The 106,300-nt window shown below is 39.1% G+C and overlaps 1 protein-coding gene across 2 annotated transcripts; it reads right to left on the bottom strand.

Annotated features, from left to right (window-relative positions):
- Positions 1–514: 514 nt before the first annotated feature.
- On the bottom strand, positions 515–73,563 carry JMY (junction mediating and regulatory protein, p53 cofactor). Of its 2 annotated transcripts, XM_055790874.1 has the most exons (11): positions 72,327–73,561; positions 52,679–52,852; positions 35,986–36,136; positions 33,625–33,794; positions 26,254–26,419; positions 22,661–22,848; positions 16,357–16,443; positions 13,718–13,813; positions 11,880–12,426; positions 9,211–9,521; positions 515–5,895 (listed from the first exon to the last, which is right to left on the bottom strand). In XM_055790874.1, exons 1-10 carry the CDS (start codon positions 73,329–73,331, stop codon positions 9,214–9,216), a joined length of 2,892 nt encoding a protein of 963 aa, XP_055646849.1. In that variant the 5' UTR covers positions 73,332–73,561; the 3' UTR covers positions 515–5,895; positions 9,211–9,213. The 2 variants fall into 2 exon arrangements, with proteins under 2 accessions (XP_055646849.1, XP_055646850.1); XM_055790875.1 differs by lacking the exons at positions 33,625–33,794; positions 35,986–36,136 and having other exon boundaries at positions 72,327–73,563.
- Between the last annotated feature and the right edge of the window lie 32,737 nt (positions 73,564–106,300).

Raw genomic sequence — 106,300 nt, 5'->3', positions numbered from 1 at the left:
ATTATCATTACCTTCTAAGTGATTGCAGGTTGAGGCTTGCTCTCTCCACATAACAGCACTGCCACTAGCTAGCTCTGAAAGGGTAGAAGAGCATAATAAGGGAGCTAAGCTCTAAACTATTTCCATGTTTAAACTTTTTACCTTTTTCATAGTGTTTTTGTCTTTTGAATAAGAGACAAAAATGTGTGTGATTTGTATTTAAGCAGAACTATTCTGCATTCTTTAAGAGCAAGATTCTTCTACAATACTCAAATTGTTTATGTGACTTGGTTTACAAAGGCGTTACCTAAATATAATTATTTCCTGCTGCAACATAGCGAGGCACACTCATCTGCCATTAAGCAATGACAGGCAGCTTAAGGAGTTAAAGAGTAACAGCAGAAAACTAACTGAGCTAGGTATGATTTTTTGAGGGGCAGGGCAGGGGGTGGGACATGGACATGACTAAACTCTACTAAAAATGTTTGGGTTTTTTTAATGTTGGTACATATTCAAAGTTAAAACCAGACAGTAGTCAAATAAATATCCTTTAATAAAGAAAAAAAAAAGGAATCATTGTAAAGCACCAAAACTGTGAGTATGACGTTACATTGCATGTACAAGAAGGTGAGTGCAGTACTTTGTGTACAGGTTTAAATTTCTGAGTTATGATAATAAAAACCCATGAAATACACAGCAATAAACTTGCATTGCAAAAAAGCTGTACTAAAGAAAAAAGACCAAAAAGCAGACAGTTAAAACTTTCTTTAGTTTTCAGGTATTGCTAGAAATGTTTAATTTTTGATCTTTTTTTTTTTTTAAACATACTTGTTGCTTAATACTTTATAACATTGAGCATTTTTAGGCATAGTAGATTTGCAGTCATTTACAATAAAATATGCATTTAATGTGTCCTTTTGAATATGATGGATTTAAAAAACTTTCTTAAAGCCAAGCACAATGTGCTAGTAGTGTTTGAGTCTACCAATAATATTGCACAAAGCTAGTGAATGGCAAATTTGTTTTCTTTTGATTATTTTGTATTTATTCTCCAGGCTTTAACAAAAGTTAGTTTAGTGAAACTTCACTGACTTATTCATGCAGGACAACTCATATTTCTTAATATAAGTCATCTGTATTTCTTAAGTTTTCATCTTATGATGATGTATTTGTATATATTTAAGATGGAATTAAAAACATAGAACAACAACAATAACACACTGGGAGATGCTAAGTAAATATCCCCAATCTCCAACATCTATTTCCTAAAAATAAAAAATGTTTCTAAATCTGAAAATCTAGGCAGCCTATGGCAAACTAATTAGCAAATAGGTGACATCTCTGCAGAGTCTGAACGACACTCAGCAACACAGGCATCATCCTTTTCACTTGTTCCAAACGGATACAATACTGGCTAAGAGATACCAGCTTTAAATAAATCTCTACATTAATATTAGAAACTCAGCAGAGTAAAATTCATTGCTTGGTCATGTTCCATATTAGAGGTACATCAGAACATTCACATCTGAGAATGGAAAGACAACCTCTTCTGTCAAAATCTGAAGCTGTGGGCTACAGAATACAGACAACCTGAATCACAAAAATTCATAAATGTCAGGTTGGAGATTCACCACAGTCAGAGCTGGGAGTTTTGGATCAATATTCAAACTGAATGGGAAGTGCAAAGAACTGTATATACAACAGCCCCTCCCAAAAATATACTGGCATGCCCACTCACCCTTGACACTCCTAAAAATTCCAAGTATTTATGTATTAGGCAGCAATTAAATATAAATTCATTTTATAGGAAAAATTTAAGTTACAGTATATTTCTAGGTTAAAAATAGCCATTTCTACACTTCTTACAGCATTGGTAGCAGTATGTCAATGTGCTTATTACACCAAAGAGTAATTTGCGGTCAAGTTTAGAATGACCTGCTGTATGCCAGCTCCAGCAGCACTGAAATTATGCAGCGCACTCTCCCAGTAAGGTGCTTCTGTTAACTCCTTCTCTTTGCAAGAAGCTTTGCTCATTCTTAACATTAATTCTGTAGTGCTAAACATAACATATTGTCCGTGCTTATGGAATCATTACCAGAAATATATCCAGGTAATTTAATTACATAAGCATTACAATGAAAATAAAAGTCTTGTTACACAAGTGAGCAAACTTGATTTACAAATTACACTCTTGAAATTCAGTGCAACGAATGGAATAAGGGTAATTTTGACCAACAGAAGTTTCTGCCTCCTCAATAAGCTGCATCTTAACAATGCACCTGTCATTAATATTAAACATTACAGAATATATAGTGCTTATACTCAAAATGATTCTTTACAAATAATGTAGTGAAGTTATGTTGAATTCTATCCCTGAAGCAGCCACAAAAGAACATAATACATAATCATCCTAATTTATTTTACAGGTGTCTGGTGTAAGATGCAGACTGTCAGATATTTTTTTTTAAAACCTTAGAAGTAATGTTTAAGAAAAACAAAAAAGCCTCCATCTATCCTAGACAGGTAACAACTAACACTATAAAAACACAGTAAAGTGAATAAAATAAAACTACTGGTAATTTTAAAAGAATCTGGAACCTCTGTGAATGATAGCATGAAATGCATGGTGATGCAAATTCCATTTCTGAGCAAAAGACTATTGCTGTTTACTTCACATTTTGGTTATTTTAGTAGAAGTAGGTGTTTCTTGTCCCCACTCATAGAAGATTTTTTTCAGTCCTCACATAAGCACTTGTACAGTAAAGATTATGCATTCCAACTCTTCACCTCACTGGATCAGTTACACTATACTAAAACAGTTTTAATTTGAACAAATAAAGAAGTTTCTAAAACTGGAAAAAGCCTGAAATCTGACAAACTGCCTAAGATAAATGACTAGCAACAGAATAATGCAGCCACAACAAATGAAGTCTAGCCTCAAATGAAAAATGCCCAATAATGGGTAGAAACGTTTTTTATGAGGCTCCCTTTCTTTGCATGTGTATGTGTTTTTTCTAAAGTTACGCTTACTAAGATTTCTCAAGGACCAACACAATTAATACAGCTTTTCTCAGCTATGGAGGAACCAATCTCAGCAGGACTGCCAATAGTTTCTTTAAGTTTCTTGTGAATATACTTGAAACTTCGCCCATTTGCTGCTGCATCCATCCCACTGCACACAGTACAGAGGATGGGAAGTTTTATCCATGAGCCTGTACACTACATACACATAATATATCAAAGTGGAGATTTATGTGAAATTGTGACATCTAGTGACTCATGGAGGATTAAAATCCAGGATTTTTTTTTTTTTAGCATTATGTGGAAAAAACTGTTTACTTTCCACAATGAAGATGGCAGTTTTGAACTGCTATGCTCAGCACAACTGCCTTCTGTGTGCGCATAAAATACGAACTGCATTTCTATAAACTAAGCTACTACAGGAATCTAAGACTTCAGCTAAACATAAAAGATGAAGGACAGTATTTTTTCTCACTCATGCACATATTTTAAAAGGCAAAGATAACAGATCACATGGCAAACAAAAATTGTAGTACAGTACAGCATGGAGCTATTTAGAGAAATCACAACACAGTAGTAAACTGGTAGACACAAATGTTGTGCAAGGGAACCACTGCGCCTACACTTTAAAATTACACTATTTTTCCCCAGCTTGGAATTTTGCTAGTGTCCCACATGCACACTCTTTGGCTGCAGGCTTGAAAACAGGAAAAAATGGACACAGAAGTTGCTCAGTTACTACTGTTAGTTTAGCCCTAAGTTTCAGATGAACTGTATAATCTGAATCACCATTCTGCATCATAGTTCTGATTTGTGCTACAGCCAAAAAAATTTATTTGATTACCTCAGCTTTTAATGTGTGGTGTGACTGGAAGAACAGAAAAACAGAGAAAAAAAATACACCAGAGCTTATGGTATAGGCAACGTCAAATAAACTTTGAAATTGCTGTTATAACACAGTATTAAGACAGCCTGCAACCACACCATGTAACTCAGGGTTCAGAGAAGCAGTTTAAGAAAAAAACATCGTATGGTTTTAGGTCCTTGGAAAGCCAGTATCAAGTGTTTCATAGAGCTGATCTCAGGACAGAAAAATACAGACCTGACAACTAATGCAGCAAAATCAATACAACTCTACAGTAATGCTGCTCACAGGTGCTTTGAAAATGAACGTTCACTAACTTCATAAGGCAACAAGGTTAAGAAAATGCCTGTTGATATCAAGGGTAGAATGACATCCTTTCAAGATGTTTGACAGAGCTTTAAATTCAAGACAGCCACAGCAAAACAACAGAAGGGTCCAAGAGCTGAGGTTCCTTTAGGTTACATAGCCTACTGCTAAGGTAAGATCTGCTGTTGCTCACTATATAGGTAAATGGCAAGATGTTAATTTTTCTCTGAAATCTCCTGTTATAAATGTTAATGCAGTACATGTTTCATGAAATGACAGCAGCAATGCATAACTCCACTTAAAAATACCTGCATAGTAGTTTGTCTGTCACACGACTAACAGTGAATGGACCACACTGCACAAGGGACAGGGACTACATTTCTGAAACACAGTGTAAGCCATGACAGTAAAAATAAAATGCTAGTGACAGTTCTATTTTCTTTAAATTGTAATGGGCTGACTTTAATATCTCATGGAGTTTCTAGACGGTACAAAGCTACTTGTATCTCTGTACTGACAGACCTCTTAGGACTGTGGTATCGTAAGAGTAGCTGCCTGCAGCCATTAGCCATGAAATTTAGGATTACTTCTAAGTATTCACTGAAGAGGAGGTTGTAACATTCCCTAAACAAAAAAAACAAACCAAAAAAGGATCAAAAGGGAACTTTTTTTTCAGCCAGTAAGGTTCTGGGTATGAAATACAAACATTTTTGCAGCCATTAAAGGGAAGAAAGAAAACCAGCAAGAGAAGCATGATTTTCACAACTGAATTATCAGTATAAGTGCTTTGATCTTTTTTAAAGAAGGCTGCTTAGACTAATCAAAAGTAACTTTAAACCAAAAGACAAAAATAATTTTAAGTATGAAATTACAAAATATTGCTTCTTATAACAAATGATAAAAGTATAACTAACTTGGTTCAGCATAGCTAAATATTATTTTAAAAAAGCATGAAAATGTCTACTTCAAAAAAGTGTCAGACTATAAATGACGTTCTAAAAAGGTGCTGGACTACGTCTTGCTAAATGTACCATTTTGGAAACACACACATTCTTTAATATGTACTGAATTCAACTCTTATTTCTCATTGTGCTGTGTGGTCACTTGTTAATCTTCATACTGACATACATTTCTTCAAACTAAGAAGAAAAAGTCTTAGTTGCATGTTACTGAATTTCAGCAACTGTAGTGCAACTAGGAATTCTGCTCTTTCTAGTATCACACTACTAACACAGCAAGCTTCTCTGCAAGGAGCTGTTTAGTTGGATTTTTAAGCAGATCGTATATTCAGTGCAGTGAAGGGGACATTTCACAGCTGGTTTGATGTCTTGGCCAAATTCCAAAGACACTTTAACACCAAGTATTCTCCTAATTCAAAATGCCCCCCTCACTTAACTGGCCACACATTACTAATGCAAATAGAAAAAGTGCTTAAGAATCAGGCATTCTTGATTATATAAAATGCACATCTAAACAACTTAGCTTAGTGTCCAAACAAGAATTTTTTTGAACAAATTAAAGATAAAAATGACCCAAAAATTAACATTTCGGGCCATTTTTTTCCATATATACTGAATCATTTGCCAAAGAAAGACTATTCTTTGCCAAAGAAAGCCTCCTGTGGAATTGATGGTCATAACTGCTGGCTCTGAATTTTCAGAAATGAAGAGGAAAAGCAATCTTCAGCTGGGGTTTCTTTTCTCACATCAGTGGCTGTAAATCACCTGTTTGGGAAGAAAGAAAAAGGAACATCTGAAAAGCTAAACAGCTGTACAAATACACTCTGTTCAACATACTAGCCAATTCCAACATGCAATACTAAGCAGTGTCTTCAAAAGCCTTAATTCTCTTTGCACAGAATATGACCAGGTCTTTTTTTGCCTTCTGGTATTATTGGCAGTGAACACAGATTAGACTTTGAAGTGGCCCAAAATACTGGATTAGAAGAATACGGAGAGGAAAAACTTGCTGCTTCTCTGTTACTTTGCCCATCTTTCCCAAGAATCTAGGTTTTGCATTACTTATAGTACTCTTAATGTACTATAGTGATTTATGTGTACCATTATGTACACACAGACAGGCTTGGGATACTTTTGATAACCAGTAATATTCCAATTTTTAATACAGAAACTACTGCGTCTTTATACTGCTTGTTCAGCTGTACTTCCAATACACAGAATGGCTCAACATTTTTGTATGTGGTTTAGTTCCCATAAGGAAGGAACTGCTCTTAAAAAAGTTAGTGATAACTTTATGTATAAGTTAACTTATTAAAGCAGTTAATACAAGGGATGACCAGATCTCCTGTGTGAGTTAGTTACTACTGGTTTGTCTTCAAACTTCAATAACAAATGGAATAAATTCAGTGGACACTGTTAATACTCCTTTCACATACATTAAGACACTTTTTGGCACCTGATAAACCAAACATCATTATATCTTATTTAGCCTTCATTCCTAAGGCAAAAAAATGCATTACATTTTGCTTATAAGGATGTACACATATTAAGCATAGTTTGTAATGTGTGCCAATACACGTTTGTATAACTGTTTTCAATCTAAAATCCCTATGCAACCAATTTCCATATGTGCAGAACTTACAGTTAAAAATCAGGTCAGTCTTAAAGCATGTTATTATACAGATGATCTTATAGTAAAAAAATACTATTCTGCAATTTCTACAACAGACTTTCATTAGATTTTACTCTTGTGTAATAAATTCTGGGTAACCAGTCTATATGTTAAAGCAAATGCACTCATATGTGTAAAGTATTTATTCAGCTGAATTTCATGAGCACTTCTGTCTCAATATATGTTCTCCCAGATTATTTCACACACTTCGATAGCAGAAGCCCATTTTTGCTTTGAGCTGCTAGCTATTTTGTACAACCATTTTTCAATCAAACCTGTACTATCTGTTAAATAGTCTCATCTCATGAAAACAAGATTGTTTTCATAATAGAATAGGACATTGGTAAGAAAAAGCAGGTCCCAGATGTGTGAAGAACTCCAAGGAGCATGCGCTTAGAACTGATACAGCATCCTGCAAGTGATGTCATGGGACCTCAGCATTTGAAAGGAGTACATCCTTAAAATGGGAAGATGCCATAACTATAGGCTGGTAAAAAGGAGACAACCACCAGTGCACTACAGGTACTGCATGGCAGTGATTTTTGACCTGCTCTCTGAACTGCCTCTACGGGGCTGCAAAGGATAGCAGAGGAAAACGTGTATTTATATTGCATGGCAACATACATATAAGACTTCTAACAGGATGCACTTCCAATGGAAAATATTTAGGAGGTTCACCAACCAGATTAAAAAAAAATATTCAAAGTCACTCTTGGAAAATGCCTTTTTATATATATATATCTCCACAGTATTAAAAGAGTATTCTTGCTAAAAATGCAAACAAAATCCCAAAGAATAAGTTAAATTTATGAAAATCATAAAGTCAAATAGAGTTTCAATTTGCTCAGTAATCTAGGAAATTCAAAGAGAATAATTGCACTGAGAAAGCCAAGTCAGTTGCAAGGCACATCTTTTCTTACAGCTGTCATTTCATTTCTGAAGGGCTGTGGTAGTGGGAGTTTTCAGTATGCAAGTATAGAAAAAGTTACATCCAAGCAAAATTATTTTCAGTTTGAGTTTCAGCAAGAGTTAAGTACACCTCCAGTGCTGGAATTCCAGCTCCAAAACTAGCAGTTCTTTTGGTATGGAAGAGAACAAGCATGCCATAATTAAACAGCATTAAATCATTAGTCCTGCCAATGGCTAGTTCACGAGTAAATAAAGGCAACATCTATTTTTCCTTTTCAAAAATTTTAAGTACTATTATTTGAAAATAGCATACCAATGAAACAGTTTGAGACATAGTATTTCATAATCACAACAACATTCAGCAGATGACGTGCTAAGTCACCATAATTTTTTAAACCGCTGTTAACACTTATCAATAGTCACCCTCCATCTATAACAACTAACTGGGGTAGAAATGCCTGACTGTAAATATCCAAAAAGGTTATCTTTTTGCTACTGCTAGTTGTGTTGCAAGGATTATAAATATTGATCTTCCATAGTCTTGAAATAGCCTTTGATTTCCAAACAGATTTTTAAATTCTTTTCAGATTGTCACACCTACCTCTCTTTTTCTCCAAATTTTAAGTTTAGTGGAAGCTTTCATTGAGGCTTAAGTTCATTCACATGCCAGTAGCAGAAAACAACAACACAAAACTAATGCTGTATGCTTCTGTTGTTATCAAGAATCTCTTTGTGCTACTGATGCAGCCATAATTTTGAAAACTAATCTCTTGCCAATTTCCAGTTTGTTCTGAAATCATTAACTTCATCTGCTGAAGTCTAGTACCTGTACTTTCAGGCACTGTAGCTTAGTATAATGCAAGCTAATGAGATTTCTATGAGGAGCAGAAGTGAAAGTTACATTTGTATATTTACTGTTTATGGTCTGGAAATTTAATTAAGTCATGAAAGTTTACAGATTGAAACCAAGCTCTCTGAGTCAGTCATACAGGGTAACCAATGACATTTCAATGTGTTCAGCAGTCAAACCTAACCATCCTTCACTTGGACCTATTCAGTCTGAAGTGATAAACATGCTAAACTTTTATTACAAGGCCAGAAGTAATTAGAAAATAAGTACAAGGCATGTCCAAGAGTAATAGTGCTGCTTTGTTACTTAAAAGCTTTTTAAAGCTTTTTGGTAAGCTGCAAACAGTCCCTTCAAATTTACTAAATGAAATACAGCTTTTTCTAGGAGCAGTCCTGTCAATTCAGCAGAAGTATTCAAACAATAAAAGGTTAATATGTTGCCTAGAAAATTTTTCCCTTACTATAAACCTTACATTCTTTGGAAAGTCACTGATACTAAATTCATATGTGCATGTTTTACCACGCTGGATGCCAGAGAGTTTAGTCACATTCATACTAAATCTCCTAGAATGCACAACCTGAGGCTTAGCAGCTACTGTTATACAAAAAGCACTGAAATTTTTTTTTAAAAAAAGATGCAGGTTAATTACAGCTTAATTTTCCCAGTCTGTGCAAGGCAAACTCTCCTCTTCATCCTCTGACTCAGGTGATGCTTCCTTAATCCGTCGCAATGCTTCATGGATGCTCCTTGTCAGAGGGTCAGTATCAGGCAGAATTGTAAAGGATTCTCTCAGAACATCTTTCTGCACTTTCTTCAGCTTCACCCCTTTCCGAATCTGTGCCAAGATGTTATTGCTATCATCTTCGTCAGGAAAAGGAGGGAGACTTCTCTGCTCAACTTTTCTTAAGTGAAAGCTGCCACGTTTCAAGGAAGCCAGCACTTCATCCATCGGGGAACTCACTGTAGTAAATCAGAAGACCTTCAGTATTATTTTTACCAAATTTTATTAGTCTTAATTTATATTTCCTACAGACCAAAAAGTAGCTCCATACTATTAAAGTGATAGTCCCATAGCACAGAGTATAATGGTAGCTCCAATATTGTTTTAGCCCCCAAATTTCTCTTCCGTATTACCAGGTCAAAACTGGTTTATACAAACAACTCAAATTTCTGAAACAACTTCACCTCCTATCAGACAGGTAGTAGAATTTTTTGAACAAGACTGCTTTCCTGATTGCAGTCAGGAAAAATCAAACTAGCTGCCATGAATCCAACACCATTAAAGTGTTTATTATATTCTCTTTCTTGACTTTGAAACTCAGGTAGTGAGACATATCTGAAGTACTGGACTGTGCAATCCATTCTCAGCACTTGAATTTTGTGGCTGATTTTACCTACTGCATGGACTGCATGTCAGTGAGGGAAGCAGCAGTATAGTCAACTGCAACAGCATGCATTTTCCTGCTCCTCTGGACTCATGTAAGTATTGGCACCTAGTCACAGCATGCCTACATAAATTCCCTTCCTTTATCATTAATGAAAAGAAAGAAGTAAGAGTTAACACTTTACCAACAATCCAGCCTTTATCAACAATTTCTGACTAGTTCTCTGCAAAAATACAGATTGGCCTTTGGCTTTTTAAAGAGCTACAAGTAGGTAAGAACTCTGTCCCAAAGAATGCATTATAATAAAGTACAACAGTTCGAAATAGCTCGCATACACTAGCACATACAATGTAGAGCACATATCAATCAACAGATGAGTATTCATCTCCAGTTCTTTTTTGTACATTGTAGAATACATCTTTAAAACCTGTTTTGCATTTATGAGTGAGCTTTGTCCATCAGACTAATGGCCCAGACACAATAGACACAAGGAAAAAAGAAAAAGAGTACAGGAATGCACATTTGAAAGTGGAAGGAAGGATCGTAAAATACAGAGACAGATTTGTGAAACCACTTAAGAGACCGAGAACATCTTGGGGAAACCAGAGCAGCAGGTAAAGTGCAGCTACAGACATTAACAATACTCTTAAGAGGGAGAATATAATTTGATTTTGTATTTGTCATTTTAATCTGTATTGAATTGTACACATGTGCTTTATATAAAATTGCAAGATAAAATTAGTATCAGAAAAATAAACAATAGACTATAGAGAAAGAAAAAGGGAGCATAGCAGCATCAAAATTGATAATGAACTTAAAGACATTGTACCTGCAACCTGCAGGATTTGTAAGAGCTTAAGAATTCTGCAACTATACAGTTTCTTCAAGGTTTTTCAGTCATTTAAGGACAATTTCTAGAGGAAACATTCTTGTTTGTCCGATTGATGAAGACAGTTCTAATTTTGCTTTTATCTGTATGAGGGAAAATGTGAATGGAGTCATGTTCTCTGCAGCTGTAACTGACAGAGCCAGATAGAATTTTAAATAAAATATTATTACAGCCATATTACAGCATTGTGAATCAAGGTACTCTTTCTCAGTGACTTACAGTAAAACAGTGCAGCTGAATACTTTTGAAAATCCCATGTCTGATTTTCAAATAAAAATTTTGCTCCAGTATAGCATGTTTCACCAAAACACGAGCATTACTTTATTCAAACATGGCTGCCATTCTCCCCATTTTATATATGAGCTAAACAGTTAAAAGACAAGTAACACAGAACTGACAAGTCGTATCAGATCTCCCAGCTCAGCCCTGTGCTCTATTCATTCTCTTCAGTTTCCAAAGAAATTTTTGATCTTTTAGCTAATTATTAACATGCTTTGCTGAATGATTACAGGTTTAATTTCTAATTGTAGTTCACCTATATATTTACTCAGCTCTCAAGGGTACTTGAGGGTTTGTGGACTTCTACATGAAAATTTGAAGAAACCTTGAAGAAAGCATTCTCAATGTTTTCTCTGTCCCTCAACAAGTATTCATTTTACTTTGATGTAGATTATGTAAAATTAACTTTTATGTATGTTATTAATGTATAAATTATATACTATAATTGAACATATGTTATTTAAAAATCACTGCACCCTCAAGAGAAGCATGTAATATTTGCAGTGCTGGCTGTCAACTAGACAGGAAAAGATTCTTTCAGACAACAATTAGCTCTGTTTTCTAGCTACTCTAATGTGGTATATCACACAGTCAGTTTCACAAGTGTTTAGGTCCTAACATTTGAGTTGCCAGTATCTGTCAACTGAACAAGATTTAATGACTCTCCCATTAATGACAGAATCAAAGCATACACTTTTCTATAGAGCAATTCAAAAGAGGAACTGATGTGCATTACAATTAAATACACAGAAGTGAAAATATTACCTCTTTTCCTCTGCAAACCCTCTAGATCACCCGTCTTCTTAAGCTTCTTCTTGGCACTGACTAGCTGACTGCTGTCAAACAGATGTGCTGGTGGGACACCAAAAGAGTGCTGGACTCCCTTCTCCTCACTCTGACGTTTCACAAAGCTGTCACTTTTCTCTAAGGATTTGGTAGCATCTTCCTTGGAGGGCAGGGGTGGAGGTGGAGGTGGTGGAGGCAAAGGAGGTGGCAGCGGTACTACAGTAACAGTCTCTGGTTGAAGCTTATTACCAGTGAGGGCAGAAACACTAACATGAGGCAGTTCAGAGGTAACACCATTTGGAGGTAATGAGATATCTTGAAGTTGTTCTAAGCTTGTAGATTCCTGCACTTGTAAAGGCTGGACTGCATTTTCCAATTCCACCTCTTCACTCTTCTCTTGGATTTGTATGGTTGCTGGCAAAGACTGAGGCTGATCAACACAGGGTGCTGAGCTGGTTGCACATTTTCTTCTTGCATGAGCCAAACGTAGTCTGGTTGATTTAAGTATTACTTGCCCAGGGTACCGCTAAAATAAGTAAGTTTTTGACAATTGGGTAAGTACATGCAACACACTATTCTAGATTCTAAGTACTTGTCATTAGGGTTTGTCTTTCTGACAAGCAGGATTCATCTGCTATTTTCATTCATTTTGCTCTGGATGTAAAAGCAAAGCAAATATATCCTCACCTTTATGCAAAAGTGATCTGTTTTCTTAATTTTTATTCTTGGTTAAGCCACAATTTACATGTCATTTGTCTAGTCAGGGATATACATGGGGTTAGAATTAGGATTTCACTAGGAGCCAGACTGTACATTCAAAACTTTTTTCTGGAAACTAAAATCCAAAATTCCCTCTTGCTTTCCTTTTCTAAAACTGGTTCTAAAACTCTTTCTGCAATGAAGTCCCCTCTGACCTAGTACACTGGCCTTAGATGTGAATCATACTGCTTAAAAAGGTATCTCATGAAAACACCAATCATTCTGAGACATTCCGAAGTATTTTTAATTTAGTTCTTAAACTTGCTGACTCAGTAACTGTCTTTTCATATTAGTTTCATCCATAGCCATTTTAACGCAAAAATGTAAACACTTGTGAAAGACGTATCTAATACATTTTACACAATTGTGGTAGGTCTAAAGCAATAGGGATCGTAACAATATAACCATGCTTACACACAAAGTCAGTTCATTAATAGTTGCTGGTTAAAATAAGTTTGCTTTAATTTATAGAAGCTATGCAATTCAAAAGCCTTGAAAACAATAAGGATACAAAAAGTGTACTGCTGAGCAAGACAGCTTTCCAGCAGAGAAACTTCCTGTACCTGTACTTTTTTATGTATTCAGCAAAACAAAACAAAAAAGTCTTTGCCAATTAATACAGTCTCTGTTCTCTTATACTTTCACCCCTTTCCTTACCCTCCTCCCTTCATTCCATCTTCTATTCATTTTCTGATACTTCCATGGTAATAGGAAGGAGCAGGTATTGGCAGGTGTTCTAGCAATCAGTGGCAACTGGGGTATGTCAGATGGTAATGTGCTTTGTGGGACATACCACTCAGATTGTAATTCCTTTGGGAACTTGCTAAGTGTCTTGTCACAAGTTGTAGATGTAAGAGTGAACAGAAGCTTATTACAGCACTGGGAATGTAATGGCCAGAGGAATTCATTACTACCAATGACATATTTTGCTGCAAGATTTCCAAAGAACAGTTAACTGCACAATGAAAGAGTACAGCTAATAGCACAGTATAGTCCTAGAATGAGTAAAAATTTGTTTTGCAAAATAAACTGGCAGAAAACAACAACTCTTCTGTTACCTGTTTAAATGTGCGAAGTCTGTCCAGTGTTTTCTGTCGCTCCTGACTAACCCAGGAGCTCTTTCTTTCCTCTTCATCTTGTATTTGATCTCGCTTCTGAGAAAACACATAGAAAAACATGTGAATATTACATACAATGCCATGTTTAACATCATTAAAAAAACTGACTTAAATTAACTCTTCCGTTAACTGTTAAGAATTACCTAACAACCTACCTCTCAAATACACTTCTGAACTTCCAAACTTCACCTTTTTCTTCCCCTTAAAAAATACTATGTATTTCATGTTTTAGAATCTTAAAGAAATCAAAGCTCAGTAAAGGAAGATTTCAATCTGGAATTAGAACACTTGAAAGACTTGTTATCTAGAAAGATGAGAAATAGCTACAGACATGACAGAAAATTATATGGAAAAAGCCTCCTTAAATTAAAAATGGTATAAATTAACCAGACAGCAAATCAGTATCCATCTTCTCTCATTTCAAGAAAAAAATGACAGCTCAAATTGCAATGCTGCCCATTTAAAACAAGTCATATCAGTATTTTCACAGTACAAGAAACCACTGAATTCAGTGCCACAAAATTTTGAATCCAGTAATGAGCAAATTAAGTAAACATTTTCATTATGATTTACAACAGTAAACAAAAGTTTCGTATTTAATTACCTTAAACTGTCATTATTTAATCCAGCTTGATTTTCTGTAATCCTACTTCAATAAAGGTTTGAAGTTCTTCCCTGCAGCTAAGACAGATGTATTTTTTCTTGTTTGGGGATCTTACCTCAGTGACAACATAAATTCGGATCACCTCCTTTAACTAGGCATCCAATTTTCACAAAACTTCAGCACAGTTACTACATCTTTGAAACAAAACACTACTATTCAGTCAAATCTACTGAAAGTGGATACTAGTTATCAGATGGCAAAAGTCATTGTACACAGGTTCAGAAGTTATGAGGGAAAGTGATAGAACAGGTGACTATGAAGTAAAAACCCTGAGCAGAAACAGCAGCTTTAATCCTTAAATGACTCACAGCATTTAGAACTTCTTTTAGAAGCTCATCTTCATCATCGTAATTAAAAATTCTGATCACTTTTGTGAACTTTTATTGTCATTCAGTCAACACAAAAGCGATGTCTGCCTGCCTGCCATTTTCAGAAGTCAGCTAGTGGCCTGTGTCCTTCATAAAGAGCCAACTCCTGTGATTTGGAAGGAAGTGAATATAGATGCATTAGGGAGAGGAAGAGGAGAATGCATCTGAAACACAGTAAGGACAGGAAACAGGAAAAGGTGAAGAGGAATACAAGCATGTGGTGAAAAGAAAATAACAAAGCAAAGGGACAAAAGTTAAATCAGAGGCATAAAGAAAGTATTATAGCAGGAAGGATAGCTCTGCCACCACACCTGCATGTTACATACGCAAACAGATCAAACTTTAGCTGAAGCAGTCTCAAACTCAAGGGGTTTGTTGTTTTGGTTTGGGCTTTTTTGTTTTTAAATAAGAGTGGTGAAGTTGCAGTTTTTATTTGGTTTTAGGTTTGGACACCCTTGCAGTTATCTTTTCAAAATTCTTAATGAAAATCAGTGGCTGAAAATCTATGTTACAGTAACAGCAGAAATTCAGTCACATTATATTAACAGAAAAAAAGACCAAAAAAAATATCAGCATAAGGTTCTTCATTATAATGCAAGTGGGCTACTCCATGAAGTAACAAAAAAGCCCCGTAGTTTTGAGAGACAAGAAAGTCCTTCAGCTTTATCGGGTCTTATTTTTAGGAGTGACAAATGGACCACTCCACACAGCAAATTCCTTTGCCTTATTGTTAAGAACTGAAAAAAAAAAACCTATTTATCTAAGCTCCTGAAAGAGTATGCCAATACGTCCTGTCTTTCCCAAGTAGCCTTTTCATAAAATAAATTATGCAGCTGACTTCCTGGATAAATACATCAATGTTAAAAATGTATAAGGATGAAACAGAATCACTTTCACTAATCTAATTGAAGCCTGAATTAAAGAGAAGACTTGGATTTCAATGCATCTTTGTCAGTGATCTTTATTAAATATTGATACTGTATCAGCTCCCAAGACTTAGCTCAGAATTTGACTATTTTTTAATATGAAGTCTATTATGTTCAGCACAAGAGTTAGACTAGCTAGCCTATACTCTGTGATGAGACTGTGTGGAGAATCATGGAGCATACAGCTGGAACTACAACTTTATACACAAAATTCTAGTGACTTTTCTAGAAAGACGAAAAATAACAAACAGGCTTATTAAGATTCAAGAATAAAAATGTATGTCTTCCTTCTCATTTCAGTGTGTCTGATGCTGTACCCAGATGTCCAGAATCACCTATGTGAATGTGATAAACTGCATGCAGCTTAACCCTCGCAGTCATCACTTACGACTGTGAACCTAGCATTAAAGAACTGTTCTATCTGCTTGGGTTCAATCTCATCCTAACACAAACACGTATTTCCCCTTACCAGCATAGTATGATACAGAAATTCATGGTGCAAAGGCCAGGGCTACACACCATCTTTTTTAAAACAGCTGTCACTCTGAATACTCTCCTAATTAATGTACGATGAGGAATGCAAGCTATTAACTAAAGGCTAAACTCAACAGCGGAACTTACTAGCTGAACAGTGTGGTGCGTTTTGTATTCTTCCTCACTCTGGTGACGCTGCTGGATCTTTTCATTATGCTTTGCGATACAGATCTCCTGTAGCAACATAAAATGTTATCTATAAAATATGAATTTCAAATATCGATTTACAGAGTAAAATGTCATATTTAGGAAACAGCAGTAAGCATTAGAAAAATAAAAATTACAAAGCCTATCTCAGACAAACTAATTTAACCAAGCTAATTTAAGTTAAAGTAAAATCACAAAATAAGAACAAAACCAATCCAGACAAACCCAAACCCATTACTTCTGTCAAAAGAATGTACACAAGTAACAGTTGTTTGATAAGTGTATTCTACAATACCGTTATGAAAGTGGCAACAAACACCGATTTGCCAAATACTTCATAAAAACCTTGCATAACTCCATGCATTTATATACATGGATAATAACTAACTCTCAAATACAACATGTATTTCTGTTTATGCAACTAGACAGCTTTCCATTTACAACTGTCAGTTCATCTTTTGCACATACAATCTGCAAGCATAAACATTAATAAAGTTGTTACAATTTTATGCATGCACAAGCAGGTTCACTTATTATACCAAGCTCATGTCTGTAATGTCTGGTTTAAAAACAAGCACTTATTACATTGCTTGCAAATAAGAAGTTAAAACAAATCAAAATAGGCCACATTACAATAGATTACAAGAAACAGGATGACACTCAAACTTCAGGTAATATAAAAAGAACTGAATTAAATCTCAGTTACAAAGAAAAGGTATGTGTAGGAATTCAGGGTAGCGACAAGACAGACAAGTTCATAGGACAATAGTGAGGGCCAGGAAATCAGACAGTATGGGCCACAAAATTAGGCTCAGTACACACAGCACGCAGAACTATAACCAAGTCAGCCGTGTAGTCAGAAACAGAACTCACGGCTGTGTAAAAGGGGCAGTGTTAGGAAGCAGTCTGGAGTGTGACTGCAGCCAGAACGCTGAAGCAATGGGCTTCCCAGGCATCATACTGCATGGAGCCAGACAGGAGCTTTGCCATTGACAGCAATGCTTGGAGCAGCTGATGGAGTTATCAGCCATCAAGCAAGCCACTACAGTAGTGGCAAAAAGATACAAAAACAAGGAGCGGAGGGATAAAAAAAGTCCACGGTTTTGGACACTTGGAAATGGCAGAAAAACCTACTATCTCCTACAAGCAGGTTATGAGACGTACTGAAACCACATAAAAAGTCAGCCAGTGCTCCTGTACAGGGCAGTAAAACCATCAATGCTGCTACCGTATACAGATAACTGGCAAAAGCATGAAAGTTTCTGTGGAAACAGTGGCCCAGCTTCATCAGAGGTGTGTATATATATATATATATATATATAGCTAAACATGGCTGGGATTTACGTTTGTTTGTGGGGTTTTTCTTCCATGGTGAAAAGAGTTTAATTAAAACAACGGAAAAGTTAATTCATTTAATTTGTAACTGCAAAAGTACAAACTACCTCATTTCTGCATTTCAAGGCACAATACCGTCAGAATATTGTTAGAGAATCTGAAACACTATTTGTAATACTGATTTACCTTGACACTTTATTTTCTACTTATGTGTTAAGTTTGATTAGAAGTCTTCTAAACTAATGAGGAATATATGTAATGAGATATAAAGAAGTATTATAAAATAATGAGAAAATGTATGTTTGGTTTGGTTTTTTTGACATGTCTCAAAAAACTGGGGGGCACATGTCTATGAAATGTTTTCTCTTTAGCACCAGTATTTAAAACTTTCTGATTAAGAGCAATAATGAAAGATACTTTAAGCACTGCTTAAGAGCAATTAAGCACATGAAGAGGATAAATCAGAGCAAAACATATCTGGTGCTGACTTTGTACTAATAAACAACACACTTGAATTTAATTAGGAAAAAAAAAGTTGCCATTTTATAGGGACAAATGCTGGATTTTACTTGTAGACAAGACTAAGTGACTACAAACAAAGGATGAACAAAAAAACAGCCAGGTGGCAGCATTAAAGAAAACGATCTGGGTGATTATGAAAGATGACAAGTTGACCACAAAAGAACAAACTCCTGCAAAAAAAGGAAACATCATAATTGGGTGTATGAGCAGGAATACAGCCTGCTGAACATGTGAAGTAGTCCCCTGAGGCTTCTCAGCACTGGGAAAGCAGGAGCACTACATCCAGTGAGAGCCACTCCTCAAGAAAGATGCTGACCAACTGTATGGAACTCAACAAGATTATTGAGAGGTAACGCCAATTTCTCTTAACTACCTGACCAATTTCACAGTATCAAATAGTACTTCTATTAAAAAGACAAAAAGGGAGAGCTGAGGAACCATTCAACCCTTGTCACTGGATAAGCTACCACATTTAGGACTAGTAATACAAAATACAGATCTACATTAGTATTGTATTTAACTAGTTCCAGTAAGCATTACTTTCACATTGAAAAGCATCAAAATTAAAATGTTAGCTTCTCATTAGGTAAGCTCAGTATGTACAGAAACTGTATTTTGCTATAAGCATTCAGTGTAGTTATGTCCTTACATTGTTGCAGTAATAATAATAACGATAATCAAGCATACCGAGTAACCCTGTGCCAGCTGTCAGTACATCTACATAACGCCTGTTTTGGCACGGGCTACGCTTCAAACTGTGGGCTTGCAAAGTAGTGAAGATGCCCTAATAAATGGACACAACAGCATATGAGGAAGCTTCTTAGATCAAAGCACACATTATAAACATACCCCAAACAGCTTCACCAACCAGTTGCTTCTCCCAGTCTGTTCATAAGGAACGCTCTTCCTGGATATAAAATAATTCAATTTTTTCACAAGTCTGTTTTTCCAAAGATGTTTTCTAGACACCTTCTACACTAACTTTTTCACCTTGACTCTTTGCTGTACATCTAGCTCCCTAATGAAACAGCTGCTTAGTCCGTATGGTAACCTAATTAATACTACGTGCCGCCAGCAGGGGGTACACTGGGATAACAATAGTGACATCCCGCATGAAGTATCTGTAACTAGCTTTCAAGAAGTAAGAAAAATAGTGAGACCACTGTTAAAAATCCTGGGTTTTAGTAACTCACTCACTACGATAAAAACAAAGGAACATCAGGAAATGACCGTTTAACAAATGCAAATAGGTTTATATTAAAAAAAATGAGAATGGAGTTTATGCTCATGGTAGTACAGTGAAAGAACATCAACTTCTGTAAAACCACACACAAAAAAATTCTGGCTCAGTCAGAATCACAACTGAATGAGGTTTCTAAGGAACCTTTAGCAAACGTTTGTAATAAAGGTTTAGTACAATTATTTGACATCATTAAAAAATAAAAGCATCAACTTCAAAAACAGGTAAGTAATTTCTGAAAAACAAAACAGACTATAGTCACAGAAGCTTGTATTTATATTATGTATACTCTTACTATATATAAACTGATTCCTCTTCACTGCATTATCTTCTCAACAGAAAAGATTTTCAAACACCCAGATGATGAAATTAGCTCCTCCAAAAAATAAAAACCAATGATAGAGAATTATTGCCTATTGTTTTTTTAATCATTATATCTGCTGCCAGGAAAGGAGGCATTCTCCTAAGGGAATCTTCAGTTGCCAAAAACCTAATAACAAGCAAGGACTGTAATTTCTAAATATATCACAGGACTGTGATATACATTACTTAATGCACAGCTTGCATTTTGTTTTCAGCTACAGAATTACAAAGTAAAAAAAAAAATAGGAAAACAAAAAAACCCCTCACCAAAACCTCACCCAACCCAGTCCAAAATACACCCACTTGTTTACAGGTCTGTTTTAAGATACTTTGCTGAAACAAGCATGGTCAGAAACACCATCTAAAAAGCATTAAACAGACTCCCATCTCAGTTCAACAGTAAATGTTTCTTAATTGACAGAGACAAACTTTGAGAAAGATTTACCACACAGCACATACTTTCAAATGCACCCTGAAAAACACATTCTCTTCCTCCCTTAGCATTCGGTCATCACTGTGCTCATTCCCATCATCTAGAGACTGTTCTTGCATCCCATCTGTATGTTTGCTCTGCACGCTTAACTTAAAACTGCAAACTCCTCAGAGCAAGACTTTTTCCTCCCAGTTTTGTGAAGTACAGCTACCCACATCAGGCACTATAAATAGTGTTCATTAACAATGTTTTGCAACATCACTAGAATGGTCTCTCAAGATACAAAGCTTGTTTATGTTTGAATCAAAGCCACAAGAATCTTGATTTTCAGGTAATTACTGGTAAGCTTAGTGGGGCTCTATGTTATTTAGCAGTACTAAGGGCAGCTACAGTAAATGCCTCTAACATAAACAGCCATCAAAATAGCTATGTTCTTTTCTGCCCAGCGAGTGCCGCACAATAGCACACAACAGATTCTGCCTATTCTTTTTGCTCAAATAAAAATCTTTGATTTCCCCCTGCAAGTTTAAATACAAGTTATTTCAATCTGTGATTTCTTTAGAAGCTGAAAGCTAAGTATCTCACTGCAGCACTCAACTGCAAATAGTGTTACGCTGGGCAATGAAATTAGTAGAGCTGGAACTAGTTCTGAGTGTGCTGTGATGTCCATGCTGTGACATCCAGCAGTGAGGTTCCACATTGAGACACTACCTCAAGTCCTAAAAGCAGTACAGCCACATTCTTCCAGCAAAATGTTGAGCATACGTGACTATATAATTCCCACACACAGATCCAGACAAGCAATACTACCCTATACAACTCTCCATCATGTCTCAGTGCACAAGTAGGCATGCTGCAAGTAGTGTGTTACAGCCTAGAACCAATTCCTTCAGCTTCAACAAGGTATTTTATCATAGCATAACCTTGAAACAAATGAGCCAATTGAAGGTGACTACTTAATTATACAGAGAACTCTACTCCTGCTTCATGGTTGCTTCTCAGACTTGGTAACTCCCACAAGTTAAGTAGGGAACAGCAACCAGGCTGTTGCTTTTAAACAGGTTTGTCTCCCCCAAGATACCAGCAGTGCCTTTTCATATTCAGGAGAAAACAGTGTATAACTATTATAATGTAGCCTATGGTAATTAGCACAGCATGAGAGATAGGATCTATCCCTTGAAGCACTAGGCACTAGGATGCCCAGCTTCTTGATACTTTTTCTTTTTACAAGCTCATGGAAAACAAACTCTACTGAGCAAACTAGTTCCCATAACTGGATAATAAGAGACATTTCTTTTATAATAATTTATTTGCAGTCTTCTCCATATTGTGTCAATCAGAGACAGGACAGTGACTGAAGAAATATAAAAAATCCAAAATATAAAATGTTATCAACCGTTTTGTTTGCTCTGTCATGCTTCAGATTCAGGTACAGGAATAGATTATTAGTTATGAAGGGGAGGCAAAACCTGAGGGCTGTACCCTTAATCTACTACAACTGTTTCTACAAAAGGGTCATCCCCCACATCAAGGGAAATGACTGGCAACAAAAAACCAACCCTTGATCCCAGTCTAGAACAAGGTCTCATCCGAGACTTCTGCATAGCCTTATAGTATGTGTCAGAAACCTATTTTATAACAAGTATCACAATGCACTCTCAAAACTTGATCTATTCTACTCATTATGCTATCTCACTAACTAATAATGCATATCGATGTAACCACAAACTGCTACGGAACAATAAACAAGTAATTCTGGAAAAAAGGAATGAGCATATTTACATACACACAATACACAATTTCAAAATATTAGCTATATTAAAAGAATTTTCTGCACAACATCCCAACCATGTAACGCATGAAGAAGGAAAGTGGTCCTAAACAGCACGCCTAGATTTACGAATCAGAATATATACTGGATTTTATATCTATCTGCTGAATACAGAGTATCCATGACACATGACGTAAGTTTAAAAGGATGAGGTAAGGGAATGAAAACAGAACTTTGAGAAAACACCCTTAAAAATTCTCTTCTGCAAACAAAACTACTCTTTGTAAAAACACACACTCTAGCATGCACTTTCCACATGAAAGTATTCTGATTAGTTAACAGAAACAAGCTTATTTGTTGACTTCAAAGTAATTAAAGGTTTATTTAAAGGGAAATAATCTTAAATATATCTATTTAATAAAACGAGCTATTGTATTTGGTACTCTGTATAACAACTTTTAATAAGTAGCAAATACAATCCATGAAAATTCTGGGATATCTGGAAGTTGTACCTGAAATGAAACCTTTTGAAATTTTATTAAATTGCTAATTATGCTAAAAATTTGCAATTTAATACTACCTTCTTATTTCTGAGGTAGGCTTTCTTGGCTGAAATACGTCCACGCCTTGCTTCCAGCTGGCGGATTTTTTGTTGTAACTTTTGCAGCTCCTCTTTTTGCAAGTGTATAGATGTTGCCATATCCTCTTTTTCAAGCATGGCTTCCATACTTTCGTAAGTGTCATAATATACCACTTCATCTCTCTTCTCTGTTTTCAAAATGTCAGCAATGAAAAAGTCAAATCAATAGTTTGTATTTGATTAACATTTTGTTTTGTTCAACAACCACCCTCCCACTGAGTTGCAAGATTTAATGTAGAAGAATGCTATAGTCCTTTCAGAGGACTAACAAAAATCAAAAGGTCAGAGGAAAAGCACTAAACAGCAGAGCACTGTAGGGTTTTAAAGTTCCTATGAAGAACATAAATCAACACCAATGAAGCACAGCCTGGTATTCAGGTAAGTTCAGAGCATTAAAAAACAAATATAACTGTAAATGTACACTTGCGTCTGTAGCCTAACTTGATCACAATGTTCATGCATGCCTTTGGGTCTCTTAAGTAACACAAAGGACCCGTGATGTGCAGTAATACCTTCCAGTCTTCACTACAAAGTTCAGGATATACAGACTCTTTAAGTCTTTGGCATGAGAGACTTCTGCCACCAAAGAACCGACTACTACTAACTGACTATTAATCTAATGGAAAGGAAATCAGCCAACAAAACACCAAAAATCCTATCTTACTGGATTTTTGACCTCCCAGTCACTGCTTCCGCTCAGAGGCAACAGAGGGAGGGTAACTTCAAGGCAATCCTTCAGAGCATTACAGGTCTGGATGTGAGGTCATTACTAATAGTTTTATCAACACTCGTGATTTTTAGCCTCCTGATTGAAGCGTTCAGTGTAACACTGAGCTCATCTCTGAATGCTGCCTTCTCATCTCTTGCCAAGAAGGAAAGAGTGATGATTATAATCCTTGCAGAATTTGCAGCAGCAAAGGCCTCTTGTTCCTTATTTCATTGGCATACCAGGTAGGATATTTTTGTAATACACCAAGAGGAATATGCATTACTGCTGTGTGAACCCGGCAAATACAGCTGGCATCACTGTTGAATGTCTACTCTGCAGTAACATCAAACCTTCCCATTTTAACTTCAACTTACTCTCAGCAAGACTGTAACTTCCTCCTACCTCTGCTACTAGATTACTTGTCGAGAGGGGCAAGGTCTTCTTCAGTACACTGTCTATTTTAAAAGCTGCTGTCACTTCATGTTATTTGTGTGTACAGTCTCTGCTGCAACCAAAATTGTCATGCTAATTCCAATTCAGCAAAAGACACAGCAGAATCAGAAAAGAAAGCACAGCACTATATTAAATTCAAAATAAAAACTAATAAAACCAGATCTACTAGTCTTTACCTCAGTGCTCACTTAAAAAAAAAACAAACAACCCAAACTCCCAAAAAACCCATGAAGTTTCATCCATACGTAAAACTGCCAAGTCACTAAAATCCACCGTGAGACATCAGTGAGTAAAAATAAGACTTATGGCTAACAACAATTACATTTTGCCATGCACTTACAAAATGGGAGAATTTACACACAAATTTTTAGAACACTTTCAAACAGAGCAAAAGACAGGAATTTACAAGTGCATCCCCCACAAAACTATCTTACAAGGATGTATAAATAGTTTGTGTGGATAGGATAAGACCCTTTAGTACTCTAACCTAATAAATTCACCTTTTGTGAATTTCAGTGGAGGTATTGTCTTAATGAGATCAAAAAACTACTACTGTTGTTCATAATTTGACAATTTATTATCACCTCATACTTTTCAGATCCTATTTTTTTAAAAAAATTCAGTGCTGAATTTACAAGAGAAAATGTTTTTATTCTAGCTTACAGCCCACAGGCAGCCAAATCAAATCATGCTCTCAAAAACTTCTGTTAGGACTTCATTAGCAGTACTGCTGATGTCCTTCAAATCCAAACAGGATGCAAAACTCTTACGTATCTCTGCAGAGCCTATACAGTCAAAGAGTAAAGAATAGCAACAACCTCTACAAGTCACTAAGACACACGTATTTCAAGTCATACAGATATGCACAACTAAAAGGCTATTAATTTACTGACTGTTAAGTACACTTTGAAAAGGAAACAAAACAGAAGATGCAATAGACCATGCCTTTCTCTTTACCAGCACAGGAAACAACACATGCTAAAAGAACACTGTATGTTTTAGATGCTTTCATTCAGATTCACTGCTGAACAGTATTGAAGAGATGCAGCCACTTCAGTGTCACATTCTTCATGTTAATTGATCTATCCCCTCCACCTAAGTGAAGCGTGAAGAGTTAATTTCATCCTTTGAACAAAATTCCCACACATTTAAGAACTGTATTTTTCATTTTCTGTCCTAAAGATACTAACTGAGAGCTGCTGGAAAACAGTAATTCCTTCTAACATAACAGCTGCCTTTAATGGTCTTTATTTTGGGTCAGGTTGTAGGGCTGGGTTGTGGGTTTTTTGAGATTTCTAGAGAAGACATCAGTGATAAGTTTTAACGGCCTAAACTGTTTTTACAGCAAACAATTTCCAAGGACCCTTAGGTTTTACTGTCACTACATCAAAGAGGAAGGATTTTGCTACACAGTCCTCAGCCTCCTGTTCAAGGGATTTCCTTTGGTCTGCAGGTAAGCACATCATACTGTGACTTCTGTACCAAAATTAAATGTCTGATTTCCCAAATACAAAGACTAATTATCTCCAAAGCACTAACTAGCTCTCCACTGAGGGCATCCAGTCAAAGCTGCACATTTCTTTTAAGTCACTTATAGCGTTTTCAATCCTCATGTTCCATACATGCTGTTACAGTTGTTGCCATCACAAACCTAAAAAGGACATTCATGTAGCACTGAGAAGAATCCATGATACCTATGTTCTCTCTTTTTCCAGAGAGAACTCACAATACAATCCAGATTTAAATCTCTTAAGTGACTTTTCTATCCATAACAAAATTTGCTGTGCAAGCTCTATGCACTGAGCAGTAAAACAGAGCTTGTATGAATAAAAACTACAGAAAGGTCCAAAGGACATATTCAAAAATGCTGTATGATGTACCTGTACCATTTCATAGTCTGTAGGCACACAAGGTATACTATACATTCTAGAAACAGGAGGTTTACATTGCTGCTCTAGATCAGTGAAATGGCAATACAGTAAGCTTCAAAAGTTTAACTGAAGGACTGCAATTTGCAAGAATGCCTTTTGAAAACAAATAACTTCAAATAAATTAATACCAATGCAAATTTTTAGTGACACAAGTCCAGTCATTAAGGCATTTCCTCCTCCCTGAATTTCCAAAACTTACATAGTATCTTACACGCTTATTTCCAAACACAGGCAATAAGAACCAGACAAAAACTTCCGTATATGTAAGTATATGGCTTATGATCAGGTGCAAATTTTAAGTTAACAGTACTTTTATTAGAAAATCCAGCTAGTCACATAATAAAGAATCTGTTCTCATTTAATTCCCACAGGCTTCACTAAACTCTTAGGAACAGAATTAGCTTTTACAGATTATGACTTAATTAAAACGCATAAAGCACCTGACATCAGTCTTCTGATACTTTCAAGTTGTGCTGTCAGCAGCAGCTCTTCACATTTCAAGATCTCAAACTGCACTTCATATAATTGAAGCTGTAGATCATAATAATCAGCTTCTAACTGGTCCAAATGGGCTATGGCTTCAGTACCACCTTTCAGGCTCTGCATCTAAATGCAAAGAGAAAACAAAACAAAACATACATGACTCCAGGGTAATGAGAAGAACAAAACCACAGACTTTATGATTACAGCTAAATAAAGTCCAGTACACTAAACGTGACATGCTAAAATTGAACACATCGAAGATAGGTTTTGATCAGCCACATGCTTTCTAATGTCTTTAATAGCTGACATTTTTTCCTATATGGCAATGAAAGAAATCCATAGCATTGTATTACACTTTGTGACTATCACAGTGACAAGTCATGTAGCACAGTGTGAAACATCCCTACCACTCTTTTACTCTGCTACTTGATTCACTTGAAGATACATAATGAAATTAGAATTTTCTTGCCTTCAGTCCAGATAGTCTAAAAAGTTTTTCACAACGAGCCTCTAGAAACCTAGTTAAAACTGTCATTAAAGCTGAACTGAGGAAAAAATAAGAAAGGTGGTAGAAACATGCACTGATCCCAGTGACAACTGAGGAGTTATATATATATACACACACATATATATAAGCACTTGTGTCATACATTTGGCATAGAAAAGTGAAGCAAGACATAACCAAAGGGAACTCAAATCATCCTTTCATTCAGCCAAAAAATCTAGCCACTCAGGCCACATTTAAGAAATAACAACATGTAAGGGGATCTTGTGTGCTGTCTCACTTTGGAGGGAATTAAAAGCCATGCAGCTCTACAACCTGCATGCAGAAGAGTTTGGGCTACTTCCAAGTTCTCAAACTGCTCAAAAAAATGTCTCTCTGACAGTTTCTCTCAGATAGTGGATGAAAGTAATTGTAAATTTTACTTGAGATTTGTGATCTATCTACTTTACCATTCTGACGAAATGTCATCCAGTTTCTGTATTACAGGCATTCAATCATTAAAAGGGGATAGCTACCAAGGAAACTATGTATTTCAAAAAAAAAAAGATTTGCTAGTATGTTTTTACACTATGGTGGTTTCTTCACGGTGTAAAACTGTATCTCTAATGAATACCCAGAAATAGGTTTCCTCAGTTGTTTCTCACACATGTTTAAATGTAACTGTACTAAAACAGAAAATTATCTGTACTGAATTAAACCTAAGGTCCATCTTACCCAATAACCTGTTTCAGACAAAGGTTAACTGCAAATATCCAGGAAGATGAAACAGTAGACAGAGCAGTGATACTTCCCTAAAATATCTCACCAGCTTCCAGCACCCTGTGCAGCAGAGCTTCAGCCACAGTGCTGCCTTTTATACAAAACCGACTACTGGATTATACTTCATAAATATGTTCTACCCCCTTTTTTATAGCATGTATGCTTTTACACCTGCATCATTATCCATTGACAGCGATTTCACAGCTCAGTTAAACACTAAGGAAACAGTTCTGTATATTACACTTATTTCCATCTAAGATTGACAAAAGACCTGTGAATCAATTCTTGTAACATCTATTTTAAAAATTTCTTCTACTATACTGTATATTTACTGAACGCATTTTTTGTGTATCAACTCTTAGCCTGAAAGACTCAGTAAGTCCTTAAGCAATTTCATAAATCTTAAAATCAATAACATCTACGTTTCAGTCCAGTGTGACACCAAAATATCTTGTATGCCAATTTTTCACTCTGCATTCATGTTAAGTTACTAATTGTGACCAGAACAGTAAATGATATAAGGATGGAATATTTGGAGTGAATTAGAGGCTATTTTCAAGACAAAAGGACTGATTCTCTTGAACGTTGCAGTTTTTCCACATGAGAGGGATAATGTTCATTGCTCATTTGTTTTTTTGAATTTTGTTTAAAATTAAGGCAATGTAATTTGAACTTCTACCACAACTAAGAACTTCTGATTTGTCAGTGAACTGAAATTCACACAGTTATACTTATTTTTTCTTTAAAAAAATATATATTCCCTAACTTAACCCCATAGACTTTGTATAAAGACTGAATAGACATAAATAGGTCATCTTCAAACATATCGGCTTACGAAGTTATAGCAGCTCAGTATTTCACTCAACTACACTGCTGTCTGCCTGATAAAGGACCTGTGCGACAACTGAATCTTAGCCCTACAAACACACATCACAGATGCTGCAGACCAGACAACCTAGTCTGTTTTAGGGGCACAGCACCACTGTATTTGTTTTCAGGTGCAACAGCAAGGGAAAATTAGTATCACTGTATGGTTCTCAGGCAGATACCCTAGCTACATAATAGCCCCTCATGAAAAAGAAAAATGAGGACCTCTAATTTCAACCATTTATGTTGAAATTTTATGTGAGATACTATATTATGTGTGATAATTCAAAACAGTATCACCACTCGGGAAAATTTCAGCATTTTTTCTTAAAAAATTTAAAGTGGTTCAGTTCTTAATCTCACAAGTTGCTATCTGCAGGTAATTTGCTGCACCCTCGGTAGTTCTCATGCTGATCAACACAGCAAAATAAACATGAAGATCTTCAACATGAGAGAACGTTACAGGAAAGAAATATTATGCAGTTGGACAAAGAAGTAGAACTGTGGAGATCCAAGTTCAATTTCCTGCTATACCACAATTTCCTGCATTAACTAAAGCAAATAATTTATTCTCTCTGGGCCTTACAGGCTTTGTTATGTCATTCATACCAAGTGAAGAAACTTAAGCAGAAACTTAAGTTTCTTAATAGTTCTAAGACAGAAACATATCATCTGTAAACCCCTATGTTGTTAATAAGATATGAGTTAAAAGGGAAAGCCTCTGACAAGAACTTGAACACACATACTAAAGGGATAGATGACAGAATTAACTGAAAAATAGCCAAACGTGGAATACAGAAGCGAGTGCCATCAAATCTAGCTTTCTATCACCATGGAATGCTTACAGACAAATCTAAAGTGAACCTTTTTCATAAATGGAGTTCTTAAAAAAATGTCCATGTTGTTATTGTTCTTATTTTGCTTTTCTAAAAATAAAAACAAAACACAAAGCTTCCACAAAACTCTGTTTATTACTCACACTGGAAGTCTGTTCCAGATAGTCCCTCCTTGCTGCTAGGAAGCTACTTCCGTAGTTCTAATGTATTCAAAATCAGGTGATACCATTTGTTCTTATGCCAATACTGAACAGCAACATGCATTACTCTTGAGTAATATTTACTCCCATTTAGTACTTTTGTGGAGAGCAATTTCGTACCATCTCAGACATCACTTCATTTGTCAAAACAACTTCACCTCCTTTTGTAAAACAGACTCACTGTTCTGGCATCATTGTGGTAGCCCTCCCTGTAACTGCTGCTGTTAGAACTAATCTTTCTTGGCCAATCAGAAACATGTAGAAGAAGGGTACAGAAGAAATCTCCGAAGTCCATGTTCAGTGACACTAACACTTCTCTTGATACTGGAAATAACTGATTTGACAGACCACAGAGCATCTGCTGCTGCATCACCCTGTTGCATTGATGACTGAATCATGTTGCTACCAGGTTGTAAGACCATGGTCATTCTCATCTGCTGTCATTACAAAGTAATTAACCTGCAGTTCACTGTAAAAATTTGTATTACTTTTCCCTCGCAATATATATAAATAGCCATTATTAGATTTTCGATTATCCAGCCTTTTACGTAATCTGCTACTGTTCAAACAGAAAACAAAGCCATGTTTCAGTCTACCACACATCAACCATAAAATCATAGAAGAGTTTCTGTTGGAAAGGATCTTAAAGATCATCAGGTTCCAGCCCCCTGCCATGGGTAGGGACACCTTTCACTAGACCAGGTTGCTCAAAGGCCCATCCAGCCTGGCCCTGCACACTTCCAGGGACGGGGCACCCACAGCTGCTCTGGGCAGCCTGTTCCAGTGTCTCACCACCCTCACAGTAAAGAATTTCTTCCTGGCATCTAACCCAAATCTACCTTCCTTTAGTTTAAAAACCATTACCACTTGTCCTGTCACTACAGGTCGTACTAAAAAGTCCGTCCACATCTTTCTTATACACCACTTTCAGATACTGAAAGGTTGCTATAAGGTCTTCCCAGAGCCTTCTCTTCTCCAGGCTGAACAACCCCAGCTCTCCGGCCTGTCTTCATACGAGAGCTGCTCCAGCCCTCTGGTCATCTTCATGGCCCTCCTCTGGACTCACTTCAACAAGCCCATGTACATCGTGTTTTGGGGGCTCCAGAGCTGAATGCAGCACTCCAGGTGGGGTCTCACCAGAGCACAGTAGACAGGAGAATCACCTCCCTTGACCTGCTGGCCATGCTACTTTTGGTGCAGCCCAGGATTCGGCTGGCTTTGTGGGCTGCAAGCTCACATTGTCAGGCCACGTTGAGCTTCTCATCCACCAACACCCCCAAGTCCTTCTCCTCAGGCCGGCTCTCGATCCATTCTCCACCCAGCCTGTATTGATCCTGGGGGCTGCCCCAACCCACATGCAGGACCTTGCACTTGGCCTTGTTGAACCTCATGAGGTTGGCTGGGGCCCACCTCTCAAGCTTGTCAAGGTCTCTCTGGACAACATCCCTTCCCTCCAGCATGTCAACCACACCACTCAGCTTGGTGTCCTCAGCAGTCTTGCTGAGGGTGCATTCTATCCAGCTGTCCACATCGTTGACAAAAGAGGCCCAACAGCACCGGTCCCACTTGTTCCCACTGAGGAATACCACTCGTGACTGGCCTCCACTTGGACATCGAGCTGCTGACAGCAGCTCTTTGAGTGCGACCATCCAGCCAATTCCTTACCCACCAAGCGCTCCACCTCTCAAATCCATGTCTCTCCAGTTTAGAAACAAGGATGTCGTGCGGGTCGGTGTCAAAAGCTTTGCACAAGTCCAGGTAGATGACATCTGTAACACTTCTGTCACCCATCAGTGCTGTAACCCCATCACAGAGGGCCACCAAATTTGTCAGGCATGATTTTCCCTTAGGGAAGCCATGTTAACGGCCACCAATCACCTCCTTATCCTGACTGTTCTCTAGTTCAAGTACTCATTTTAATTCATTGCTATTGCTGTCTGAGAAATCTCAGAAGGGAGTAAAATTGAGAAAAACGCTCAGGTCTAAGTGTGAATACAAAAGCTCATCTCAAAACCAACAGAAAACGATATTAGAGGATTTCTAATTTATTTTAAGAGAAACACGGAGCATACTGACCACTGATAAAAGACAGGCTCTCACTTACACCTAGCAACTTGTGGAACAAAACTTCTCCAACTAGTTAAGTAGGAGGAATTGATCATAGTCAGGACATGATATTGCAGGATATATTAAAAAAAAAAAAGAGCTTAAGACAATCGCCTACTATTAATATCCTGGGCAATTCGAAAAATTTCAGACAGCGAAAGAAACATCTTTTCTCCTTCCAAAGGATGTACCACTGGTTTTAGGGACATTTTTCTTGTCCAAGGCTAAATGTTCAAAAATCCATAGACAACCTGCTGATCACCAACAGTGCCTTCATAAACAGTTATATCTGGTATTTGGTATGAATTGTCATTCTTTCTGTCTTAATCTTCAAGTCATACCTTGATAAATTAGCTTCTCAAGCATTTCAGTATTATTTTTAAAGGAATACCCTGGATTTATCTTCTATGGCTAGAAATTAGTAGCTAAATGACTTGCCAGAGAAGGTATTTCACTTTTGCAAATACTTTCTTTGTGATGAAACTGCAACCTTTCTTCACCAGTATGGGATTCCCAGTCACATTTGTCACATTTGACCTTGCATACTTGGGGCTTTTACGTTCTCAAAGCAAAAAAGGATGTTTCAGAACAGAAGCTGGTCCTCGTAACTCCCCATCACCATGTTTTAACCCAGAGCTCTCTATACTTTGTAATACACCATCCCAAAGCATCGTGCCCATGCATGCCCATCAAGCATTCCTCATTTCTCCATCCCAAAAAGCATCAAACTCTCAGTTCAGAGCTTTTCACCATACTGCAACAAACCTCTCCTTTTCTTACACAGCTCCTAATGCTTTTGCATATCAAAACAAACAATCAAGTCTCATTTACTGGACAGATTTCATTCAGCAAAAATCATGGAAGATCTCCACTGGGAGAAAAATAAAATGTACTACTGAAAAGGCAATGCATAGCTGCTCTAAAGATGTGAATTTATTTCAGATAGTATTTCCAATTAGTTTTGCTGGCTTCTCTCATCAACTCTTGGCTACGGATGGCAACAGCCTGATAAACTCAGGTTTCCAGACAACTTTGGCTTTCTAAATCTAAAGGGTGTTGAAATGGAGTAAACTTTGTTTTCATGCTCTGGCTCTTGTATGTACTCTCTCTTCCTTGCTGATGAAGCTTTCTTCTACAGAACTTCTAAAATAGGCACATAATTTATCAGGCTTACAATCCTACCAGCCTATGTAGTGCTAAAGTCATGAGTTCTCTAGCTAACTTTTTCGTAACAGAGCCACCAGCTTAATCAAATTTTGCTAAAACATTTGAAAAGTGCTCTATAAAAACAAGCAACTGATTGGATAGAATGTAAATTAACATTAGTATGACAGAAAGTGTTCATAGCACCAAGTATCCATACGAAAGCAAATTTTAAAAGAGGATGTGTAGCATTTTTGCTTTTGAGGAGGTGTTGTAAAACCTAGTAAATGCAGGTTTCTTCTCCTAAGACATTTAAACACACTTTAATACATGCATTCACTCCCCAGGAAAGCTGTAACTAGCACAACTCCCTGTGGAAGACTGCCCTAATCATTAGCATAAGCAGAAACAGACAGTGCAATACAACAGGTCAGTCATCTGTATATTTACTAACGTTCAGATACCTTCCATCTGGAATGTTAGAACTGTTCCAAAAAGGTGGTCATGCCTCAGAACTAAAGATTACATAGCAGCTGAAGATTATATAGCAACAGATCTCTGTCCTGCCCCTTCTCTTTATTTTATTCATCTCAGTGGATAGCTGTAAACGTAAACAGTAAAAAACTGTCTTCCTGGACAGCTATCATGAAAAGGTGAAGAGAAAACTAAGTGCCACAAAGCCCACCACACCTACATTGCAACTCCATTTTACCATGGTAGAGTGTAATAAAGTTTAAATATACACTTTTATTATTAAAAGCTGAAAAACAGTGACTTTCAAGTTTGGGGATTTTTTGTTGGTTTTTTTTTTGTTGTTGTTTTTTTGTTGTTTTTTTAAATACATCAGTACCCTTTAAGGTTTGGTTTTTTCCTGCATGTTTTCTTTTTCTACTTATTGGAATGAAAAATTACCTCCTCTTTCAGCGCATGTTTCTTCTGCTCCAAACAGATTTCTTTAGCACGCATCAACTGCAAAGTCTCCTTAGAAACTGCATACTGAAGCTTTTCCATACGTTCCACTGCTGCTGCCCATGCTGCCTTACCAAATTTTTTCTGATCTGCTCGCATTCGATCGTACACAGCTACAGAAGGGAAGAAGAGGCAGACAGCTTACCAGTCTTCACTAGTGATTCTACTGCAGAGATGATGAACACATTTGTATCCAAAAGTGTACAAATTTCTCTTAGCAGGGAGTAGTCACTCTACAGAGTACTAATGGTCAAATCCAGGATGTAAATACTCTTAAGATTCATGTAAATATGCAATCACCTAATTGTTGATAATTTTATCATTATAATTCCATTTTTAGTTATCCACGGAGGGATCATTCTGAATATAGAGTACCTGAGTACTTGAAACACTGGTTCAGAATTCTTGACTTAATAAAAATACTTTATTAATGCTACCATGTGGTCTTAAACTGCATCCCAAATTTTCCCTGCTTCTGAAAGCGCCAATTATCAGCTAATAGTCTGTAGTTTCCCTTAATAACCTCCACAGTGCAGTCATAAGTTTAAATGAATCTGCAGAGTGAAAAAAAACTCTACAACTTAAAACAAAAATTTCAGCTTGACTTCAAGTGCAATTCTGTAGAAAACCAAATTAAATTTAAATAACATCTATCTTTTAACTCCAGATGCAGGTTGCTTCAGAAAATTACTTCAAAGTAACTAAGCAAATCATAATTTGATCTCAATATGGAGAGACTGATGAGAATCTTTTCAGGGAGACTTCAGAGCAGCATGAGTCTCTTTCCTTGCCTGATATGGATTTTCTGTTCTTGAGCCCCAGACAACATCTAGGCTGACACACATGAGATTTTCACCATTTTTAATATCATCATATGATACTGTACACTTAGCTTTGTGAAGCAAAAGCAAAGTCACACAATCAAAGGGGTAGTGTTCAGTCCCCAGGTGCTAGAAGGTATTACATGCTGTCATTAGGCAATAAAAAAATACCTTTATGTTCTCATGTGTTTTTCCTCTGCCATCTGTTCGTATTTTCATATATAAGACCACCCAGCGGTCAGGGGAGGCCAAAAATACCCCAAAACATAACAAAACAGGCAAGCAACCTGTACACCAAAGGTCAATGGTTGTAAATAGTTTCCAGGCATTTCATTTCCAAGTGTTTTTGCCCACAATCATGACTGCTGTATGTAAAAAAAGCATGTGAACAAAACAAAAAGTAAATAACTAAATACATGTTCTTTATCAAATAATGCAGTATTTTATATGCTGTCTTTGTCAAACTAGAAAAGGAACCAAAATGATTAAAGACAGCTAAGAATTTGCTCTTATCAAATACATTCCAACATGCTTGAAATGGTTTAGTCACTTTTTCAAAATAAGGCGGAGTTTCACGTTATCCTTAACTTGGGTCATCACCAAAAGAAATCATTTCGCAGTGACTGCTTCTCTTGAGGCAAATCTAGCAGTCATGCAGGGAGATGACAGGAAACCTACCCATCAAAAAAAATATTTTCTCCCAGGGGTACTGCTTATTTATCTGGTTGCACAATCACTATCATCAAGGCAAAGAAAGAAACAGGGACCCACAGTCAGGCAGGAAGAACAGCTGGACAAAGTCTGTCAGTGGTAGCCCACAGTCAAACTAAAAGAACAGAAATGAAACCACATCCTCAGGTGTGTTTGCCCTTATAAACTGATTATTTAAGTTGAAATGGTACAACGATGAGAGCATAGATGTACACAGCAAGTCATATGACCTGGTTTTACTGCACCAACTCTTCAGTATAACTGCTGCGTTCTTCAAGCATAGAAATGGCAAGGTTCTATCCATGAAGATTTCAGAACAGAGCAGCTTTCACCAAGTAGTTAAACTGAGCTGTTGCTTAACATTTAGAACTATGAAAAAAAATACTGAAAGGCAGGGGAGACAGGAAAAGGAAATTAATTCAAAGGTAATAAACACATACTATGGTGGTCTGCCATATCTAGTACAGAAGGCAGAATCCATCAGGGACTCTATGCTCCCTAAATCCTTTGCAAATGCACAGTGCAGCTGATACAAACACGTTGAGAAAGTGGTTGCAAAACTTTTATCTGAAATTTCTATGCTGCTGACTTCTGGTGATGTTCTGAAAAGGCTTATTGGTGAAAGACTTAGACACAGAATAAAACCCAAACTGAAACAACAACTGCATTGTCCTCATTGATAAAAAAATTACAGTTCACTGCAGAACATGGTAAACATTAAATAAATATTTAGAGATCTTATTTGACAGATAGAATAGGAGAAATTAACTACCTTTCTGTGTTTTAGCTGTTATTTCAAAGTATTTAACTGTAAGATCTTGAATAGAAAGCACAGCCATGTGGGCTTTTCTCTGCCAGTCAGCATCTTCTTTTTGCAGACTCTCAATTCTTCTGGGGCCTAGGTAGTCATTCTCTATCGAGATCTGAAAATAAATCAGTCCATAATTAACAACATAATTAAATGTTGCTATTCTTCCAACAGCGATGTGTTTCAGGGTGGCCAAAAAAGCAAAATAAAAAGGAGAGAAAACTACAAGCAAATCACCATAGCTTCTATTCAACAGAAAAAACACCTCTTTTGAAGTTCTTTCTGGTGAAAAAGTACATCCATGGTTTCATTACTATTCTTACTGGAAGCACAAAACCCTCAAATACAGATTTGTTAGTATCTTTTTTGTTAAATATCATGTTACCTTCAGATAACAAGCATACTTCATCCAGGCTTTCTTCCAGCCTAGAATACATTCTAAAGAAAGTGAACGCCCTTCAGCCAGAATGAAGCTGGAAACAGGGGATATGTTGGGGCAGGGGTATGTAATCATCAACGCATTAGTAGTTTTTCTTTGTTCTAAATTATTTTTATAAATGTATTTTCCTCTGGAAATGGGAGCTCAAGTATCTTTTCATTGCCAAGATCAAGGCAACTTTATTTTGAAGTGATTAATGATCTGAAACCAGTAAAAGCTTTGGAGTTTCTTTTAAAAAATTAATAAAAATATAGCTTTCTCTCCCCAAACTGAAAATTTTTACACACTTTTAAAAAGTTAAGCAGTACCACTACAGACAACAGAGCTAAATAATTAAATATTTAAGCCTGCTCCCAAAGCCTTAATCTTGAATATTTTTCTTTTACATCAGTCAAGAAAACACCTCAGTAGTATAGACAAAAGCCCCCAAACTCAGAAGTGTTCATAATCTTACAAGTCCCCAGATATTTTAACCTGAAATTCTAATGCCTCCAGTAATAATCTTGATTTCACAAAGCTTCAATCGGGTCTCAGAAAGCCATTCCACTGTATAGCTGAACTGCAAACAATAGCTTTTTAAGTGACTGTTCAAGATGCACCTCCACATATCCACTTATCCCATCTCCTAGAGGCATCATTTTTAAAGTAAGAAATACATAGATGCATTTTAAACATTTTCCAAGAAACAAAAGACTATTTAGTTTAATAAGGTATTTCAATCTACTTCTTATATACTTCCAAAATCCTTAGAATGGCAACAGGTAAAATAAAAATATGGACAAACGGTAAGTGAATAATAATTTTACTAGATAGGTTGTAACATGCAGTTCAATGGAGCACATATGTACTGTGATTCCCACATTCCATACCAGTGAATGAAGACTGGTGAAATTACTACTTTTCATTTACACAGAACTCCAAAATGGTAAGTTCCTTTGAGAAGCAGGATAAAAACCAATACAGTTAAGCTTTCCTCTTCTATTCCTTCGTAAAGATGAGGTCATTTGATACTGGAATTGACACAGGATCACTGAGTCATGTGAGTAATGCTCTTGTTAGGCATCATTTCCAAGAGAGTAAGAAGCCTCAAAGTAAGATTTCTTCACAAAGTTTTGGCTGCCGAAACATTACTCACATATAGTGCAAGGTAAAGAGATTTCTGACCCCATAATACAACTGTATCTTTGTTCCCTAGAGTAAGTATTTGCAAATAACAAAACAGGAAAGTACCTTTTAATTAACTGCAATCCCAAGTATGTCATCCATGCCATCGTTCACATTGAGGATATTCATACAGAAAGGCATACAAAACCCAAGAAGCCTTTGCTTTAGCAATACTCATAAAAGTATGCATATTTATATGCAACCATAAGCAGACAGTCAAAGCTCTGCAAAGCTTTAGGAACTGGGGGAACAAGGAAGAAGATGGGGTCGTAAACATTTATGAGGATGGACCAGTTCAACCTGGTACAGTTACTGATGCATACCTTCCATTTCCCTTTAAGCACTTCGCTCATAAACACATTCATATGTAAAAGACAGGAAGCAGCATACTCCACAAACAACTACTGTTTAGAAGGAGGTCCCCAAGTAGTTGCACAAACAGGAACAGACCAACAACATGCCTTAAAACCGCAGCAACAGCAGCATACTTAATAAAAGCCTGAAAGGAGCCCCACAAAGATACACAGGACAGAAGCGCTTCCCTAATACTGCTTGAGCTGACCTACCCTGATGCTTAGAGCCTACACAGCTTGTTATCTAGCAAGACAGTCAAACTCTTACAATTATTGACCATGAACATGAATAGATTAATATGCTACTTGAAATGTCTTGTAGTACCATCAGAACACCGAGGTACAGCCAATACTCATGTTTGGACTTTGCATTCTGCAGCTTGGCTAAGGGACAGACACACAGTATCAACTTTGTTGCCCTAAAGCCGTGAAATGATGGAGGAGGGATGTGCTGGTTTTGGCTGGGATAGAGTTAATTTTCTTCAAGTAGCTGGGATGGGTGGGGCTATGTTTTGGATTTGTGCAGTGTTGATAATACAGGGATGTTTCAGTTATTGCTGAGCAGAGCTAATACAGTCAAGGCCTTTTCTGCTTCTCCCACCACCACACCAGTGAGTAGGCAGGGGGTGTACCCGAAGTTGGGAGGGGACATAGCCATGACAGCTGACCTCAACTGATCAGGGGGATAGTCCACACCATATGACATGCTCAGCAATAAAAGAAGAAGGAGGGGGAATAAAATAAGCAATAAAAGAAAAAGAATGGGGGAAGAAGGAGGAAGGGATGACGTTTGGAGCTGTAAGAAACTATGGACTAGGGTATTGTTTATTAAGATTTATGTTAAGCCCAATGTAAAGATTAGGCAACAAAAGATAAGATAACCGCCAGGTGTCCAGGATGCCGCTTGTGAAAGATAACCGCCAGGTGTCCAGGATGCCGCTTGTGCATATGAATGAAGGGTCAACACCTCCACTACTTCATGAACACAAAAGTAAAAAAAAAAAGGTATAAAAAGGGACTGTTTGAACTGCTCAGGACGGCAGTTGGCGGAGCGCAGACTCCCCTGTCGTCCAGTGCTGTTTTTGCTCATATTCTACTTGCTATAATTAATAAAAATTTTAATTGGATTATGATCTATTGTGGTCTCAATTTATAACAGAGCAATGGCATTTATCTTTCCAAGTAACCCTTACATACACATGATGAAGCCCTGCTTTCCTGGAGATTGCAGAACACCTGCCTGTGATGGGAAGCAGCAAATTAATTCTTTGTTTTGCTTTGCTTGCAAGCACAGCTTTTGCTTTACTTATTAAACTGTCTTTATCTTAACTCAGGAGTTTTCCCACTTTTACTCTCCCAATTCTTTCTCTCATCCCACTGGGGCAAAGTAAGCGAGCAGCTGTGTGGTGCTTAGTTGCCAGCTGGCGTTAAACCATGACAAGGAGGAGGGTCTCACTGTTTCAAAAGGAACATCCATTCAACAGGGGAAGACAGCATCAGGTTTTCAGTGGGGAACAGTCTTTGACAGGTGAAAAGCCCCAGCTGCTTCCTTAAGAAAGGTGGCTAGCTAGGAGGATGAGCCTTAAACTGAAAAGCTTGTTCCCTTCACATCTGAAGCTGCTGGACAGCTATGCCAGCCAGAAGCCACTAAGGTTAAAGTTGACAAATTCAGAATTATAAAGTTCAAGAAAAAGCAAGAGCTGCATATACTTAGAAGATCCAGGCTCCCAGGCTGATTCCTGGAGTAACAGTCTTCAGCCACAAAGATCTTTGTTACTCTCTGGGTAGTCCAGTTCAGTTTAGGACAACACACTGCGGCCACCTACTGCCAGCAGAAGACATCTGAGACCATTCATGGTGTAGTAAGAGTCAAATGAGTAAAAAATTCAGGGAACTATCTATCAGCATGCAGGGAGCTTGGCATTGTGTATTACAAAGACAGGTAGCCTTTTATCTAAGGCAGCCACAGAGATTCCCATGCAACCAGGAAGGAAAAGAGATCAAGCTGCTTTAATATTACACCTCATGCGATGATCTAGTTTTGGTAAAAACAGACTCGTCAGAAGGAGACTCCAGAAAGGTATTCAATGAACACAGTCTGCACTATGTCCCTCAAGACAGGTCCTTGCTTCCCAGCTTTGTTTCTTTTAGGTCAATAACTTCCTGAGTGGCAGCAAACTTTGAGTCCCCTTTGGTACCTTGGAAGCTGCAATCTCTGGGTCTCTGCAATCTGTCTGCTGCTCTCTGCCTCTCCCAGCAGACAGGCTGTGCTCCTGCTCAAGCTTACTTTTCTGAGCTTGCCTGGCATACACACCCTGTGGCCTCCAACAGCCTCTCTATTGACCCGAACAAGCTCCAGTGCTCCCCATGGGAAAAGCAATCTCTTCCCAGCCAGCCAGAGCACTCCACCTGATTCAGCTTCTCCTTGAAGAAGCACAACAAAGAAAAATACAGTTATTAAAAAAAAAAAACAATGTAGAAGAAAATACTGCTAACAACCTTTCCAAAGGTAGTTACTGTCATTCTTTAAAATCTAAGCCAAGTAACTGTGACAAAGTAAAAGACAGATGGCAAGTAAATAGCTATTTTTGGCCATGGTACTTGGCACGCTTTGGGAAAACATGGGAAAAAAAATACTCGTATTGTCAGTGTAAATACTGATAATCACCAATCACCCGAGAGAAGAATTACCAGTTTTCAAGTGCAACCTACTTAGAAAATTATAACCTCCCAGATATTAATTAAATTTATGCTTGTAATCCTTTCCAGGCAGGACAGACAATCACCAGAGAAAAGCAGAGATTAGCAACTGAGACGTAGTGGTCAAATATACATGGTCCCCCTTGCTAAATGGCTGGCTGAGCATTATATCCCAGTCAAGTGAAGTACCACTACAGCAAATATATACAAATATATATTCAATCATAATATTCAATTTAAATAATATAATTTGGGTACCTTTACACAGAAGATAGAAATTATTTAGAGCTCTATGTTATCACAGGAACCAGAAAGTAAGCCCATGGGGAGGAAAAAAAAAAAAAAAAAAAAGGGTAGTTTAGCTAGGGGAAGACCACAGCTGTAAGGGGGAAAAAAGCTGGGAAGGAAAGACAAGGAACCTGCCTCTAGAGGTTGCAGCTTACGAAGAACAAACAGCAGCTTTCTTCCCCACCTACAACCCCTTCATGGTGGAAGTTACCACTCTCTGCATTCATCCTAACTAAGAATTTAAAAAGGAAAAGGGAAACACATACAGACCATCAAACAGCAACACGAACAGGGTCATGAGTTCTGAAGACTGTTTTCTACATTCTCTTCAATAATTAATCACCCTGATGTAAGACAATAACTCTCATTATGAAATTAAAGCTCTTATGTGCATCTGTATTCCATTACTGTTTGCAATGCATGCATAACATGTTTATGCTTCATTTTACTCACTGCACACCTTTATAATGCCGGCATCTTTTGTTTTTATAGCGCATAAAACAGCACAGGTCATTTTATAAACTAGATTGAAACATATTCTTTAAATTACTATTGTCCATGCTAGCTATGACTAAGAGAAGGCACCAAAGAAATGAAATAGGGAGGAAAGAAAAACTAAGCAGTGTCATCATCTAATTGACATTCTTTAAACCTGCACACCCAGGTTTGATTCAGCAAATATTTTAGTTTAAAATTAAGAAACTCTGATATAGTTGAAGGTTTTTCTAACCTAAAAGGCTTTTCAGTTCCCTAACATTTTCTCAAACTCATTTTTTTGTGTGAAAGTTCCTCATTTGGACTAAAAGTTCTGGCAGAAGCATAGTCTAACAGAAAACTCTCCCACCTCACAACTAGATCACATAACCAAATCTGAAGTTTTTTTTAATAAACTATTGCAGCTATTCTTCCTAAAACCCCTATATTCTCTTTGAGAAGAATCCAAGACTCATAATAAAATTGGGAGGGGGGGGGGGCGCGGGGGAAGCGGATATCTTGCCTGACAATGAAACTCGCTTTTGAAGACCTTAAAGCAAGCTTTTCTTCAGATAAAAGCTAAGAACATTTTGACAGCTTTCACAGAAGTGTTTGTCAGAAAGCACTCAAGAATAGGAAGAAACAGCAGAAGCCATTAACTTCAATACATCACGTAAACACCTATTTCCATCAGCTATTGCTTCAGAGTAATGGAACATTACAGAACATGCTTCTACAGCATACAGATATGTTTCTGAAGGAAAACAAATTAGTTCCTCAGAGGAAACAAATTGAAAGAAGGTCCCTAATCCAGCCTGTGAACAAGTGAGAACGAAACACAAGAGGCAAGATGCAGGAGGGGGGGGCCTGGGAAGCAGGACCACAAGTAACAATCCGTTAGCTGAAAGGAATGTGCTCGAGCTTGTGGGTCACAACCCCTGGTGATACGGGACATGAGAAATTACTGGAGGGTACAGAAACAAGGACTAAGTATCAAGTTGAGACTATACAAGGAATAAGGTGGTCAGTTTGTCAGCTTGCTCAAGGACATGGTTCAAGAACTGCAGACATTGTTGTCTTGAACTGTTGCTGAATTGCTAAATAGCTAGCGCGAGATCTTCAGCGAGTTGCCACACAGTTATAGAATAAGCAAGTTTTTGGACCAATCAGAATAACATGAAACAATTGCTTGTGTGTATATAATCATGCTATTAGGCTAATTAAAAGTGGCATTTGCTTGCATCAAGCTGTGTCCCATCTCTCAATTGTGGCAGCAAGACTCTTCTCTGGATGTGGTGGGTTGACCTTGGCTGGACACCATGTGCCCATCAAACCACTGTATCAATTCCCTCCCCAGCAGAACAGAGGGTGGAGAAAGTAAGATGGAAAAACGCAAACTTGTGGGTCAAGATAATGGCAGTTTAATGAAGCAACTGCAAAAATCACGCACACGGAAGCAAAGGAAAACAAAAGATTCTATTCTCTACTTCCCAACAGCAGGCCATGGTTAGCCACTTCCCAGGAAGCAGGGCTTTAGTACCTGTAGTGGTTGCTCCAGAAGGCAAACACAGTAAATAATGAACACTGCCCCTCCCCCCACGCCGCTTCCTCCTCCCTTTTCTTAGCTTTTATATCTGAGCAGACATCATATGGTATGGAATATCCCCCTGGTCACTTTGGGGAAGCAGTCCTGGCTATGTCCCCTCCCACGATCTTGCCCACCCCCAGCCTACCAGGTGGCTAGATTGGAGAGACAGCCTTGATGCTGGGTGAGCGCTGCTCAGCAGCGGCCAGAACCCTGGTGTGTTTTCACCACTTTTCTAGCCACCAATACAAAGCACAGCACTAAGAGGGCTGCTGTGGGGCTCTGCCAGACCCAGTACACTAGGGTCAGAGATTGTTGAAGAATGTAAGTTTATTGTGAGAAGATATGAGAAACAGGCCTGTAACTGTAGGATTATGTTAAGTTTTCTATAGTATACATCTCCTAAATAAAGAAACAATCCTCAAGGGTCTTTAATACTTTCCAGGGGTTTTTTTCTGAAGACAGCTGGGACAATGATGGACAACACTGACAGAAACAGACTTAGACGAGATCTCATGATAGCTCAGGCAGGTATCTGTCACATCTTTCCAGCTCCCTGTGTTATCTTTCTTCTAGCGGACTTGTAAGAGGCAGAAAAGGAGAAAAACATGAAATGTAACAACTGCAGATCAGTTAATTATAAGAACAAAACAAAGTAAGTTAAGGGACCACTGCAGTGGTAATGGCAAAGGCAGTAGGCAAAAAAGAAACCGCTTCATACATGAAGGAGTGTTTCAGCTCAAACACCGAGCTGCTGTAAGGAACCGAAACATTGATAATTGCCTTAAACACTGCTCAGCACGGAGCTGGTGCAAAGCTGTTCCACTCAGCTTGGAGAAGACCACAGGGTGGTACACGATGGAATGGTTTTAGGACTTGTGAGGGCAAAGTCTAGCTAGCGCTTCCTGAAACAAACTTCTGTGGTAACATAAGGCAACTGCTCATGTGCAGAGCAGAGGTTGCCTAACCCCCATCACGATCGCTGATGAGGACCCCCTGCGACCACTGCTCACACGTTGGACTTGTGCACACACAGAGCACACCCACAACTGCTTTGTATGTAAATGAGGCATTCTCTTGAGAGCATAACACTTGAATCAATGAACGCTCAGGTAGGACCCCCACCACAGAAGCTCAGGTGGGAGCCCCACCACCAAGACACCTAGGGTGAAGCGAGCCAAAGGACACCACTGGACCCACAGGTGGTGGTCTCTCTCCCCACTCCCCACCCCCCTTCTTTTTGTTGAATAGTGATCAGATCTAAGTAATAACATGTGGCACAGAACTTGCTTATCCAATTAAAGTAATCACCATCAAGCTATCGTATCTAACTACATTTTATATTTTGTATTAATAAATCGTACAACTGGTTGGTTGCTGTTGTTCCACCTTAATTCAGTCCAAGGGAATCACAAACGAGAATTTTTATAAGACACTGTTTGAAAACTTCATTTAAGCAAGTGAGCTTGAGTGTTAAAGCAGGTAGGCTTGAGTGTTTCTGGATGTTCTAGATTCTGTTTGGGGATGAAAAGGATTGGATGGATTTTTTCCATCTTCAGGTAAAAAAACCCTTAATATATACAACAGACAAAATGTTAACCATGTCCATCAAAAATACGACTGAATTTTTATAATACTGAAAAAAGGAAAATAAGGACACAAGTATTAGACAAGAAGAAATTAAACATATATAAATACCCAAGAACAGGGATACTGAAAATAACTGTAACTGCGAATAAAGCCCTCTAAGATCCAGTATAAAGTCAGCAAATATCAAGAAAGCTTACCAACAGTTTTTTCAGAGCACTACTGAAAACAAAAAGTAGACTTCAAACTATTTACAGATTTAAGTAAACATGGACTCACAAATTTTACAGTCATGATAAAGTTTTTCTGTCTTTGAAGACCTTAAACCTCTTTTCTTCTTCTCCCAAGCCTGCATAATATTACATCAGTCTCTTCCTTTTTAATTTCTCCATATCAAACACTGCAAAAGAAAAATTCACACACCTCCAGTTTTCACTTTCCTTTACTCTAATCCTTGTAGGGACACAGAATTTAGTATTTTCTGCATGTTTAAGATCATTTCAGAGTTTCATCAAAATGCCTTTTTGAATGGATACTCTGATTCTGCCATCTTTTGCCCCATTTCCTAATCGTAGGTCAGATCCAAGGCTATCATGGCCCTTGCTTCCAACTGCAATGATTACTAGCACTTAAAAAAAAAAAATTAACATGTGAGGTATAGATACATTGATGACTCCCAACATCCATTACTAACCAGCTTAGAGGCTTCCTGAGCTGATGGCTTATTTGAATCGTTAATAGCTACTGATGAGTGTCTCTTTCTGTACATCTACATACTTAAGTCTCCATAGTTAAACTGTGGAAATTACCGCTACAGAGTATGTAAGGTGTGTTTAATGAGAGTTTAATTGTTTTTCCTTTATTTGCACTGTTTTAAAAGTGCTACAAGTTCATTGAGAGAACCTTATTTTTTTCTTTTAGTATGAGAAAGACTGAAAAGAAATCATCCAGTATTTTGTTCTATCATTCTTGAATTATAAATCTCTTTCTTATGCAAGGTGAATCACTCACTTTCCAAACTGAAGACAACCTGACCCACTTACTCTGTCCTTGCGCTGACCCTTACTATCCTCATGGCCATCTTGTAACTATTCTGATCCTTTTCCAATCATATTCTGATACTATGTTTCTCAGAGATAGAAACTCAAACTGCAGCATTCAAGATGCAAGTACACCATGGATACAGAAAAAGGTGTGATGTTGCGTTCTGTTTTGTTTTGGGTTGGGTTCCCCTCCCCCAACACCACCACCACAAAACCGTTCTTTCCTCTTTCAAAATGCTGAACAGTGAGCTGTTTTCAGAGAACTCCTCACAGTAATTCTTACACCTTTTTCCTCAGGAGTAATAAAGTGCATATAAATGTGCATGTGTACTTTCAGAGGTTGTCAACACCCTTCTGCACAAGCATTACTTGTTACTTGCTGAAAGTTTAACCCACCATATTATCATCCAGCCCAGCCTTTTGTAAGGGAGCTTTTGAAATAAAAAAACAAACCAACCAACCAACCTTCTGGCATTCAAAAACAGATTTTTCTACAAATTTTTTTAATCAGTTTTACAGCTGAACCTCCAGAGCAGTTCTGTGCTCTTACTTTGCAGACAGGCATATTTCAGTGATCAGATACATACTACAGTTTTGTAGTCAGCAACTTCATATCAAGAGTTCACTTTCCTCACTGCTTCAGACTACCAGCCTGCCTTCCATCAGATTGTCTGTCTGTAGCATTTTTTTCAAAAAGCCTAGAAAACCCCGATTTCAAGTCAGCAAAACATTTGCTGTAAGTTCATGCAATAGTCTAGAGGATTTGTATTTCAGAATGTAAACAGACTGGCATACAAACCTTCTGAAACAAGCTTTAAGACTAGAAAGACTATCACAGCATAATTCAGCTTTAAACCATTTCTTAAACAAGAAAAGCTTTGTTGAAATTACTGCTATGAACTTAATTTGCAAATCCAGTCATTTTGCATAAATTTAATTACCATTTCTTCCCTACTCTACAGGTTTTTCAAAAGCCAGGTTTACTTAGCTATAATTTCTGATGATGCAAAGATGTCATCTTCAACTACAGATACACAAAAGGAGACTTGAGAATTCTTTGAACTGTTTCAGTCTCTGCACTGAGTGCTAGCTTTTTTTTTTTACCAGATGCTTTTCGTCAGCTGCTTATCAGCAAGTCACTAGCCTGTAACTACTGGAGGGTGTGATTCGCAAAAGTAAGAGGAATGAAACCGAGCTGATTGCCATACAAGTAATCTACACATTTTATTCAGTGCTGCTTTAGTGTCCTCCCAATGTGCCTGGTGTAGCTTTGTTTTCATGTTTTTCACTGCAAGACCATCATGTACTCCAAAATATTATATGAGGATTAAAAAATAGAAATTCATGGTTAAAAACCACCTCACTAAGACATCAGCTATTCAAGAGCCAACAATAAACACATGGTTTTAGTAATACAGAACTCCTCCATTTGATTTATGGGAGCAACACTACAGATGAAGCACTGACATCCACTCCATTCCCTAAAGAATCTTCTATAGATCATGAGACTTTTTTTTAAAGTGTTTTTTCCAAGTAATTCTTTCTAGCTATCCTCATCACTATATTTAGCTTCTCCTTTGAACTTGTTTCAGCCTTTGTGAAAATTTTTTAACCACAAGTTAAAATGTTCAATGCAGTATAATTTATTTCTAAGCATTTAATTTTACACAAATCAAAGTAAAATTAGTTACAAGATTCACTAACTGCAATGCACCAGCAAGTATTAAACCAACAAATAAACCTACATATGGCTGAGCCAGTTATATTTTCAACTATAACAGTATCTGCTTAAAGGAGCTGGAAAAGGAAGCACAACAGACTAATAAGGTATTCTACAAGTTGGAGAAAAACTGAATTTTATGAATTATCAAGCTATACGCTGCTCCGATCTCTTATTTCCAGTGCTAGGCCTCAACATTAGCGTATTTAAAGTCCTTAAAAAGCCCTCATGTTCAAATGAATTAACATGCCAGTGAAAATAACGAATACATATGCAATGAAGTTAAGAGTGCTTTTAATATATAACAACATTTTAGTGTTCTCATTTCCTGGAGATTAATTGAAAGGTAATGATGACTGTAGTCTCTCACCTGTATCTAGATATTATCAGTCTTTAGTTAAGCAAATCCAGTCCAATCCAGACCTTCAAGAATGCTTGTGTCAAAGGTTGCTGGCATTCAACACTTAAGCCATGAACAACTTACCTTACATTTTATCTTCAGTCTAATCCCAAGCACATTTAAAAATAAACAAACAAAAAAGCGTAACAAAAGGCAGCCTCCCACTGGTTTCACCTGGCATTTGATCCAACAGTGCCTAATCAATATGACTGAAGTACTTTCCACAATTATAAGACCATAAAAATTTAAAGTAGCAAGGTAGTTTCTTTATCTCTGTGAAAACCAGTGAACACAACTGTACATACAAAAAAGGCTTTGGGGTTTTGCTCATGAAGTTATTCTTTTGAAAGTTTTTCTTTTTTAAATAACCAGATTTGGTATCCTGTGATAAAGAACACTTTATATCTTAGCCTTAAAGTGCTTACAGCTTGATCATATTACCCTGTCACTAAGTTCTATAGCCAAGTATCAACCACTAACTGGTCCCTCCCTTCCACACTTTCAGAAGAAGACTGCACTGTATGTGGCGGATAAGACAAAATTAAGATTTAACTACCTGAAATCAAAAGCACCAGAGCAGAGTTATCTACTGTTCTTCCAAACTTCAGAAGTATTTCACCTTCAGGTTTTCAGCTACTGATGCCCACTACTTCCTACTTTTCTGCTATGGCAATGTGTATTTGTAACATACAAAACCCCCGGCTAAATTTTCACAGGGAAATGATCAGTTTCGATAAATTAAAGTTTGCGGGTATAAATGTGAATCAAAAATATTACTGCTATTTTTAGTTCATTAGAAGTCTGATTTCCAGCAAAAAAAGCATCTTACAATCCATTTCGAATTCAAAATTAATGCTAGATAAAATAATCTATATTGTTTCCTCTGTAGTTTTAAGTTCATACTTGTCTTCCCTATTTTTGGAAAAATATACAGATAGCCCAACCCATGTAACACATCATTTGAAAAGCTTCACTTGCCTGATGGCTATGCTACATCCAAGAGCTTGAAATCAGAAGAAAAAGATCAGTAAACCAAAGAGTGAAATTAACATGCTAAATCTCCCTGGTTGAAAGTCTTTAAATATCATTACATCTAAACCAGTCCAGAAATAGTCCAGAAATAATGAAATTTAAAATTACCTACAAAAATTCAGCAGTTTTTATGTGTATATAAATTATAAGACTGTCTTAAATTCCTTTATTATACCTTCTCAAGCATTCAGTGAACAACATTATAGCTCTGTTTGGCTGGTTTATCAATATAACTTTTCACTTACCTTAGAAAACATGGTCATCCTAAACAACACAGAACACGTCTAGTATGCATTATCTTACATTTTAATTTTGAAATGAATACAGACTTGCTTCTTTGATGAGAATTTCTCAATTTGATAACATCTTTAATAATTGGCTTTTCTTTTTGTGTCCCCCATAAGGGCCTTGGGGTGAGCAGGATTATTCCCATATCAAATATACAAAAAAAGTCTAAAAGTCTCAAACACTGCTGTGCTTGCACTGTCCTGTTTTTTTCAAGAATACATGGTATCCGATAAGCATTTTGCCAGGTTTACAGGGAGGTCCCCATACGTTTGAGCAGCACTTAGAAATATTATGCATTTATATGAACAAAAGCTGGTTTCTGAAGCTGGAAGCCCAAAAAATGAGAAACTTCTCACTACTGAATGCATTATTCTAGGGTCAGATGACTAGTTCGTAATTAAGTAGAAATTTTGTCAGAAGTCAGTTTTCTAGAGTGACATTTCATTTCATAATAAGCCATCATCATCTCCTTCCATAATCTTCTACCTTTTTCATAATGTATTCCAAATTCAGCAATATTTAAGTGCTTCACAATATAGCTTTGACTTCTGAACCATACTAAATGATCCATCCTTCACACTAAACGAGTCAAAACACACCTGAAAAACTAGCATAAATCAAGGTAAAATGTATACAAAAACCCAAACAAACTACTTTATCATGTCTACCATGGACCGTACTAATCTGTATTTTCAAGCTTCTAAATGTTTTAACTTTGTTATGAACTTTCGTGCTGGGTTTTTTTGTTGGCTGGTTGTTTTTTTCACCAAAGAAGGAATCTGCTGAGAATGCAGCTGCTGTCCCACCATAATAAGCCTCCACTGAGCGGACAGAATTTAGTGTTTACTTCTACCTTCCTTCCTATAGGTTTGTCTCTTCCTAAAGTACCAAAACAGCAGCAGACATTTAATACCCAAATTATACATCTTTCAATTTTTGTGTCTTGCTCCAAAAGGAGAAGACACTAAATACTCTTCTCACAGTTTATAAACAAAGCCATTAATTTTTTTCTAACCTCATTCTTGAAACTGACAAAATGAAATTGATTAAAATACTTATTAAAAATCTCAGATTCTTAAAAAACAAACTGAAACAACTTCCCTGCAAATCATAAACAGATACCAAATACAGAAAAGGTCTAAAAATGTAAAATCGTCACAGTTTAACTCTCGACGACAACTAAGTACTACACAGTTACTCACTCCCCCCTCCTTCCACAATAGCTGTCATAAAAAGGAGGGAGAAGGCAAGAGAAAGAAAATGCAAAGGGAAGGGAAAACAACCCCAAGAGATACACAATACAAATGCTCACCACCCCACTGACTGATTCCCAGCCAGTCCCTGAGCAGCAACTGTCAGCTCCAGCCAGCTGCCCCCTGTTTATATATTGACCATGATGTTCTATGGTACAGAACATCCCTTTGGGTAGTTCAGGTCTGCTGTCCTTGCTGTGGCCCCTCCCAGTTTCTTGTGCCACTCCAGTCTTCTCAGTGGTAGGGCATGAGAAGCTGAAAAGCCCTTGACTTAGTATAAATATTACCTAGCAATGACTAAAAAACATCAGTATGTTATGAACATTATTCTCACACCAAATCCAAAACACAGCACTGCACCAGCTATTAAGAAGAAAATTAACTCTATGCCAGCTGAAACCAGGAAAAAAGTAATTACAGAATACATATGCAATCTTGACCAAATACTAATATTTGTATTCAAGTTTAACTCGTTTTTTCATTTTAGTATCATATTCTGCAATTATTCTTTGCTTACCCTGCTCTACATCCAAATTGTATCTTTCTCCTTGTCATTCTTTATATGTAAACAGTATTATATATTCACAGCTCCCATCTCATGCTTACTACCTTAGTGAGAAATACTTCTACTATGCATGAAAATTGAGCTAACCCCAGCCATATGGGTTAAATGTAAGGATCTTTGTTCAATTATTAAGCCTGCCAGAAAAACATATGCAGCAAGTTAACACAAACCATTTAATGCACAAGTTCTATTTATAAAGCAATTATTCTACCCTAGCTACCCAATATAATATATATTTTGTCATCATAGATACAAGTACTGCTTTCTCTCAAACAATGAGATGAAAAACAATAGATGGCATCTTTTTCTACCACACAATACAGATGGACAAAGTTTTAGAACCCCAAAAATCGCCAAGTTAGGAAGAGAACTTAATGTACATTAGATGCAACTACACATGACTATAACAATCAACCACAGCACATACCTCTGTAGCTCACCAAGCTTATTCTTTCAGGAACAATAGAAAATGAGGTATTTTTAAACTGTAATTCAAGAGATCATTGAGGTTAAAAAGCCCCCCAAAACAAAACATCACTCTTCATTCATATTACCTACTTAATATATTTACCTTTTCTTGACAAAAGAACAACGACAAAAAAAGAAAAATCAACTTTTCCTCTGCTACAAATTCAAATAAAATGGAACTATTTCATCATGCTTTGAAGAAGGCTTTTTATGAAACATAGTGTTCATAACCTTCAACCGTATAATACATCTGAAAAAATATTCATCCCAATTCTCTATTTAGCAACATTTATCATGGGGGAGGGAGAGCATTTTCACTTTTGTTTCAAATATCATCACATTATCTCACCAAGTTAGTTTCAGATTGCTGAACTGCCTGAGAAATTACTTCAGGGCCAGAGCAACAGTTCAAAGTAAAACTAGTTTAGGAATCATAAATCCTCTTGCATCCCCTTCTCTACATTCAAAACCAGAAGAAAACATTATCTTTTTAAACTGAAACCAGTAAAAACAACATTGGCTAACTGAACAAGATGTCAAGCTGAGATGAATTCACATTTGCAATAAAGCATAAACAAACCTATTTTCAGCTTCTATAACACATATATTAGAAGAATCATAACCTGCATAGAGACTAAAGATTTTATCAAAAGTATCTCTGAGATGCAATAAAGATGACATTTGTTATTTCTGGTTAAGTATTTAAAATTAGAATTACTTTTTATTTAAAACAAACACACATTATAGAACAGTTTTATCAAAATGTAGTACTTTTCAGCTACCTATACTTTTCCAGCACTTAGGAAAAAGTACTGTTAAAGTGTTACAACAAATTATATACTTCTAATATGCTTCCATGTTTAAGTGTTTTACAGATTTATAGATGAGAAGCTACTAACTTCTCATGGTTTATCAGATTATCTCAGAAAACTAAAATGTAAAGTAACTTCCTATGTAATCTTTTATAAGAATTTATAATAATATATATACTGTTCATGTGTCTATTTCATGTATTAGCCAGTATTCCTAGATATCATAAAATTGTAAGTTTCAAATAAATTGCTGAATTTAATAGGTGAACACACACAGTAAGATAAACAGGTGATCGTTAGCTACATATGTCATGAGATGTTCGCAACACTCCGCACTACTCCAAGTAAAGCAACCCGAAAAATAGGGTCAACATCTACTGGAGAAACCATCACTGCACATACTGCATAATAGAAGTGCTAACTAGTAAATAGTGACTAAAAGCATTATTCCCCCATTAATAAGAAATTCAGTTACCTTTACCATACCTTTATCTGCTGTCTTCTAAGCATCGCAAGTTCCCTCATATCTCGGAATGGCTGTAGCAAGTACTGGTAGAGCTCCGTGGTAGCTTCTGCCAGACTACTGTAGGCTTCATCTTCCATTTGATAGAGTTCAAGCAACTCTACCATGCTTTCCGTGTTCTTATGTTTTTCCAGAAGCTGTGGAAAAAGTGCCAATTTTAGTGAACGTATGCAAACATTCCTGCTAAAATGACAGTCATTTGAAAAACATTTTTTAGCCTGTCCTCTTGTATTATCTTCCCTCTTCCACAAAATCATCAGTCAAATTTTAATTCCCACTCACATCTTGAATTTATCCAGTCAATTACAAGCACATCTCTGATAACCTTAATTCAAAATGTGCAGCACTCCTATTGATTTTTCCTTTCCAAAAATCTCTGGAAGGAAGTGAATATGAACACAGAGCCAGCACAAAAAGCAACTTAGTACAAGAATCTACAACATAGTAATCAGATATGCTACTTCACATGCTTCCCACTTGCAGGTGGTGGGGGGGAGGAGTCATAGGAAAGGAGACAAACCAGAAGTCACATTTTGATCTTTCTAGATTTTTTTGGTGTTTGGGTTTTCTTTTTTTGGCCTGCCTGTACTTTGGACCCACACAGCATCACTGTATCAGTGCAGCTCCAGACACAGAAGAATCTATATGAAACTGTGATGCATTCCTAGTAATTTTGCCTTTCACTTATGATTTTAGCCTAGACAGTTTAGGCATGAAATTTCAAATACATGAAGTTTCCATTAGATATTTTTTAAAAGGAAATTATCCAAGTATTATGAGCTTTAAAAAATACTTAAAATAATTTGTTTTAAATTATGTAAGAACACAACAGCAAAGTCTGTCCATTCCTTCCTTTAGCTCTTACGAAGCCAGAAAGACATCTGTTTGTACAAATTTGCTACAATGTATGTTTTCAATTTCTATGCTTGTTTTCCATCTATTTTGGGCATTTGCCTGGGTAGACCTCACATGCTGCTGGAAATCTTTTATATTCCTAAAAAAAAATATTAAACTGTTAAACAAAAACTAATCTCAGACAGACAGTGGAGTATTTGATGCATTTACAAAGACAAGATTATCTGAAATTAATTCCTCTCTTATGTAATTTTCAAAGTCTCTTGTCCTTTATATTATCATCTCAAAAGCATATATCCACAGTCCAAGTTTATTTAAACTAAAAGATTAGAAACACTATGGAATAAGCACATTGTATCTTCCATCTGTTCATTCAAGTTGGATGCCAAGACTACATGAAATATTCTCAGCGTACTGAACTACATCAAGTAGTACACCTGGAAGACAAATTAGAGGGAATTGCAGATTAGAAATTGAAGCTTTGGTCTCAACAGATCTTTGGTGTCTCTGATTCACTGATATCCCAGTACAGACAAAAGAAGTCTTGATATTACCATACTGTCTACCCAGTTTGCTCCACTACGCTTACATTGCTATGCTGTGTCTCAGTTACCTGACCAGGTAAGAAAACTTCTTTTTTCCTATGTAAAGTTTGCTTCTGAAAAGCCCCACCTGGGCTTCCTTTGAAGCACTAAAGACTGACCAAGGTTACAAAGAGGATGCAGAGCAGAACGCAGAGAGGCACGCAGTAGCTTTATATTCATGTTCACCATTAAAATAATGGTCAGCTGACAAGCCAGGACAGCCCTCTCTCAGCAAGGCTCAGCAGAGATTAAAGATCTGGGCGAGATGGTGCAGAACAGATAAGACATTCCTCAGCAGAATGAGGCTATTTATTATATGATCTAAAAAGTTTCACCCAGGAAATTGTTCCTATTGCAAGGTGATTTGCTACACCCTTCTTGCTCTTTTCCAGCAGCATGTAATATTTTGTGGCATTTGACTTCTCACCAAGACTACTGGGTAGTGGTTTCTGGCCTGCAGTCTGTAATACTGACATTCCATGAACTTTCAGGGCTAAACACACACGTAACTCAACCTTCAATTACAGGGACAGAAGCCATCCCAGATGCTCTTGGGTTTGAGTCCGAAGTCCCTATGGATACAATCCGGTATGTACAACCTGCTCTAGCAGGGGGGTTGAACTAGATGATCTCCTGAGGTCCCTTTCAACTCCAAACCATTCTGTGAAATGAAGGGCCACTTCAATTATATGACCATCAGTATAGTACAAAGACATCTTAAGAACACTAAAAGCAAGTATCTGCTTGTAATTAGTTGGCTGTCCAGTGAAAGTTACGTCCATCACTGGAAATGGTATGGATAAAGCAATGAATTATCAATACAATCCTGCGCATACAGAAGCCAAGCAAGCAGGCATTGTTTCAAGGTCTTGTCTGTGTCATTTCATTTGGTCTACTGCTGGGGTTATCCCAATCCTAAACCTAATCCTCACCTGCTTCAATAAAACCCCCAAGAAAAAGATAAAAGTGAGGGCAACTTATTCATACAGAATATATACATTCTTAAATTATAAACCAAAGGTTAGCAATGATTCTTCCTTCCTAAGGCAATGATGCACATAGAATCCATTTCCTATGCCTAATGAAGACCTTTCTGAATCAAAAGAGTGATGAAATTTCATTTAAACCACAGTCCCCAGAAAAGACAGCAGAACTGAGAACCGCTTTGGAAACCAAAGAGTATCACACTATTTGTTTCAAACCAAAGAGCTCCTGAATAAGGATATTCTTCAAAACAGGTTGGAAGGTTACCAACCTGTGAGCACTGGTTACATACAGCCTCATTACACCTATCCATCTATTAACATGTTCTTCTATAGGCTCATTGAGACAACATTTTGGTGAAAAACAGCTGAATGTTAACCTTTTCTACAAAGGTTGCAAACCCACTCAAAAGTGCATTGAAATTATTTTGTCCTCTCAGACCAACACTGTAAAATTGCTGCCTCAAATTCCAACTGGGTTAAGTTACGTGACAAAGAAGAAACTGAAGACACATGAAAAAATCCAGTTTAAAAAACACCACTGATAAATTATGGTACATGTTCAAAATTATACTTACACTATGTGCACAGGTGGTCAAGAGGGCCAAGAGCATCCTGGCTTCTACAGAAACAGCGGGGCCAGCAGGACTAGAGAAGTGACTGTCCCCCTATACTCTCCTCTGGTGAGGCCACACTGCAAATAACTGCATTCAGTTTTCAGCCCCTCACTAGGAGAAGACACAAGTTCTGGAGCGTGACCAAAGGGCAACAAAGCTGGTGAACTGGTCTAGAGATCAAGACCCTAAGTCTCACAAGGAGTAGCTGAGGGAACTGGAGTTATTTAGCATCATAGAATGGTTTGGGTTGGAAGGGCTCTCTAAAGATCATCTAGTTCCAACCCCCCTCCCACGGGCAGCGACATCTTTCACTAGACCAGGTTGCTCAAAGCCCCATCCAGCCTGGCCTTAAACACTTCCAGGGAAGGAGCATCCACAGCTGCTCTGGGCAACTGTTCCATCCGGTGTCTCACTACCCTCCCAATAAAGGATTTCTTCCCAGTATCTGCTCTAAATCTATCCTCTTTTAGTTTAAAGCCATTCCCCCTTGTACTATCACTACACGTCCTTGTAAAAAAATCCCTTTCCATCTGTCCTGTAAAGTGCCCTTTAGCTACTGGAAGGGTGCTATAAGATCTCCGTCTTCTCTTCAGCAGGTTGAGCACCCCCAACTTTCTCAGCCAACTCTCTTCACAGGAGAGGTGCTCCAGCCCTCTGGTCATCTTTGTGGACCTCCTCTGGACTTGCTCCAACAGGTCTGGGGAAAAGGAGGCTCAGGGGAGACCTTACCACTTTCTGTAACTGCCTGAAAGGAGGCTGTAGCGAGGTGGGTGTCTGTCTCTTCTCCAAGATAACAAGCACCAGGACAAGAGGAAACAGCCTCAAGTTACACCGGGGAGGTTCAGACTGGATATTAGGAAAAAATTATTCACTGAAAGGGTGCTGAAGCATTGGAACAGGCTGCCCTGGGGAAGTGGTTGAGTCACCATCCCTGGAGGCATTTAAAAGACGTGGCACTTAGGGACATGGTTTAGTGGTGGACTCAACGATGTTAAGGGCCTTTTCCAACCTATGTGATTCTATGGTTCCATATACATGGTTTAAAGGAATACAGAGGGGTCAGACTACTTTCTCTTACTTTTCGGAACTGGTGTGATTAACTACTACCATGTCTCCACCAATATTTTGTGGTATGAACAGAAGAGTGACAGCTTTGATTCTGCTTACAGATAGAGCCTTGTAACCCTGATGAAGAGTCCAGGCTGCTTTATTACCACCAATCCTAAAGGGGCACTGATGCAGGGCACAGGTGGTGCTAAGCTGGCTGCACAGAGGACCTGTGCCACTTTGCTCTACGAAGCAATCTGATAAAAGTTTTTGTTCTGGATCAAAGTCAGCTGAAGCACTTTTGTAACTGGCTGCCATCCAGACAGCATTCAGACTACCAGATAACAGTAACACTGGGTCTAGCACAGAACCCACTGAATTAATAATGTCATAAAGCAAACCAGGCCCTCTACAGACTCACAGGTAGTTTAACTGTGTATGTTCCAATTTTCACACAGGCAGCACCTAGACAATACACTATTAGACACATGAAAATTCAGTTACCACCTTTTAGTAAGATGGCGACATTGGTTAAGCTGGCCAAATGCCCAAACCAACCTGGTACCTTAAAACCATGCAGTTTTCAAGGTGTTAGCACCAAACACCTTGAAAAAAACCATGAGACATTCTCAGCACAGACATTCAGTGTTGTTGTTCATTCACTTCAACAGTCTCAGTATGAAGTTTTGACTTCCATAATTTTTTAATTATATTATTTAAAGAAGTGGTTGGAGGAGGGTAGAGTAACATCCTGTACAGGCCTGACTAGTGCTATACCCATTGAATACTACGTTTATTTTAAGAATCATGTTTCACAGATGTTACATTGTTCACAACTAAATGAATCCATATATTTTAGGCAACTATTATGCAGACAAACTCTAAGCAGCAGGAAACTTTTTTTAACTTATCAGTGCACATATTTGAACTACATTACAAAGATTATTTCTGTCTTTATTTTTTCAAAAAATATTTTTTCCATAAAGCTTTAAAAGCATTATAGCAGACAGTGTAATTATGTCCAGGTTGACCTCAGCTGGGAGTGTAATCCAAAGCTTGATTTAATCATTGCAGTCTTACATTTCCTTTGCTATTACTCCCAAAACTTTCCCTGTTATTCCTATTATATTTTGCATATGTTATAGAAACATTGCAATATGACACATATCTTTGTAGCCTGTTTTAGGTAAAAATGGGTATTTTTCAGTCTTTCTAAGCTTCTTCATATTTTAGAATAATAGTAATTACGAAATACCCTATTTGCCTATGAAAGATTCTCAGAAGCTTGATAGTATTACTTGCCATTTCCAGAAAGAATTCTAAAGCTTTTCAATTTAAGCAGGTTATTTAATAGCACACGTAAAACTAGGGATCAGAGAGAACTACAGAGTAGTTTTTAGATACTACATCCTTTCCACCAAATAGCAGTCCTAAGAATAAAATAACAAAACCTCCTGCTGATACACTTGCAATAGCCTGCAATGAGCTGCAGAGAATGAGTTCCAAAGAGGAATAGCTTCGGAGTACATAAAATTCGCATGCAAAGTTTTAGCAACTGAACTTAGACTGCAATTTCTTGTATCAGAACAGGCTTAATTGTTTCTGTTCTCTCTCTTTTTAAGCTATCTTTAAACAACAAAAAAAAAATCTTGCTAAAAGCAAACACACTTCCACATGTCCTGAGGAGAACACATGAGCAGGAGTCTCAACTACATGAAATCTGTACTATAGGCAAACTGCTTTTCTCTCCCTTACTCACATGGTTCTGTATGTAAATGTCACCTGTTGTGGTTAAAACATCAAGCCTTACCAGGTCGTTTAGCTTTCTGTTTGCATGACTGCATTGCCATCAACAATCCTTACATTTGCAGTATAAAAAAACCCCATCCACATTATTGTAGTGGGTGATAGCAGCAGGGAAGAGGAGTGAAAATATGCAAAAGAAACAACTTCACAAACAACAAGGCCAGTCAGTGAAGCAGGAGGGGCAGGATGTGCTCTAGACATTGGAGCAGAGATTCCCCTGCAGCTCGTGATGAAGACCATGGTGAGGCAGGCTGTGCCCCTGCAGCCCATGGAGGTCCATGGTAGAGCAGATACCCATCCACCTGCAGCCTGTGGAGGACTCCACACTGGAGTACATGTATGTGCCCAGAAGGAAGCTGTCACCCCTTAGAAAGCCCATGCAGAAGCGGCTCCTGGCAGGATCTGTGGTCCTGTGGGGGACTCACACTGGAGCAGACCATTCCTGATGGACTTCATCCCATGGAAAGGACCCACATTGGAGAAGTTTGTGGAGGTCTGCTTACCTTGGGTGGGACTCCATGCTGAAGCAGAAAAAGAGCATGAGGAAGAAGCCGCAGAGACAATGCATGATAAGCTGACCAAAACCCCATTCCTCATCTCCATGCACCACTCAGCAGAAGGAGATAGAGAAATTGGAAGTACAGTTGAGTCTGGTAAGAAGGGAGGGGCAGGGGGAAGATATGTTCTTATTTCTCATTATCCTACTCTGCTTTGATTGGCAATAAATTAATTTAATTTCCCCAAATTGAGTCTGTTTTGCCTGTGACAGGAATTGGTAAGTTCTCTCTCTGTGTCCTCATCTCAGCCCATGAGCCTTTCTTTGTGTTTTCTCACTATATCCAGCTGAGGAGAGTAAGTGAGAGAGCAGCCTGGTGGGTACCTGGTGGCCAAGGTCATTCCCACCACAAGACAGCACGCCAGAAGGCTAAGAACAGCAAACTGCATATTTCCTGGCCTCTTTTCATTCATATCAGTTACCTTTGTTTATACTTAGGTTAACAGCTCATAGAACAGTAACTACTTTTGTCAAGTTTATTTATACTGCCTACCAAAATGCACCTTATTTCAATACACTATCTGTAATATAAGTCCACAGAAAAGCAAAAGAACTGAACTGCGTAAGAAAACCTGAAGTAGTATTTTAATGTAGCCAAGTGAGCCAAAACATGATTTCCATGCATGCATCATTACTAAGCAATGCAACTTCTCTCCTCCCACCAAAATTCTAAATAGAAGCCTCAGCAGAACTGTATGTACATCTGTAACTTGTCGGAGTATCACAAGACTCAGGCTTAAAGCTGCCAACTCTGACAACAGTTGGCACACCAGATCTCTTCTGAAAATGCACGATAGAGATGTCAACAATTAAAACCTATGTATCTCCCCTTCTGTAAGCAAGACAAATGTGTAACATTACGGTAAAGTTGCTTTTATTTTACGATGGTACTTGTCTGATTGCCTTCCCTTAATGTGTGATGTGGCTGTGCCACTCCTGAATTACACCATCATGCCAAGTGAGTGCCTATGAAAACCAGATATTTGTTTGAATTTAGTATATTACTTATAATAGCATAGCCACAAGTAAGCTACAGAAATCACAGCAAACAAGGACTAATTGCATAGGAGTGCTCACTGTACAGGTAAATTAGGCTTTCTGCCCGATGTTAGTAACACAGAAATAAATATTTACACTGTAAAGTAGTTCAATGAATAAAACAGATCTGTTTACTGTACTTCAAAGTTATTACAGCACTCAGACTACTTCCCTTTGGAAAGGAGCAAAATAACTAAAAGATAAAGTCACTAATGAATCACTGATCAGTTGGAACAAAGTAACACTGAACAAAAAGACTTCTAGGCAACACCTCACCCTGAAGGCTTGGCAAACAGCTTATTTTACACATGCCCTAATGAGTTTTAAGTAATTTCTTTCTGCAGGAGTCTGATCAAAAAAATCCCAAAGCCAGCAGCTAGGAACATACATTGCATAAGTGTTCATGCTGTGCCATAAAATACATTAACTTTTGGCCCACAGACTCATTTCTTCTGTGCTTCTCAACTATGCTATTAATCAGGAAAATATATTCAAGATATTCAAAACTGACAGCTGTTTAAAACTATATTTGCATACAATGAATACATTCACTCAGCAGGTATGGCAATGCTACTCTTAAACCCCTTCTTTGTGTGAGGTTTGCAGTGTCAGGACCCAGGCCTAGCCAAATACCCATACCGCTAAAGAGAGAATGCTCTTCTATGAGCACAAAAGGCTAAGATTTGATGGGAGGAAGAGATATGTAAGACTTATACTCAATTTCATTCTGAAGTCAGCTCATGGGAATCGTATCAGCAGCACTGAATTGGTACTCTTACAAGTTTTACAATTCATTTGGCATAGTAGCAGATAATCTCAAATGTCTAAGAAATCTAATGTCAAACTTAAAATTAAATGAAAGTGGGTAAAGTATTGTGACAATACTAGAATCAAGGCACTAGTACAGATGAATTTACTTTTCAAAGCTGAGCTAATGGCTTGCTCCTATTGAAAGCAGAACCCACTTCCCACCCCCTCTTCCTTCTCCTTTCAACTTCACCCCAGTTCATTGCTCCTTCTGCTCTCAGGTGCCCTCTTCCTCCACGGCACTAGCTTTGGTATTTCTCAGACCCCTCAACAAACTAACTGAGCATCTGGCAGAAAGCTGTTTCTGCAGTTTCTCTTGGATTAATTTAATGAGGTTTACAGAGTTGAATCAGCACACCACAAGGACAGAGAAGCACAACAGGAAGGAACACAACGCTGAAGAGGGGAGAACGATGTTGGCACGGAAGGCTCAGACACAACTTATATGACCAATGTGATCAAGTTAGTACCACTTTATTAATAGACTCACAGCAATTTATACTCTACAGGTGCTATTAAGAGACCCACACCAATTTATACCCCCATCTGAAAATACACACACTATGCACGCTTCGTTATGTAAAAGGTGACAGGTTAAAACTACTCGTTCACACGCTTCCACCTCCCTTATGACTGGTCCCGGTGTGGTGCCCACACGCTGCTCCCCCCTTGTGCAGGCATCCTGTATTATCTCATCTTTCTGTCCAACTCTCCTACCTCTCTGAATACAGTTTCCTTGTCTCCCTTGGCCTTGCATATGTCCTTCACAATACCTGCAGCTTGTTACAGCTTCCCCCTGCTCAGACTGCTATTACAAACAAATTATTTGGTCTGGATTGCTGATAATATGCCCATTTTCTTCCAGCCACTCCACAGAACAAGGAAAGGACAGAAAGCAATAGGATTCCCCCTCTTTCAGCACTAGGAAGCTGACGATCCAGTTCTTAAGCTCCCTTCAACTATGTGGCTGATTAACTGCCTTCAAATCCTGGACAATACCTTACTGGTAACTCATGGCCCCCTGCCTGATTTCTCAAGGCTGGTTAAGCTCAACACCATCAACCTCCAGAGCACTTCCTAAAATGTGCATCTCATGGAAAGGCAGGGCTAAGAAGGAAACAGCATTTTGCATAACTAAATGCAATTTTTAACATTTCTAAGCTAAAATAATGTGGGGGTTCTAATTTCGAAGTTGAATAAACATCAAAAAAAGCCCAAAAGAAAGAACACATTTAAAGCTCACTATTACTACCAAAAAGCTAAACATGGTATCAAGAAACCGCTGAAATGTCTGTATCATGTGCACTTTCCTCTAACAGCAAATACCACAACAAGCTATTAAATCACTTTCACAACAGCACAACATTTCAGACAAAAGCAATTTATATTAGTATCAGGCAAACACAGACATCTATTCTGTAGTGTTACCTGTCTGGGTTAGTTTTGTTTCTGTTTTCATGGAGAAACAAAGGGGAAAAGATACACAGTTTAAATGTTATGAGGAAACAAAACCCATGTGTAATGAAACAGCGTATACATACTATTTCACTATAAATTCAACTCTTCACAGCAGCTCCAAAATTGCAGGTACCCTGAGATTTTTTTAAACTCCCCCCACATATGGATTTTTTGCTAAATCATAATATTCTTAAGTGACAAATTGGTACAGTATAATCACTAATGTCAAAATTTTAACAACAGTTATTACATTACTGAAGGCTGAAAAACTTGGGTTCTGAAGCCACAGTGCTATTTGTAGAAAATTACAAACTTTCAGAAACTTCTAACTGATCTACATGTTTTCTCCGTGAAAAATTTCACAATGGAATACGTTTGTTTTTTTTATTTTATTTCTTTAAAACAAAAATAAAGCACACAGTCTTATTTAAAGATTGGGTTTGTTTCGTTATTTGGTATTTTTTTTAAAAAAGCCCTAATCAAATTTAGTTCTATTTTATGCATGGGGTTCAACTAGAAAACCCAGAGAGGCTCCTTCTAAAATAAAAATATATGATTCTAAGTTATTGAAAACTCTTTTATAATACTCTCTCCCTAAAGTAGCTCAAAACAAGTCATGATGCAATGCTGTTATATGAGAAGTTGAGCTACTAATTTTCGATGACCCACATAAATTGCCAGCAAGTCATCACAAATACTAATTGATTATTTAAACAGCGTTTTCCAAAAGGAAAAAAAAAACCTCCTCCAGTTCCCTCACACCAATATCATAGCATTTTTTCCAAAAGAAGGCCATACAAACATTGCCTACAAACATATTTTGAGAAGTACTATAATAGTAGATAAATGCATAAAATAAAAATTTCCATTAAGAAAGCTGAGGTATTTACTTAAAAAAAAGGTTGGTGCATGACTGGAAGCATTTTATAACACTTTTCCAACAAGGAGCAACTTGTTGACAAAAGTCGTAAGTGTCCAGATTTGTCTGGATGGATAATGTCTGTTTGCCCCATATGTAATAAAAAAAATATCCATACATTTGATAACTTTTAATATATAAATACCACAAACAGAGAAGAATAGATAGAAAGGGAACCCAGAGATGAGATCTTACCAGTAAAGGCGTTTTAACTGAAAACAACATCTGCCAAAATGGTCGCAACTGGTGAGTGCAGTCATAGGCAGATATACCACCACCGTTCTATTTGCATTTACTCTGAACAGCTCCAGATGACATTGTTCAAAACTTAGCTTGCTAGGGAAGCTGTCTTCACATCAAAACACCTTTCTGCCCTCAACTAGAAGAGTTAATCCAAAAGTAAAATCCAGCCAGCATAGATGAGCCTCAAATAAGAGGCTACCAATAATAATGGACACAGCTGACAAGCAAGACCTAGTAAGCAAGGAGACATTTGTGAAGGTATTTCAAGTTAACGTTACTACTGTGTGTTAAAATTCTTCATGAAATTTTCAGACAAGCTAGCAACGGTGTGGTTTACATTTCAGGCCCAAATTCTTCAGAAAATGGAAACTGGGCAAGTTTCAACAACAAACTAATTAAAACAAAACCATATTTCTCTTATTTATACAGTTTGTGACTGGAAGATATGTGAGATTATCCAAGCTCCTGCCCAACAAATTTGGGCTACTTACTTTACTTTTATAATCCTGTTACAAGTTATGCAAGGGTTTCAACAATTCTTAAAGACTAACCCATATTCTAGCAACTATCACCACACCACCAGATTTCTGATGAGGTCATACTACTACTTCCTGTAAGGGCACAACAACTCTTCATCATTCTTAAGACATTCCTGCATGTTTGCTATTAAGCAGCTCTATACTTAAAGCAGGGACTTTCAGTGAACTATCCAAGATCTTTGTTCTGAATGGTTATGGTGATATTACTCATACATATTGCATAGTATTAATCACCCTGAGTAATATTGTAGTATCACCAAATGTTAACAGTTCATTATCAGGAGAAAATAAAGGAGGAAGAACACTGAGACCATTAAGAAGATACTCTGAACTGCTACAGCAACAGGCTTAACATTCCACAGTCCCACCTTATTCTACAGCCTATTTAGCAGGGAGCAGTCTTGAGCAATGGCTCTGATATAGATACATAACATCAACGAGTTAGTCAATACACATGACCTCTCTTCCTACCCTATCTTCCTTCTCTCTACCATATTCCTTAAGTTTTCAAGTTTTCATTTCTTGAAAAGACAGAAGTTTTGCAGGTGTATCTTTAGTCAGGCTGAGTCTCTTCAGTAACAGCACTGAAGTTGTCTTCAGTAGCAGCAAAATCATGGTGGACTGCAACAGTATTTCTATCGATATTAAAAAAGGAATGTTAAAAGCACCTTCTCAAAGAGGAAGAAAATGTAGGTGCCGCCATTTTTTTAAATCTCTGCAGTAGCAATACTTTTGTATATAAGGAACTTAAAACCTCCCTGACCATCTGTAAGCAGTGCTTGTCATATTATAGCAAAAAATGTAAAAAGATGGAATTACTAGACTGAATCTGCTTTCAAATTCAAAACCTGCCTGGGTAATACTATCTCAGACAGAAATGGAGAGGAAAAAAAAGTTACTGGATTAAGAAAGCAGTTTTAAAAGACACTGACTTGAAGGTAGGATATCCAGTCGAAGAGAAAGAAAATAATGCTGGCAAAAATGTGCAAGACGACAAAGGTAAACATGAAGAAATGACAACTCAATGCCTTATCTAAAAATTAAGAAATCAAGTGAGCTCTGAATCCCAAGGAGGCCAATGTGTTACAGAGCGTTTATTACATAGCTTGTTCACATCTCTTCAAAATATTCTGTCGTATGAAAATGCTGCAGCTGTGTATTAACCATAACAACTTTAAATGAAAAATAGAGGAAAGTCTACCTCTACATCTAGGGAAACAAAACAATTCAAATTTTGAACAGGAATACCAAATAAAATAATCAGCAGAATACTCCCCCAACTACAGACATAAATAATTCCCCAATCCCAGTTCAGGCAGTTAAACAGAGCATATATTGCATTTCATTTCCTTTTTTTCTTTTCTTCTCCCAGGTATTTGGAGAAGGAAATGAGTAGTAAGACCAGCAAGCTGCTGTTTTCAGTTTCTAAAAATTAAGTCTAATCTTACTAAGAGTATACTGAACAGTACTGCTGCATTCTATGGAACACACTCTTGCTTTTCATGTAGAACTTAAGTTCTGTGAAGGAATACCTAATTACATTCAACTGTTTTCAGATTTAGCCACAGTATTCATCACCTTCAGCTAGCTCTTGTCAAATTAACAAGGCATTAATAAAGCAATGCATTGTCTATCTACATATATATGCCACAAGTGCACTGTAGAAAGGGGGAAAAAAAGCAAAAAATTACTTCAAGTCTGAAACAAGTATCATACTAGGACTGGAAAAAGAGAAAACACAGAAAGGATGACAAAAACCCTACAATCACAAGTCTATAAACCATTTGCTACTACCTATAAAACAGAAGTAAAAGGGAAGGTCAGTCGAAAAAAAATTAAACACTTAACTATTTATCTTTTAATTGGAAATACTTTATCTTTTATCCTTTCTAATTTTATTTTGCTTAGGACTTAGAAAGTTTTAATACATAGACTAAAGAAAGAACAAAGTGGTAATGCAGTCTAATATCCTTTAAATACTGGATTCCTAGAAGCCATTTTAAAGCATGTTATTTTAAAATGGTATGTAATCACATCTTGGACTTCCAGCAACTGTGAGCCCACCATATGATTAAGTTGTTGCATATTATCCTGCTGCTATAAGGGTCCAAGAATCTCAAATGATGCAGCCCTCTATACTACTTTTAAATCTTCCAGTACTATGACATGTTATCAATAAGTGTTTAACTTGTAACATGGTATTACCAATACAGACACAATTCAGAAACTCACTGAAACACTGGAAAAAAATACCCATGTGACTTAGATTTTTATTATTTGCAGAAAAGGGGATGGGGAGGGTACTATTCCACATTTGATTCTGTTTATCTGAAAACGATTCATATGGTCCTTACTATTGGGTTTGATGCTTGCAGAATGAGTCAGGTGTCAACTTCCAATGCCTAAAATAATGAGACTTTAAAATATGTATTAATTTAAGACTGGTTTGTAACAACCTCAAATAATTGCTAATAACTCCAGCTACAAATACAATAAATAAAAAGATGATGGCTGACAAGGATAAAGACTGAGAAAGTATCTTTGGTTGCACAGTAACAGAATTACTAGCCAGAGTACTAATATCATACAGGTATCTTCCCAAGAACTTGGAGGCCTACTTGCCTGTTTTACGGAGCATGCCCTACAGCTGCTGAAGTATTATATCTTGGCTAACATGAACTTATAGTACTGGTTCAGTACTTAAATAGCCTACTTACAAAGTATTTAGAGGTGAATCAAAATAGTTTTACTGGAAACAAGCATTAACATTACAAATAATGAGTATGTAAAAAGAAGCATTTGAACAAAAATAGCTTGGATTTCCAAAATGCTCAGCATTAGTCTTAATTCTGCTCTATTCATGTCAATAGGAAAAAAAATCCACATTGTATCTTATTTTAATCCTCTTTGCTCTCAAACTCAAATCTGACCTAGTGTTCTCTCCTAAAGACACCTTATGCACCTTCTAAATCTAGCTATTGCAGTTAATATACAGAATTCAGCTTTCTATGCTTCTTGCCCAGAAAGGTGTTATATCGGTTTTGATGGAAACACTACTGCTAGCATTTTTTTTATGTTACTGGAATACTTTTTTGTACCGTTTCATATTATTTACTTATATGTTATTTTTAAGTTTGATGTTGAATCTCTTTAAATTCCATTGTGCCTAGCAGCAGATCACTGAACAGCAACAGGTCACCTTACCTTTGCAAAACTTTCATTTTTGGTACAGTGCCGAACTACTTACCATATATACATCTATTTTAGAACTGAAGGCATATGGCCAAAAGCAAGGAAATAAAATTCTCCTAGTTACTGAGATGATCCTTACTATTATTTTTCACTAAGATACTAGAACAGATTCAACAACAACAAAAAAAGAATAACCTATGGATATTATGTAGCTTTTTTGAAGAAAAGAAATATGTGACAACACCCTTGGAAAGCAACAAATGTGAAATTCCATTATTTACAACTGAACCAATTGCTTACCAATCTATGTGATTTGACAATCCTATTTCATTCAAAACAAAAAAAATTGCTTACTAAAGTTATGCAAAACTAATTTTAAAAGTTGTATCTATATTGATTTAAGAAGATAAAGCGACCATACAGCTTTCTACCAAAAAAACCCTACATTTTCTTCTCATACCAGTTTTTACTGTAACAAAACAGATATTTTTTTATTTTTCCTTAGTCTTTCTAGCCCTTTGAACCAAAAGAAAAAAAAATAAGCCAAACCACACAAGCCAAAAGTTTTCAGAGCTATTCTTGTGCTTAGTAAAATATTCTACTATATAGGGGAAGGATAGCTGTAGACCCTCACTCTCAAGGCACTCTTCAGTTAGGCACAGAAAATGAGATACTCTCAGAATTTCATCATGCATTAAGAAGTGTTTCTGAACCTTTGTATTAAAGCAATTCAAAAGAACATACACAGAACACAGATGCAAAACAGTCTTCAAGACACTTCAAAAGATTTTACAGAGCAACAAGAAAGCAAATGCAAGTCTGGCTAGTTTCATAGCTGGCTTCCAAGACCCTATAGACTATCATCCACCGAATTTCAGACTGCCATGGCAATCAAGAGCTGTAAGAAACAGGGAGATTCACAGGTGCCATTAATTCAAAGATGTTGAAGTAGGCATGTAATGTAAAGACAGGCTTCCCAAACTCACACCTCGCTATGCAAGAGCAAGTAAAAGGCTAAGCATGCAATGGAATATGTTTGTTGGCATGACTAAGCCACCAAACTCTTTAATCACAGCTCATACTAACACCACTTTTTATTGCATGTCCTGGTTTCAGCTGGGATATAGTTAATTTTCTTCTTAGTGAACAATGCTGATAACATACTGATGTTTTCAGTTGTTGCTAGGTAATATTTACACCAAGTCATAGGACTTACAGTTTCTCGGGCCTTGCCAGCAAGAAAGCTGGAGGGGCATCAGTCACCGGGAGCGGACACAGCCAGGACAGCTGACCTGAACTAGCCAAAGGGATGTTCCATAACATGGGGCATCATGCTCAGTGTATAACCCGGGCAGGGCTGGCCAGTCATTGCTCAGGGACTGGCTGGGCATTGGTCAGCGGGTAGCTAGCAATTGTATTGTGCATCACTTGTTTTCTTTCCTCCCTTCCCTCTGGATTTAATTCAAGTCCCTTTCTCCCTCCTTTTCATTATAACTGTTACTGTTGTTGTTCTTCTGGGTTTATTTCAGTTATTAAATTGTTCTTATCTCTACCCTCAAGTTCTACATTCCTTTCCAATTCTTCTCCCCATTCCCCTGGGTGAGGGGGCAGTGAACAAGCTGCTGCATGGTACTTAATTACTGGCTGGGGTTAAACCACAGCATTTAAACCTTTTGCCAACACAGCAGTGACAAAGAGATACGACACCATCTTTGATATTAGTATACTCACAAAAATTTACAAGCACATACACTCAACCTAGAAAAACTTCTCCCATGTTATAGGAGGAACATAGACAGGAAACTTAGCAGGAGCAAGAGTACAGAGGCAAACTTTTTCTGCCTTCTAGATGCAAAGTTTAAAATATTGGAAATACTGGCCAAGAAGCTGGAATCCCAAATAAGGATTCAGTGTCATCCTTTCTGTTGAAATAATAACATCTTTTTATCCAGTCATTAACTGATTCTGTATCAGGTCTCCATTTGGGGTCTTAGACCTCGAGTTGAGCATCCAAGGAATTTTTTTAACAGGCATAAACTTAATGAGCAAGGAGTCCAAACAAGTGTTTATTGTTTTTGAAAACGAGGTATAAGAGTATTTTTTCCTTTAGATACAAGTTTATACTTCAACATAAACTACATTCCTAAACTATTCCAGAATTAATAGTTTTATTTGAAAAAATGCTATTTCAAAACTGCAAATTATTCAGAAGAAATTAATTCCAGGTCACAAAGTTCCTCTACAACTATTTTTTCTCCTATCTTAGATCTGTTTCTATTTGAAACATTCTTCTGGCTTATTAAAGGTTTACAATTGAGACAGATTTTTAAAAAAAGACTATTACAAAAATCAAAAATTATTAACTGCTGTGAAAACAATCTGGCTTGCATGTAACTTATGGAAAGCAACAGATGGCCAAGTAGGCAATGCTGAAACAACGAACACGAGAGGGTTTTTTGCTCACTTCGCTTCCGCAACCCAAAGAATATAATCAACAGAAACTGTAAGTATTTCTCAAGTAATATTCTAACTGCACAGAAGAATTTGTCCTTGAAACAAGACATATGAAATAGTCATAAACTGCAGAGGCATATTTTAAGATGTTAAGGCAATGTCTTGGAGTTCTAAACTTGGGATTTTGCACAATTTTGTATTAAGGAAGACCCTCCACATTCGTTATGCTCCCAGACAGCATTTTGGTTACCAATGCAGCTCAATCACCTCCCCGCTTCCCCAGAAGTTCTTTTAATAGGTAAGAGCATTTAAAATTGCAGGATTCCAACCCTCCTGCAATTGGCAAAGAGGCAAAATCAGCTAACAGGCAAACTTCAAAGTAATTAAAATGAGAGATGCAACATGGATTCAGTAGGTTTTCTTTAAAGTACGAAAAACCTTACTTCAGAAATACTAAGCAGTAACCATCATCCATTGCTTCATTCACTTAGAATTACAATGACAAATAATATCAGTATTTGCCTAAAAGAAAGACATTTCCTGCGGACCAAGTAAACCACTGACAGGTAAGGAAAAGAGAATTCCGAGTATCAAGAGGGAAAGAGCAGGTAGGTCATTCTACTGTTTTCTTTTCTTAAACATGAACTACCTCTACTAAAGAAGGATCAATTTACACAACTGACAGTGACAGAAGTACAGCTGTACTGACTTCAGGTACACTACTGGATTGGTTACCATGGGAAAGGAAGATTGTGCTATAGTCAAATACAAACAAAAGGCTCTGCCATTCATCTGCACCAAGTTCTGAATATTAACCGAGAATAAAATGCTGTAGTTTAGAGATCCTGATCAATAAAGCTTGCACTGCATCTTGGTAACAGAAACAAAATAGAAGCCAAGATTCTCCAAGAAACAAATAGTTCTTGCTCAGCAATTCCAAATTAGTGTTTACTCAAAAACACCACATGCTTTGAGTTAGGTATCCAGTTCCCAAACTCCACATGTTTAACAGGCATTTCTCTTGTCCTGCCCGGCAAAGTCAATCTAAACAGATGCTCGAAGCATTCATGCAGTCAAACAAAAAAGCAGAAGACAATATGCTTTCATATTCTGTGGACTAAAACTACTGCAGAAGACAATTATTAAGTCTAATTACTAGTTGTACCAAAATCAGCAAGGATTAATTCAGCCCTTTAAATAGCCATGGAAAAAAAAAAAAAAAAAAAAGGACAATGATATACCCTATCACAATAGTTTGGAAATAAACTTTCACCTGACAATGCAACACTTGGATGTTCTTATGATTTCATCACTAACAAGACAATTTTCTCACACTCTCTGAACTCCAGTCACTAAGGAAAAGCTCTGCCTGCACCCTGCAAAGACAACTACACCATCAGAACAGACAGCAAGCAGATATGCTCACACTCCATCCAAGGAAAAAACGTTCACCACCACACATTTTTGAACATGCAACATTGGTGTGATGTAAGCAGGCAGCTGAAATAGCCAGAAGACCTATATACATTCAACACAATTTAGATTGTGTTTGCAAAAATCAGAAATTCTGTATCCTGACTCAGACACAGTCATACCTACCTAGATCCTGGTACAATCTGGATCAAAGCCACTGAGACACAATAACAAGTGTAAAATAGTCCTTTTACATTGGGGAAATGTGGGCACTCATACCTCAGTCCACAAAGAAGTGAAAAAATTCTCACACACTGATGCTAGAAGTTAGTTAGCAGAACCTCCTCAGCTACTTTAGTCTAAATAGCACATCATACAAGAACAAGAAATGGCACACCCTGAAACACCCAACTCTTGCCAGACACTACCAGCAGCAATGCTGTAAATACTCGCTAGGACTGGACAGCTTGCTTTTTAAAATCCCAACTTCCAGAACCTGCCAGCTGAACAAAAGTTGTAATTACTCCAATTCCACCAGAAAACATCATCTTACTTGAAATACCTGATTCAGCATCCAAAGCCTGTAGGAACCTCGAATTTCTTTGGCCCCAAGTGCCTAAGGTCAAAATAACCACCACACGTTGCTGCTCTAATTAAAGAGAAAAATTCAGACTCCAACACATGTTGATGCAAGGCAACACAAGAACAAAAATCTGGGAGTGAGATCTTGCCAGATTCACCAGATGCTTTTTCACAACCATCTAAATTTGACCACACAGAATGAAGTACTGAGCCGCACTAGGATGACGAGGAAAATTTGCACCTTCCTAAATCCTAGCCCTAGAGACCTTGGAAAGATTAAGCCTCATTTTCTTACTAAATTTCTCAAAGCCTTTCTGTTGGTTTGGTTTTGGTTTTTTTTTTTTAACTAGACAGTTTTCCTGGGGTTGTTTGGGGTTTTTTTGGCCCATGATTTGATCAATTCTGCAAAGGTAGAGGGGAGCAGGGGAGCAACTAAAAAGAACAAGTAAAGAAAGTATCGTGGGGTAAAGAAAAGGCAACAGTAAGGTGGAGGTATCCGGACCATGCGGTAGCCTCACCTCCTGGATCCGCCTGCGGGCTCGCTGCAGCACCTCCTCGTACCCCTTCTGTCGCAGCTCGCTCAGGCTCTCGTAATACTCTTCGGGGTCGTCAGTCTCGGTGAAGAGCACTTGCGAAAGTATCTTCCAGCCGCAGGTATCCAAGCTGTGGACCAAGTAAACTTGGAGTTTGTAGCAGAGCGCGTCCATCTCCTGCTCGGATAGCTCCGGGGCCCCGAACAGCACCGTCCACATGCCCGAGGGCTCCTCGGGGAAGGCAGGCAGGTAGGGCTCCAGCTCCGAGTTCACCGAGCACAGCTGCTGGTGCACAGCCCGCAAGTCTTGGAAGGAGAAGAGGCCGGCCCAGCTGCACTCCTCCCCCGCGGGCTCCGCGTCGGGAGCCGCCGGAACGGCCGCCTGCAGCAGCGAAGGCGGCAGCGACAGCGCGGCGGCCGCCTCCTCCTTCCCCAGCTCCAGCACTTCTATCTCCTCGGCGGCACCTGCCGCCTCCGGGCCCCGCCGCGGCCTCCGGGCCGGGCTGCTCTTGGCGCGCACCGAGCCCTTCAGCAGCGCCTCGGCCACCGCGCCCCGCTCGGCGCCCCGCGGCGCCGCCTCGGCGCGGGGCTGGGAGAAGCCCCTGGGCAGGCCCGCGTCCCTGCGCGCCGCGGGGCTGCCGGCCTTGGGGGCGGCTCTGGCCTCGGGGCCGCCGCGGCAGAGCTCGCGGGAGCCGCTGCGCTGGCGCTGCGCCGTGCGGTTGTGGCAGGTGATGGCGAACTTGCCCTCGATCTCGTTCCAGGCCACGATGAAGACGAACTTGTGCTTCTCCCGCTCCTGGAAGGCGTGAGGCCTGACAGCCACCCAGTCGGCCTCCAGCGTTTCCTCCAGGGCAAAGGCGGACATGGCGCTGCGCGGCTTCCCACACACCCCCCACCCTCCCCGCTCCCGTCCGCCGCTCCCGCCTGCCCCGCTGCGCGCCGGCCGGCAACGGCTCCCCACAGCCCCGCGCGCCGCCTCACTGCCCACCATCAGCCATCTTAGCGGCGGGGGGACGGGGCAGGCGCTGCGGGCGGGGGGGAAAGACGCGCCGGATCCCCACCGGAGCGGCGAGGGAGGACGGAGAGAAGTCGCCGCCTCTCTGCTCGGAGCCCGCTGCCGAGGAGCCTCGCCGTCGGTCGCCGCCGCGGCAGACAATGCCCGGTGCCCCCGCACAGGTACTTGGCGCCCGTCACGTGGGGCACGATCTGTTTACAAGCGGCGGTGGCGCTGCGGCAACTCAGCGCCCGCCCCGCCCCGCGGCCTCCCGAAACCCCGCCCCCGCCCCGAGGAGCCCCTTCCCCATTGGCTGCCGCTGGGTCTCCTCCGGCGGAGGAGGAGGGGCGGAGCCTCAAGCTCGCCGTCTCCTGCCCTCCCTCCTCGCGCCCCAGTGGCGGGCGGGGGAAGGTGGTGCCCCGCCCCTTCCCTCGGACGTGCGACGCGGCCCGCGCTGCATGCTGGGGAAGGGCACGAGCCGCGCCGCGGCCGTTAGGGGGTGGGGCCGGGGCGGTTGCGCGGGAGGGGGCGGGGCGGGGCGGCCGGGCTGCAATCTGGCACCTGTCAGTAGTGCCGTGACTGCACCGTAGCGCCCGGCGACGCGCTGGGGAGTGAGGGGCTCTGCTCCTCAGAGGACAGCTTCTCAGGCAGCGCTGGCTTTGCCCGCCGCAGCTCTTGCCTTGTCGTTAGCTCCCAGTCAGCCCCGTGGGGCACGCCGGCCTCGGCGGTCCGCGCTGCAGCGGCCTGCAGGTCCTGCTGCTTTACAAGGGCCCTGCCCCCATGCTGGCAGAAGGGTTTTAAGTATGGAGGGCCATCCAAGCAACAGATCCTCTCACAGGGAAATGATATCTGTGGGGGGTTGTTACTGCTTTTCCTGTGAAGTGGTGTTCTGCATAATTACAGAACAGGATGTGGTGATTCAAGAGCTTGTTTTAGTTGTGTGACTTAATTCTGACTGAGGATGGAACCAAAATGCTTCTAAGATCCACTATTAAGAACGCCTAATGGTGTGCCGTGTAGCAGCAGTTTGCAGTTAGGCTGCAAAAGCATGTATGATGAAACCTGGAGAAAAAGGGCATACTCTGAAACAGCTGCCTTGGGCAACTGTGTACTTCTGTAACTGAAGTTAACTGCGCTGAGACACTGCTTTTATGCTCGTGTTGGCCAGTCCTACTTCAGAATTGGTAGCGCTTGCAATGCTCTCTGAGGTTTCGAAGTGTATTGCAGAGCACATAGGTTACAGTATGCCAGGATAGACAACTCTCATAAGCACGTCTGGAAGGAATGACTAATCACTTGTGATTCCAAGGCCAAGGGCCAGTTTCCTGGTGCCCTTTGGGATATTCCATTTCTCCTGTTGTATAAATGAAAAAAAAAATATCTTACTATAATGATCCCAAACTAGTTGCATTAAAAACGAGAGCCATATACAATATGCATTGGCCATCTGTGATATTGTTGTCCTGCTGCAAATTAGAGGAAGTACTGGGGAAATAAGACATTTTAATTTGCATTTGCCAGAGAAGAAAGAGTGAGACACAGCTTTTTTCTAAAGTTACTGTATTGATTAGCATGCTATCCTTAGAGGCTGAAATACTTGAGGAGAGCTCCTGACACTCCAGGCATTCTCTGGTCATCACCAAAGCAACTTCATATATGCGGGAGAGTCAAGGTTACATCTCAAATACCCAGTCAGAGCTGTTAGAAAAAAGGGGGAAATTACGGCTCCGCAGCCAGAGGAAAGACCGTATCTGTGTTCTAAAGCTGAGGGTGATGTGTGCTGTACATCTCTGAGAGCAGCTTTCTTTTCTCTTACCGTAACTCCAGGCACCAGATTAAAGCACCTGTGAAATAATCTGGAAGATTTGATTATACCCCATGTAGAAGTGGCCAAGCAAGCAAGCAAATAATACATTGGTGGAGAAAATTGTCTCCTTCTGTTAAAAATTCAGAAACAGATTTTCAGGAGATCAATGTAAGCAGCAATCCAAATTTTGCTTTAATAATGCATGAAAGAAAACTTAAAACAATGAAGATGCAGCAATATATCTATGTATATCCAGCCTTCAAAGAATTAAACATGGATTAAAATTTCTCATAAGCCAAAAGATCAGATTCTTAGTATTTCAGGTACATTACTGTAGAAGCTGAGTTCTTCAAAGCAAGTATTAGCCTGGTTGTTCTTAAATAGCAGAGGGGCAAGTGGATATGATCTAAAGCAGACGTTTGGTAAATATAACATTCGAGAGCTGGCTGAAAATTAGTCTGAGAATCACAGAATCATAGAAGAGTTTCTGTTGGAAAGGATCTTAAAGATCATCAGGTTCCAGCCCCCTGCCATGGGTAGGGACACCTTTCACTAGACCAGGTTGCTCAAAGGCCCATCCAACCTGGCCCTGCACACTTCCAGGGACGGGGCACCCACAGCTGCTCTGGGCAGCCTGTTCCAGTGTCTCACCACCCTCACAGTAAAGAATTTCTTCCTGGCATCTAACCCAAGTCTACCTTCCTTTAGTTTAAAAACCATTACCACTTGTCCTGTCACTACAGGTCGTACTAAAAAGTCCGTCCACATCTTTCTTATACACCACTTTCAGATACTGAAAGGTTGCTATAAGGTCTTCCCAGAGCCTTCTCTTCTCCAGGCTGAACAACCCCAGCTCTCCGGCCTGTCTTCATACGAGAGCTGCTCCAGCCCTCTGGTCATCTTCATGGCCCTCCTCTGGACTCACTTCAACAAGCCCATGTACATCGTGTTTTGGGGGCTCCAGAGCTGAATGCAGCACTCCAGGTGGGGTCTCACCAGAGCACAGTAGACAGGAGAATCACCTCCCTTGACCTGCTGGCCATGCTACTTTTGGTGCAGCCCAGGATTCGGCTGGCTTTGTGGGCTGCAAGCTCACATTGTCAGGCCACGTTGAGCTTCTCATCCACCAACACCCCCAAGTCCTTCTCCTCAGGCCGGCTCTCGATCCATTCTCCACCCAGCCTGTATTGATCCTGGGGGCTGCCCCAACCCACATGCAGGACCTTGCACTTGGCCTTGTTGAACCTCATGAGGTTGGCTGGGGCCCACCTCTCAAGCTTGTCAAGGTCTCTCTGGACGACATCCCTTCCCTCCAGCATGTCAACCACACCACTCAGCTTGGTGTCCTCAGCAGTCTTGCTGAGGGTGCATTCTATCCAGCTGTCCACATCGTTGACAAAAGAGGCCCAACAGCACCGGTCCCACTTGTTCCCACTGAGGAATACCACTCGTGACCGGCCTCCACTTGGACATCGAGCTGCTGACAGCAGCTCTTTGAGTGCGACCATCCAGCCAATTCCTTACCCACCAAGCGCTCCACCTCTCAAATCCATGTCTCTCCAGTTTAGAAACAAGGATGTCGTGCGGGTCGGTGTCCAAAGCTTTGCACAAGTCCAGGTAGATGACATCTGTAACACTTCTGTCACCCATCAGTGCTGTAACCCCATCACAGAGGGCCACCAAATTTGTCAGGCATGATTTTCCCTTAGGGAAGCCATGTTAACGGCCACCAATCACCTCCTTATCCTGACTGTTCTCTAGTTCAAGTACTCATTTTAATTCATTGCTATTGCTGTCTGAGAAATCTCAGAAGGGAGTAAAATTGAGAAAAACGCTCAGGTCTAAGTGTGAATACAAAAGCTCATCTCAAAACCAACAGAAAACGATATTAGAGGATTTCTAATTTATTTTAAGAGAAACACGGAGCATACTGACCACTGATAAAAGACAGGCTCTCACTTACACCTAGCAACTTGTGGAACAAAACTTCTCCAACTAGTTAAGTAGGAGGAATTGATCATAGTCAGGACATGATATTGCAGGATATATTAAAAAAAAAAAGAGCTTAAGACAATCGCCTACTATTAATATCCTGGGCAATTCGAAAAATTTCAGACAGCGAAAGAAACATCTTTTCTCCTTCCAAAGGATGTACCACTGGTTTTAGGGACATTTTTCTTGTCCAAGGCTAAATGTTCAAAAATCCATAGACAACCTGCTGATCACCAACAGTGCCTTCATAAACAGTTATATCTGGTATTTGGTATGAATTGTCATTCTTTCTGTCTTAATCTTCAAGTCATACCTTGATAAATTAGCTTCTCAAGCATTTCAGTATTATTTTTAAAGGAATACCCTGGATTTATCTTCTATGGCTAGAAATTAGTAGCTAAATGACTTGCCAGAGAAGGTATTTCACTTTTGCAAATACTTTCTTTGTGATGAAACTGCAACCTTTCTTCACCAGTATGGGATTCCCAGACAAGTTTGCAGCAACTGAAAAACAACTGGGGACTGTCCATGAAGAAAACCTGAGCTGTCTGGAGAGTAGGGAACTGCTGCCATGCTGCTGCTGAGGACAGGGCACTTCAGCACATGAGGATCCCATTGCTATCATGAAAACTTCACCTGTGAGGGGCCTAGTTAGCCTTACCAATGTGGAGTGGCTGGAAGAAAATGGGCATATTATCAGCAATCCAGACCAAATAATTTGTTTGTAATAGCAGTCTGAGCAGGGGGAAGCTGTAACAAGCTGCAGGTGTTGTGAAGGTCATATGCAAGGCCAAGGGAGACAAGGAAACTGTGTATTCAGAGAGGTAGGAGAATTGGACAGAAAGATGAGATAATACAGGATGCCTGCACAAGGGGGGAGCAGCGTGTGGGCACCACACCGGGACCAGTCATAAGGGAGGTGGAAGCGTGTGAACGAGTAGTTTTAACCTGTCACCTTTTACATAACGAAGCGTGCATAGTGTGTGTATTTTCAGATGGGGGTATAAATTGGTGTGGGTCTCTTAATAGCACCTGTAGAGTATAAATTGCTGTGAGTCTATTAATAAAGTGGTACTAACTTGATCACATTGGTCATATAAGTTGTGTCTGAGCCTTCCGCGTCAACTTACCAACAGGCCTGTTGGAAGTAGCAGTTATTCAGCTAACAGGTTGGATTATTATGTTTCATAGAGCCAAAGCTTTTTGAGAGCCACAAGAGTTCTGCAACTAGTGAGCTGAAATGTAAGGTTGTAACTGATGCCCTATTTTTTTATATTTGTTTTGTAAGAATTGGGTCAAGTGCCAGAACTTTTAAGGCAGGGAGTACTTTCAGTTTTTGCTATCCCTGGGCAGTCTCCAAGCAGTGATATTTTGAATATCTTGAATTAGTAAGGCAGTGAAGAATATGTTTGCCAACTTCCAAGACTTAGGCTGTGCACTTTTCTGCCTTGCAGTATCATTTCCCTGAGCCTGTATCTGCTGGTTCTCAGACATGATCTCAGTTCAGGCCAGTTTGGGAGAACAAGGAAACTATAGAATCCAAATTCGGCACATAAGGTAGTCTGCCTAGGAAGATCTGTCCATAATAAATGCAGAACTGGGCTGGTAATAGGACAAAACCCTATGGAACTGCACATACACATGGACATGTGTGAGGTTGATTAGCAATTGCCAGGCGATCTCACCCAATGCTGCCTAAATTGCCTTCTGCATGCTGGTGTTGTGAATGAAAACAGAAATACTCCTCTAAGTCTGTACAAACATTGCAGCACCTACTGTGTGACCCTACAGCATACTGCAGGCTGAACTGAAATTATACCCTTCTGGATCTGAACCTTTGAACACCTTGGATAAACTAGGTTTAATACAAAGCATTTTTGAGAAAACCAGGTTTCATCTGGGAAGCCTGATCTAAACTTTAATCAATTCCGAACAACTGTTGGCAAGATGATTTCTGTCCAAATACAAGACTATAGTATTCTCAGTTAACCAGCTGCACAATTCTTTGTGGTAGTCGAGATGAAGGGTGGAGGATGCTCAATAGTATGCTTCAAAGTGCCATAGCATTGGTAGTATTTTTAGGTGTCGTGAAATTGCTATGAAATATTGTGCTTACCACAGCTATGCAGGACAAGCATTTTTAATAGGTTTCTGTTGATAGTATGATTTAAATTTTAATGTGGGCAAGCCAAATAGCAATGTCTGTTTGTTGTTAAGAGTCTTTTTTTCTGGTAAAAGTTTTAATAGTGTTTTTGAGAGTCTGTTTGTGTGAAGTAAGAGAGGAAGCTGGCTGCACAGAAGCACTGTTGACTTTGTGACAGCTTGGTAGCAATGAAACATCCACCCAAAAGCATATTTTCTAGTAATAGTTGTATCTGCAGTTGAAATTCTGCAAGTGCTGACCCTTAATAGCTTTAATATAAGAGATTAGGGGTAGTTTCCAAGTAGACGAAATTGCATTGTACAGCAGAACCAGTACAGCTGCAGTGCATGTGATAGCCCATGCATTTTATGGAGGAAAACTGTATAATTTGAATATTTATGCTGGGTCTAAACTGAAGAATTTTCTGCAACCAAATATTATTGCAGTTGTAGAACATGTGGGGTTATTACTGTGTGGTAAACTTTACAAAGGTGTGATAACTTAAGTTGTAACGTAATCATTCACCTACTGCTGAGAGGACCCAGTAGTTTAAATACAAATCAATCTTCCCTTGAAAGGAACTATTCATAAAAGTTAACCTTCTCCCTTTTAGCCAAACAAGTACACTGGCAAAGTTAGTTTGTCTGTTGAAGTGAAAGGTAGAATTAAGTTAATGGAGTAAGTATTATGTTGGTAATACTCAAGAATCCCACTTTGAAAGCTCAGATGATACAACAGCCTAAGTTTCCAATTTAAACTTGCCATTGTAGTGGGAAGATTCTAAGTTTCAGTAATCAGAATTTTACTAAATTGCATGAAATTTATCAGTAGTATCTGCGGTAGATAGAAACCAGTTTGCAACAGGAGAGGCAATTGGAGCAGTCCTGTGTTGCAGGTGGGATGATTTGGGAGTGGTGGTGCTTGCAGCTCTCTTTAGTGGTTTACAAAGCAATTCTCAACTTGCTTGTTTACAGAAACCATATACTTACATGCCTCACCCCAGTACATGGGGATAGGGGAAATAATCCTGATGACAGAAAGGACAATTTGTAGCTTTAAGAAATAAAAAGTTTTTTAAAAGTACCTGATTTTTGTCTTAGGTGCGAAAATGCAAGAAATCTTTCTAACATTAAAAAAATACTTTTTGTCATGCTTAATATCTCATAATTAAACAAAGATGATTTTATGAAACAGTTCCCCATAAGTCGTATTTTCTTTGGGGACAGGAGTAAAAAACTCCAGTTGTAATATTTTGAGATTCTTCAAATTATTGATCTCTAAAGAAGATGCCTACTTGGCTCTGAATACACTGTACTGAGCTGTGCAGCAATATCAAGACTGCAGTGGAGCATGGGAAGGTATTCTTCGAGGAAAGAGGAAGCAACATGATTAGCCACATCTACAATTCAGTCAAGAACATTTGTAACTAGGCAGGGAAGCCACAAACCACAGAACAAGCATTGAGTTATGACAGATGAAATACCTACATGAATCTGAAAAATGGAAATAATTGTTCCTGTGGCAGTTAATACAGTCAGCCTTCTGAGTAATCACTGGAACATATGACAAGAAAACAGTTCAGATGTTTTTAAGCAGTCTTAGGGGTTCCATACTCTCTGTCCCTTATATACTGATGGAGAGATTGATAGCCTGAAAATCCTGATCTGTCTGCTTCACACTAGTATATATACATATATACTAAAATAACTAGAATGCTTGAAAAAAAAATTGATCTGAAGAAATCTGGATTTCCTTTTGGGTGAAAAGAGTGGGTTAAAGACCATTTAGCTTTTGACCACTGTATTGGGTGGGCTTTGGTAGCAAGGGGGCTGTGGGGGTGACATTTGTGAGAAGATGCCAGAAGCTTGCCCCATGTCTGACAGAGCCAGTGCCAGCCAGCTCCAAGATGGACCCACCACTGGCCAAGGCTGAGCCCATCAGTGATGGTGGTAGCACCTCTGGGATAACATATTTAAGAAAGGATAAAACCTGCTGCACAGCTGCAGCCAGAGAGAGGAGTGAGACTATGTGAGAGCAACAACTCTGCAGACCCCAAGGTCATTGAAGAAGGAGAAGGAGGATGTGCTCCAGGCACCGGAGCAGAGATTCCCCTGCAGCCTGTGGTGAAGATCATGGTGAGGGAGGCTTTGCCCCCGAAGCCCATGGAGGTCCACGGTGGAGCAAATATCTGCTCTAAAGCCTGTGGGGGACCCCATGCTAGAGCAGGTGGATATGCCTGGAAGGAAGCTGTCACCCCATGGAGATCCTGTGCAGGAGTAGGCTCCTGGCAGGACTTGTGTCCCCACGGGGAAAGCAGCCCTGGCTGGAGCAGATTTACTGGCAGGACCTGTGGCCCTGTGGGGGACCCAGGCTGGAGCAGTCTGTTCCTGAAGGAATGCACCCCATGGAAGGGATTGGTGCTGGAGCAATTAATGGACAGCAGCCTGTGGGAAGGACCCACACTGCCAAAGTTAATGGAGAACTGTCTTCTGTGCATGGGATCCATGCTGAGGCAGAGGAGAAGCATGAAAAGGAAGGAGCAGCAAAGACAACATGTGACGAACTAAACCACAAACCCCATTCCTCATCCCCCTGTACTGCTCAGTGGGAGGAGGTAGAGAAATTGGATGTGAAGTTGAGCCTGGGAAGAAGGGAGGGGTGAGGGGAAGGTGCCTTTAGTTTTGTTCTCGTGTCTTATTGGCCTACTTTGATGATGATGATGATGATGGTTATTATTATTTCTCTTTTTTATTTATTTATTTATTATTTATTTAATTAATTTCTCAAGTCAAATCTATTTTGCCTGTGACAGTAATCGCTGTCCTTGCCCTTATGTCACCCACAAGCATTTCATTGTATTTTCTTACCACCTTGTCCAGCTGAGGAGGGAGAGTGATGGAGTGGCTTGGTGGGCAGCTGGCAGCCAAGGTCAACCCGCCACAACCATGTATCTTTTCAATGTGTGACCCAATATGCATTTCCCATAAACATGTAAGCTGTTCCTTTGATCTGGTGGAGGAAAACTTTGAACTCCAAATGAGTCACTCATATTTCAAGTATGTTTCCAGGCCATCTGACCCCTGCAAGATTTTGCAGGGCTTATGTCATTCCATTATATGCTGGCTGACATGAGCCTAACAGAATATTGTAAGCACAGTCAATGTTGTCCTTGGGTCACAGTTTGGCTGGCAAAATTTCTAAGTACATTCTCTAAAAGGCTAAGAATAGATTGAGTAATGGACCTGAATTACTCAATTACATGATTAAGAGGTAAGTGTACCATTTCTAGCCAGCACTTAAGAGGTCTTAGCTCGAATTTTATAAATTTAATCTTTTGAAGTGACAAAAACCTGCACTCAGCCAAGAAAGCTTCAGGGTTAGTTTGCATTTTTTGTGATTTTCGAAGCTGTCTTACCAGAAAAGGAATTCAATCTCCAATCAAGCACTTTCAGAGAATGACAGGAAATCTGTCTTTTCCTGTCCAATCAGTCCTCATTGCTTTCTCTTTATTGCTTAAGATTCCAAGAATTATCAATTACCAAATTAAGTATCTGTGATTTATAAGTACAAGAACACTGTCATATTTTTTGTCAAATGTCAAAGTATTCAGATGTTTATCATTCTGCTTGTCTTTCATACAGGTCAGAGAAGCCCATGAGTACTTACGGGTTTTCTTTATTATCCACTCACTATGTCAAGGATGCCCAGTGCATTTTGAGTCACTTGCTAGCCTCACCACAGAAACTATTTTATCTCAAGCCTGAATACAATCTTTTTGCTATCTTTTCAGCTAAACTCTTCTAAATACTCAACCAGCTTATGTTAGAGCTGCCATGTATACATTTGTGCAAGATTCAGTCACAGCTCTGGCTGCAGTGTAGACTTACTTAAAGCCTTTGAAGAGCAATATTGTGGAAAATTAATTGTTGGTTGGCACAACAGCAACAGACTGCACTAATTTTGAGGCAGACTCAGGGCAGAAGCTAAAAGACAAGGCAGACTAACAGCAATATTAACAGACTTTGGAACATAAAAAATATTAGACTTGCATGATGTTTACTGAACACATAGTATTTTCCTAGGCATTTTGAAATTCTGTGTCTTAGTAAAGTGCAAGTCAGCAGGCTAGAGCAAAGTTTAAAGCCTTAGCAGCTTTTGAGCAGAAGTAACTACTGGTAGCAGCAATAGTTTGGCAGATATGTGTTGCAGCATTTGGGGATCTGATGAGATTGGAAACAATTCAAGACAGAGGACAGCCTGCTGGGTAAAGAAATGCACACTGCTCAGTAAGTCTTGCAACAGAATTCTCCAGAGTGCTATGGGAACATGCCACACAATGGCACAAACTCAGCTTACGGAGTGAAAGGTCACAATAATACTGCTGCTGGTATGGGCAAGCCCTCATCCTGAGTGTTCATATCCAAGCATGTCAGCATGAGACCGCTACATCTAGGAGATCTGAGGTGTTCTCTAGACATCGTTAGAAGGCCTGACATTTAGCTTCACTTATGAAAGAAGTTGTCATCCTGATTAAACTGTTCTGGAGAAATGCTGGATAGCATCAGCTGCTGTCTGTAGGCACAGCTACAACCAAAGCTGCTACATACTTGAGTCTGATCCAGTTACTCAGTACAGGAGAAACAGATGGTATCTGCATCTGGTTCCATCTTCACCTAAATTGCTGTGTGGTCTCACTGCCGGCACTGAGGAAGGGAAACAGTCCTGGTAAAAGGAAGTCCAAATCCTCTCTTGAGGGGCCTCCATGCTTCCGAGGGATGGGTAAAAATACCTCCTTAAATCAAAATGATCAGATTCTTTGAAGAGTAGCAAAGTCTGAGAGAGATGATACAGAGCTAAAATTTGTTGTTTAAATGAGAGTGATGAAGGGGAGACGAGTTTTTGTTTCTTTTTATAACGCCACAATATTCAGCAAGCCTCTAAGTAGGTATTCTGCAGTGAGCCAGCAAAGTTCAACAATGTAGGATAGAAGAAAGCGTAGTGTTAAAAATAATGCACATTTCTGTATCCAAATAATGTTCAGCATTTGTAGAAAGTGGTTGTTTCTCTGGTTCTTTATTACTGTCACGTGATTGCTGATAAATAGCTGGGCTGAAAGAAAATCAGGCTTCTAAAAAAAGCAAAACAGCTTTTATTTTTAGAAATAAATATTTTTGCTCTCAAACAGTACCTCAAACACTGCACAAAAAATTCACCTTTTGATTGTGGACCCTTCAGAATAGAAACAACATCCATATCATTACTTATAAAGTTGTTTGTAGGCAGAAATGAAACATGGCCTTTTTAACTGAAATTAGGTTACCTGTGTCAGATTTTATGCTATTGTTCTCTAAACCATTTAATGAGTCTTACTGCTTTCAGTTCTCACATTTACGCCTCAGGCAAAAAATTTTTTTTATGAGCAATAGAATAATAAAAACTATTTTCTTACAGATCTATGTTCTATATCCTCAATTCAATGTCCTAACTCATGCTGCATACCCACCCCCCCAAGACACCACCTGACCTGAGTAAGCATCAGAATGTGCTATGACTCACCTAAAGCTATGTTAATACAGGTACATGCATCTTAGTTGGTTGGTCAGCTGATACAAAGCATAAGCTGTCCGTATATTTGTATGTTAATGGAACATTTTTTTGAAACTTGTAAAAAATGCATTTACCCATTGACACTTCACCAGTTGAACCAGATGACCTCTTGAGATCTCATCCAGTCTGAATCATTTTGTGATTCAACATTGTTAAAATTAATTTACCTTTGGATTGTAAAGCAGTTGGACTCCTCCAACCTGAATTATTTTGCAATTCAATGCAAAAAATTGGCCAGCATGTTCAAATATTATTAGGTGTGGAGTGGCAGGGAGACATACTTGATGGGTGGTGGTTGTGTAAACCTTGTTTTCTCAGAAGATCAGGCTAGCACAGCGCACCCAGCAGTGGGCTCTGAGACTGGCATTTCCATGTTGCTAGCTCAGGCTCAGCTTCTCACATTACCAAGGCTTATCAGCATGTGTTCAACAAATTTGCTTCATATCTGACATTACTAAAATGAAACCTAATGGCACTATAAGCTATTATCATGTATTTTAACAATCACCTGTCTGGTTTTAACATTGTATAGCATATGTAAGACAAACCAGGTTTTATTATGGTACTGTAGATTTGCTTTAAGGCTGTGGTCATCTTTTCTTTTGCAGAGAAGCTGGTCATCCATAGGAATAGTTTTAATTAATGATTTCTCATGTGCTCATCATTAATTACCAGCTGACACCTTTTCCAGCCAGTCTTTATTCCTAGAATTGCATCATATGACAAACACATCTTAACATCCTTTGCTGTTGATGCAAGATCTAAAGAATTCTGAGTGGATATTCAAGTTCCTGTTGGTAATTCTTGTGACAAATCCTTTCTGTTTAATTGTGTCAAAGCTTTATTCTATATGCTTACTCCTTTTGGAGATATTCAGATTGTCAGGAACACAGCTATAAAAAAATGTAAGACTAACAATATATAAAATAACAGAAAGATGTCTTTTATTAAGCAAACACAGTTGAGGGGAAAATGTCCTCTTCTTTAAATGTTGTAAATTGATACTATCAGTAGCTGTTAAATTCTATTCTTTTTCCTTTACACTGTTTGCAGGATCCTGTTTGGCGATATGAGTTTTGTTTTCCTAAGGATTGTGTTATTTTCTATTTGTTGAACACTGAAAGATGGCCCTGTTTCTTTTGCTTGGTAATTCCTTGTTTGTTTACTAACACAGAAAACTCATTTATACATCAATCACTCTATTTCTACTTATTTAAAATTTCACTGGTTCTTCTGGAATTAACAACTGCATTCTTTTTGGTGGCTTCCTGTTTTCTGTAAAACTTGACAGACTTTAACCTATTCTGTCTTTTGATAATTTTCAGCCAAAGTTTTGAATATGTCTGCTGACAGAAACAGATCTACTGAAGATCTTCACCTTTTGCAACTAACTGAAGTCAGCTGTAGTGTATTCTGATGTTATTAGACATGTCAGAGGAGTTCAATGTCTGGAGTCAAAACTTTCTGTCACCTTATCTCTTGTTTACCTTTGCTCCAGTGAGATACTGATCATTTCCTTCTGGGAATGGGTGTTGTGCTGGTGACCTCATTAATAACATTAATAACCCCATCTGGTGCTTTTGTTTAGCATCCCTTCATTTTAATTTCACAAATTGCATTGGAGTTTTCCTGAGGATTCTGAGTGGTACCCAATGTATTTTATATGACAATGAAAATAATTTTTTTACTGTAGGATCCTATTTTTAATTTTTGGAACTGCAAAAGCTTCAATGCCATTTCAGTTATCAAAACTTTAACTTCAATGTGGTTGATTTGTAATTCCTTATTACAGCTGCCTGAATGTGAGTCTCCGCAGTCCCTCAAATGTGCATTGTTATTACCCTATGTTTTATGAATGTGCTTAACTTTACTTCCTCGAGTTGTCTCACTAACTTGAAAGGAGTACCTTCCAGTCCAAGTAATATAGCAAATATTCCACGTAAGCTATTTCTCTTGAGATGTTTGTAGTCAGAGCAGGCACTGAGAAGCAGGGGAAGGGATCTGGGAAAAGGCTGGTATAAAAACTGCAATCTGCAATGGGGCCATAGGTGGTGGCAACATACTTCTTTTGTTAAATGATTACCAAGAGCCTGGCTTCAGTGTGGTTTGACCACAGCTTTTTAGTGGCCACTTGAACAGAACTCAGCGTAGGTTTATCTGGCTTAGGTGGAGTTGGATATTGCTACCTTTATTACAGAATCAGAAACTATCTGGGAAGGACCTCAACAGATCAGGAAGAACATTCTCCCAGAACATAATCCACTGCTGGTAACCCGCTCCTGCCACATGTTCTTGCCATCTTTTTTCTGATGTGTCCAACAACAGATTCCACAGTGTTGTTAGACAAGCTGTTACACCAACAGGTTTTCTTTGTGATGGGAGGATGTTTCCTTGTGTCTAACTTACTCGCACTCTGCCATTTCAATGCTGGGTGAAGTCCTTTGGCTCTGTATTGAGTAGAATCTGTGATATTAGCAGGGAACAATAAATTGGGAGAGAATGGATGCCTGGGAACTTGGCATGCATAAAAAGTCTTTCTAAGGAAAGTGGCTACGCAGAAGACACTGCGGAGCTGTGCTGTGGAGAAAATTGAGGTGCCGCAGTGGCTGCCAAGGCCAGAAGGGGGAGGGGTAAACTGCAGTGGGTGACAAATTGTACCATAGTTGCAGGACAACATCTGGAAGGCAAGAATATGGATGATCTGAACTATAAAACCCCCCTCGGGCCTCATCTCGCCATTATTGGAAGAACTGTGTTTTCTCAGGTTTATGTAACAGAAAGTAAAGACTCTGAGCTTTAGCATAAAGGACTGCCTTTCACTTCAGTAGAAGGTATCAGGGTAAAAGCAGGTTTTCACTGACAAGAACAGAGATGATTTGGGCTCCTAAGTCAGTAAGGGTGGGGAGGTAGCCCAAGGAATGGCAGCTAAGCAGTGAAAGGAAGAGCAGTAGGAAGAAGGAAGTAATAAAATGACAATGGCACAGTGTTTATAGAGTCATCTGTGGGGGATGGAGAGATGACAGTGGCATCCTGTATTAATTAGAAGTTTTAAGCCTGTTTTACTGGAACAAATGAGTCAGGATAGTCATAGGTATTATATTATATGACCCACTGTAAAATACTGAATAATTAAAGTCTGGCTATTCAGAGACAGCCAAATGTCCTTCAACAAACACACACATCTAAAAAAAACCCAAAACCCCATAAGTTTAAACCTTTATTATCTACAAAGAAAAGAAAAAAAACCACAGAAAGTGATTGAGGAAGATTTTAATCACATCTCTTCCTTTCCTTTCTTCATCACTGCAGTAGTGGCTACTGGCTTTGTTTTGTTTGTGTAATAAAGGAACCTGTTGTATTTGGCAGCCTTTTAGGTGGTGTTAAAGATGGTGATAACTGTAATAAGTAACTAAAGGTAATTTGCTGATCAACCAAGTTAAGCAAGAGGTACGAACCCATTGTGGTGGTCTTAAGAACTTCCTATTTAACAAGAAGAGACATGTCCACAATGTTATCTTGCTACACCAAACATGGGAAGTCCTGTCTGACAAGAAACCACGATAACAGAAGAAGCAGAGGGGCGTACTGAAGATGTCAGAAGCGACCTCGGTGAAGATAAAAAGGGCTGCTCAGCTTGCTTGAATTTGTGTGCCATTGGTGGAGCAGGAGACTCCCCGGCCGCCCAGCGCTGTTTTGCTTACTTGTCGCTTGCTTTAATAAATCAAATTTTCTAGTTGGCCAGTCTCTGTCATTTAATTGGACAGGTAAACTATAACAATAACTGTCCTTTTTGGATTAAGAAGTTAAGGTGGTGAGCCAGAGCTGCTGTTATTGCTGTTATGGTAAAAGCCTGATGATAAATTAAGAGAAGCACACACAAAAGGGGAGAGGAAAAAGAAAACCTGTTGGAAAATACACCTTCTGTTTCTGCTCCTGACTTTAATTTACAGTGTTGTTGTTAGAGGAGACTAAGCATAGCACATAGTGCCTCCAAGATTTGGCTTTTATGAGCTGTTTAAAGGCATTGCTTTACTCTGCCTTCCTGTTTTAGACTTGCATCAGTGCTGCCAAAAAGAGTGATCTAACCAGCTAAGACATAAACAGAAAGCATAGAAACAAGAGCAGAAAGGAGATGTTGGGGAAGAAAAAGGGCACAGGTGTAACAATGTGACAGAAGGAATACAGGTTGTCTTCCAAAAGCTGCATTTTCTGAAGCTGGAGAAAGAGTCAGTCTTGCATACATGCTTCTATGCACTGCTTTAGTCAGGATGTTTCTTAGGACTGAGAAAAGAAGACCCAGAGGGGTCACAGTGGCTCTACTTGTTTGCTACACAGTCTTTTCATGATCCTTGGATGGGTACCGGGAGACCTTTCTAGCTTTACTCTTCTCTGACTTGTATAGATAATGCTGCTTTACCGCCTGCTACCTCTGCTCAGCACTGATGTTTTCTGGCTGCCTTTTCCCTGTCCGAGCTCCTCTCAGGGCACGTGCCATTGAATATCAGATAATCAGATAATCTGAGCTGCTGTTCCTATTACAGTTTGAAAGCTGTGCATAACTCTTCAAATACCATGATTTGCCATGCCACTGACTATGTTTTCTTTAAAGAACCATTACACTGTTATTTGAGCTGGAGTGGATACAGGGTAAACGTCAACTAGCCCTCGTTAGCCATTTTCTTCCTTACTTTGGGAGGAAAGCCTAATTTTGTAAGACAGTTATAGAATGGTTTGGGTTAGAGGAGACCTGTAAAGATCACCTTGTTCAAACCGTCTGCCGTGGCAGGGACATCTTCCACTAGATCAGGTTGTCCAAAGCCCCATCCAAGCTGACTTTGAACACTTCCAATCACAGAGCATCCACAACTTCTTTGGGCAACCTGTTTCAGTGTCTGACAATCCTCATTGTAAAAAAAAAATCATGAAAGTTTATTTGCTGTTTATTTTGCTGCATTTCTTTTAGAACAAAATGACCTCTTCACTTTTCTTTCTTCCCTGGTGTTGAAAACAGTTGTTCTGGCTGGGCTTCCACATAGGAGCCCAAGCCCTGTGTTTCTCTTCAATCAGCAGCAAATGTTCTCTTAACGTACATTTAGTGGTATTTCACATGCTACAGTCTGCTTAGTAGTTCCCATCTTTACAGCACAATTTTGGATTAACTGCATATATTCTTCATACCAACTGAGCTGGACTTTTGTACTTTGGACAACTTGGGGCATGTGTTTCTGCCCCTCAGACCAGGGCCTTGGTGGGAGGCAAAGCCCCTTCCCTCCCTTGGGTTTGTAGGCAAAACCAGCTGATTTTGTATGAAAAGATTTGAAGAAAACCAAATATTTTTTTCAATTTTGTTCAAATTTCTTCTTCACTTTGACTGGAAATAAAAACTGTTTCAGTGACATTAAGTAGAAATGCAAAGAAAATTGTTTTATTTTTTGTTTTCTTTCTCAAAGGTCAGAGGAAAACATTTTTATTCCATTATGAAAATGAAATTTGGGAAATCTTTATAATAATTTAAATTTATTAAATTTCTTTTGCTGGAATACTGTGGCTTGTAAAGGCCAAAGAAGCAATGGGAGCTATTGTGCCTTCAACCTACAAGACAAAAGGGTTTTGGGGCCCAGGAGGAATTAATTGGTGCCTGAATAAGGGCTAAGGACTGTTTTGTAATTAGGTCTTCCACTGCCCTGAAAGAAGCCATTTCTCCCATTTAGCCACATGAATACATTTTATCACCTATGAACTCTGTCAATGAGAGCAGCTGCAGTCTGGGGGGAAAGGGACTGTGTGGCTACAGGGGGACAGGAAATTGCTGGGTGGGAATCTGCAGTGATGAGTTTGTTGGAGACAGACTGATGGCTCACAAATACACTCTAAACAACTTTAAGGACTGTAGTCAGTGATGGAGGTGTGAAGCAAGTCAAGAAAAAGGCAAGCTGAAAAAAATGTAGGATATGCTGTGATGTAAATGCATTTTTGTTATGATGTATCTCTACAGTTGTGAAACACTGAGATCCTTGGGGAAGACACAGTGAATGTGAAAGAGAAACGAAACAGGAAAGCTTTCAGAGCACTGCAGCAAGAGGTGAGCTGTTTGTTTCACTCTTTCCTCCTGTACTTTCCCTGCTTTTGTTTTTGCCATAACTCAGTTATTGTTTTCCCTTTTCCTCTCTAATTCCATCACTTATATTCTTATTGCTTGGCCTTCTTGGAGTACCCCAGTTAAAATCAAACTACACTTTTGGATTAAACAAGGGATTTTCTCTACTAAATTTTCCTTAGACAATGTAATTTGACTTAAAATGTTTTTGGTGTATGGCAAAATTGAATTGAAATTTTGACCCTAAAATATTTTTTAAAGTTCAGAGTTTTTTTCTCCCATACTTATGAGTATATACATTATAGAGATAAAGATATTAATTTTCTTAAAGATATTTATTTTCTTCTCTTCTTCCTTCAAAAAGCACTAGAATCTAAATCAAAGCAATAGTCTGTGTGCCTTCATCTTTGATCAGCTCTTCTCTGTATACTTTTTACTTCCATTTTCTTTCATTTTGCAATTGGCACTGCCAATTGAGGTTATTTCTGATTTCTAGCTACAGCTCCCAGTTCCTATGAGGCATTTTTTAGCCTTTTGGAGTCATCTCTAGGAAAGGCATCATTTACAACCTCTTGTAAGCTCTTGCATTAACAACACGGGGGAAGTAATTTGATTCTATGATTCTGAATATATTCCAGTGTTCAGCAACGCCGTAGGTTTGTACCTCAAAGGAGTGTCTGGAGCAGCACAGATACCATGAAATACAATGTAATATATGGGTCTGGCTAAATCACTGCATGTTTTCTTCTTTTCAACTTTTTTATTATTATTATTAAGTGAAATCAAGCAAATTGTGTAATTAATTTGTAATATATATGTGGTATATTTTCTTTTTCAATATAGTGATTTTCAGTCAGTAACAATTTCTACTGTTCTCACTAGCAGTAAATACATACATTGAGCTTGCTTCCTAATAGACAGACCAGACAAGGAAGGAGCAGGCGAGACTAAGACGACTGTCTGCATTCTGGAGGTAGCAGTTTGGCGGCTAGAGAAGGCACTAACGAGGTCCATTTGCATCAAAACTGAATTCCAATCTAGGGGATTTTTTTTATTTTATTCAAGTTTTATATGGACATAAAGTACAGACATAGCATTATGCAACTTTAATAAATCAAGTAGTTGAAGACATTCCTTATTTCAGTTTCAAGAGCATACACCCAAACTCCAGAAATTAAACAAGTTGCAGATACATTCCAGCTAATCTTTTGATTTTAGTTTCAGTTCCTGTACAGCTTCCCAGATTTTCTACCTAAATTTGTTTCTCCACTTTGGCATGAATAATTCATCCATTTGGAAGGAATCACAGGGTATTTCCAGTAAAAGAAGAAAATGAAGATGCGGCTAGGTATTTTATGGTGCAATCCAGGGCTTTTAGAGAGGCCGAGATATTTCTTTGAGTATATTTGAACTCAAGTAACAGGACCAAGTTTCTCTGTTCTCAGTTCCAAGCCTTTTTCAGCAGACAGCCCAAAAGCTGCTTTAATTTTGTTCATGGTCATGTTCCTGCTGCTGCTTTGCTCATTGTGTCTTGCTTTTTTTGCCAACTTGTTTGTTTGCATCTGCAAAGCTTCTCTTCACTGCTCTGTTCAAAACATGTAGACATATGAGTGCCTACACACACACTGTTCTGCATCCAAGTCAGGCCCATACCTCTGTGTATTTCCCACACTCGGGGGGAACCCATGGGACCCTACAGCTCAGCTGCTCTCCCACTCTCAGCATGGCTTAGCCCTTGTGTGACTGATTTGCTGCAATTTTAGCCATCTCTGAACAAAGGGGTCCCTCTAAATTGTTTCCTGAAACAGGCTGAGTGGAAGATAATTATCATGCCGGCAACTTCAGTGAAGTGCTGTAATTGCCCACAGACCAAAGACTCATTCACTGGGAACTTAGCTGATGGAGAACTACAGAATGTTCTTTATGGCTCTATTGTAGGAAACTGAGTAAAACACAGGGGTTTAGTTCTACTTCTGGGATTGCTCTTCAGTGAGCACTCAGTTGTCTAAATGCCACATATTTTAATGACATTTTTAAAGTAAAAAATTCAGGTCAACTTTTCTAGTTTTTCTTTTCCCATTGGGTGTCTAGTGAATTTGATCATAATTTTTCATTATTTAAGTCTGAAGTTTTTATTGAAGTGCATGCAGATGGTGCCTAAAGAGAGAATTTAAGGCCTGGACTGCCAGTGTACCATTAGTTTCCAGAGATATACTGATTGTTATGATGTGTTGAAACTGAAGTGTAGCATGGCTCTTGAAGTTTTCTGCAGGTAGTCCTGTTTTGGCACACTTTTCCCATTGTTTAAAATTTCAAGAGTACAAAATGCCTTTGTTATTTTTTTAAATTTTATTTTCTGCTACAATTTTAAATTTGAAAGGAATATCTTGTCGGTGGTTCTCTGCTGAATCCCGTATCTGTCAGCCTTTATTTGTGACACATTGGAACATACATGAGAAGTTTTCCTTCCCTAGCGCAGAACACTCGTCATGGCTAGGTTTATGTTTTCCTCTGGCCGTCAGGTGAAGAATTGTTTTTGTCAGTGCAACTTATCAGCTGGCTTGAAACTGCTCTAGATAAGTTGTCATTTAAACTATTTGATTTCCAGATATTTAGCAATAAATATAAAACACATATTGATCCTTGGAGTAAGTCTGACTTCTTTTTGATGAAGAGCTCTGTTTACTTTATACCTAATGATCTGTTCACTTGTGAACTTTCTTACTATGAAACAGGAAAAGTTATACGATCCATGCAATGATATTATCTATCATGGTTACAGACCTTGAATTTTATGTACTTACTCACTTATTTTTTTTAGAGAATTTACATTTTAGCTTTCTGTAAAGTAACAAATGGGCAATTTTTAAATTTTAGGTTGGATGTGCTTTTGTAATAAATGTTCTTTTATCTTGTTTCTTTCTAGCTTCTGTCTTTGCGTGCCAATGAAAAAAGTATTCCAGAGTTTTGCTTATTGCTATCAAAGGCAGAAGGCTCTCAGTCAATGAGGAATTTGTTTCATGCCCTGTGTCACAATTTTATTTTGTCATTGTTAATATGACAACATGATGATACAAGGTTTAGATTGGATATTATGAAAAAACTTCACCAAAAGGGTTGTCAAGGACTTGAACAGACTGGCCAGGGAAGTGGTTGAGCTGCCATCCCTGGAGGTATTAAGATGTGTAGATGTGGTGCTTAGGGACATTGTTTAGTGTTTAGGGACTTGGCAGTTCTGGGTTTACAGCTGGACTTGATGATCCTGAGGGTCTTTTCTAACCTAAATGATTCTATGATTTCCAGGCTGTGTTCATAAAAATTGCAATTTGGGACAAGATTGGTCTGGCAATTGCATGTGTGGGAAATGCAAAAGGGTTATGGATACTTTCCTTGCTCCTAGTTGTTGCTACCAGTAGAATGAGTAGAGCAAGGAGCGTAAGCAGGTGCAGGTGATAGTAGCAGAGGGGATAAAGTTACTACTGTAATGTACTGCAGAGCTCCTGTATAGTCACTGCTTCCTATTAAAAGCTGCTCTTCTCTTGACAGAGGTAGGCCAGGTGGTGCTTGAGCGTTAGCTCTACCCTGGTTAGGTGCCAGACTATGTAAGCAGTGAAGTGGCAAACTTGCAAGAATACTTTTCCTTTCTTAGAGTAGTGCATGGAAGTGAAAAGGAAGAATCAGAGGACTATGGCTCTCTGATAATGTGGTTCTCAGTCTGTTGGTGGGAATAATAGCTTCATACTGCTTTAACTTTTTTTGACAGGGTCAAAACTGTCCTTTTCTTCTTGGGGAAAAAAAAAAAACCAGTTAGAAACTGAGATGGAAAGAGATTTTTCCCAACAGTAGGAGAAAATTGTAGGAGAAATGGTGGCATCCGGTTCATGCTTCCTTAGCAAAGCGAACTGTGCTCTGCACAAATCCAGGCTACTTTGATCTGAGGCCTCCAGGTATTTGACCCATTCCCAGTGGAGAAGGGCAGCGTTTATATGTTTCTGAAGTATTTCAGTTACCACTACCCTTCAGTGTGTTCCACCTTGCACTATAGCATAGCCATCACATCCCATCTTATCCTTTCACTAGGAGTAATGATGAGGATGAGATGGGTCACTATAGCAGCTCTTTAATGACTATAGATTTCTATACAGGGAAAATTATTTCTGCAAAAAGTGATTCCTCCTGGAACCATACAAACCCAGATGTTGTAGTGGCAGAGGAACATAAGCTACAGAGGAATGAGATGGGACTGTGGATTATCATTATTTGCTTTCCTACTAGTACGCTCAAAAAGAAAGAAATTAAATGCTGGAATACAAAAGAGAATACAATGTAGATTTAGGAAATTTTTGTTATCTGGCTTTACCATCATTATGGTGTGGAATGGAAGGACTTGTGGATACGAGGAGAAATGCCTAAGGAACAAAATTTCCTATCTGACTTATGGTACTTTCTTGTAGGCTGTATTGTCTGGTTCTCCCACCAACACTGGGGGATCCAAAATTGTTTCTACCATTTCAAGTGCAGAATGATTATTTAATTGTTGAGAAGTCTCCAAACAGACCATCCTGACATGATGCTTCAGCTGATAGAGATGGCTGAGGACATACTCAGTTTCCCAAAATAAAATCTTAGGCATCTAAGCTTTCACTGGAAAGTTTGAATAACATCCTCCTGTTCTTAGCACACTCAGTATAACAAAAACAACTAACCAACCAACCAGACAAACAAAAAAAAACCCAGAACCCCACAACCTAAGTCTTTATTTTCAGCCTTTTCTGCAGTATTTGAAAATATATTTGCTGTTTTCTGCAGATTTTTAAGTCTGCAGTCAGGACCAGGCACTATGCCAAAATATATCAAAACAGTCCTGAATTCACTGACTGAACTCCCAATGCTGCAAGGCCGTTTGTGCAGGCAGACATTGGTGCCAGCAGTAAAATTCTTGCAGGACTGTGTCCTTAGACAAGAAGTGATACATCAAATAGAATAAAAGAAAGGAACCAGTGAAATATAAATGGTCTTACTATACATTTGTTTCTGTTGTTAATACAGATAGATGAAGATATTCATAGAATTGAAAGTACCACATTTTTGGCTTCAGCAAGATAAGTTATTCTATGTATGAGCTGTATGTAATTATATTGAAAACAAACTTTGCTTCAAGAACATTTTTGGCTCCACTGTGCAATAACACAAAGGGCCTTTGTTATACTCCTAACTGAGTTATTTATGGATTGCAAAGGACTTACTAAAGGACAGTTTCATCTGATGGTATTCATCCACTGACTCAAATTTAAATGTAGTGACTTATATTCATACAAATCATAATTACTGATGTGAGCAACCAGACAAAAATTTCTGAAACTAGAAATGGGATTGCTCTACAGATTCAGACCTGGAACAGCAGTGGCGTTTCAGATCCAGGGCTTTGAATGAGCCAAAATGGAAAATGCGACAAAAGCTTTGCATAATTCACATCAATTATAATCATCTTCACTTGAATTGAAAATGAGGCTCTTGGTCTCTTAAATGGAAAAAAATGTCACGGAGAGCAGAGGAAGCTAACTGGCTGTTGGGAAGAAAGGAATCCCAGGGCAAAGTGCGTTTGTGAACATCTGTCAGAAGCTCCTACAGGACCTTATGAAACTAGGTAAGGGGACTGTGCTTTCCTCTGACTTACCTAAAACAGCCATTACATTAAAGGATTACTTTCAGAAATCCTGCTTTCCCCAAAATTTTCCTGCCTGATCTGTGGACTTTGAACGCATCCAATGTCAGCTTTCTGTTCTACTTCAAACTCAGCATGACCACGAACAAGCTCTTTAGGGCCATATTCAGTCAGTACAAACCTTTGGTTTCGCAACTGCTGTGGCATCTAGATTTAAGAGTGTGCTGCTCAGCAATTCAAAGCACTGTTTATGCAAGACTGGAAGACCCAGCTTCCAATGACACCCGCGGAAGAGGTGTTAATGATAGTGAAGTTAACTTACATGAACCAGTCTGAATGTAACCCCTGTTCATTCTCTTACTTTGGCTTCCCAGCGGTAAAATAGATGGTCAGTAGTTATTTACCTCACTGAGTTCCTGTAAAGTTTAACACTTTAAAAGACTATGAAGCCCTGAGATTTTGCAAGAAGGGAGGTTGTATAAATGTAATCCGATTATATAAGCTTCTTCAGATGAATTGCACTTGCATTACCATAACCTTCTGCTACGTCCTTGTTGTTTATTCATGCTATTAGTGGTTGCAGAGACTAGATGTTATTCCAGGTGATGAATCCCAGTCTTACTTTCTTTACTCAGTGAAGAATTTTGTTTTGGTCATGCAGACTGCTTGCAGGTCACATTGGCTCCATCTGTAGTTGTAAACACTGAATGCTTCCAATCGTGGGGCCCATTTTCTGAAGAATTTCATAAATTTCTTTATTGTAGCATCTCCCTCCTTGACATTTCCAGGATCCATTGTGACCTATAGCTACTATCTAATTCAAAATTCATTGTCACCCTATGGGAAGTAACAACAAACACCGTTTGTATGGAAGGTGGTATGTATAGTAAGCTCCAGAAATAAGCAGACCAACTTGGCATCATAATCGTCATTTCACTGTTTACAAAATATTCCTTTACAACATGCTGTTCTTTAGTTATTAAACAAATAATTAACTGTAATAATTAACTGTTAATGTAGTAACTAACCAGAAGCACTGGATTCTAAGCAGGTCCTTATTGTTCTGAGTGATCAATGGCATTGTTCTGTTCTTTTATAAACCGCTGAGGGGCAGCGGGTTTTCACGTGGAAAATATTACTGTCATGTGTAAGGAATGAACTGTGAGTATCACACATTTTATTATTTTCATTAGTTCCATGCATGAGGTCACTGAAGATTATAGCAAAAATGTCACTGTGTGCTCCTGTAAATGCATGTGATTTTTTTCTGGTTTATGGAAATTTAATGTATATGTTCTCTGTGAGCAGAAAAAAACTGAAGAATGTCCTACCAGATGTGTCTCAAAAGCACCTTTTACAGCTGTAGGGTGCCTGTAGGATTGGATTCGTAAATATATCTATCACATGCACAACAGGCATTTAGGTACTACTTTTGGAAATGAGGCCAGGATATTAGGACAAAAGAATGAGAAGAACTTTGATTTATTAGCTACAACTTGCTAGCTGAGTAACGGAATAGGCTATGTTACTCAGAGATCTCTTTATGCTTCACGTAAATAACTGTTTGTTAATCAGACAGCCTATTAAAACAGCTGCTGTTCTAGCCAGAATGTTAAACTGAGCCATGAACAGTAAGGACATAATTCTAGTGTCTCTGCTGTAGTTCGCTACCCTCTGTGACTGTCTGTTGCCTTGACCCTGGCTACTCAGCTATGCCACGGGGAAGCACACCAGCCCAGAGGTCTGGAGTGAGCACTCACCTGTGTGGTTTGTCCAACTGTTAATAACCCAAGGGAATTCTGATTTAGATCCATGATTTTCTGTGTATATTAGTGAGAACACAATAGCTAATTGGGTTGCAGAGGACTTCTGCATGATTTATGCATGAAGCTTTGAACCAAGGGCCAAGCCCTTGTTCGGCCAAACAATTTTATGCATATGGTTTCAAAGGTGCTAGCAATTACTGTTTGGACATACTCCAGCCTCCTTTCTATCCTCAGCTGAGGACAGCTTCCTGACACAACTTTTCAGTAACACTTAACTCTAAGCTAAATATTCTGGTAAAAATCACAAGTGAAAGTCAAAAGTCTGAGTTGCCACACTGTTACACCTTGGGCATTTGTAACAATTCTGTCGGGCATAAATATAAAGCATGAACAGACCGTAATTCATTACTTTTGTGCTCCTATGCAGCCTTCCTTCCACAGGTTTACATGGCAAAATTGTTGAACTATTCTAATTTTCTAGCCAAAGCCTACTGGAATACAAGCTGTCCTGGCTCTGCTGTCATACCTTTGCAATGTTCCACATTCCCACATGTGGGAAGAAATTGGTGGGTTAGAAAGAGTCAGGTATATCGTCTTTATGCCACCGAAGGATTGCTTCATTTCTAGGCCAACACACCTAATCCAGTTTCTGTCCCTTTGCGCTGCTGTATCAGCATGAATTGTACAGAGCTCATAAGCTCATACAGCTCCAGGTAAAAAAAAAAAAAAAGCAAATTGTCTCACAGGTCAATGGTGCAAATACTAATTAAGAGTCCTGCCTGCCCAGCAGAACCAGCAGAACCAGTCACATTAAACATAGGTGTAGCAGTATGAAAGTAGGGTGGAATAACAATGATTTGTCTAAGAATTCTCATATGAATAAAAGCATCAGCAAAGGCAGTAGAAAGTTTAAAGAATATAGCCTCAATTTGCTGTTCAGTTATGGAGCAGTGTTGCCAGGATAGCAGACAGAAACCTGGCAAGGTCTAACCCTGCAAAAAGCAGTGGCTATAGTGGATGCAGCACTTCATGCCTCTCAGATAAGCTAAATTCTGCCCTACCGTGTGGTAGATGCAACACTGCATGGCATTTAATATCACACACAGTGTCTCTCTGTAATACTCACTGTGTAGGACAAACACACAAATAGGCAGATTTAAGGACGTCTGGTTAAATTTCTTCACTACCAAGTATTAAACTTTGGAAATTCTGCATTCTAATAGTGTTGGGACTTTGGAGTAGTGTTAGAGGGAAGCAAGGCGAAGGTGGTATTTAGATATATTTTAAGTTCACGTTTAACTACCTTCTAACTTTTTTCTCCACTGTCCTGTTCCTTATAATTTAAAATGCTTTCCCAAATTGTATGCTGTATGAGTTTTTTAAAATAAAAGCTGACCTGGCCATATTCAAAGAAAAATTTCAGTCCAGACCTTTTATTCTGGCAGTAAAGTAAGACTGAAACGTTGCATAATTGAAGACTTAATTAGCGTTGACAGTTCTTGTAAAGAAAAACTTCCTTGTTAAGTAACAAATACAGGTGTAATTAAGTCTATTCTGAAATTAAATAGAAATTAATTGCTTTTCTGATTTCTGCCTGTATATGCAAACTTGAGAAGCCGTTTGAGTTTCTACGTTCCCCGTCCTGTAGCCGTGCAGAGCGTCGCCAGGAGGCAGTATTTGCACAGATTGCTACAAGCCTGTGTTTTTAAGCTATAATTTAGTGAGATTTTGTCACACAGAAAAAAGCTTGAGCAGAAATTATGCAGTGAGAAACAAGATTTTAAAAAAGCTTTTGCCTTAAGACACACCTTTGATTTTCCATGAAGCTACAGTAGTACTGTGATACTACTGGGAAGTACTTTTTCACAGAAAGGTTTGTAGGAAGAGCCAGCAGAATCTTCCAGCAGGTCAGCTGACATAATTGAAGAGAACATGCAAACTGTCTTGCATACAAGCCTTTCCTTTTACAGGAATAGGCTTCCTTTCCAAATGTGGAAGAAAAATGCTGCTCAACCCAAAGAATAGTACAGTCTTTTTATTCTTGTTTTTTCTTGGGTGGAACTGCCTGACATTTTTTTATATGAGTAGAAATAAAAATTGATCAAGGGATTTTCCATAACACCTACTATAAAGCTTGCTGGCTTGTCTGCCAAAAGGCAAAGACTAGCCTACTGGGCTGAGCAGGTCTGGTATCTTTACAGATATGGATTTGGATGGCTATAAGCTCTTCAGAAAGGATATAGGCAAGGAGAGGCGGTGGGGTAGCTCTGTATGTCAGGGAGTGTTTCCACTGCCTGGAGCTGAATGATGGGACAGTAGGGTTGAGTGTTTGTGGGTGAGGACCAGGCAGAGGGCCAACAAGGTGGACATCATGGTGGGAGTCTATTACAGACCACCCAACCAGGACGAAGAGGCAGATGAAACATTCTACAAGCAACTGGGAGAAGTCTCAAGGTCACTAGCCCCTGTCCTCGTGGGGGACTTAAACCTACCACTGTCTGCTGGAAATACAGCACAGCGGATAGGAAACAGTCCAGGAGGCTCCTGAGTGTGCGGCAGATGCCTGCCTGACAGCTGTCAGTGAGCCAGCCAGGGGAGATGTCCCGCTGGGCCTGCTGTTTGCACACAGGGAAGCGCTGGTGGGGGATGTGGTGGTCACAGGACATCTTGGGCTTAGCGAGCATGGATAGAGTTTTCAGTTCTCAGAGAAGTCAGGATGGGGGGTCAGCAGAATGGCTACACTGGACTTCCAGAGGGCCCAGCTTTGCCTCTTTGAGAGCCTGGTTGACAGAGTCCCTTGGAGGATCGTTCTGAAGGGCCAAGGGGTCCAGGAAGGCTGGGCGTTCTTCAGGAAGGAACTCTTAAAGGTGCAGGAGCAGGCTGTTCCCGTGTGCTGAAAGACGAGCTGGTGGGGGAGAAGACCAGCCTGGCTGAACAGAGCTTTGGCTGGAACTCGGCGGGGCTTTAGCACCTCTGGAAGAAGCAACAGGCAACTCTGCAGGACTGTAAGGATGTCGTGAGGTTATGTAGGGCGAAGATTAGAGACATGAAAGCCCAGCTAGAACTCAGGCTGTCCACTGCTGTAAAAGATAGCAAAAAACATTTTTACAGATACATCAGAAACAAAAGGAGGGCCCAGGATAATCTCCACCCTTTATTGGATGTTGGGGGTAACACTGCCACAAAAGATGGGGAAAAGGCTGAGGTGCTTCATGCTGCCTTTGCCTCAGTCTTTAACAGCAAGACCAGCTGCCCTCAGGGTACCCAGCCCCCTGTGCTGGAAGACAGGGGTGAGGAGGAGCAGAACGAAGTCCCCACAGTCCAGGAGGAAAGTTAGTGACCTGATGCTCCACTTACACATCCACAAGTCTATGGGGCCAGATGGGACCCACCCCAGGGTACTGAGGGAGCTGGCAGAGGAGCTCGCCAAGCCGCTCTCCATCATTTACCAACAGTCCTGGCAAACTTGAGAGGTCCGGGAAGATCAAGGTTAGCCAGTATGATGCCCATTGACAAGAAGGGCAGGAAGGAGGATCTGGAGAACTACAGCCCTGTCAGCCTGACCTCGGTGCAGGGGAAGGTTATGGAGTAGATAATCCTGAGTGCCATCATGTGGCATGTGCAGGACAGCCAGGGGATCAGGCCCAGCCAGCAGGGGGTTATGAAAGGCAGGTCCTTTTTGACCAACCTGATCTACTTCTTTGACAAGATGACCAACTCAGTGGACAGGGAAAAGGCTATGGATGTTGTCTACCTGGATCTTAGTAAAGCCTTTGACACCATCTCCCACGGCATTCTCCTGAGGAAAATGGCTGCTCATGGCTTGGATGGATGTACTCTGCTCTGGATGGATGGCCAAGCTGGCTGAATGGCCAAGCCCAAAGAGTGGTGGTGAATGGAGTTATATCCAGCTGGCAGCCGGTCACCAGTGGTGTTCCCCGGGGCTCAGTATTGGGGTGTCTTTATTGACACTCTGGACGAGGGGATCGAGTGCACCCTCAGTAAGTTTGCAGATGACACCAAGCTGGGCAGGAGCGTTGATCTGCGGGAGGGCAGGAGGCTCTGCAGAGGGGTCTGGACATGCCGGACCGATGGGCCGAGGCCAGCTGGATGAGGTTCAAGAAGGCTCCGTGCCGGGTCCTGCACCTGGGTCACAGCAGCCCCACACAGCGCTACAGGCTGGGGCAGAGCGGCTGGAAAGGGCCTGGTGGGAAAGGGCCTGGGGGTGCTGGTCGGCAGCCGGCTGGGCATGAGCCAGCAGTGTGCCCAGGTGGCCAAGGAGGCCAGCAGCACCCTGGCTTGTGTCAGGAGCAGTGTGGCCAGCAGGGCAAGGGAAGGGACTGTCCCCCTGCACTGGGCACTGGTGAGGCTGCACCTCGAACCCTGTGTTCAGTTTGGGCCCCTCACTGCAGGAGGGACGTAGAGGGGCTGCAGCGTGTCCAGGGAAGGCCCACAGGGCTCGGGAAGGGTCTGGAGCACAGGTGTTACAAGGAGCAGTTTGGGGAACTGGGTCTGTTCAGCCTGGAGAGGAGGAACCTCAGGGGGGGCCTCATTGCTCCCTGCAACTGCCTGAGAGGAGGCTGTAGGCAGGTGGGGGCGGGTCTCTTCTCCCAGATAACAAGCAACAGCACAAAAGGAAACACCCTCAAGTTGTGCCAGGGGAGGTTTAGTTTGGGTGTTAGGAAAAATGTTCACTGAAAGGGCACTAAAGCATTGGAACAGGCTGCCCTGGGAGGTGGTGGAATCAGCATCCCCGGAGATATTAAAAAACCATGTAGATGCAGTGCTCTGGGACATGGTTTAGTGATGGACTTGGCAGTGCCAGGTTAATAGTTGGACTTGATGATCTCAGAGGTCATTTCCAACCTAAATGATTCAATGATTCTTTCTAGCACTCTTTTGATTTTCAAACAGGTAAATTGCAAAGCAGGGTTCATTTGCTTTTGACTATTTCTCTGTCATGTTTCAGTTGTCACTTGATCTCTTTCAGTTCCACTGAAGCAACATGCAAATGTTCACACATGAATGCTACAAAATGCTCTTGAATGACCCACCAATAATGTAATGCTTGAAAAGCTTTTTTTGATAGATGCACATTTGCTGTTGCTTTGATAGTTGTGAAATAGAATCATGCTTCTTCTCCCTGGTTTGAAATTAATCTCTTACCAACTACTCTCCACTATGATTGCATCAAGTCTTGTTACCCAAATTTGCTTTTCTTTTCACATTTACAACTTTACTGGACACAGAAGCTCTGAGTGAAGTGGGCCAAAATATTTGGAAAGTCCATCTTCAGATTCCTGAAGTTGCATGTAACTGCCTGCTGTTCTGTCTCAGGAGTTGTCTATATACAGAGGTGTACGTGATTGACCAAATTTAGTATCGTAATTCCATAAAATTGTATGTAGTGGAGGTTGGTATCTCATATAAAACTTATGCCAGATACTATGCCTCTCAAAGTGGAACATGAAGAAATGAATTTTTATAAATGCTGAAATAATATCTTCTATGATAATAGTCCACCCATCTTATTTTAGTGGTGTCTATACGTAAAATAATTTAACACATTGCAGGATTAAATGAGATTAGTTTATGTTCAATATTTTATAAAGTCAATGGAGTAGAACATGACAGATGTATGTTTTAATGCTTAGGTTAAAAAATGTCACTGAACCTGCCACTGTGTTTGTGTAGAGTTGAAAAAGAAGGCATGAGCTACAAACTGCTTTAGGAAGAAATTTGTGGTACATGGAGATTTCAGATTTGCTAGGATTCCTAGAAAACTCTCTTTTCAAAGAACAGGGGAAAAAACCCTGGGTTTTCTGTGATTTTGTACCTTACTCCAAAATTTCCTTCTTGACAAAAAAACCCCTCTCCTTGCTTTCCTGCAGTTTACAGATAAATCAAGCCAACACCTAACCATTAAACAACAGGGGTTTAGGCATTATTTTTTTTTCATGGGGTTCTGAAAAACATCAGAGCTGGCTAAAAATGTAGCCATCTTCTCAAGTGCAGCACTGAGAGCTCATAGTTTCTGAAGTTTATCCTTTGTTCAGATCCCTCTTGTCCTGATATTCAACCTTGTATGTGAAGGTTTATTCTTCAGATACCAAAGACTTTGGTTAAAAAATGAAGAAGCAAAATTAATAATAAACACCACCACCACACAATTTTCAATTTATCACAAAACTACCCATCCATCAGAGCAGTTATAAGCCATTACCAGTATGGATGCTTTTGCTTGTTTGCAGTTGATCACAGTCAGTTCCACCTCTGGAGAGGAATCAGGACGTGAAAAATGCATGCCTGGTTTGTGAACTGGGAGTTATGACTCAGCCAAATGCTTCTTTGTCATGCCAGTAAATGACAATTCACTGGTATCTCTGGTATGGCTGCTGAGGATTTATGCAGAAGAGATGCCATGTGTGATGCTAGAAGGTGGTGATGGCAAATTATTGTGTTAGGCTAGCAATGTCAGAATTTAAAGACTGTCATCAAATACAAATTATCTGGGAAAAGGTAATAAATGGGAGCTGGATACTCTAACCTCAGCTTTAATGACTTTGACTATTGTGGGGTAAAATGGGAAAAAAAACCCCATAGAGGTATGAAACTCTGGGAAAAGATCTGTTGGAGGTTTTCTCTGGATTTATGATGAATCACAGACTCAGACGCCACAGGGAAGGAATGAACGAACAGGGGTCTGTTCAACTAAGAGAGAAACAAGGAATCTTCAAATGTACAAAAGACTTCAGCAATGATAAAGGGAATAAATTCTTCATGTCTGTAATGAGCTGGAAAGAAAAAATGGATTTAAATTCCATCAAGGAATATTCCAGTTAAGAAAAATTCGATAAGAAGAGTAAAATAACCAGACTGCCTGGGGTTGGCATGGAAGCTCTGTCATTAGATGTGTTTCCAAAATACAAATGTCTTCCCCTGTGAACAGCTGATCCTACCTTAGGGTACTAAATACAGCAGTTGACCCTCTAAAGCCCCTTTCACTTCCTGTCTGTCTAAGTTTTCGGACAGGTTTTCTAAGGAAACAAATTTCCTAGATTATGCTGTCAGCCTGTTTTATTTCCTTAGCAAGTCTTGTAGTGAACTATTAGAAAGCTTCAACACATCTAACAGTTCCCTAACCCCCTACTAAGATGTTACACAGAATGAAATGGGAAATAAAGCTTTGTTGGCTTTGCTGCTTAGGCTTGTGGGTTGTTTGGGTTTGTTTGTTGTTTGTTTGTGGGTTTTTGGGGGGTTTGGGGTTTTTTGCTTTTTTTTGGGGTGGGTGGGTGATAGTTTGGTGGTCAGTAGTGATCCATAAGCACCCTGTCAACTTCTTTTCCTCCCACTATCAATTCCTTCCTAAGCCCAGCCTATGACATGAATCAAATAGAGGTTGTATAGCTTCCCCCTTGGGTCAGCTCTCATTTTGAATGGCTTCAAATAGTCTTTCAAATATTTCTCGTCATTTTTTGTGGCTGTTAAAATAAATACTTTTTAAACTGAGTTTCTAAAAGTAAATGTTTAAAATCCTATCTGATCATCTTCTTAAATACCATGGTTCTTCAGTATTCTGTATAGTGAACTCACTCACTTCAACACAGATTTTTGCATGTTTGTGGACAGTTTAAAAAAAATCAGTCCATCTGCTTATATAGAATATGATGGTTAATCTGTATTCTTTACCACACAAAGTCCCTAAACTGGTAAAGCTTGTTCAAAACACTTCTATCAATTGTAGCTTCTATTTTAAGCCACTTTATCATGCATACGTCTTTAATGCTGTGTGCATTTTGGTGTTGATCAAAGATCTGGCCTTTTTGCTTTGAAGATTTGGCATTATTTCACGGTCTGCAGCGGGAACATCCAGAAGGGCTTAGGAAGAA

The sequence above is a fragment of the Falco peregrinus genome, chromosome Z, assembly GCF_023634155.1.
Source record: "Falco peregrinus isolate bFalPer1 chromosome Z, bFalPer1.pri, whole genome shotgun sequence".
NCBI classification, from domain to species: Eukaryota; Metazoa; Chordata; class Aves; order Falconiformes; family Falconidae; genus Falco; species Falco peregrinus.
Note: the sequence above shows the minus strand (reverse complement) of the source record. Positions and strands in the feature narration are given on the sequence as shown.

Coding starts and splice junctions, on each gene's coding strand:
- JMY (XM_055790874.1), bottom strand. CDS start 73,331: ATGGTGGGCAGTGAGGCGGCGCGCGGGGCTGTGGGGAGCCGTTGCCGG. Junction 52,853..72,326: donor CCCGCAGGCGGATCCAGGAG/GTGAGGCTACCG, acceptor CTTTTTCCACAG/CTTCTGGAAAAACATAAGAA. Junction 33,795..35,985: donor AACAGCTAAAACACAGAAAG/GTAGTTAATTTC, acceptor TCCCTTCTGTAG/CTGTGTACGATCGAATGCGA.